This window comes from Zingiber officinale, chromosome 10B, assembly GCF_018446385.1.
Source record: "Zingiber officinale cultivar Zhangliang chromosome 10B, Zo_v1.1, whole genome shotgun sequence".
Classification (NCBI taxonomy): domain Eukaryota; kingdom Viridiplantae; phylum Streptophyta; class Magnoliopsida; order Zingiberales; family Zingiberaceae; genus Zingiber; species Zingiber officinale.
The window spans coordinates 27247663-27391841 of NC_056005.1; the positions used below are offsets into that span (position 1 = coordinate 27247663).

Below are 144179 nucleotides of genomic sequence, written 5' to 3' on the forward strand. Positions count from 1 at the left end.
TTCGTATCGATCTCCTAATCACAATGATGACCTCAAACATTTTATAAAAATTTTTAATCGTAATAATAATTGGACGGAGTCTATAAGCCTTAAGAGTTGACTTAAAAAGAGTTAGAGTTTGAAAATGATTAGGTTATTTTGATATCCAAAAATCACTCACCTAAATATATTGTGTGAAAAAAATGTTTGAGGTCGTTATTGTGATCGGGAGATCGATACGAACACATAGGAACTTGTTTCATTTGATTCCGAGCTCTGTAGGTCCACCTTCCGCATTTTATACGCATTTATTTTGATTTTTGAAAAAATTAAATTTTGCAACGAATTTAGAAATTCGTCCCTAATCTGGGACGAACTCTGATGTTCGTCACAAAATTTAGGGATGAAATTTCAAATTCGTCCCTAATTGTTTTTTTTAAGGTTAGACTTTTAAAAATTGGAAAATGACCCTAGACAGCTCGGAATGACACAAAACAAGTTTTTATGAGCTCGTATCGATCCCTTGATCTTATTTGTAGGGTCAAACATATTTTTATACAAATGCATTGACATATATAAATTTTTTACCCCGAACGAGTAATAAATTTTTAATTCTTGTTCCAAAAATTTATAAACATCATTGTATTTGTATAAAATTATGTTTGACCCTACTAACAAGACCAGGAGATCAATACGAGCTTATAGAAACTTGTTTCGTATAATTCTGAGCTCTCTAGGGTCATCTTCCAATTTTTAAAAGTCTAACCTTAAAAAAAACAATTAGGGACGAATTTGAAATTTTGTCCCTAAATTTTGCGACGAACTTCAGAGTTCGTCCTAGATTAGGGACGAATTTCTAAGTTCGTTGCAAAATTTAATTTTTTTCAAAAAACAAAATACATGCGTATAAAATGCGAAAGGTGAACCTACAGAGCTCGGAATCGCACGAAACAAGTTCCTATGAATTCGTATCGATCTCCTGATCACAATGATCACCTCAAATATTTTATAAAAAATTTTAATCATAATAATAAATGGACGGAGTCTATAAGCCTTAAGACTTGACTTAAAAAGAGTTAGAGTTTGAAAATGGTTAGGTAATTTTGACATCCAAAAATCACTCACCTAAATATATTGTGTGAAAAAAAATGTTTGAGGCCATTATTGTGATCGGGAGATCAATACGAACCCATAGGAACTTGTTTCGTGCAATTCCGAGCTCTGTAGGTCCACCTTCCGCATTTTATACGAATTTATTTTAATTTTTGAAAAAATTAAATTTTGCAACGAACTTAGAAATTCATCCTTAATCTATCTGGGACGAACTGTGATGTTCGTCGCAAAATTTAGGGACGAAATTTCAAATTCGTCCCTAATTATTTTTTTTAAAGTTAGACTTTTAAAAATTAGAAAATGACCCTAGAGAGCACAGAATGATACGAAACAAGTTCCTTTGGGCTCGTATCGATCTCTTGATCTTATTAGTAGGGTCAAACATATTTTTATACAAATACACTGACATTTATAAATTTTTTACCCCGAACGAGTAATAAATATTTAATTCTTGTTCCAAAAATTTATAAATATAATTGTATTTGTATAAAATTACGTGTGACCCTACTAACAAAACCAGGAGATCGATATGAGCTCATAGAAACTTGTTTCTTGTCATTCCGAGCTCTTTAGGGTCATCTTCCAATTTTTAAAAGTGAAAAAAATAATTAGGGACAAATTTGAAATTCGTCTCTAAATTTTGAGACGAACTTCAGAGTTCGTCCTAGATTAGGGACGAATTTCTAAGTTCGTTGCAAAATTTAATTTTTTCAAAAATCAAAATAAATGCGTATAAAATACGGAAGGTGGGCCTACAGAGCTCGGAATCGCACGAAACAAGTTCCTATGGATTCATATCGATCTCCTGATCACAATGATGGCCTCAAACATTTTATAAAAATTTTTAATCGTAATAATAATTGGACGGAGTCTATAAGCCTTAAGACTTGACTTAAAAAGAGTTAGAGTTTGAAAATGGTTATGTGATTTTAATATCCAAAAATCACTCACCTAAATATATTGTGTGAAAAAATGTTTGAGGTCGTTATTGTGATCGGGAGATCGATACGAACTCATAGGAACTTGTTTCGTGCGATTCCAAGCTCTGTAGGTCCACCTTCCGCATTTTATACGCATTTATTTTGATTTTTGAAAAAATTAAATTTTGCAACGAACTTAGAAATTCGTCCCTAATCTAGGATGAACTCTGATGTTCGTCGCAAAATTTAGGGACAAAATTTCAAATTCGTCCCTAATTATTTTTTTTAAAGTTAGACTTTTAAAAATTGGAAAATGACCCTAGGGAGCTTGGAATAACACGAAACAAGTTTCTATGGACTCGTATCGATCTCTTGATCTTATTAGTAGGGTCAAATATATTTTTATACAAATGCACTGACATTTATAATTTTTTTACCTCAAACGAGTAATAAATATTTAATTCTTGTTCCAAAAATTTATAAACATCATTGTATTTGTATAAAATTATGTTTGCCCCTACTAACAAGACCAGGAGATCAATACGAGCTCAAAGAAACTTGTTTCGTGTCATTCCGAGCTCTCTAAGGTCATCTTCCAATTTTTAAAAGTATAACCTAAAAAAAACAATTAGGAACGAATTTGAAATTTCGTCCCTAAATTTTGCGACGAACTTCAGAGTTCGTCCCAGATTAGGGACGAATTTCTAAGTTCATTACAAAATTTAATTTTTTAAAAAATCAAAATAAATATGTATAAAATGCGGAAGGTGGACCTACAGAGCTCGGAATTGCACGAAACAAGTTCTATGGATTCGTATCGATCTCCCGATCACAATAATGACCTCAAACATTTTATAATTTTTTTTTAATCGTAATAATAATTGGACGGAGTCTATAAGCCTTAAGACTTGGCTTAAAAAGAGTTAGAGTTTGAAAATGGTTGGTGATTTTGATATCCAAAAATCACTCACCTAAATATATTGTGTGAAAAAAAATGTTTGAGGTCATCATTGTGATCGGGAGATCGATACGAACTCATAGGAACTTGTTTCGTGTGATTCTGATTTCCGAGTTCTCTAGGTCCACCTTCTGTATTTTATACGCATTTATTTTGATTTTTGAAAAAAATTAAATTTTGCAACGAACTTAGAAATTCGTCCCTAATCTGGGACGAACTCTGATGTTCATCGCAAAATTTAGGGACGAAATTTTAAATTCGTCCCTAATTGTTTTTTTTTTAAGTTAGACTTTTAAAATTTGGAAGATGACCCTAGAGAGCTCGGAATGACACAAAACAAGTTTCCATGAGCTCGTATCGATCTCCTAGTCCTTTTAATAGGGTCAAACATAATTTTATACAAATACACTGACGTTTATAAATTTTTAGAACAAGAATTAAATATTTAACACTTTTTCAGGGTAAAAAATTTATAAACGTCAGTATATTTGTATAAAAATATGTTTGACCCTACTAATAAGGTCATGAGATCGATACGAGTCCATAGAAACTTGTTTCGTGTCATTCCGAGCTCTCAAAGGTCATCTTCCAATTTCTAAAATTCTAATCTTAAAAAAAACAATTAGGGACGAATTTGAAATTTCGTCCCTAAATTTTGTGACGAACTTCAGAGTTAGTTCCAGATTAGGTACGAATTTCTAAGTTCGTTGCAAAATTTAATTTTTTCAAAAATCAAAATAAATGCGTATAAAATACGAAATGTGGACCTAGAGAACTCGAAATCGCACGAAACAAGTTCCTATGAGTTCGTATCGATCTCCTGATCACAATGATGACCTCAAACATTTTATAAAAATATTTAATCGTAATAATAATTGGACGGAGTCTATAAGTCTTAAGACTTGGCTTAAAAAGAGTTAGAATTTGAAAATGGTTAAGTGATTTTGATATCCAAAAATTACTCACCTAAATATATTGTGTGAAAAAATGTTTGAGGCCGTTATTATGATCGAGAGATCGATACGAACCCATAAGAACTTGTTTCGTGCGATTCCGAGCTCTGTAGGTCCACCTTCCGCATTTTATACACATTTATTTTGATTTTTGAAAACATTAAATTTTGCAACGAACTTAGAAATCCATCCCTAATCTGGGACGAACTTTGATGTTCGTCGCAAAATTTAGGGACGAAATTTCAAATTCGTCCCTAATTGTTTTTTTAAGGTTAGACTTTTAAAAATTGGAAAATGACCCTAGAGAGCTCGGAATGACACGAAACAAGTTTCTATGGGCTCTTATCGATCTCCTGATCTTATTGGTAGGGTCAAACATATTTTTATACAAATATACTAACGTTTATAAATTTTTTACCTTGAACGAGTAATAAATATTTAATTTTTGTTCCAAAAATTTATAAACTTCAGTGTATTTGTATAAAATTATGTTTGACCCTACTAAAAATACTAGGAGATCGATATGAGCCCATAGAAACTTATTTCGTGTCATTCCGAGCTCTCTAGAGTCATCTTCTAATTTTTAAAAGTCTAACCTTAAAAAAAAAACAATTAGGGACGAATTTAAAATTTTGTCCCTACATTTTGCCACGAACTTCAGAGTTCGTCCCAGATTAGGGAGGAATTTCTAAATTCGTTGCAAAATTTAATTTCTTCAAAAATCAAAATAAATGCGTATAAAATACGGAAAGTGGACCTAGAGAACTCGAAATTGCACGAAACAAGTTTCTATGGGTTCGTATCGATCTCATGATCACATCGATGGCCTCAAACAATTTTTTTACCAAATATATTTAGGTTAATGAATTTTTTAAAATGAAATATCTAATTCTTGTCCAAAAAATCTATAAATGTCAATATATTGGGTAAAAATTGTTTGAGGCCATTTTTGAGATCAGAAGAACGATACGAACTCATAGAAACTTGTTTCATATGATTCCGAGCTCTACACGACCATCTTTCAATTTTATGAAATATTATTTGAAAAATATATAAATATATATTTTGGGACGAATTTAGAAATTCGTCCCTAATTTGGGACGAACGATTTGGTCCCAAATTTGCCCTAATATTCCCGATCCATTCCAAAATTCTCTCTCTCCTCTTCTCTTCTCAACTCGGTGACGGCAGCGCCCCCGCGGGCTGGATCAACCGGTTAAGGCGTGACATTCTTGCACAATGGGTTGTAGGGTCGAAGGTCCACGGACGCGCACTGGATGAATAATCTGGGCCGGCTGTGTTAAATTCCGGAGACACCACGCTTTAACCGGGTCAGCATTCACCGCTGATTTACTTCCTCGTAGGATTCCTGTGGGGCCAGGCCTAGGTGGCCGCTGGGCGGCGGGACCCGCATTTTGCACAATCGGTGACGGCAGCAGCGCGCAATCCCTCTTCCCGGCATTTTCGGCGCACTGCGGCCAGCCGTGCCTGGTCGGCGCGGCTGACCTTGCACGGCAACTGCGGGGCGCCGGATCTGGCCTTGGCTGGCCCGCTGGCGGCCCCCTTTCGGCCGCAGGTGGCCCAGGCGGCTGCTGGTTGGCCAGGAGGGCCGCTGGCGGCCGATCGCCGCCCCCTGGGCCGCTGTGGCCCCCTGGCCGCTACCAGGCCGGGGTGGCCGCTGCCGGCCCCTAGGTGCACCGAATGCATACTGCCTTCAGGGACTATGAGAGGAGTTACGACGCCCACATCGCAGGGTCACTTCACTATGCCAGTGACACTTTCTCAGAGAGGATGTCGGACCTCGTCCACGCTGTCAAGGGCAAGGACACCCTAGTCTTTCATTCCGCCCTCAGCCAGGTCGCCCCTTTTCTTCTCTTGTCAATTGTTGTGGCTGGCGCATTGGCGGTCAACTCCACTGCTGTGCGTGGTGGTTTTAGGTGCGTTTACGCACCGGGATTCACTGGAGATGGTTTTGCTGGGGGCACTGGATGTCTTAAATGTGAGATTGCTGGACTCGAGTCATTATTTATATTCACTGCCTTACATTCCAATACAACAAACAAACAAAAAGAAAGATAGCATTTTGATTTGTTGCTTTTCTTTCCCGTTTTTGTATATAGCTTGTTTTCTCTCAATAGGTTTCATTACGATGGTTTACTTGTTCGAATCTTTTGCTAACTAAGTATTCTATTACTATGTTTTTTTTCTATTACTAAGATTTTTGTAAACAAAATTTAATTTCATTTAAAGCTTGTAGCAATGATCCTCAAGATGAGAATGACGTAGGGTGCTATAAGGGGAGGTTTTGCAGAAAAAGAATGGTTATTCTTGCTGGTACGTGCCCATTATCTATCTTGTTTCAATTGTATATTTACATCTCCGGATCTTGCTGGCACCTCAGAATGAATATTGCTTCTGAAATTGCAAGTGCCCTTGCATACCTGTAATACGAAATATCAATATCAAATTATATTGAAGATCTCAAGACCAGTGACATACTTATAGACACTTATTATTCTGCCAAAGTTACTGGTTTCAAGTTCCTCAAATCTGGACTTGTCGATGGATCCTACTCATTCGTGGTCTCTCATGATACTTATGCCATATACAGCCTTAGTCTTATATTACTTGAACTAATCATGGGCTCCAAACCTGTAAATCTTTCAGATACAATCTTGCCTAAGATTGAAAGTAACAAGTTTCCTGAGATTGTGGATCCAACATGTGCAGACAACATGTGCAGCAATAACAGAATAGAGCCTAAACTAGAGGTGACATTTTCAAACTCTAGCCTTTTGCAGATGGTATTGATGTCTCCTGATAACGTGCATGCTTCCTTTGTCCAGAATACAAACTAGAACATATCAGAGATGACCATTCATCGGAAATGTGTATTCCTTTTGAGGTATTGTATGCATGTATGGATGAACATGACCCCCCTCTAATGTGTATTAATTTTCTACTGCCATTGTTATTTAGATCCTAAACCTTTTCTAAGTTCTTATGGTTGAGTTTGACATTATAGGAAATTTTCTACGTGCTTGTATACTTTTCGTACTCTGACATTGTTGATATATTGTAACTTCTATGAATAATTAATGTGTGTTTCCATACAGGAAAGAGGTTTGAAGGTGATTGTGTTGAAGGCAACCGGACAAGCAATCAAAAAAGTTGTAGCTGCTATTGGAATTATCAAGGTGGAAGTTTTACTTGTTTGTTTGTATATTTTTTACTCTACTAATCCATGTAAATTTAGCTATATATGTTTTGATACTTTTATTATGTCATGGAACATTTGATACATGTATTTTTGATTACATGACCTACACATTTTTTTTAACGCTTAGTTATAAGTTTCATTTCATTTATGTATATGTTTCATACAAATAAGGATGAATAATATTTTTTACCATTAAGCCTTGGATATATTATGATAATGATTTAAGTTTTGTTTAATTTGTTCTAAATGTTAGATATTGATATCATTGATATGTTAGATATATTTTTTTTTGTTATAAATGTTACTTATTATTTATTTGTAATTTGATGCAGGAAAAGAAGAAAGGAAAAGAAGGCGAATGAAGCTCGGGATGATGATTTGTATTGTCTTTTTTTTTTTTTGCTTTGGATGTCTTGTTCGATTTGTTGTTTGGATTATGACTTGTTGACCTTTGTATTTTGCATATTATATGACTTGTTGTTTGGATATTGTTTATTTGTGTATGAATATGATGTGTTTAATTTTGAATGACTTCTTGGAATGTTGATATGGATGTTTTGAATATGTTTAATTGAATGTGTTGATGTATTTGATATTTAAATATGTAAACATGATAAAAGAAAAAAGAGGGGAGATGTTGGAATTTTTTCTTGTTTTGGGACAAAATTTGTGATGAAATCTTTTCGTTGCAAAATTATCATAAATTTAGGATGATATTTGGGATGAATCTAAATTCGTCCCAAAATTTGTCATAGATTTGGGACGAAACTCTATTTTCGTTGCAAATCTGCGATTGTAAATTTGTTTTCTTGTTGAATTTTTTCTAGATTTTCATCCCAAATCAACGATGAATTTTGGGACGAATCTAGGTTCGTCCCCAATTTGGGACGAATCTGGATTCATTCCAAATTCGGGACGAATTTGGATTCGTTCCAAATTCGGGACGAATTTGGATTCGTTCCAAATTCGGGACGAATCCAGATTCGTCCCGAATTTGGAATGAATCCAGATTCGTCCCAAATTGGGGACGAACCTAAATTCGTCGCAAATTTGGGACGAAAATTTATTCTTGTCGCAAATCTGTGAAGGTAAATTTTTTTTTTGGCCGAGCTTTTTCGCAACGAAATGAGATTTTCGTCCCAAATCTGCGACGAATTTTGGGACGAAAATAAAATTCGTCGCAGAATTTGCAACGAATTTTCAACTTTTCGTCGCAAAAATTAACAACGACAGATTAGCGACGATTATATTTTCGTCCCAAAATTCGTCGCAAAAAATTTTGCAACGAATTTTTTTTTAAAATTCGTTCCAAAATTTGTCCCTAAAATCCTATTTTTTTGTAGTGTATTCACCCTGAAAAAAATTAAAATTTGTTATATATTTAGAAAGTCCTTCATCTAAGCTATCTATTAATACCACTTTTACGAGAAAATATTTAAATATTAATTTTAAAAATAAAATATATAATAATAAATAGATGAACTAAATCATATAACACAAATATGAGGAAACTAAATTAAATTAATTGGATTAGATTCAAACTAAACCAAATAGATATACGCGGAGATAAAGATTATGTTAGTTCAAATCGAGATTGATTTGGAGTTGATTTAATCAAGTTATAATCAAACCAAGTTTATCATTTTAATAGATCCGATCAATTTAAAACAAATTATGGTATTTTTGAAAAAAATCATTTTTTTTCCTTTACTTTTCTCCCTACGCATGTTATAGCCTCAACCATCTCGTATGCCACCACAATGTCTTTGCTCATCTCTCTCTTTTATTTCGCTTTGTCTTCTTCCTCATTTCCTTTTTCTCATTCTCTTCTCCGTAATATTTTTCTCTCCTCTTCTCAAGCACAAGAGCTTTCTTTTCTTCTCCTTTCTCTTCTCCAACAAGTAAGAAACACAACATCTACTACTGCCTCTTCTAGCAACAAAAGTCGCCCTCGACTCTTGCATTTTTTCCTCTTCTCGTGTTTACTACCGTTTTGTTGACACCACAAGAACAACCCTGTTTTGCCTTGCCTTGCTCAGTTTGTGTAGTTATCAAGCTCATTGTGTTGGGAGAATATTGGTGCAATCATTCTCAGGTCAAGGCTGACATGTTTGACTAAGCTTAAGTGGATTTGATCTTAAGTTTCAATGTTTGGATAATATATGAGAAGAGGTCAAGAGTTGTGGTGATAGAGGAGGGCCCACTCGGCACGGATCAACCGTCGAGGTGGAGGTCAAAGTCAAGGTGGTCAACACCAAGGTATCAAAATGATCGCCTACAGTGGTCGAGCAGAGGTTGGCTACAGCGGTCGGTCGGGGCAGGCGCCCAGAGTCCGATCGACAAGAGGTTACAAAGGTCGGTCGGGTAATAAGTATCCGAGCGGGCCAATCGTCTAGCTCAGATAATATGGTAAGACAGTCAGACACTTAGTGTGAAGTAGCAGGACGCTAAGGAGACCTGAGAACTTGTTCGAACTGGGAGGGCATGCTACTACACAGTCACCACAGGGAAGAGCAACTGAGGTCGACAGAGCGGAGGGATCCCGATCGAGCGGCTACCTCGCTCAGTCCAGCAGCGGGACCCTTGTCATCTCTCTAAAGCTGACAGAGCAGAGGAGTCCCGATCGAGCGGCTACCCCGCTCGGCCAAGCAGCTGGACCATTATCGTATCTCTCGATATTCTTCTAGGAGATAGTGTCGTTGACACGAGGCATAGTCAATAAGCGGATCGTACGGTGGAAGCTTCTACTGTCTTGTCAGGGATATGCACGCCCTGTTAAGGTATGGTGTGAGAGGTACTTTCCTAACAGGTTCTTTCATAGGATATATTGGAAAACATGCCCATGCCTCGAGGAGCGTGCATGCTACCCACCAAGGCTCTATGTAAAGGGGGGTCCATTACCGGCGGAAGTACGCGTTATTACTGTTTACGCTTGCATTACTGTTGCTTCGCTTCCTTCTACACTTCCGGTGACTGACTTGAGCGTCGGAGGGCCAACGCCGAGGACCACTTTCCTGGCTCGGCACTGACATTACTTGTGTTTGCAAAGTGGAGCGCATTCTACAACCAGTCAACGCAGCAGCCACATCCCCAGTTTTCCACCCTCCTGTTTTTGGATAGGATCATTTTGGTGCCGTCTGTGGGAACATAACCTGCATCCAAAATGAGAAAATGGAAGACGTTGGACGACTCACCACGGGACGCTAACAAAGGAGGAGCTCAATATGCTTATACAAGCCCGAGCGGGAAGGATAGTGGAGCAGCAATAGCAATAAGCGTTGGCTGAGCGCCAAGTGCATGAGCCCGCAGCATCAGCAGCGGGGCATCAAGCAAAATATGGAGACCGAGTGGAGCATGTATCCGTTTGGGGATAAAACAAGAAGTCGACCGATACATATAGGGATGCACCCAATGCGTCGATCTCTTTTCATCGAGCGTTGTTCCAGACTCCATCAGAAGAAAGGGGCCGAGCAATCAAGGAGCAGGAGTCTTCCTCGGATGACGTACCCGTTCGGGACGTGCGAAAAGGAAAGTCACCAAGGGAAGATGATTCACCTAAGCGGATCAATCAACAATTCTCGCAGGGGATTTTGGATGACCCTCTGTCGAGGCACTACACCCCGCTGGCGATCGGGGAATACAATGAAACTATTGATCCAGATGACCACTTGACCAAGTTTGACAATGCGGTCACACTTTATCAATACACCGATGGGGTGAAGTGTTGGGTCTTCCTTACCACCTTATTTGGATCAGCACAATGGTGGTTCAAGAGATTGTCGAACGGATCAATCCACAGCTTTAATGACTTCTGAGCAGCGTTTCTACACCATTTCGCAAGTAGTCGCCGCCACTATAAGACTAGTGTCAACCTGTTATCCTTGAAGAAAGAGCCCAGGGAGGCACTAAGGGCCTACATTCAGTGCTTCAACAAGGTGTCCATGGATATTTCCTTGATCTCTATAGAAGTGCTGGTGAACGTCTTCGCCCAAGGTCTCACCGAAGAAGAGTTCTTCCGATCACTCATCCGGAAGCCGCCAAAGGACTTCGGATGAAACTTCTGTTGGTGCAACCTTAGGTCATAGTTGACCTGACTCGAGTTGACCTGACTCGAGTTGTGTTTTGATGTTTGACGATGTTTGACGAGAAGAGAGTTGTATTCTTGATGTTTGACAAGAATAGGTGTTTGGAGAGATTGTAGGTGCAACCTTAGGTCAAGGTTGACCTGGTTGACCTGATTCGGGAAAAGTCCAAGCAGGGAGCTTGGCACGCGAAAAGTCCAAGTATGAAGACTTGGCACTGGAAAAGTCCAAGTACGGAGACTTGGCACGGGGAAAAGTCCAAGTAGGTAGGTTGGCACGCGGAAAGTCCAAGTATGGAGACTTGGCACGGGGAAAGTCCAAACAGGGAGTTTGGCACGGAGAAGTCCTGGTGAGTGAAGCCAGGCAGTCGGGAAATCCTAGTGAGTGAAGTTAGGTGAAAGTGGAAGTCCTGGTGAGTGAAGCCAGGCATTCGGGAAAGTCCTGGTGAGTGAAGCCAGGCAGTTTGGAAGTCCTGGTGAGTGAAACCAGGCAGATTGGAAATCCTGGTGAGTGAAGCCAGGTGAAAACCCTAGTGAGTGAAGCTAGGTGAAAGTCCTGGTGAGTGAAGCCGGGCAAGGGAAAATCCAGATGGATCAAGGGTGATCAGGACATCTGGTGTTGAGAAGGTCAAGTAGGTCAAGGGAGTGACCGGATACTTGACACAAAGAGGAAAGCCCAAGTGGGTCAAAGGGATTGACCGAACACTTGGTGGAGAATTCTAGCAGGTCAAGGGAGTGACCAGATGCTAGGAATGATGAACCAACATGTCAAGGTTGACCGTATGTTGGTGTAGAAGCCTGAGGTTTAGGGCTGGGGAGTTTGGATCGGTCTGGGGACCGATCCAGTGATACACTGGATAGCCTGATCGGTCACCAGACCGATCAGTAACCATCCAGTAGCCTACTGTAGGTTATCTGATCGGTCTGGAGACCGATCAGACAACGATCAGGAGGCGCAAAGAAGTTCGGGAGAAGAGAAGCCTGATCGGTCTACGGACCGATCAGGAGGTTACCTGATCGGTCTGTGAACCGATCAGAGACGGAACAGAAGCGAAGGCTAGGGAATGGATCGGTCTGTGAACCGATCCACATGGAGCCTGATCGGTCCACAGACCGATCCAGGCACTAGCCGTTGCGACGCAACGGCTAAATTTCTTCTATGTTTCTTCGTTTTCTTCGCAGGTTATAAAAGGAGGGCTGCTGCTGCGAGCCTAAAAAATTCTTCTTCTTCTTCTTCTTCCATTGGATTGAAGCTTCTGCTTCTGTGTTTGATTCACGGGCTTTGTTGAGCTCGCTTCCGAAGCTTCGCGTGAGCTTCCAGTCGTCGATCAGCTGCTGCGTTTGGGTTGTGAAGTTGCTGCTTCATCGCCTCCAATCGACAGAGAAGGCAAGCAAGTGTTGCATTCATATTGTTATTTGTATTTGCTTCTTGCTTTCCTTGTACTCCTTTCTTGTTGTTACAAGTATTGTGGCGAGGTTTCTCCACCCACAAGGAGCATTTATTAGCCGGTTCTCCGGGGACTCATCCACCGACGGATTGATAGGCTTCGTCCACCTTACGGACACGCCGAGGAGTAGGAGTTTATCTCCGAACCTCGTTACATCAGTTTGTTTGAGGTTTGTCTTCTTTCCCTTTCGTTTCTGTGTTTATTTTCCGCTGCGCTAACACGTTTTGTAGAAACGCGACGATTTGGGGTTGGCTATTCACACCCCCCTCTCTAGCCTCCATACGAAGGATCCTAACAACTTCGTAGTTATAGAAATATTAATTTCATAGTAATAGAAATACATGTCCTACCGAGACAGAATTTGTAACTTACTATCCTCTTGCCTAGCAGACAACGATTTACCTATGTGGAAAGATTGGTTCATTCGAATCGACACCAGGATCCAACTCCATTGCATTGTTGGAATCCATGTTGTATATTTGGAGCAGGTTGACCTCTTTGTTTCTCTCATGGTACAACCCTCTTCCCGTTGAACCCGCTTTCTCCTCGGTCCACAGAGACAAAATGTAGGATTGATGCCAACAATTCATCACGGAAGAAATGACTCACTGAACCGGGATCACTAACTAATACTAAATATAATAGAAAAAACTATCTTTTCTATATATTTTCCTCGGTTCCATTGCTACTGCGGGCCTTACGCAATCGATCGGATCATATGGATATTCCTTCAACACAACATAGGTCATCAAAAGGATCTCGAACGACTCACCAAAACATGAAAGCCAGGATCTTTCAGAAAATGAATTCCCCTATTCGAAGAGTGCATAACCACATGGATAAGCTTACACTAACTCGTCAATTTTGGACCCAATTCAGGATTTTCCTTGGGAGGTATCGGGAAGGAATTGGAATGTAATAATATTGATTCATACAGAAGAAAAGGTTCTCTATTGATTCAAACGATGTACCTATGCCATGGGGTAGGGATAGAGGAAGAGAAAAAAACTGAAGATTTCACATAGTACTTTTTTTTTATCGAAAAATCAATCTGATTTATTTCATACCCTTCACTCAATGAGAAAATGGGTTAGATTCTATAGGATCAACAAATCTATGGGAACTTAAAGAATGGTGGAAAGGAATAAAAAGAAAAGAGAGGTAAAGAAAATTGAAATGAAATAAAGAATAAAGCAAAAAAAAAGTAGATATTCAAAAAAATAAGTAGAAGATAGAAGAGCCCAGATTCCAAATGAACATATTCAAACTCGAAAAGGATCTTTCTGATTCTCGAAAAATAAGGGGCAAAGGGATTGATCGAGAAAGATTTTTTGTTCTTATCTTATTATAAGATTATAAGATCGTGATTTGATCCGCATATGTTTGGTAAAAAGAATAATCTTCCCCTTTCTTTTGATCATAAATGGTAAGTGGTCGATTGGAACATGGAAACGTGACTGAATTGGTCTTAGTTACTCTTCAATACAGGGTGGAATAAGTGAGGGGATTCTCGAACGAAGAAAAAGATCCAATTATTTTGAAAGAATTGAACGAGGAGCCATATGAGGTGAAAACCTCATGTACGATTTTGAATTAGCAGTGGGGCGAATGCATATAAAATTGAGGAATGAAACTTCCATCCTCATGGGAGGTCGTCGGATGAAACACATGATTTGACAATAATTGTGAGAAGACCCCCAATAGACAATGAAAATACATCTGCCGTGTAAGGACCAGAATAAAAGAAGATTTAGTAGCACCAACCCAAGGAGAGAATGTCGTGCCTCCTTGGGTATAAGTCGTGTTAACAGAGATAGGGTCTAGCTAATGACCTAAAACAAGCGCTTCTTGGGAGGTAACCCAAAAGTTTTTTTTCGTTAGTTTCGCTTTTAATTTTTTCTTTTAGTTAGTTTATTCAAGTATTTTTTTATTCTATTTTCAGGTTGTGAGTCACCTCCATGAGCTGGCCATGATTGTCTCATGGGCATGGAGGCATTGTAAAAGTCAAGAAGGAGAAAACTCAACCCTTATACACTCTACAGAGCCTGCCGTGTGACACAAATAGAGTTGAGAGAGTACTTGGCTGTGTGATATCACACGACCCGTGTGGAACTTGCAGAAAAAAAGAAAAATGTGGTCGTGTGATTTCATACGACCGTGCGAACCCAGTCGAGAGGAAGAAGAGTATGATCATGTGCTATCACACGATCGTGTGAGGATGGTAGACAAGAAGCAGGCACAACCCATGTCAATTGACATGGTCGTATGAGTCTGGTTGAAAAGAAGAAGAAACAGGTCATGTCACCCGACACGGCAGTGCAAAGATACCCCACACCAAGCAGTGTCTATAAGACACAGCCGTGCCGAGTCCGTGTCCGTGACACACCTCTGCTAAAATTAACTTCTCTACTCACTCTTCCTCCCCAATCCTTTTCCTCCTCGAACCTTCTTCTTCTACTTTTCAAATTTAGATCTTAGACTCCTTTTCTTTAAGATCTAGATCCAAAACCTAATTTCAATTTTTTTTTAAAAAAAATCACTCATCTCCTCCTCCTTCTCCCTCAAGATCCACCTCCTTTCATAAGATCTCTCCTCCTTTTGCTCTAATCAATCACTTTCCCCCATCTCTACCACTATACTAATTTTATTAGGACAATGAAAAGTTTAAGTCGGGGCAGGTTTGCACAGCCTGAGTCTTTTGCACTTTCTTTCCTTTATATTTCTTGCACTTTCAGTCTTGCTTCATTTTTAGTTTTTTCATTTATTTTGATTGTTTGCATTTTTGTTTGTTTTGCTTGTTTCGATTTTAGTTTCCATCTTTGCTTACATTTTTGTTATTGTTTTGTTTTGATCATCATTTTAACTGTCTTTTAAATTATTTTGTAGTATATTGAGACCATCATTCCTCACTACTTTGTCTAATAGCAAAATTATTTACATGTTCATTTCTTGATTTATGTTGTTGTGGGTGTAATGCTAGTATGTTTAGTGTACCTCTTTTCTCTATCTCTACTAGCATGAAATGAGCTTGTACAGAGACAAGTTCGAGTTTTAACCTAACCTTAAGGATTTTGTATTCACTTTACTTAAGCTTGAATGGTAGATATCATTGGAATAGTCATGATTCATCCTATTTGCTTAGTATTTTAGTTTCCATCGTGATTTCTTGGATTGCATTTTGGTTACTGGATGACTTTAGATCATGTCAACTCATTTGGAAAAATAAAAAATCTCTACATTTGCATTCACATTTGCATTTGTATTAGTGCTTCACCTTCAAAGCACAAAAAAAATGATGACGAATAAGGGATTAAAAAATAATTATTGTGAGTAGAAACTAACAATTTATCCCTTTGAAATCGAGTTAGGTTACTAAGGAAATAAATATTATATTTCTCTTGATTCTGAGTAGTCCTTTGAGACCTTGTGTAGTCTTAGAAATATGAACCAAGTGTGTGCCAGATAAGTGTCTATCATCGGGAACATTAGGAACTCAATTGGATGACGATTTGATTAGGACAAAGATTGAAACTTGAAGAGTTTGAGTCATTCATTACACTGCACACAAGACCTTATGCTTAGATCATACTTAAGTTATTTCCACAATCATGCTCACCAATGACACTAATTGATAGAGTTAGGAAAGTGCACTAGGGATGATGATGCATTATAGGAGCACGTGAATTTAGATTACGGCATTTTGCTTGAGGACAAGCAAATGTTTAAGTCTGGGGTTGTGATGTGCGTAGATTATATACACTTTTATGCATATTTTGACGCACATTCACATATTTTACTCATGTTTGATCTATGTATGTTTACACCTCTTGTCTTACTTTCAACATAATTACTTTTCTTTGTCGGAGATATGCTCTTTGCATATTTTTCTATTGATAAGAGTCATTTTAGAGTGAAAAATGGCATTCGTTGATGATCCGGAGAGCATACAGAGGCAAATGACATTGGTCATGTGATCTTATACGGCCGTGTCAAAGAAGCAGAAGAGAGGATGACCACGACCGTGTGGCCTGAACAGAGGAGAAACAAAGTCCGATCGTGTGATCCCACATGGGCGTGTAGCTTTCCATAGTTGATGTAGACACCGTCCATGTGAATGCACACAACCGTGTGGCTTAACCAGAAGAGGAGCAGAATACGACTGTGTGATCCCACACAGTCGTGCCACTAATCCAGAGAACAAGCAAGACATGGTCGTGTGAACCCACATGACCATGTAACTTTAGCCGAGACAAAGAAGACACCGACAGTGTGGATGCCACATGGCCGTGGCACAGGTCGTGCCAGGCTCGTGCCCTGCACTATATAAGGAGTTTTCTTCCCCTTTCCAAGAGGAGGAAGGTTCTTCCTTTAGGAGTGTCGTCTGGGGCCGATCTCCATCTTCTCCAATCTCCGTTCTACGATCTGAAGTTGTATCCATCGCCTCATCGACTTTGGAAGCTTGGGATTCGATCTGAAAAATCACTCTATTACATTGGATAAGTATCTCTTCCCTCTTTTCTCTTGTTAGGTTTGAATGCTTGTAATTCATATATTTTTGGATCTCTTTCTTTTTGCTACGGAGTAGATCCTTGATTCTAGGATTAAGGGAGTAACTGTGGTGTGATTTGATGTAATAACTCATGGATGTGCCAATTTCCTATCTAGATGATATCATTATATTTTGTATCTATTTGATCTTATGTGAATGCATGTGTTTGAACTTAATTCTTATGTTTGATTAAATGGTTGTGTAGATTTGTTGATCTCGTAGGGGGATGCCCTAAATCATATGATCAAGGGGCCCAAGTGATAGGGATAATCCGTTAACGGACGTCTAAGGTATCACCTTAAAAGGAAAGACAATTCTCCACATAGAAGTAGATAATTGTGTGTAATTGTCATTCTTATCTTTGTGATTATTGAGTATGAGTGTGTTCTTATTTTGTATGACCAAGGAGCCCTAGTGACAGGGGTTATCAGTTAACGAACTTCATAGGAATCATTCATGTTTAATGACATATGATGTTGATATAAAAATCTATCTGACTTGTCCACTGCAGGGAAGGGCCAGTAACTTCCTACAAGTGCATGTGAATTGATGATAGACAATTGGTAAACCATGTTACATTGATAAACATCACAATGAAACTGAACCCCTAAAACATTCCTCAAAATCAAGTTTCTTTCTCTTTCTTGCTCTCAATCTCACTTCTTCATCATAGCTCGTAACTGGTTTCTGTCTATTGTTTAGCTAATTCTATATGAGAGGTCACTAGTGATTATATCAATCTTTGTGGCTTCGATATCTTTTATATTACTAATGGCATAACCGTGCACTTGTGATTCGTAACAAGCTTTTGAGGTTGATAACGAAGGTATCAATTTTTGGATTAGTCAACTCAAGGATGTAGAGACTAAGTAAAAACGAAGGTGTTAGCATTGTTTCGAATTTTTCGCTGCAACATCAACAAGAAAAAGCAAAAGAAGCTATTCATCCCTCTCTAGTTCCTTAAGTGTCCTAACACATCGAAGCTAGTTGAGGTTGATAATGAAGAAAGAAATTTTTTTTTTTTGCTTTTTCCTCCCTATCTTCTCTTCTATGTTTTAAAAGCATTGATTTTTCTTTTATTTTTCCAACCAGAAACCTTTTACAAGTAGCTCTTTTTTTCCTTTGTTCGATTCTTGTCTTCTTCCACATTTCATTAATTGAATGAGAGCTGTAAAGTATAAAATTTATTTTATTAGGTTGCTAGTTAAGATGATTATTTAGATCAAAATAAAGGTCTCATATATATAAATACTAAATATTATGAGGAAGTGAGATCACAAATACTTCTTTAACTTTGAGTTAGAGATAAGTTTTAGGGATCGATTAATCTTTGGTGCAACTAAAACTAAGAGCTAACGTTGAAATTTTTTAATTTATATTCATTTTAAGCTCTTTAATTTTTAAAATTTAGATTTTTGAATTATGAAAATTAACCTATACTAATATTTAAAATTTTAAAAAATTATCCCTTTTGATTAAAAATCCTTGCATTCCAATAGTTAATTTTAAATGGAACTTAACTTAGCTCGATTATTTTATCAATAAACTTAAATAATATAAAGTTTGAGATAACTTGGCTCGTTTACAATCCAATAGTGATCATCTCTATGATTCAAAATCAGCGGCCTTGACTAGATGTGTTTCAAGTCAAATTAATGTGAATTTTTCTATATTTAACTTGTCTACTACTTAAACAAACTATTGATCAAAATCATATTTTAAATATGACCTTGAGTACAGTCAAATATTATCCGGTCAAAACTGAATTTTTATAATAATAATAATAATAAATCAAATAGTTGCTCGATTGCTAAGTGCATCTTTTGTACATTGAGATTATATTCTCGCCGCTTAATTAACATATAAATTATGATTTAATTATATTTATAATATAAATACAATTCGATAACATTTTAAAACCATAAGAACAAATGGTGCATTAACTCTTACAATATGAATTTATTTTAAAATTTAGGGGGCGTTTGGTTCTTTCCTAGGAATAGGAATCGGAATGGGAATCATTGTATTGTGGAATGGGAATAGGTATGAGCATGGATATCACTCTTAAAAGCAATGTTTGGTTAGTTGTATATCTTCTATCGGAATAAATCAAAGTTTCCTTTTTTACCCTTAAAGGAAAATAAGAGAAAAAATTAGATGTGAGAGAAAGATGAATGTGAGAGAAAAATATGATGAAAGAGAATGATGAGAGAGAAAGTATTATGAGAGAGAAAGTGTGATAAGAAAGAATGATGAGAGAGAAAGTGTGATGAGAGAAAATGAAAAAAAAGAGTGTGATTAGAGAGAGCATGATGAGAGAAAATATGATGTGAGAGAAAGTATGATAGGAGAGGATGAAGAGAGAGAAAATATAGTGAGAAAAAATGAGGAGAGAGAGATTGAGGAGAGAGAAAGTATGGTGAGAGAAAAAGAGAAGTGAATATGATGGAAGAGATTGAGGAGAGAGAAAGTATGATGAGAGAGAAAGTGTGTTGAGGAAAAAAGAGTAAGTGTGATAAGAGAGATTGAGGAGAGAGAAAGTGTGTTGAGGAGGAAGTGTGATGAGAGAGAAAGTATGATGAGAGAGAAAGTGTGATGAGAAAAAGAGTGTGATGGGAGAGATTGAGGAGAGAGAAAGTGTGATAGGAACAAAAGAAGGAAGAGAGTGCGATGGAAGAGATTGAGGAGAGAGAAAGTATGATGAGAGAGAAAGTGTAATGAGAAAAAAAGAGGAAAGAGAGTGTGATAGGAGAGATTAAGGAGAGAGAAAGTGTGTGATAAAATGATGAGAGAGAAACAATGATGAGAGAGAAAAATGTAATGAGAGAGAATAAGGAGAGATAAGTGATATAAAAGAAAAAATAAATAAATAAATTTTGATATTTGATATTAATAGAGAAAATTTTAGTTTTAAGTCAAGGGTATTTTTGGAATAAGGGAATATTTTGATTGATGAAAATAGGGTAATGGCTCATTGAAGGGGAGGTACATGGGAATGAGTCATTACCCAATTTCAAGGATTCATTCCCTTATTTGTATTCCTATTCCTATAATCCAAACATTAACAATGGGAATCAATGATTCCCATTCCCATTCCCCACTCTTATTACCCTAAACCAAACGCCCCCTTATATGAAAAAGATACATTCCTCCACACTTTCACATGGGTCACGGTGCCAAATCAGCGATCATTCACATGGTCCAGCGCATCAAGCCCACCGACAGTATCTCTCACAAAGAGAGGCACAGGTCATCCCTTATTTACACCTGTGCCACTCTTTCAGAGTTGACCTTCGTAAATAAGGAAAGTGGTTAAATATTTAAGGACTACATCATCGAGTTGACATCTTCTTAGTATTTGTCAGAAGTAGTGAGCCGTCAATTACTACAATCAAATGGGTAAATCGTATATCATTTGAGTGGCACAAGAGTAGTTTAGATCAAGGTGTGCCCCTCTTTGGAAGGCGACCAGAGATTATGTTCCTTAACTAGTACGATCAGTCCCCGATGCCTTCTCTCGCTTCTCAGGAAAAGAGATGGCAGGGAGCAGCAGATCGAGCAGAGTTGTTCCGTTTAGCAATCATGCCGTTTGTTATCCGGCGCTTTTCCTCTTCGTCTTCCTTGCTATTTCTGAAAGAAACGACGCGTATGTTAACTACACGGTGGGAGACTCGTTGGGCTGGTACGACAGGCTGGAGGAGCCTGATGTGAACTACCAGAAGTGGGTCGCAGGGAAGAACTTCAGCCTCGGAGATTTCCTCAGTAAGTCGATGGAACTTCTTCCCTTTTCGTCCAATCATGGAAAATGTGCGCATCGTGGTGGTCGGATTTTTAGGAAAATGTGCTTGCAGTTTTCAACACGGACAAGAATCACTCGGTCGTGCAGACTTACAACGTGACCACCTACAAGCGCTGCGACTACAACGACGCCGAGGCCGACGACACGGCGGAGTGGTCGTCCCGGCAGCCGACGGCGAAGGTGAGCATCGCGGTGCCGCTGGTGAAGGAGGGCGTGAACTATTTCTTCTCAGGCAACTACGACGGCCGGCAGTGCCGCCACGGGCAGCACTTCAAGATCAACGTCACCCACGGCCGGGGACTGCCCGAGAGCCTCAAGCATCCGGCGGAAGCCCCTGCTCCGGGCAAGCCGCAGACGAGCGCTGGCGCCGGCGCCGTCCCGTCGGTGCCTTCCAGCTTTGACAACCCGGCGCAGGCGGGCACTGCTGTGGCCGAGTCTGGGGCAGAGGAGACCGTGGCAAGGATGTGGATTTACTTAGGCTTGAGCTTCGTGGCGGTGGTGATTGGCTGAAGGAAGACGATTAATTCTTCGTGTTGTTATTGTTGTTCATTTGATTGTAATCAGTGGCTAGAATTGGGCAAAGTGCAGTTCCTTATGTTAATAAAATTTTGTTAGTTTTTTTTTTTTTAAGAAGCTACAATACTAAGTTATATTCATGGCAGGGGAACAATTCAATCTGATTAAATTTGGGATGTCATATTTAGGTGTTTGGTTAATGGAGATCGATTTTACTGAAGGATTAAGAATATCATTAGTTTTTTTTTAAAAACAAAATCCGGAACTCTATTATTCAGTTTAGTTACTTCAATTTAAAAAAAAAATCAATTTATTTGATTCGATTTTAATTTTTCAAAATTTATTCAGTTAAATTGAATAAAGTATTGCTTTGTGACTAATGATAAAATTATTATTTTATGATCAAAAGATTGTAAACAGTCTCTTGTAAAAGTTACTGTATTGGAGTGTTTTTTTTATTTAGTTAAATTGACTATAATTTAGCTAAATCTTTATGATTTGATTATTTTAATTAATTCAATTTTTATTCAATTTATTTGATTTTTATTTTAAAAATTAGTTAACTTAGTTTTAAAAAATTTAATTTGATTAATTTAATTTAATTTTAATCATATACCTAAAAATTATGTGGGCTTTTAGCCCATTTTTGGGAATTGGGCTTCAACATATTGTTAGATGGGCCATAGGGCTTTAGATTCCCTAGGAGAGAGCTACAGGTACAGAAGGGGTGAAATCTATCGACCGACAAGGTGAAGAGGGGGCTGCGCTTGTTGCTAGAGGGTTCGTGTGCTGGAGAAGAGAGTGCAGGAGGGTCATGGCGCATGCGGCGTTGAAGATGGTTAAGGTTCCTCCCAACTCGGCCAGCATGGAGGAAGCGCGCAAGCGTACGATCAACTTCTTCAAGACTGCCTGCCGATCCCTCCCCACCATCATGGAGATCTACAATCTTGACGACCTCGTAACCACCTCCCAGATTCGTTCCACCATCTCCGCGGAGATACGCAAGAACGCTCACATCACAAACCACAAGGTACTCCTCGTCTATCTTTTCCTTTTTTTGTTCGATTGTTTGATATCAATATGTATTTTGGCCGTCTTTCCCCCCATTTGGTTATTCTCTCACTTGCACAAGCTTTGAACATAACAATATCTTTTTTTTTTTGGGTCATTGGAATTGCTTATTTTTTAGTGGACAAACACATATTGATCTGGTGACGTATTATAAAATCTAAAAGTACAATTTTGAGGTTTTAACTAGTCATTTTGAGGTTTTCTGATGGTATATTTATGATCAACTAGTCATGTATGGAACATTAGATAAATAAAATGTAATTAAAAGAGATCACAATGTTGCAAATGGAAGTTTTGGCACTGAAATGTGAGGTGTAAAAAACTCAACAACCACTATATAGGCCAAAAGATTCATTTGTGAGGTAGCACATCTCGATAAATTAGATTAATGTGAACTAGTTTGGTAATAAATTTTCTTGCAATAACTTGCTATAAACCACACAAGATGGATGAGTAAGAACATGGGATACCTCATGTCTGTGCTTTGGTTATTATATTTACAATATTCACTGGATAATGCAATTATTTTCCCAACTTATAGTTGGATCTATCTAATTTACTATGCATAATTCTCAATTGATTCACGTTCAAGGAATTTTTTAAACCATAATATTGAGGCAGATGATATTTGACCATCAAGGTTGTATTAGTATCACCTTCATTGGCATTTGACTAAATGGTCAACATCTTGTCCAATGCCAAAGTTTATAGAATTTTGGTTCAACTTCAACTTCTTTCCCTATGGTTACTGTGTGATTTGAACATCACGATGCTAAGTGGCTTCTAATGTCTGATAATGACAACACAATATTAGAATTAGTCTTTTGAAAGTTTGTCTAGGGACTTTCCATGCTTCAGTCTTGTATCATAGACTGAGTATCATCTAAGATTCAAGCAATTGAAGTCTAAGATTTTAAATGATTTGAGGTCTTTGTATCGTATTGTGTAATGACATGTAGGCAAAGGCTTCAAGGTTTAAGTTTCATGCACTTAGCATGGGAACTCTTAAGAGGCAACTCTTGAGAACTCATGTCCTCAAGCTTAACCACCAAGATTATCTCCCAGATTTTTATCCATCGTAAACTTGGTCCAATTCTTAGTCATCAGCCAGTGTGAGTCAACCCACATCATTTGGCATGTTCAAGGACTTGGATTGTAATTTTGACCACTGTGCAGAAGATATGCCATTAACAACATTAACAATGAAAAAAATTATAACACTTTTTAAAATACAAAGATTCAAAGTTGGTTGTTGTATATTGTATATCTACAAATTCTAAGTTACCTTTTTGGTATTTTTACTTATAGTTTAACTCTAGGACTGTATATGCAGTGTTGAGTTTTGAATTATGTGTTGAAATTTTTTAGCGTTTTTTGTGTCCTGCTTGAGAATAAATTCTAGCTCCACCACTGAAGACCAAGGGAGAGCAGGATGTGAAGCTCTAGAAAACGAACTGTGGAAATGAGGATTTGGTACGGAAGCATGATAGAGGTTGGTTTTCTGCATTTTAGATTTGACGTTTCTTCTTTGAAGATGACCACAAGAGGCTGGAGGAAAAGTCATAGAGAATAGAGTTAGTTCCATAGCATGCTTAGAGAGATGATAATGACTTGTAAGAGCATGGATTGTGTAGTGGGAGGGAGCTTCCATCTAAAGTTGTGGAATTCGGAGCAATGTCGAATTGAGTGCAATGCTGGAGAGGTGGGGAAGTTGCAGATGCTGTGGAGACAAGTGATTGATGTCCATTGAGGGAGATTGAGAAAGAGTAAATAAAAAGGGAAAACAGGCATGGGCTTTTTTGATTGCTAGCTGGTTGATTTGCCATTTACATCAACTAAATTGTGAGGTATTGGACAAGAGAGTTTACAGTTTAGCTTGAAAAATTCACGCCAAAGTCTACAACAATTTCAACTTTGACTAAATTTGTTTAAACACGCTTCATGTTAGATTAGTGATGTGAACCAAAGGAGAAGATATCTCAAGAACCCACCACAAATTGAAGAAAGAAAGAAGGAAAGTCTAAATTGATAAGATGGATGAAAAGAAAGAAATGTAAGGTTGGGATGGAGGTTGATAAGTTAGGAAGAAGATGGAAGAAATGGTTGATAAGTTCTTGGCGCTTATCAAGATGGAGGATGCCACAACCTTGGGATGAAGGTTGATAAGTCTTTGAATGCCACAAGGAGATGCCTTGATAAGTTCTAGTTCAATGAAGAACCAACAAGTGAGAGCCTCACCATTCTTTAGATTGAAACAAGCCAAAAGATACATGTGTGGCCGCTATCCCCTTTATTTATAGTTATAAGGTGACCTAAAAATCCTAAAAGGCCAAAAGGAAGTCCATTTAGTAAAGGCCTATAGACTATTTAGTCAATTTGAGCTTATGGAATTATTACAATCCAAATAAAGGTAGAAATTGAGCCTGAATTGAGCCTACATACCAAACATATCCCTACCATATAGATATGAGACTTAAGTGACTAATTAAGCTCATCTAAGACTTGAATTAGGTTTACTAAGTCACATGACTTGCTCTTGGTCAAACTTTCTTCAATTGTAGTTTTAACCTTCACATCTTCAATTAGCACATTAAGTGCTTCCTTCATCTTTTTATCCTTAGCCCCTGTAATTGGGCCTCCATTGATGCATAATAGATCGTCAATAATATCTAATGTGGGATGCTCCTTTTCTTTCATGGCTTTAACTTGATTTCCATCTTTAACTCCATCATTCCCCCTCTCCTCCAAAGGATTCGTCCTCGAATCTTGATCACCTACATGAAAGGGAGAAAGATAAAAAAACATTAAATGTAGCACTCACATTATACTCACTAAGTCAAGCTTGTATGCATTATCATTGATTCGAGCAATGACTTGAAATGCCCATCTCCTCGTGGATGCAACTTAGTACGACGTTTAGCAGGGAATCTATCCTTTCTCATATGAACCCAAACCCAATCTCCGGGTTCAAAGATCACTCTCTCTTTCATCCATTGTTGACTTACGTAGCATATTGTTCGGTCCTCTTTTCAATTTGCAACCAAAATTTCTCATGTATTTGCCTCACAAACTTAGCTTTTCTTGCCCCATCTAAACTAGCATGCTCAAAGATAGGCAAAGTTGACAAATCGAAAGGAGTTAAAGGGTTGAACTCATATACCACTTCAAAAGGTGAAAAATTAGTAGTAGAATGCACACATCTATTATAAGTAAATTCAACATGTGATAAACAATCTTCCTAATCTTTTAAATTCTTTTGAATGATGGTTCACAATAAAGTAGACAAAGTTCGATTTACTACCTCAGTTTGTCTATGAGTTTGTGGACGACATGTTGTAGAAAACAAAAACTTTGTGCCGAACTTTTCCCACAATGTCTTCCAAAAGTAGTTTAGGAATTTTGCATCACGATCTGAAACTATGCTTCTCGGCACTCCTGAAAGTCGCACGGTCTCCCTAAAGAATAGATCAACAATATGATTAGTATCATATATTTTCTAACCAGGAATAAAATGAGTCATTTTAAAAAATTGTCCACTACGTCATTTTGACCTTGGTAATCCTACAACAAAGTCAATGGAAATATCAACGTAAGGTCCACTAAGAATTGGTAAAGGTGTATATAATCCATGAGGTAAAGATTTGGATTTTGCTTGCCTACATGTGATACGTTTCTCACAAAACTTCTGCATTTCGTTTCATGTGAGGCCAAAAGAAATGGTCAACCAAAACTTCTAGAGTTTATCTTACTCCAAAATGTCCCATTGGTCTCCCATCATGTGCCTCTTGGACTAATAGTTCTCTTAATGAACAATTTGACACAACCTATTCACCCTAAAAAGAAATCCCTCATGCGTATAAAACTTCCCAAATGCAACATGTTCACAAATTTCAAACACATTTCTCAAACACATTTCCAAAGTCAAGATCATTAGAATATCGATCTTTAATGTATTCAAATCCTAACAATCGAGTGTTCAAAGTAGAGATCAAGGTATACCTTCAAGAGTGCAATACTATTTTCCATAACTCGTTTATACTTGATCATATAAGGAAATGATTCAATAAACTCCACCCATTTTGCATAACGTCTATTCAACTTACTTTGTCTCTTTAAATACTTCAACGATCCATGATCAGTGTGAATGACAAACTCTTTGGGCTACAAGTAATGTTGTCAAGTTTCTAAAGCCTTTACCAATGCATACATTTCCTTGTCATAAGTTGGATAGTTCAACGCTACTCTGTTGAGTTTCTCACTAAAATAAGTAAGGGGTCGACCTTCTTGTATTAGCACAACTCCAATACCTATTCCTGATGAATCACACTCAATTTCAAAAGTTTTAGCAAAGTTAGGCAATGTAAGTAATGGTGCAGAATTTAGCTTCTCCTTAAGTAAGTTGAAAGCTAAATCTTGTTCACTATCCCAACGAAAGCCAACATTCATTTTAACAACTTCAGTCAAGGGTGTTGCTAAAGTATTAAAATTCTTAGCAAACCTTCTATAGAAACTTGCCAACCTGTGAAAGCTACGAACCTTAGATATCATTTTTGGTGTTGGCCATTCACGAATACCTTAACCTTCTCTTCATCAACTACTATTCCCTTAGCACTAACAATATAACCAAGAAACTCAATCTGACTAGTGCAAAAAGAATATTTTTGAAGGTTAGTATACAACTTTTCATTTCATGAAACAAGTAGAATTTTTTGTAAATGATTGAGATGCTCATCAAAATTTTTGCTGTAAATCAAGATGTCATCAAAATATACTATAACAAAGTTCCTAATATAAGAATGCAAACCATATTTAGTCTTAAAAGCAGTTTTCCATTCATCTCTCTCACACATGCGAATTTGATGATAACCAGACTTCAAACCAATTTTAGAGAAAATGCAAGAACCATGTAGTTCATCTAGCATATCATCTAATATAGGAATAGGATGATGATACTTTACCGTAATTTTGTTGATAACTCTACAATCAACGCACATTTTCCAAGTTCCATCCCTCTTAGGTACAAGCAAAAAAGGAATTACATAAGGACTTAAACTTTCTCAAAGATATCCTTTTCTCATCAACTCTTTAACTTGCTTTTGAAGCTCCTTTATCTCCGTGGGATTGCTCCTATAGGTCAGCCGATTAGGAATTGTTGCTCCTAGGATGAAATCAATCTGGTGCTTTATTCCTCTAAGTGGTGGCAGTTCATCAGGAACCTAATACATCATTCAATTCGTGCAAAAAAGATCTAACAATACTAGACAAAGTAGGGTTAAAATTGTTAGTGTTGAAATAAGGCTCTTTGTACATAAGTACAATCATCGGTAAAATTATTAAAGGAAAAAAAGCCGTTGAGAATAAAAAAACTATCTTAATCTCTCTTTCTTTTGTATAAAAGCCTTCCTTTTTTTCTCTCTTGCTCTTAAACTTCTTTTTCTTTTTCATTCTTTTTTCCACTCCTCTCATCCTCACTTTGTCTTTTCTCACACTCCTTTTCTTTTCCATTCTCTTTCCTTTTCTCATCCTCTTTTCTCTCACAATCATTTCTTTTTGCACTCTCATTTCTAATTCTCAATTGATCTCCATATACTTGCTTAGGAGTTAATGGTACAAGAGTTACAAGTTTATCAATACTTATTTTTAACCCATCATGCATGACCTTCCTATCAAATTGCCATGGTTTACCTCTTTACGTTTGACCAAAGTAGAACTTGCATCTTTATTCTTAGAAAACTCTGTCTTACTCTTTGATGCAACTTTATCATCTCTTTTGTTTTAGCTAGATTTCCAAGTGAATGAATTAGAACTTTGCTCATGCTTGATTGAACACTTCCTTTTTAGTTGCCTTTCAACTTTCATAGACATACGCACCATATCTTCAAGCTCCACATAATGTTGCAACCCCGCTACATTTGCAATTTCTGTATTCAAACCTTGTAAAAATCGTGCATCCTCCTCCACGTTGGTTCGAATCATGACAATCTCCATCTCTTTGTGGTATTCCTCCATAGTATTGGGCTCTTGAGTTAGACTTTGTAGTCATTGGTACAAATCTCGATAGTAATGTGATGGAATGGACCTCTTGCTCATAATAGATATCATTTCCTCTTGAGTGTCAATAAGTCTCTTGGTTTCTTCTCCTGCATAGAATAATTTGATCCCACCAAACAATAACACAATTAATAAACTCAATCGTAGCAAGTTTTACCTTCTCGTCAGAGTAATTTTGACAAACAAATATTAATTCCAATTTCTTTCTCCACTCCAAATATATGTCTAGATCACTTTTGCCAGAAATGAAGGAATCTTTATCTTGATATTTTTCAAGTTTCTATCAATATAATCATTCATCCTTCCTCTTGTACCAACAATTCTAGCATGACCAGATCTTCCACTTGAAGCTCTATTATCAATGTCCTCAGAAACGCCTTCATTATCAACATTGTCATCACGGTTATATTGCCTAGCACTTTTGTGTAGGAACTCTACCAACTTGGCTATTTTGCAATCTAGTAATTACATCATCTTATCTCTCTAATCTATTGAGGATTTGAATAAATCTGATTTCTATACATTCCAAGTGTTATCACAAGGCACGTTGATTAAGTGATTCTCTATGTTCGCCACTTGTTGCCATTAAAACAATCTGTTGTCACTGAATCACTTAACTCACTAAGATTAGCTCTTTAAAGAACTTAGAATTGAGGCAATTCCTTGTAAGCGTTCGTTGACTAATTGAAAATTCCCAAGGGTATTAGGATAAAAGATAGGAATTGAAGAAGAATGCAAATTACAGAATTGATAGTGAATTTTGTCAAAATTGAATCTAGGCGTGCCAGATTTGAATCTAGGCAAAACTTATGAGAATGCGGAATTGAAAGATAAAGATACTTGAAATGAGAGTCGAAATGAAATTTGTAGGAACTTAATCTAGGTTGGTGACATAATTAAATCTAGGTAAAATTTATGAGAATGCGAAATTGAAAGATAAAGATACTTGAAATAAGAGCAAAAAGGAAATTTATCAGAATTAAATTTAGGCAAAACTTTATAGAAAATGTTAAATCGAAAGATAAAGGGTAGTAAAGAAAATGTAAGTATAGAAATAACATAGTCTATTTCTACAACCCCCTTTGTTGCTTCATTTCTTTTACTTTTTTTTTCCCCATTTTTTTCGATTTATTTTTGTAAAATTTCAGATTTTTTTTTTCAACAAAGCAAACAAGACTTGCTAAGCATAAAAAAAATGAACAAAATAGATAGAGATTCAATCACAAAAAGATAAAGATAAGTTTGGTTTGGAACAAGCTTGTCAACAAGACTTACCAAGCGTTCATGAACCAAACGTTCGTGAACAAGCTTGGTGTTCAGTTTGGTAAGAGCTTGTTTATGTTCGTTCAATATACATAAAATTAATTAAACAAACAATCTTGAACAACTCGTTAAGCTAAATAAACAATCTTGAACACATATATGTTCAACTCATTAACGTTCGTAAACAACGTTTGTGAACAATGTTCGTGAACGACGTTCATGAACAATGTTCATGAACCATATTCATTAATAAAACTCTTTTCAATATGCTAAATAAATAATAAAATAAATAAATAAATTTAAATTATCAAGCTCAATAATCAATCAAATAACTAAAAGTTTCAAACAATCAAACAAGCTTGAATTAAGAGCAAGTTTGAATTGAGAGCTTGATAACATTTAAACGAACCAAGCTCGAACCAAGCTCAAATCAAGCTTGAATTGAGAGCTTGATAACATCTAAACGAACCAAGCTCAAGTCAAGCTTCAAACAAGCTCAAGCTCATAAAAAATAAACCAAGCCAAGCTTGAACACTCATTTCAAAAGCTTGGTTTATTTTAAGCTCGGCTCGGCTTGGCTTGGTTACCTTATCAAACAAGCTTGAACACCCCAAAGCTCGGCTCGGCTCGGTTTGTTTACAGCCCTAAAGATAATCAAATTGATTTGGAAAGACCAAAGCTCTAATACCAATTGATGTGAACCCAAGGAGAAGATATCTTAAGAACCTACAACAAATTGAAGAAAGAAAGAAGGAAAATAAAATTTTAAATTGATAAGATGGATGCGAAGAATCTTGACCTAATGCTTAGGAAAACATGAACTTTGGTATAGAAGATGGAATACGCCACAACTTTGGGATGGAGGTTGATAAGTCTTTGGATGTCATAAGGGGATGCCTTCATAAGTTCTAGTTTAATGAAGAACCAACAAGTTAGAGCCGCATCATGCTTTAGATTGAAACAAGCCAAAAGATACATGTGTGACCGCCACCTCTTTATTTATAGCTATAGGGTAACCTAAAAGGCCAAAAGGAAGCCCATTTAGTAAAGGCCTATGTAGACTATTTAGCTATTTTGAGCTTATGACACCATTACAACCCAAATAAAGGTAGAAATTGAGTCTACATACCAAACATATCCCTATTACATAGACATGAAGTTTAAGTGACTAATTAAGCTCATCTAAGGTTTGAATTAGGTTGATTAAGTCACATGACTTGCTATTGGTCAAACCTTCTTCAATTGTAGCTTTGGCCTTGACATCTTCAATTAGCACATTAAGTGCTTCCTTCATCTTTTAAGCCTTAGCCCTTGTAATTGGGCCTCCATTGATGCATAATGGATCGTCAACAACATCTAGAGTGGGATGCTCTTTTTCTTCCATGGCCTTAACTTGATCTCCATCTTTAACTCCGTCAATTAGGATGCCAAGTTAGTTGTTGTCACCCTTGTATCGAACAATCTAATTGGATTATAAATTATTGATTGGTGATTATGTTTCTTCAAAGGTCCAGATTTCCAGTTTTTTTTTTCTGGGGCACTTAAGGTGAATTCAGGTGCATAGAGTGTCTTATGGAAGTAAAATGTATTGTTAGTTGTTACCTTTTCATTTTTTTTAGCTGATCCTGTGGGGGTGCAAACGAATCAAATATGGAAATATTGATATTTGAGTTCGAGCTTGAAAAATATATATGATATTCGAAGCTTGATTCAAAGCTCGAAAATACAAATAATTTTGGCTCGAGCTCAAGTTTAATTCGAATTGTTCGAATCTTGATTCGAGCATATTCGTACTATAATTCGAAATGACTTAAATTCAAATTCGATTTGGATTATTTGAACCTTAATTTGAATATACTTAAGTTAAAATTGTATAAAAATAATTAGAATTCGATTCGAGTTCGGCTCACGAGTGGCTTGTGAACAATTGAACGAAATATTATGGGTTCGAATTTGGGTCGAAAAAATCATGTTCATGTTCGGCTCGAATTCGATAATTTCAAATACAAATCGAATATGTATTCCCTAATGGCGTAGTTTTTTTCGAGTTGGTTCGAAAAACTCGTGAACTGGCTCAATTCGTTTGCATCCCTACTCATAGTCTTTTTGTCTATTAATGAAAATTTGTGTTCCCTAATGGCGTAGTTTTTTTTTTAAAAAAAGAAACTCCTCAAGCAAACTACATGGCAAATATTGCCACTGTAAGAACAAATGCAACGCTAGCCAATGGAAAAAAACACCCACATACGTAGAACACTGCTGTGTTATTTGTGTTCTTTTATTTCTCTGTATTCTGACTAAATGGTTTATCTTCTACACAGGTTATTGATTTGCTTCTTCTCAAGGCAACAGAAGAACTTAGCAACGTAGTTTCCCATTACAAGCAGCGGCACCATCTGATCGGGCAATATGTTGTTGGACGTGGAGGGCTCATACAAGAAACAGAGGAGAAAGACAAAGGCATATCTGATTTTTTGAAGCAGTTCTACACCACGAACTATTTCTGAAGCATTTGAAGACTGAAGAATCAATTTCCCCATAATTTTCTTGGTGATAAACCTCGTAAGCTTCCTGGATTAAGCAAGGAAACAATTTCGAATTCAGCACATTTAAATCTTCGCATCTCTCAAGTTTCTATTTTATGAATAAAAAAATCATGATAATTGCATTAACGTGTTGAGTATTGAATTTTGTTTGCCAAGTAAATCCCCATGGATCAACTGTTTTACTCATCAAGTGACTGTGTCTTTGCAAATGGAAAATGCCATTTAGTTGGTTCTGCAATTCAACATTCCATACATTACTTTCCAACGAACGACTATAATTGCCACCATGCCCACATATAATCCCAGGTTTGATACCTCTTTGACATCATATGATGTGTTATTTGGATGCGATATGGTGCAGGTGGTTTTATTTAATGCCAAAATTCTAAATGTAGTCATGTTCTTTGATTTTTGTAAACGATGCTCCTGTTATGTATTTTCTTATTTTAAAACATTATTAATGTATGCCTCTTTTCTATTAGTAGTTTTTTTTAGTTGAAGAGTTTCTAGTTACAACGCACAAATGCTTGCACTCTCTACTCTGCAACCACACAATAAATTCTTGATGAATTTAACAAAGATTGATGATACTCATTTGTGAATGTTAAATCCTCATCTAGAAAAGTAATTGATCTCACTGTTCGATTGCGTTTCTTATACTTTAGCACCATCAGATCATCTCCATTAAAGCACACTCATGCCTACAGCTCATGTATGCCCTCTGCATCCTTGTCTAAGTGGAATGAGTTATGGAACTTTGCACACCAGGAGAAGGCAAAGAAGGGAAACACATATTAACTGTTGCATCAGTTATTACGTAAATCTCAATATCGCTAAGTTTCAAGGAATTTCCTTGTAATTTGCCTCTCAACATGTGTTTGCATTCTTGAACGATCCATGATACAGTATGCTTGCTTAGAAGATTAAAGATCTGGGATGCATGTGGCATCTTCTACCAAATATTGTTTGAATAGTGATATTATCAGTTATATGTTTATCATTTATACTCAATGGTACAGAAATTATTAATGCTAAGAGTACGTTAACTTCCTCAAGTCAGATTATACGTTGTAACTTCTTTAGCTAAACGATGAATTGTTTGTTCATTGATTTTGCTCGAGAATACATTTCTCAGAATCTCCAGGAGCCCAAAAAGAAAAGTATAGTTCTCATTTCATCGCTTGTGTTGTAGCTTAAGTTGGTACGGCCACGGGCCACCAAGCAAAAATGTGTGTTTTGTGAAGGCGCGCAATTGGGTTGGAGAATGCTTCAAGTTTTGATCAACTGAATATATATATATATCAAAACTATTTAAATTATTCTAAAATAATAAAGTTTAGAAATACTAAATATGAGTATAGCCTCATAGATCAAAATTTATATCTAAATTATAGATATTGAATACCAATGAGAAATTAATTTCCAAATATATTTGTAGTAATTAATTATTTTTTATTTATAACTTGTTGATTATACAAGATGGATAGTGTATGGAGCCGTAATGATGGGAAGAAGCAGGCTACAGAACCCTTCCCTTGGAAGTGTCTACGTACATTACAAAAACCCTTTAAATAATTAATCCAAAAACATGGCGTGACTTCGTGACCCACGGATCTGGACGCAGCTACGCACGACGCCGGGAACGCATCTATGTACATTCCCGGATCAAAATTCTAATGCTTCAAATGCCAGATTTCTCTATCTTCCCAATCCTTTACGTTAAACTTGAGTGATGCAAACCACAGAAACCAAGTGTGAAATTAAACAGATCTAACAATCTGAAAAGTAGCCGGTGCTTAACATCTCAACAACCTTACAATTTGTCATTGATCCGGTTGTGTAAGGGGCAGAAAAGGAGATAGGAGAAAGTAGAGGGGCATTTAGGTCTTTTAGGGGGAAGCTAGGGTTTTGAAAGGAAAAAAAAGGCTCGGGTTTGAGAGGAGGGGGGAGGCGGCGGTAGAGAGGAGGGAGAGAAAGAAGAGGCCGCCGCCAGCAGAGAGAAAAAGGGGGGTTTCGTGATTTTGGGCCGCCGCCAGCCATCAAGGAGATTTTTTCTCCTTCTCCAGCTCTTCGCCGGCGCCAACGAAGCCGCCGGCGCTCCCTTCTTCTCCTCCTCTCCTCCCTCGCCGGCAGCCTCCGCGCGCACAGCAGCCCTCCTCGCCGGCAGCCTCCGCGTGCACAGCAGCCTTCCTCGCCGGCAGCCACCACGCGCACAGCAGATCCTCGCCGGTAGCCTCCGCGCGCACAGCAACCTTCCCCCGCGGCCACAGCCGCCGCCGGCAGCCACTGCTGCCTTCCCCCGCGTCCATAGCCGCCACCGGCAGCCAACGCTGCCTTTTCCCGCGGCCACAGTCGCCGCCGACAGCCGCATCTTCCCCATCTCGCATCTACTGCCGCTGTCTTTAGTGGATATCGTCACCTTCCAGATAGCCGCAGCTCGATACTATTTGGGTTATTCCGGCCATCGCCGAGGTTCTCCTCGGCGTAGCCGAGGTTGTTCGTCCGGTGTGTCGTACCGTTCCATTCCCCTGTTGTTGTCCCAAGTGTATCGGCGTAGCCGAGGTTCTCCTCGGCGTAGCCGATGCGTCTACGAGCCATTATGTCTCGGCCTACATGTCGCTTTTCGGATCCGGGACCACGACGACTTGATCATTAGCTCGACCAGCTCATCCATCCATCCGAGGGCGCCCCCCTGGGCCAGGGTACGTTCTCGTACCTTTTCTGCATTCAGTTAATTATGCTATATTATTATGCGGTTATTTATATGTCTGTGGGATTCGCCTCGAGCACCGAGGTACCAGAGACCGGGGGCGACCCGGTCGCTGGATACAGGTACAGTTGACCGGAGGAGGACTTCTGACGATCTGGTCAACGTAGAGGACAGATCATCGACCGGGTCATGGGGATGCGGTCAACCTTCCAGACACGTCATACCGGCAGGTTCGTTTTCTCAGCTTCCAGACAGGATCAAAATGGCGCCGTCTGTGGGAACGCGCCTGATCTGGAACGTGAAGATGGATGACGCCGGATAGTTCTGCCATCCTCATGATCACGGTCAGTTTTTCTGGTATTTATCCTGTCAGTTATATGATCTGTATTAGTCCCGAAGGCCCCCGAGCCGTTCGGCCGGGAGGTTTATATCCGAGCCACAGGCTCGAAGGCGAAGACCCCCGAGCCGTTCGGCCGGGAGGAGCCACAGGCTCGAAGACGAAGGCCCCCGTGCCGTTCGGCCGGGAGGTTTATATCCGAGCCACGGGCTCGAAGCCGAAGGCCCCCGAGCCGTTCGGCCGGGAGGTTTATATCCGAGCCACAGGCTCGAAGGCGAAGACCCCCGAGCCGAGCGTCCGGGAGGTTTATATCCGAGCCACAGGCTCGAAGGCGAAGACCCCCGAGCCGAGCGTCCGGGAGGTTTATATCCGAGCCACGGGCTCGAGGAGGTTTATATCCGAGCCACAGGCTCAAACACGAAGACCCCGAGCCGTTCGGCCGGGCTGCATACTATTATGGCAGGATGGGAAACCAAAACCCTGCGCTGTTCAGAATGATAGAGGGAGGTTATTGCCTAGGAGCGAATGCCTGAGCCGCTCGGCCAGGTACATTATAGCCGAGACTACCTCGGGGAGGATTATATGCGAGCCAAGCGCTCGATGTGAAGGCCCGAGCCGTTCGGCCGGGTATATGGTATCCGAGCCCAGCGCTCGATGTGAAGGCCCGAGCCGTTCGGCCGGGTATATGGTATGCGAGCCAAGCGCTCGATGTGAAGGCCCGAGCCGTTCGGCCGGGTATATGGTATCCGAGCCCAGCGCTCGATGTGAAGGCCCGAGCCGTTCGGCCGGGTATATGGTATCCGAGCCCAGCGCTCGATGTGAAGGCCCGAGCCGTTCGGCCGGGTATATGGTATCCGAGCGCAGCGCTATCCGAGCCCAGCGCCGATGTGAAGGCCCGAGCTGTTCGGCCGGGTATATGGTATCCGAGCCCAGCGCCCGATGTGAAGGCCCGAGCCGTTCGGCCAGGTATATGGTATCGAAGGCTCGATGTGAAGGCCCGAGCCGTTCGGCTGTATACGAGCCCAGCGCTCGATGTGAAGGCCCGAGCCGTTCGGCCGGTATCGAGCCCAGCGCCCGATGTGAAGGCCCGAGCCGTTCGGCAGGGTATATGGTATCCGAGCCCGGCGCTCGCTGACGAAGGCTCGGAGCCAGAGCTCGATGTGAAGGCCCGAGCCGTTCGGCCGGTATATAGTCTCACTTGAAGACCGACGAGCACCGTTAAAAATCGAGAGCGCCGACCGCTATAAATATCCGCGAGCACCGCCGGGACGAGCACCGTCGTTAAAATCGAGAGCCGCGCCGATCCGATCTGCCGACGAGCACCGTCGTTAAAATCGACCGGCTATAAATATCCGACCCGACGAAAAATCGAGAGCCGCGCCGACCGCTATAATATCCGCGCCGACGAGCACCGTCGTTAAAATCGAGAGCCGCGCCGAGGCTATAAATAATCGCGCCGACGAGCACCGTCGTTAAAATCGAGAGCGCCGACCGCTATAAATATCCGCGCCGACGAGCACCGCCGTTAAAATCGAGAGCGCCGACCGGCTATAAATATCTGCGCCGACGAGCACCGTCGTTAAAATCGAGAGCGCCGACGGGCTATAAATATCCGCGCCGACGAGCACCCTCGTTAAAATCGAGAGCCGCCGACCGCTATAAATATCCGCGCCGACGAGCACCGTCGTTAAAATCGAGAGCCGCCGACCGGCTATAAATATCCGCCGACGAGCACCGTCGTTAAAATCGAGCCGCGCCGACCGGCTATAAATATCCGCGCCGACGAGCACCGTCGTTAAAATCGAGCGCCGACCGGCTATAAATATCCGCGACGACGAGCACCGTCGTTAAAATCGAGCCGCGCCGACCGGCTATAAATATCCGCACCGACGAGCACCGTCGTTAAAATCGAGAGCGCCAACGGGCTATAAATATCCGCGCCGACGAGCACCGTCGTTAAAATCGAGAGCCGCCGACCGGCTATAAATATCCGCGACGACGAGCACCGTCGAGCGCCGACGGGCTATAAATATCCGCGCCGACGAGCACCGTCGTTAAAAATCGAGAGCCGCGCCGACCGGCTATAAATATCCGCGCCGACGAGCACCGTCGTTAAAAATCGAAAGTCGGACCGGCGACTATAAACCTCCCGGGCGACCGACCAAGAGTCGGGACGCAGTCGGGCCGGCGACTATAAACCTCCCGGGCTGAAGACCTCTGCACGGACCAGCATATCATATATTCTCTCCCCTGTTCGGGGTCGAGTTATCACCGAAGGCCCCCTAGCTGGTCGGCCGAGAGGTTTATATCCGAGCCACAGGCTCGAAGCCGAAGGCCCCCGAGCCGTTCGGCCGGGAGGACCAGTATATCGGACCAGTATATCATACATCTATCTCCCCCGTTTGGGTCGAGTAGCCGTCGCGACCCAGCATCTATTTGACCGATCGACGTCACCACGATCGCACGAGCAGTCCTCGCGACCCAGCATCTATTTGACCGATCGACGTCACCACGGTCGCACGAGCAGTCCTCGCGGCCCAGCATCTATTTGACCGATCGACGTCACCACGGTCGCACGAGCAGTCCTCGCGACCCAGCATCTATTTGACCGATCGACGTCACCACGGTCGCACGCCCAGCATCTATACATCCGATCGGCAGCATTACGACCGTTCGGGGTCGATCAGTCCTCGCGGCCCAGCATCTATTTGACCGATCGACGTCACCACGGTCGCACGAGCAGTCCTCGCGGCCCAGCATCTATTTGACCGATCGACGTCACCACGGTCGCACGAGCAGTCCTCGCGGCCCAGCATCTATTTGACCGATCGACGTCACCACGGTCGCACGCCCAGCATCTATACATCCGATCGGCAGCATTACGACCGTTCGGGGTCGATCAGTCCTCGCGGCCCAGCATCTATTTGACCGATCGACGTCACCACGATTGCACGAGCAGTCCTCACGGCCCAACATCTATTTGACCGATCGACGTCACCACGGTCGCACGAGCGGCATCGTCCTCCCAGCATCTATCCATCCGATCGACAGCACTTCGATCGTCCGGTCGGTATTTTCGCGGCTGCGCACTTGGCATTGGTCCAGTTTCCGACTTAGTTTGCTCGGTATCGTAACCATCTCCTGCGACACCATTATTATCGCGACCGCTCGAGGGACATTATATTATTGGTTCAGCGTTTTGGCTTTGACATCGAGAGTGGTTCAATTCTTTGCAATAGACTGTCCAGTCAGTCGGACTCACGCCTCCTTCGACTAGACTTGAAGGGGAGGCTTGTGATCCGGTTGTGTAAGGGGCAGAAAAGGAGATAGGAGAAAGTAGAGGGGCATTTAGGTCTTTTAGGGGGAAGCTAGGGTTTTGAAAGGAAGAAAAAGGCTCGGGTTTGAGGGGAGGGGGGGAGGCGGCGGTAGAGAGGAGGGAGAGAAAGAAGAGGCCGCCGCCAGCAGAGAGAAAAAGGGGGGTTTCGTGATTTTGGGCCGCCGCTAGCCATCAAGGAGATTTTTTCTCCTTCTCCAGCTCTTCGCCGGCGCCAACGAAGCCGCCGGCGCTCCCTTCTTCTCCTCCTCTCCTCCCTCGCCGGCAGCCTCCGCGCGCACAACCGCTGCCGCTAGCCTGCGTCGCCGCCCCCAGCGGGCTCCGCCATCATCTCTTGTGACCATCGTCGCCGGCAGCCACCGCTGCCTTCCCCCGCGGCCACAGCCGCCGCCGGCAGCCATCGCTGCCTTTTCCCGCGGCCACAGTCGCAGCCTCCCCTTCTCGCATCTACTGCCGCTGTCTTTAGTGGATATCGTCACCTTCCAGATAGCCGCAGCTCGATACTATTTGGGTTATTCCGGCCATCGCGCCGAGGTTGGGTTCGGCCATCGAGCCGAGGTTGTTCCGGCCATTGAGTCGTTGGGTTTCACTCTGTGTATCTCTTATGATTACGAGCTATCTGTGTTATCCGGCCTGCGTGCCGCGTATCGGCCTACGAGCCATTATGTCTCGGCCTACATGTCGCTTTTCGGATCCGGGACCACGACGACTTGATCATTAGCTCGACCAGCTCATCCATCCATCCGAGGGCGCCCCCCTGGGCCAGGGTACGTTCTCGTACCTTTTCTGCATTCAGTTAATTATGCTATATTATTATGCGGTTATTTATATGTCTGTGGGATTCGCCTCGAGCACCGAGGTACCAGAGACCGGGGGCGACCCGGTCGCTGGATACAGGTACAGTTGACCGGAGGAGGACTTCTGACGATCTGGTCAACGTAGAGGACAGATCATCGACCGGGTCATGGGGATGCGGTCAACCTTCCAGACACGTCACACCGGCAGGTTCGTTTTCTCAACTTCCAGACAGGATCAGTCATGTTTTGGGTTTTTTCCCCCACGGGTTACCGTAAACAAGAAGCTTTGAATTTGCCATGGACATGGTGTAAGAATTGTCCATGAATTTGATACAAGAATACGTACATGTGCAGTGGACTTGCCATCTAGTCCACCTCCACTAGTATATTCCGAACCAGCTGATGTTAATAGACTATTACATTGGTAGTTGAATCTCTGAATCTTTCCAACCAATAGGGAGAGGAGAGGTGCCATCACCTCCCAATTGCTCAGCCATGGCAGAGTTAAGGGTGTCCAAGAAGCACCACAAGCACGTCAACAGCCCCTTCCCTTGCACCCCTAACTGCCTGCCTTTCATCCATGGAAGGCTCTCCTTCAATCCTTGCGTGCTTTTGCGAGACCAGAGTTTCTGTATCGGGGATGATTTCCAGCTTTTCTGGAGTACTAAAAATGGCGGCCATCTTTCCATCTCGCACCGATCTCAGTGGAGCAGAAGCGTATGGTCTACAGTCCGTGGGAAGGCCTTTGTTTCGGCCGCAGCAGTTCAAACTCATGCCGAGGAAAGCAGAGGTTCCTTTGCTATCCATGACGGCGACGCTCACTTCATCTGCAAGCACCAAACAGTAGAAGCAATAAGAGTCGTCTGTGAGGCAGATTTTCAAAAGAAGGCTAACGATTTTGATCCCTTATTTGGGTTCCCAACTCCTGAGTTGCTCGAGAAATCCCAATCCCCCATTCTGATGATCACAGGAAGGGTCTTCAGCCAGAAGACCAACTCAATTGCTAAGAAGAACTCGGGGAAGAAAAGCTTCAAATTCGGTCGTTCCAGGAAATCTTCACTTACTGCAAGGTACTGGCTTCTGTTTGAGCAGAAGAGTAAGAATCAAATTGGATTTCATCTGAAGTTTGGTGAATACGATAAGAAATGCTGCCCCGGCATCATGTACAGAGCAAGTACAAAGATCTCCAGGTGGAAATTAATTCGAACGAGGCGCCCGTGGCACGCCTGCACGTCAAGTAATAAAAGTTTTGTTGCACTCGCATCGCATGATGAACAAGAGGGAAAGAAGGGGGTGACTACGGAGTTCAACAAAGTTTTTATCACACATGCAAGCGATGAACATGAGAGATTTTACGGGTTTGGGGAGCAGTTTTCCCGCGTTGAGTTCAAAGGAAAGAGGGTGCCCATACTCGTGCAAGAGCAAGGCATCGGAAGAGGAGACCAACCCATCACCTTTGCTGCCAATTTGGTCAGTTACAGGTACTAGACATATGAATGAATTGTAATGCCAAACAATATATATAAGTTCTAACTTTTGTTACATACACTGGCAGATCTGGAGGTGACTGGAGTACGACATACGCCCCTTCTCCATTCTACATCACCTCGAGAATGAAATCCCTCTACCTTGAAGGGTACAATTATTCAGTTTTTGATCTAACAAAGCCTGACAGGGTACAGATTCAGGTAGTTTTATTAGAACACTCAGAAAACCTTTTATCTATGTTAATCATGTCTCCTTTTCTAAATGTGCAATAACATGTTTTATCTCATTTGTATTACAGGTACATGGCGATTCTGCTCAGGGGAGAATATTGAATGGGAATTCACCTGTTGAACTCATTGAGCTTTACACAGAGGCCATAGGAAGACCTCCTGTACTTCCAAACTGGATTATTTCAGGGGCTGTCGTTGGGATACAGGGAGGTACTGAAGCTGTCCGCAGGGTGTGGGATCAATTGCAAGAATACGATGTTCCTGTTTCAGCATTTTGGTTGCAGGTGATTGAACTGTTAACGGGGAGAGGAATACTAATCGATGATACTGATCAAGAGTTAAATGATCACTTTGCAGGATTGGGTTGGCAAGAGGGAAACTGTAATTGGATCACAACTTTGGTGGAATTGGGAAGTTGATGAAAGCCATTATGTCGGATGGAGAGTGCTAATCGATGATCTTCTTGCTCATGATGTTAGAGTGATGGCATACTGCAATCCTTGCCTTGTTCAGGTAGATCACTTGCTTAAATTCTTCTACTCAAATGAGTAACATGCTCATTCGCTAGCTAGTTAAATGAAAAATGAGACAGTAACTCGCAGACTGATGAAAAACCAAACAAAAAAAGGGACCTGTTTGAAGAAGCAAAGAGATTAGACATTTTAATAAAAGACAAAACTGGAAGAACATACATGGTGCCAAACACTGCTTTTGATGTCGCAATGTTGGACTTCACCCACCCAGCAGCGAGTAGTTGGTTCAAGAAGATTCTGCATGAAATGGTGGATACTGGAATAAGGGGTTGGATGGCAGATTTTGGTGAAGGATTGCCTCTAGATGCTTACCTATACGCAGGTACTTTCGATGCTGCTTTATCATACTTTAAACTTCACTGCAATATTGATCATTGTATCATTTACTTACTCTTCGCGTAGACGAAGACCCTATTCAAGCTCATAACAAATATCCTGAACTTTGGGCTAGAGTCAACAAGGAATTTGCGGATGAATGGAAATCGAACAGTCGTATAGAGGGGAGAGATCCAGAAGAAAGCCTGGTCTTTTTCATGCGTGCAGGTTTTAGAGGTAATCCCAAGTGGGCTATGCTGTTTTGGGAAGGTGATCAGATGGTAAGTTGGCAAGCCAATGATGGAATAAAAAGCAGCGTAACAGGCCTGCTCAGCAGTGGAATTTCAGGTTTTGTCTTCAATCATAGTGATATAGGAGGCTATTGTGCAGTAGATATGCCTATTATCAGGTATCGGAGAAGTGAGGAGCTTCTCATGCGATGGATGGAACTGAATGCATTCAGTGTAGTATTCAGAACACACGAAGTAAGCACCAAAAGCTTGAGCTATGAAGAAATTCAATTAAATTCTTCTCTCCAAGCAATACTAATGCTGTGGCATGTGCAGGGAAACAAGCCAGCCTCAAACTGTCAGTTCTACAACAACAAGAACACATTATCTCAGTTTGCACGCTGTGCCAAGATCTACCAAGCTTGGAAGTTTTACCGTATTCAACTAGTAAAGGTAAAGTCTTTTTCTATACAGGTAGACACATGCAGGCAAAGGCCCTTTCGATTGATATCTGATGAGATCCTCTTGATGGTTTTATCAGGAGGCAGCAGAGAGAGGCATGCCTGTTGCTAGACATTTGTTCCTGCATTATCCAGATGACAAGCATGTGCAGAGCTTGACTTACGAGCAGTTCCTTGTTGGGACAGAGATAATGGTAGCACCTGTGCTAGACAAAGCCAAAAAGGAAGTCAAGGTTTACTTCCCTTCAGCAGCAGCAGAAGGTGGGTGTTCCTGGCAGCACATTTGGACAGGAAAGATCTTCACCGGGCCTTTCAATCATCCAGGGCATGTGCAAGGGTACGAGGCTCGGGTTGATGCTCCCATTGGCTACCCAGCTGTGTTTGTAAAGCGTGGCTCTCAGATTGGGGAAGAATTTCTAAGTAACCTAAGAGCTCTTAAAGTTTTATGAGCACTAGCTAATTCATTGAAGAAGATTGTTCCATTTTCAGATTTAAGTTTTTGGACAGAAGACAGATTGTGTGAGAATTTAGAGAAGATTAGGAGCATTAGTAGGATTTAATTCATATGAATGGAGAAGGTGAGATTATTTGATGAAGGAAATGAAGAAGAGAAGCTTGGAAGGCATGGAGTCGACCAACGTTCTCCAAACTCACTTTAAGAGGGCAAGAAACACAAAATTTAAAAGGTTTGCCCTTTTATAGTCCTTCACAGTTACTCAAAATAAATTTCTTGGATCAATTTACCCTAAACATCATCAGGAGATATAAATTTTTTCAAGACGTCATTTAGGTTAGGGTTGCAAATGAATCAAGTCGATTCGTGAATTTTTCGACTTGACTTGAAAAATATTCGATTCGTATTTGAATTTATCGAATTCGAGCTGAACTCAAATATGTTCGAACTTTTTTTCGAGCCGAACTCGAGCCCAAATTATATTATTCGAGTCGCTCGTGAACCTTAATATTTATTAATATAAGTTAAATATATATTAAATAAATAAATTTCAAACCTTTCTAACCTATTTTCGAACACTATTTGAATAATTCATGAACATGTTCGAATATTTCAAGCCGAATTCGAACCCGAGTCCTAATTCAAACCGAACTCGAACCGAACATTTTAAAATTTTCGAGCTTCGAATCGAACTCGAACACGAATATACCGAATTTGAGCCGAATTCGAGCCTTAAATTTTTCTATATATTCGTACATCAATTCCGTTTGGACTCGGATCAAATAAGCCTGCATTCCCCTATTCCATTATCGGGTCAGTCGAGCACAACACGTATGTCAGCGAACTCGAGTCGTGCTTGGAACGGCGCCGGCCCGTTAAGAAACGAAAGAGGTGTGCGGTTTAATTTATGGTTTTGTCGCTCTTCCTTGGTTCAAAACTTTGGCCGGCGTCGAGAGAGAGAGAGAGAGAGAGAGAGGAACCGTGGGCGGCGCCCCAGTTACGGCGAGGAGACGGATGTTGCATGTCGCTTGCGGCAGACGACTTCTCTCTTTCATCATGACCACCAAAACCCAGCACCTCCATCGGAGTCAGTTCCTCCTTCAAGTCGAACCCTAGTTGCCCTAAGAGCAACTCAATCCGCGCGTTCGGCATGATTCCTTTCTACTAATTTTTTATTTTCCCCATTTCCTCTCTGTTTGTAGTAGCCACGATTCAGGGGTTCGGCAAGAAGCCGAGGACACTGACGACTGACGATTCGCCCATCAGAGTGGAGTTTGCTCAACACGTCGATTATCTCAACCATCTGGTGAGGTTTCCATTCTCTTTGTGCGTCAGTATGATTGCTTGCTTCTTTAGAAGGTGCTATTTTTAACACTTTATCCAGTTCTAATGTAATAATATGGTGATATATCTAATATTTGGTTAAGGTTTACATATCCTGGAGCATAAATATTCTGTGTAAAGTTTACTAGAGGTGTGAATTTAATCCCTAAATTTAATCTAATTTGTAGAATGACAAGAGGGAAAGAGTTGTCAAGGCTAGCCGTGATGTGACGATGAACAGTAAGAAGGTCATATTCCAGGTGCACAGGTGCGAGATATGTAAGAGGCATTCAACATTTGTTGTGCCCAGCCTTTGTGGTTGGCTAGTAACCTTTTGCATATGTTTGTTGTGCATTGTCAACAGGTTACTATTTTTATTGTTTGATTTGGACTATTATCAACTCTTCTGCGGAATTTTCCTTGGCATGTATCTTTTGTTATGTTAAGGTACATTATGTCAAACTAACCAGCTGTTGAATAGGAATTTTGTTGGTGCATGATGATTGATAGTATATCTTATTCCTCTTCTCCAGTCACACAATTACCATGAGAATTGTACTTAACTTTGTTAGCTAACACTAATTGCTCTCAACAATCAAGGCATTTTATATGCAATTGTAACTATTTGTTGTCACTCAATTAACTATTACCCTTACTAAGAATTATAGGTTGACCCACCAGATTGATGCTAAATTCATATCCCTCCTAGTGGACTGTTAATGTTGTTGATGTAAAATATCCCATGTTTCTTTTATTGGATGCATGCCCTTCATGGCTTCATATTGCATAAACTATGTTTCCTGCATTCTTATTTTGGACAACTACAAAGAGGTAGTCTGAACTTCTGATGCTCTCTCTACATGCTATTTATCTTATTGCTCTTTGTTACTACAGAATGAGCAAAGAAAATAGAGAGGAAACTTTGGCAAAGGCGGAAAATGATCTTGCTGCTGTGACAAATCAGTACATGTCAAAACTAGTAAAGGAGTTGCATGGAACTGATTTTTGGAAGCTTAGACGATCATATACATTTGCTGTTAGCATCTAATAGAAATTTCATTTTGTTCTTTCTTTATCACCCTTTTAACTGTAGAATCATGTAGGTCCAGGAGTATGTTGAAGCTGCGACACTTTTTAGGTTTTGCAAGTCAGGAACTCTGCTAAATCTTGCTGAGATCAATGCTTCTCTGCTTCCTCTTACCGAGGAGTCTATTGAACCATTACAAATAAATGTTCTAGACTATCTTTTGGGGGTAAGATCTTACATTAATAACCATGTTAGGCATCCAATCAATTACTAGTTGTCTTCAAGGGAAACAAGCTCATACATTTTTCTTGTACTTTTAGCTTGCAGATTTAACTGGAGAGCTTATGAGACTAGCCATTGGCCGTATCTCAGATGGAGAAATTGAATATGCTGAGAAGATCTGTCAATTTGTACGCGACATATACAGGGAGTTAACCCTTCTTGTTCCTATTATGGATGATAACTTTGAGATGAAAAAGAAAATGGAAACGATGCTCCAAAGCCTAGTGAAGATTGAAAATGGTAGCATGTTTTTTTTTTCAGTATAATTTTATTGGTTTACTCATTGTATTCACTACTTATATTAACTTCTTTTAACACCTCTTCCTGTTTTGGATTGGCTTTTGTTACATTTTATAAATTGAATATGTTGAATAATTTAAATAATATCAATAGTATATTGCTCTAACATTTGTTAAAACAGGAATATAGACAACAAGCACACCATAAGTACCAACTAGCCAGGCTAAATGGTTTTCCCCCATCTCTCTCTCTCTCTCTTTTTGCTATTGTAGCTTTATGTAAAAATGTATCCTTGTTACCTGCAACTCATAAGTTCATTTACATTTCCTTTTCAAAGTTATCCAAAAGGAATTTACCAAGATACTTAATTGGAGATCCTCTTGCATTTAAGCTTATCTCAAGAACCTTAATTTGGAGATACTAAAAGGTGGAGTGTTATCATCTCCTCACTTCCTACTTTCTTTGACATTCCCTTTTAGGTCCAACATCATTAGAGGTGAGTGACTGAATAGGATAATTTATTAAAGCTGAAGAGGGAGCCTAATCCAATCAAAAATGACAAGACACTTAGGTAGCAGATAGTATTTAAGTATATTTTAAGAATTATTTAGAGATGTGGACTAAGAGCAAAGTTTTATCCTCCTCACTTCCTTTTTTTTAACTCTAGTTGATTCATCATCACCTATTTGTGTTTGTTTTGGTTGAATATCTAATTGATTTATCATTATCATGTGCGTTTGTCTCAATCATTTGGGTTTGACTATATAAATTTTATCCCTTCATTTAGTCTATATATCTACCTTTTTTTTCTTGTTTGTTTGGGCTACTCTTGACTCCATGTGGTCATTATCTTTTTTCTCTTAAAAATATTGTCATAATGCAAACCCTATCATCTTCAGTGCCTCACTTTTATTTCTTCAGTTCAAAAATTGTCCAGCACTTCAGCCACAAAGCATGACCGCATAAAACTAACAGTCTGTTGCTTTCTCATTTTATTCCCCTGTCTGATAAATGATTGTTAACAAAATAGTGGAAGTTATTATGGTAAGATCACTAAATTACAAGAAATTAATATTAATCTGGGTGGGCTGTTGTGTAGCACTAATTTTATCATGGACCTATCCTTGTAGTGTCCGTTATTCTGTTAGCTAGTTTACACAAGTGCATGTCAACTTTGTTATGTGTTTGTGAGTGCTTTTGGTGCATGTTCTCACTTTATTTTTGGAATTGTGCATTTGGTTAATTTAGTCTGCAGCTTGTTCATTTCTCTTTCAACATTGAACTTGATCTATCTTTCAATGGTAGTTATTCTTATTTTCTTCATGCTTTTCTCAGATGTATTACTAAGTTTCAGTTTTTTTTTTTTTGGCTATTTTTGATTTATGCTGAAGTGATTTCTTAACTTCAAACATGTTTCATTTAGGGGCAAGGTGAAATTTTATTTGGTTTTATGGTATTGGTTGTTGGTATTTTCTTGTTATTACATGATGACACGCACGTGCACGCATATGTATACATTCATGAAGTGCAAACATTTTGAACACAACCATGTGGCATATTTGTTGATAAAAATACTACCAAAGGCAGTGTTTCTGTGAACAGCTCAATACTTGGTTCATTCTAAAGCTTTTAGTAAGTAGTAACTAGAGATGAAGATTAAAAGATGAAAATTTTTAATATTTTATTTGTCATGGGAAAGTTTCTTTATTGATGGTTGGCTCCTTATGAGTGTTATAATTGTTCGATCAGAAGGCTTGAATATTTTATTTTTCTTGAAAACCTATTATTCTACACCTTTTTTATTTTCTTCTCTACAATAAATTATCATGTGGTTTGTTTGCTGCTTTTGAATGATATAGTTGGTTTTTTCTAGAGGACTGCATTCTTTTTGTTTGGAAAATTTTTGAGGTTCACCCTTTATTTTCATTTGTTTCCAGCTTGCTTCAGCGTTCATGTCAGAGGATCAGAGTATATTCCCTTGCTTGGTTCTGCAGATCCAGATTACTCATTCTTAGGCTTAGCAGATACAGAATGATGAATAACTATCAGGTACGACTACTACTGTATAATAATTGTTAGTATTTTTCTTATATTGTCGTTCTAATTATGTTCGAAAGACAACTTCCAAATATTCACATACTGCCCGCCCTATCACGGGTAGAAAAGGGGCATTTTCACAATTATTTTCAGAGTTGACTAGCTGTTTGAAATTTTTATTAAGTCATGAATTACTTGTGTTTTTTAGTTGTTTTAAACTTAGAAGTGCTCAAAATGCCAAATCAATAAACTCGGGCACTACTATGCAAAAGCATTTCGAGTCCCAGTATTTCCTTTTTGATATTTTTTTTAATATTAACAACGTAACCTTATACTTTGGCTTCCGTGTGTCTGTTTGCTTCAAAGCTCAAATATTAACAACCTTAATGCTTTGACTGTGCAATGTAGACTGATGGATAGTCGGAAGCTGGACATGGAAATTGCACCAAAAGAAGAGGAGAAATTATGGTTCAACGAACATTTAATCGTACTAGGTAGACTTGTCATTGACAATTTACTCTACCAAATGATAAGAAAATCAAGAACTCCAGCAATGTTTGTCGTCTCACAATAGTGGCTAATAAGGCGTTTTATTGGTCTATCAAAATATTTGGCAATTGATTTATCAAAATCCTTGTATGTTATTTACATGCAGTCTCACCCAGTTTTGCTTACTATTGATTTCAAATCATATATATAGCATTTGTTTCAGCTTTCCTACCTTAAAACAAATAGGGGCTTTTCATTAGGATGGAGTATTACAGATATAACAGTAGTATTATTCACCATAATCTATCTTATGATAAAATGATCCAATTTTTAAAGAGGTATGGCTGTTGCGAAAATAGATGTGATACAGAACATGTCCACGTATTACATGCCGTATGGTGTTTCCAGGAACGACTGTTGCAATAAGATATTGTAATATGCTTATTTTCTGCCACTTTCTCATGTGAGTCCCGAGTTGATCGTCAAATTGTCATGAGCTTGTGACATAGCGTTTCTTTCGCACTTTACTTTTAATTTTATTTCACTGGCATTATATGTTTTTATCTAATTGAATAATTCGAATATTAATTCCTTAAAGAGCCACCGATTTTAATAATTTCACAGCATGTTCATTATTGGCGTGCCTGCTTAAACTGAAGAGATAGAGAGAGTAGAATAAAATGAGAATTTCAATTTCTTAGTTAATTGGAAAAAAGAAGATATTTTACTATCACAAATAAAGTAATAGTTAAATTGCTCTAATTCAACTAAAATATTACATACATAAATATAAAATATGTTATTATTATTTATTAATTCAATTAAAATTATTTAAATTTATTAAAATTACTTTCATTTAACTATTCCCGCTGAATCATAGCGACTGTCATTAGCAGGTACGGCGGTAAATGCTAATAAGAGCATCTTCAATGTGGATATTTGGAGGAGGTGTTTTTCAAATATCTCCTTTCTCAAATATTTCTCGTTATGGAGGATATTTGAGGGATGAATGAAAATTACTTGTACAAATTTGTACTCGATAATTTTCTTTTGTGGGGCTCATTGAAAAGTGGGTTGCCATTCTTTTGAGTTTTTTATATATATATTTTTTATTTTAATTAAATATGGTGGGCTCCATCAAAAATACGAGTTGATGTGACTTTTAGATTTTTTTTATTTTTTAATTTATTTAAATTCTGGACATTAAAAAAAATAAAAATAAGAGTACGTTGGAAAAATTAAATATTCTAGAAATCAAACGTTCGGAAAAGTAAACGTTTGAAAACGTTCGAAAAATTAAATGTTGGGTAATATTCAATTTCTCCCTATATATACATCCTTTTTTTCATCTATTTTCATCATTTTCATACTCATTACCTATAAAAAATTTAGAGAGAAATGAATAAAAATTCTAGTCATTATTTTAGGGATTTGTTCAACTCTCTAAATATTGACAAAAATTCTAGTGAAGAAAGTTCTCGAGTCCGTCCTAATTTCTTCAATCCTCAATTTTCATTCCCCACTCAACATCCACCAAATTTTCAACATTTTCCATACCCACCACCATATTACCATAATTTCCAAAGTTATCCAAATTCTTTGAGTGGCGACTCTCGAGCTCCGTTTTATACATATCCTCCAGAATATTGACAGAGTAGTCAGTATTTCATGCAAACCTCATCTCATGGAATTAATCTGCTTCAATCACCAGAGATTCAATCAAATGAATCGAGAACAGTTAGTGTTGATGCAACTGACAGTGATAAAGATACACTTTATGCAGTCCCCCGATTTACAATTTCCTCCATTCTTATCTTAAATAGGGTCCGCCGATATTATTCTCAATCAAGCACCAAAGATGGGTAACGAATCAGATGAAGACTGTAGCAAGCGAACAGTATGGACAATAGCAGATGATAAGCTCATTGCAGCTGCCTACACAATTATAAGTGAAGATTTAGTAGTTGGTAATGTCTAGAAGAGTGAGTCATTTTGGAAACGAGTTGTGGCATACTTCAATACCAATCGAGCTAAGGGAGCTAAAAAGAGACCTGCGGAGAAAGTAAAATCACATTGGGCTTCATTGAAAAAGATCGTAAATAGATACAATGAAATCTACAATAAATGATATAATGATCGACCAAGCGGATGAAGTGACGAGGATTTGATGGTGCGAGCTCATGAAGAATACAAAAGTACTTTTAAAACTACTTTCCAATATGAGCATGTGTGGAGAATCGTGAAAGATAGTCCTATGTATGCTCCTCAATCCTCAGAGCGACGAGCTACAAAAAAAAAAGTAAGAACATCAGAATTATTTAGTGCACATACTGACTCTTCTAATCCTAACACAACTGCTAATATAGATGATAGAGAAATCCGATCTCGTCCAATGGGACAGAAGGCAGCAAAGAGGAAAGACAAAGAAAAAGTAGGCATAATTGATGAATTGAATCAGGCTATGCAACAATCAATGACACATTTAGAAGAGTATAATAACAATAAGAAAGTTGATCAACTCATCCAAGCACATCAACTCCTCGTAATGGACACACGAGGTATGATTGATGAACAACTTCAAAATCATCTAACAATATGTGAACAGCTAAAGAAAAAATTGAACATATAGTTAATTTCTATGGTTTACTTTATCTGCTGCATGCTTATTTTATTAATTGTAGTTTATCGTTATGTATTTTATTAATTAAATATGATTTGTATATCTGTATTTCAGTTTTAAATTTATAAAATATTGTAATTAATTTCTATGGTTTACTTTATCTATGTTTATTTTATTAATTGTAGTTTATTGTTATGTATTTTATTAATTAAATATGATTTGTATCTCTGTATTTCAATTTTAAATTTATAAAATATTTGTATCTGTATGAACTTAAATTTATATATCATCTATTATTTTTTCTTAAAATTAAATATTAAAATTATCGTGGGCCGTAAATATTTGGTTGATGAGATATTTGATTGTGGAATTAAGGATATTTGAGAGTGAATATTTGATGGGTGGGACCCATAAACATTTGATTGGTGGGATATTTAATTGTGAAAGTTGAGATATTCGAATAGTAAAATATTTGAAAGATGATGTAGAAATAGAGACCATCAATATTTGGGAGAAATATTGGATGTTCTAACAAAACTCTTTTAATCTTTTACCTATTAAATGGTTTATTCTTATGTCGTATGTTTATTTGTGCTTAACCGTTTCTGTCTTTCTGAAGTCGCTCGCTTTCGGGATCGTCATCCACCTCTCCATTTCCCGTTTCCGCCGCCCCTTCACGCCACTTCTCGGCGGCGGTCCCACCGGACGAACTCCGAATTGACCAACGGAAGAATCGATCGGGAGGAGAGGAGAAAAGACCAGGATGGGTAACGTGAACGGGAGGTACGAGATCGAGGACGACAACTCCTTCGGCAGATCGAGACCCGACGCGGACGACAGTTCCGTCGACGTCTGCGGCACTAGATCCGTGGACTCAGTCGATGAATGTCCTCCAGAGAGCCCTGGACGATCCCGAACTCCCCTCATGTTTGCCCCCCAGGTGGCCGTCTTGCTCTTATCCCTAGATCACCACTTTTATACGTTCTTTTCGAGCTGATGAGACAATAATCGGATTTACATTTGAGCTCAAAATGATAGGTGGGAGAACGGCAAAATACTTCCTCGACTAAATTCTGCTTTCTTTGCTATGTTCTTGTTAGTCCCAAATGACCATTGATTTCTAAAACGCGATATGCGGAGAAGCAGTTTTCATTGCTCATGAAATGTTTTGGTCGAGGGATTAATTTGAACTTCTGCAGTAGAAAAGATTCATTGGAGAGTTGGCCTCCTATTCCAATAAAGCTATTGTCTGTTTTAATAATCTGTATAAGAATAAAAATAAAGAAAAAAATATCTAAAACGTAACTAAGTTTATTTGGATGCATTTCTTCATACTATAAACATCCAATCGAAGAGAGAAAATTCTTCACAAACAAAGGGACTTTCTTTTTGATAAATATTTGACAAGTTTTTCACTTGAGATACAAGGAATATAGGACAAATTCCATTCTACCTTGAAAAAGAACAAGGAGCTGACCAAAATTCTAGCTTACAGCTATCTGAAAATTTTGAACTTATTTCAACCTTATTTTTGACTAGCCTACCTTGTGTGTGCTCCATTGTGCATCATTTGATGCAGTATTCTAAACATGAGATTATATCAGTTCTGGAATCCTTTCTTTTGGGATTGCTATGGAGCAGCAGCTATAGGAAGTCATCTTTTGCGCAAAACTAAATGTGTTTGTTCCATCAGAGTGAACAGAGCCAATTTGATTTGCAAGTATGAAAAAATGCTTAAATAAATGAAATGTAATCAAGAACACTTTAGACAAATGTAAAAACTCCTAGACATATGTAATCAAGTAGATTTCTATAAATTAGAAATTTATGCTTATATCATAGATATCATAGGCAAAAGACCATCCCTATGGTCTAACCTTAGCAGGCTGTTTTGACTCTTGTTTTTGTTCCTTTTGCCAATTAGTAGTAGTATGACTGTAGCGGAATCTTGGAAGATATTGCACCTTGTCAAAAAGGTTCAAAGATTGTCAAATTAGGACTAGCAGATTTTGTGAGCTATGAATCTGAAATCTAAATGATGTTCATAATGGGGCCCAGTTAGACCGGAGTTGGAACATGCCAAATTTGGTGACCCTAAGCATATTTAGTTTGGTTAAGATTATTGTTTTCCTGTTTTAATGAATTTCTCTCTGTTAATTATGTGCATGTAGCATCACATGCAGCCAATATAATTTGACTATTACAAACATTTTTCTGTTCTTGTTCATAGAGGTTGTTAATTTGTTTGACAAACATATGTTGTAGAGGTTGTTGATTCATTTGGTTAGCACATGTTATTCTTATTGGTTTTAATCATTATTGCTTCATTTCAATAGTTGATCTTTCTTCTCTCTCTCCTTCGTTGGTGACATAATAATGTGATTCTGTAGAAATTGCATAATAATTAGAACAATTTGCAAAAGTGAACTTCTACATGGGCAGTTCTATACTCACTAATTTGATAAAGTAGATCTGCACATGGAATATTTTCATCATCCTCTCCTCTTCGTTCACAGCTTTTTATCATAAATATATCCTCGTGGAGATGAGAATAATTATAAATTCAAAATAAAGATCATCACATAATTTTCATTTACCATAAATACAAGTAGCATGAAAATGAATGATTATGAGATCATATAGTTATAAAAAAACACCATTTATAGATTAGATTAATATCAACTAAATTAAATTTAAATTCAACTATATGAAAATGATATTACACCTTTGTCATTCAATACCATTAGTCTCAACTGTTTGGGACCAACAACAAGAATCAGTGCGCAAGCCTTTAACCAGTAGTAATATTTACATCCTTAAATCTTTTTTCATGTATTTTAGCTAGATTTTTCTTAACTCTCCTCTGCCCCCAACTTCAACTACAACTGCTTCAAACTACAAAATTCACCAATCGTCTTTGAGCATATGCCTATACTATCTTAACTTTTGTTCTCTCATCTTATCACCAATCGGAGGTACACTTACTTTTTCCTAGATAGTAGTGTTAGGATCCTTCGTACGGCTAGAGAGGGGGGTGTGAATAGCCGCCCCAAATCGCTCTCGTTTCTTCCTACAATTAGGTTAGTCGCAGCGGAAAATACAAAGAAACGAAAGAGAAGAAAAACAAACCTTAACACGAGGATGTAACGAGGTTCGGAGATTAGGGCTCCTACTCCTCGGCGTGTCCGTAAGGTGGACGAGTCCGGTCAATCCGTCGGTGGATGAGTCCCCGGAGAACCGGCTAATACAATATACTCCTTGTGGGTGGAGAAACCTCGCCACAAACGTTTGCAACAGCAAACAAAGAGTACAAGAGCAGTAAGAAAAGCAATACAATATGAACACAATCGCACTCTACCAATTGCTTGCTTTCTTGTCGACTGGAGGTGAAGCAGCAACTTCACGCGACGCCTACAACAGCAGGAACCCAGCCGGAAGCTCACGCGAAGCTTTGGAGGAGCTCAACAAAGCTCAAGCACAGCAGCACTTAGAACAGCAAGAAGGAAGAAGAGTTATCGCGCAGCAGCAGCCCTCGACCCCTTTATACCTGCGAAGAAGACAGCGAAGAAACTAGCCGTTGCGTCGCAACGGCTAGAACCCTGATCGGTCTGCGGACCGATCAGTAACATCTCGACGGCTCGCACCGATCGTGAAGAAGTTTATGCTTGTTTCTCGATCGGTCCACGGACCGATCAGCCTACCGATCGGTCCCGCACCGATCGGCGTATGTAACCTTGCAGTACTTCGATCGGTCGTGGACCGACAGATACCGATCGGTCCACGACCGATCGGTAACTCTTCCTTCGCGACGTCTCGATCGGTCCCCGCATCGATCAGATCGATCGGTCCGCGGACCGATCACCGCCTCTTTGCCTCGTTGCTGGCGATCGGCCACGATCGATCAAGAATCGAACAGAGCTTTCAGCCAGATGTCGATCGGTCACCGGACCGATCGAGCAACAGACACCGATCGGTGCGGTGACCGATCCGTAGCTGGTTCGCCCAAACCAAGTCCCAAGACTTCCAAACCAATATCCGGTCAACCTCGACCTATTGGTACTTCATCCCTAGCATCCGGTCACCCTCACCTGCTAGAACTCCCTCGCCAAGTGTCCAATCCTTTGACCTACTTGGACTTTCTCAACACCGGACGTCCGATCATCCCCGATCCATCTGGATTTTCCCTCGCCCACTCACTGGGACTTTCACCGGCTTCACTCACCGTGATTTCCACCGCTAACATCCTCGCCAGGATTTTCCACCGCTCGGCTTCACTCACTGTGACTTTCACCGGCTTCACTCACCAGGACTTTCCTTTCACCTAGCTTCACTCACTAGGATTTTCACCGTTCCCGTGATTTTCACCTGCCAGCTTCACTCACTAGGTCTTTCCCTGCCGGCTTCACTCACGGATTTCTCCACCGCCCGGCTTCACTCACTGGGACTTCCACCGGCTTCACTCACTGACTTTCTCCCGCCAAACTCCTGCTTGGACTTTCCCGCCAAGTCTCCATACTTGACTTTTCCCGTGCAGCTACCGCTTGGACTTTTCCCCTGCCAAGTCTCGTGCTTGACTTTTCCGCCAAGTCTCCATACTGACTTTTCGCGCCAAGCTCCCCTGCTTGACTTTTCCGTTCACAAGTCTCCATACTTGGACTTTTCAGTCAACCAGTCAACCTCGACCTAGGGTTGCACCAATAATCTCCCAACCATCTATTCTTGTCTCACATCAAGAATACAACTCTTCCACGAGTGTCAACATCAACATGCAACTCAACTAGGTCAATCTTGACCTAAGGTCGCATCAACAATCTTCCCAAGTCAAACATCAAAATACAACTCGAGTCAAGTCAACTCGAGTCGGTCAACCAGTCAACCTCGACCCAAGGTTGCACCAACAATCTCCCCTTTTGATGTTCGACAAAACTATAATCAGTTAGGTTAACCCGATAACCCAACTTAGGTTTTCCAACCATCTTCCAATGTCCAATGTTCTTTCCTCGAACATTCTCCGGACATTCTCCCCTTAGGTTAACCCGATAACCTAACTTGGGTTCTCCAATAGTTCTCCCCCTTTTGACACACATCAAAAGAATTCCAATGTTCTTCCTCGAACATTCCTCGACATTCTTCCCTAGCTTAGGTTAACCCGATAACCTAACTTGGGTTCTCCAATAACACTCTCCCTTTTCGACACACATCAAAAAGAATATCCAAAGTTTCTTCCTAATGAAAGTCTCATACCTTTCATCGAAACTCTTATTTTCCCTTTGATACTAAGCTCAACAATCCACTTAATGATAATCCCATATCACTAATCCTTAAGGAGTAAAACTCCCCTAAAAGTCAACTCCCTCGACTAATAGTTAAACTCCCCTAAAGGCCAACTCCCCTTGACCATTGCACCAACAATGTCTTGAGAGTTTCAAACCTTTATAAATCTAAAACTAATCGTCACCAAATTTCGACATGCAATTTCAGACATCGCACGCTTATCGAGACCTCACCGGATCGGTCACTGCATCGATCCAAGACTGGATCGGTCCACCGATCCGAGCCTCTGGATCGGTCCAACACCGATCCGAATCGATCATGTGGATTTGATTTTCTTCTCCGAAATTCGAAACCCCTAATAAATTCCAGAAAATTCGAAAAATTGTGAAATTTTGAGGATACATTCCTCATAACATACATTATCATGGAAAAATAGTTTTCTATGAAAATAGTTTCCATTTTCAAATCTTGATACAAAATTCGAAAACTTTGAAATAGTTCAAAGTTAAGTCATCTTTGTATCATCTTGCTCAATGAAGAATGCTATCACTAGGAAAGCTTCATCAAGGTTTTTCAAATCAATTTTAACATGCTTTTAAAACCATTACAATTCAGGACAATAATCTTAGGGCTAAATGTACATGACTTGTACACAAGCTTTCCCTACGATCCCTTTTCTTGAATTAGGCTCATCTAGGTACAAAACCCATGCACCTTGATCCTAACTCATGATCCTAATATCTCACACACATCTAAAGTGTATCAAACACATCCAAGTCAATTTTGATGTGAGATATGGGTTAAGGTCAACTTAGGCTAAGTTCTCATGCATTTTCTAAACACCAATTTGATCTCAATATCAAATTATATGTTTGTCCTTAAATCAATTCAATTGATTATTAATGCAAGAGATGATGACATGGCATAAATTAGTAACATAAATGAAAACATGTGCCAATGTCATGATGTCATGGCATAAAGTTTGAAACTAAACTAACACATGACATATAAACTAGCCTAAGCATTATCATGACATTTCAAATGATAATAAAACTAAACATGATGTCATGACATGTGAGGGTAAACAATCATGGCAAGATTTAGCATAAATAAATATACCTAGATTACCTATCTAAGTATCCTTAACCACTTTGCTAACCTAAAATTTAACCCTTGATTGCCCAAAGTGCTCCAAGAAAATGTCAAAACCCAAATTGGCATTTCTTGATCTCTTGTTTGATTTATATCATTTGAAATTCTACAAGAGTAGCACTTCTAAATTAAGGCCCGGATTGCCTTGATTACCTAAGAGAATATCAAAATCCCAATTTGACATTTCTCTAGGTTTTTCCAAATTGTGTCAATTCAAAGTAAGATTAATATATTCTCACTTTGGCACACCTTACTCTTCCAAGGAGTGAATGATAAAGATTATTCCATTTCATTTTCAAAGGTTCCCAAAAACCTTGAAAATGCTCCTTGAGTGTCAATTTCCTCAAAGTTGGGTTAACTACCCTTCTTATTGGAGTTGACACTCTCTAACCCATCTATGGGATAGAGAAGATGCTCCTAGGAACCCAATACCTATTAGAGCTCATTGGGTTCACTAAATATTCACTAGGGATAACTTCCCTAGCAACCCTCCTAATGACCCTCTTAGGCTTTGAAGCCTTGGTCATTTGGGTCTCATCAAGGTCAACTATAGGGGTGACTCCCCTTGTAACCTTGGTAATGGTCTTCCTAGCCCTAGGTTTTGTTCCATAATCGAATGGAACATTATGATAGGTGGGCTTGACCATTTGGGACTTAGGTTTGTGACCCAAACCTTTCTTGTCCTTGGACTTGGGTTTTTGACCCCTAGACCCTAGAGTCAAATCCTTAAAAGCCTTTTCTAGAGAGTCAAGTCTTGACCTCAAGACTTGATTTTCTTTCTCTAATACCTCAAGTTTTGGTTTGTCATTCTTTCTTGAGGTGTTCCTAGGCATGTGTCTAGTTGATTTAGGGTTTCTACCTAGGTTTTCCTTAACCTTAGAAGGGTTAGTCCTAGGGTTAGCATTCCTAGTAGTATCCCTATCTAGGTTGACATGTTTAGCACCTAAGCACATGTGTTGATTTCTAGTGTTAACATGCTCATCATTATTGACTAATGCAATAAAATTACTAGCATGTATCCTACTAGAATTGCACGAATGAGCCTTAAAAGATACCTTAGGGTTTGCCTTAGCTCCCCCTATCGATGTGCATCCCTTGTCCTTGTGAGGTTTCCTCCCCTTCGGACATTGGCTCCTATAGTGTCCCCGTTGCTTGCATTGAAAGCACACCACGTGCTTCTTGCCCTTGCGTTTCGGGACTCCGGCTTCCTTGACCTTTGGCGCCGGTGGAGTCTTTCTTACCCTCTTTGGACATTTGCTCTTGTAATGTCCACACTCCCTACACTCAAAGCATATTATATGTAACTTATTTGAAATTGAAATGCTTGAGTTACCTAGGTTTGGGCATGGGTGTGAGCTCTCTTCCTCATCCCTTCCGGAGGTAGATGCCTCTTCTTCTTGCTCCGAACTTGAACAAGAGGAACTCTCCTCCTCTTCTTCCTTGGATGTTGAGTAGCCCTCAACTCCCAATTCGCTCCCTCCATGATGTGAGCTACTTGGCTCACTTAGCTCCTCTTCATGGCTTGAACTTGAGCTATCCTCATGGAACTTCGCCAAGTTGTTCCACAATTCCTTGGCATCGTTGTATCTACCTATCTTATGCAAGATATCACTAGGTAATGAAAATTCAAGGATTTTCGTTACCTCGTCGTTGATTGTGGATTGGTGGATTTGCTCTTTCGTCCACTCCTTCTTCTTGATAGGTTTTCCTTCCTCATCCATCGGTGGGGAAAACCCTTCTTGTACACAAAACCAATTTAACATATTAGTCCTAAGAAAATACATCATCCTTACCTTCCAATATGTGAAGTTGTCGTGAGACTCGTAGAAGGGTTGAATCGTGACATCTTCTCCATAGAGATCCATCTCTAGCCCGTGCTCCCGTGTTGATCCGTCAAGAGCGGCCTCGCTCTGATACCTTCGTACGGCTAGAGAGGGGGTGTGAATAGCCGCCCCAAATCGCTCTCGTTTCTTCCTACAATTAGGTTAGTCGCAGCGGAAAATACAAAGAAACGAAAGAGAAGAAAAACAAACCTTAACACGAGGATGTAACGAGGTTCGGAGATTAGGGCTCCTACTCCTCGGCGTGTCCGTAAGGTGGACGAGTCCGGTCAATCCGTCGGTGGATGAGTCCCCGGAGAACCGGCTAATACAATATACTCCTTGTGGGTGGAGAAACCTCGCCACAAACGTTTGCAACAGCAAACAAAGAGTACAAGAGCAGTAAGAAAAGCAATACAATATGAACACAATCGTACTCTACCAATTGCTTGCTTTCTTGTCGACTGGAGGTGAAGCAGCAACTTCACGCGACGCCTACAACAGCAGGAACCCAGCCGGAAGCTCACGCGAAGCTTTGGAGGAGCTCAACAAAACTCAAGCACAGCAGCACTTAGAACAGCAAGAAGGAAGAAGAGTTATCGCGCAGCAGCAGCCCTCGACCCCTTTATACCTGCGAAGAAGACAGCGAAGAAACTAGCCGTTGCGTCGCAACGGCTAGAACCCTGATCGGTCTGTGGACCGATCAGGCAACATCCTGATCGGTCTGCAGACCGATCGTGAAGAAGCTTTACGCTTGTTTCGGCCCCGATCGGTCCCGGACCGATCGACCGCCATGCGTAACCTTCGATCGCGGACCGACAGATACCTGGATCGGTCCACGATCGATCCCACCGCTCTTCCTTCATGACGTTGCTCTCGACGGTCCCTGCATCGATCAGAGACGGCCTCGATCGGCCGTGGACCGATCACCGCCTCTCGCTTCGTTGGCCGACGGCCACCGATCGACAAGAATCGAACAGAGCTTCGATTCGATCGGTCACCGACCGATCGTAGCAACAGACACCGATCGGTCCGGTGACCGATCCAGCTGGTTTGGCCCAAACCAAGTCCTAAGACTTCAAACCAATATCCGGTCAACTTTGACCTATTGGTACTTCATCCCTAGCATCCGGTCACCCTCGACTAGAACTCCTCGCAAGTGTCCGGTCAATCCTTCGACCTACTTGGACTTTCTCAACACCGGATGTCCGATCATCCCCGATCCATCTCGATTTTCCTCGCTCGCTTCACTTACAGACTTTCACCGCTTCACTCACCGATTTACACCGCCAACATCCCGCCAGATTTTCCCACCGGCTTCACTCACGGGACTTTCACCCGCCTCACTCACCAGGACTTTCCTTTCACCTAGCTTCACTCACTAGGATTTTCACCGGCCACACCGTGATTTCCACCGCCAGCTTCACTCACTAGGTCTTTCTCTCTGCCTCACTCACCAGGACTTTCTCCAACCGCCTGGCTTCACTCACCAGACTTTCCACCGCCTGGCTTCACTCACCAGACTTTCTCCGTGCCAAACTCCCTGTTTGACTTTTCCCCTGCCAAGTCTCCATACTTGGACTTTCCGCGTGCCAAGCTACCTGCTTGGACTTTTCCCCGTGCCAAGTCTCCGTACTTGGACTTTTCCAGTGCCAAGTCTCCATACTTGGACTTTTCGCGTGCCAAGCTCCCTGCTTGGACTTTTCCGTTTGCCAAGTCTCCATACTTGGACTTTTCAGGTCAACCAGGTCAACCTTGACCTAGGGTTGCACCAATAATCTCCCAACCATCTATTCTTGTCTCACATCAAGAATACAACTCTTCCACGAGTGTCAAACATCAACATGCAACTCAACTAGGTCAATCTTGACCTAAGGTTGCATCAACAATCTTCCCAAGTCAAACATCAAAATACAACTCGAGTCAAGTCAACTCGAGTCGGGTCAACCAGGTCAACCTTGACCTAAGGTTGCACCAACAAGTAGTAGTTTATTTTTTATCATTTTCAGTAATCTCAAACATCCGTTTAGTATTATGATCTTCTCTGTTGCATTAGGTTTTTTTGAAGATGATAATTACATGTTGTACATTAATTACAGACTAATTTATTACATCCTTTATGTTGATATTATAGCATTCTGGCATTACAAAAATTAATGTAATTGTATTCTTGTTATTAGAATTAAACAATTAATATGATTAGTGCTCATATCACTTGAATATTGCTCGTTCACAAAACTTTGAGGTGTGTGGAGGGTATTAGTAACTTTCATTAATAATGTTGGGGCTACTAAATCTATAACCATTGTATATTAATTTGCATCCGATTCTGGTAATATAAAGACATACAAACATCTAGTAATCCATACCCTGCAAAAATGTATTTTTGTATTTGATGTAAGATATGGGTGTGGTCTTTTGCTTCCCTTTACCTCATAGAGCGAGTGAGAGAGAGGGCACGTATGCTCAGTTAATTGTATGCAAGAAGACTCTTTCCTTGATGTAAATTTATACTCAATGGAGATTAGCAAAGTATGGCAATGAATGATTTGCCAAAACAATCACATTTCCTCTGTATATCACTTAAATGCCTAATATACAAGAGCATGGGTAAGATAGTGCTATGTAGTTGAGTTTCACTTCCACAATTATGGTTTGAAATATTGATCTATTATTGTCTCGTCTCTAGCCTTAAAATCTTAATTGCACATTATTAGCATCAGTTGCTTAGTTTATACTCCATAGTGAATAATGACTGATAAGAATGTCAATAGAAATTAATGCCTTCATAATCAAATTCCATATATCGAGCTGGTCAGCCAACGCATATTCTTTATTGAATCATAGGTCCTCAACTGTTTATATTTCTTGAAAATGTCATTAAGTTTGCTATTTTATCATTTTATGTTGTTTCTGGTCTCTTACAATAGCTTCATGCTAGTCACTTGTCTTTTCAGATATTACATATTGATGCAAATAATGTTTTGTTAACCTGAATCAAATTCTGACTAGACTACTGACTAAAAATGAGATGGAATTTTCTTTTATTGTGGATTTTTCCTCTTTGAGTCTCTCTTAATTAGTTTGATTTTGTGTGGTTTTTAGTTTTCTTATCTGTTTAGGGCATGCAAACAAAAAATCTATAAGGTTATAGGTTGTTTCTTTCAGGATGTGTCTTACTTCATGTGTTCATTATGGGTTATCTGGATTTGCTTTTTCATTCTTCTTTTTTATAGCTTATTGTATGTAAAATAAATTGAAGGAAGCTATGCTACAATTATAGTACTTAGTAGGAAGAACAGATGAAAATCTGTCAGCAACTTCTGTAGCAACCCGCCTTTTATGTTTCCAATATTGCTATTTTAGTGGTGTAACATGGATGTAGAACTATCTTTATTTGAATTTCTCTTCAGCAGTAGTTGGTCTAGGAGAGTATAGATGTTGAGACCCTTGGCTATGGATCGCGTAATGGGACGGTTTACTGGTTGGTCGGCAGGATCAACCTTCGTCTTCTTGGTTTTACGACCTTGACGGCCTATGGTGGTAGGGGGGATTTGAGGCTCGAGGAAATTAGAGAACCTCTCGATCTATGGATTTAATTTCTTTTTTTTGTAAAACTCAATGATAATTTTTCTTGCATTATTTCAACCATTTAAATACAACTAGGACATTCCTTCTCAACGAAGAAGAAGACAACCCCTGAATAAGAAAATTTTTATTCTTACTAAAAATAAAAAGATACTAGACTCAATTCTACTTAAAATAAAAGATACTTGACTCAAATAAAAATCAATTACTATAAATTATTATAGACGAATCAATTCTCTTGATTTGCACCATCCTTTCTAAATCTGTCGTGCGTGTATCTCTTATATTTGATGAGCTCCAGATTCTCTTTTGTTGTATGGGCTCGGTCCATAACATTACTCCCTCCCAAAGAAACGAGTTTGTCCACAAACACGAATGATGGGTAACGTTCCATGATAGCCACTGCATCTTCCCATGAAGCCTTGGTAGGGGATAAGCCCTCCCAATGAACCAGAATTTGGGAGCGTCCACGATGTCGATGTGAGCAATAGTCGAGAACTGCTAGAGGAGAAGGAATGTAATCTTCCTGATGTATGGGGGAAAGAGTGGGGACGCTAGGGATGCTGCCATGATATTTCTTTAAAGAGGACACATGAAAAACTGGGTGGAGCTTGGCGTGGTCTGGCAATTGGAGTTTGTAAGCAACATTACCCACACGGTCAATGATTTTAAAAGGCCAATAAAAGCGAGGAGACAGTTTTGAATGGTTCTTGGACGCTAAACTTACTTGACGATAAGGCTGAAGCTTTAACAACACCATATCTCCTATCTCAAATCGTACCTCCTGATGGGATGAATCATATTGAAGTTTCATGCGATTTTGGGCAGCAAGAAGGTTTCCTCGTTGATTCTTCAGAAGTTGTTCCCGAGTTTGTAGCTCCTGATCTATTGATTCAATATGAGAAGTACCAGCGAATATGATAATAGGCGTGGAGGCGATCGCCCATACATGACCTCGAACGGGGTGGCCTTGAGGGACGTGTGATAACCGGTATTATAACAAAATTCTCCCCAAAAGATCCAATATACCCATTTCTTTGGAAATTCTCCCGTAAAGCAACGCAAATACATCTCAATAACCCTGTTCACGGCTTCAGCCTGGCCATCCGATTGGGGATGGTAAGCGGACGAGAAACAAAGTTGTGTCCCACTAAGGCGAAATAGCTCCTTCCAGAAAGAACTAGTGAAGGTTGCATCACGGTCGCTGACGGTGGTTTCTGGAAGACCGTGAAGCTTAAAAATGTTATCAAAGAAAACTCGAGCCACCTTCACAGTTGTGTATGGGTGTGATAAAGGGATGAAATGAGTATATTTAGAGAAGCGATCCACAACAACAAACAATATAGTTTTACCCTGAGATAGAGGCAACCCGTCAATAAAATCCAAGGAAATGTCTGACCACACTTGGTGAGGAACATGCAAGGGTTGTAGTAATCCCGCGGGCTTTAAATGCTCCACTTTATTGTGTTGGCAGATTGGACATTCACACACAAACATGTGAACCTGCTGTTTCATCCCGGGCCAATAGAAATCTCGTGTAATTCGATATAATGTCTTGTGATATCCTTCGTGAAACTCATTATGTATCATGGTTATTATTTTAGAAGTGAGAGGAGATGTAGCAAGGAGATAGATTCTGCCTTTGAAGAATAAAAGCCCTTCCTTGTACTCCATGTGACCTTCGCCTCGCTGTGACACCTGAATAAGGTGTTGAATTGCCGGGGAAGTAGAGTATTCAGATTGGATGTCCTTTGTTAAATTTAATTTAGGCATGGAGACAGCGGTCAACTGTCCATTATTGTTGTCACGACGTGAAAGTACATCTGTCGCCACATTGTTTCGGCCTGCTCGATATTCGATGAGAAAATCAAAACCCAGCAGCTTACTAATTCAATGTTGTTGAGGCGAGTTGGTAATCCGTTGTTCTAATAAAAATTTTAGACTGTAATGGTCAGTTCGAACCAGGAACTTGTGTCCCCAAAGATAAGCATGCCAATGACATATAGCTTTGGCCAATCCGATGAGTTCTTTCTCATAAGCTGGGAGCTTCTTGTGTCGTTGGGCTAAGGGACAGTTAAAAAAAGCAATGGGGCGTCATTCTTGTTGCAGAATTGCACCAATCCCCATATCCGAGGCATCACAATCCACCACAAATGACTTTGAGAAATCGGGCAAGGCAAGTACCGGTGTGGAAGTAAGGGTGATCTTTAGCTTTTGGAATGCCAATTCCGCCGCCTCATTCCATTCAAAAGAGTTCCTTCGCAAGAGGCCAGTTAGAGGGGACGCCAACACTCCATATCCTTGGACAAATTTACGATAGTACCCCGTGAGCCCCAGAAAACCACAAAGGGCACGAAGAGTAGTGGGTTGTGGCCAATGGAGAACTGCTTCAATTTTTCCATTATCGACGACCACCCCTGAACGAGAAATGACGTGACCATGATGGACAATTTTCGTCCGAGCAAATAAACACTTAGATTTTTTTAGGAAGAGGTGTTGCTGCTGTAATATCCCAAAAACGAGCTGCAAATGGTGGAGATGTTCCTCCCAAGAAGCACTATAAACCAGTATATCATCAAAGAAAACTACTACAAATTTTCTCAAAAACTCGCCAAAGATATTAATCATAAGAGTTTGAAAAGTTGAGGGGGCGTTGGTGAGCCCAAATGGCATTACTACAAACTCAAAATGGTCATGGTGAGTGCGAAAAGCCGTCATGGAAATGCTGTCTGGTTCCATTCGGATTTTGTGATATCCGAATCTGAGGTCCAACTTAGTAAAATAAAAGGATCCATGTAATTCATCAAGCAATTCATCGATCACAAGGATAGGAAACTTATCTTTAATTGTCTTTTCTTTGAGAGCCCTATAATCCACACAAAAGCATCATGTGTCATCTGCTTTTTTTACTAGTAAAACTAGCGAAGAGAAAAGAGTTGTGCTTTGTCTAATCAGACCCTTGGCAATCATGTCATTGCATTGACGCTTGATTTCATCTTTTTGCGCATAAGGGTATCTATAAGAACGCACCACGATAGGGTTGGTACCTTGTTCAAGTAAAGTTTTGTAGCAGCACTTACAAAAAGGTGGAAGGCCGTTGGGTTCCTCAAAAATTGCAGTATACTTTTCCAGAATATGTCGTAGTTGTTTTTCATGAACTTTTGGAAGGGTAGTTGTTGCGAGAAAGGCCACTTCTGCTGTTAGAGTAGCACCTGATCCTTGTAAATAAATGGTGTTGTCGGTATGTTGAAAGCTCATGCGCATCTGGGAAAAATCCCAAAGGATGGGACCAAGGGTGCGAAGCCAGTTGACTCCCAACATTGCTCCAATGCCCCCCAATGGTAGAATGAAGAATTCTACATTAAATTTGTGATCACCCAAATGGATTAATACATTGCGGCAGACCCTAAGGCATTGTAGTCGTCGCCCATTAGTTACTGCCACCCAGAGCGCAAGACTTTTGTCAATAGATAAGCCCAAGATTGATGCAAGTGCTGAATTTAAAAATTAATGAGTACTTCCCGAGTCGATGAGGACCAGCAAGGAGGTGTGGTATTCGTCCTTGAATCCGCATGGTTTGAGGAGCACGGGTGCCAGTGATCGCATTGAGGGAAATTTCAACATCCTCGACGTGGTTCTGTTCATCATAATCTTCTAATCCCTCAAGCCAAAAAAGACGTTTGCAACGGTGACCAGGAATGTAAAGTTCGTCGCAATTAAAACAAAGGCCCTTGGCACGCTGTTCTTCTATTTCCGTTCGATTTAATCGTTTGATAAATGGTTGCTTCAGTGGCAGGACAGGGGTGCGCCGCGGTGTGACCGTTGATTCAGATCGTTTGGAGCGGCGTTCATAAAGACAAGCAAAACTCATAGCCGAAGTGAGATCTTATGGGTGATGAAGCTCGACTTCGATAGCAATGTGATCTTGGAGGCCACTAATGAATATTTGCACTTCTTGTTCTGAGGTTAAGGAACTCGCTCGAGCCGCCAATTGTTCGAACTTTCTGGTAGCTTTCCACGGATCCTGATTGTTGAAGTTTTGCAAGCTTGCCCAATTTGTTGTTGTGAATAGGTGGCCTAAACTTCAAATTACACTGATCTTTGAATTCCTCCCATTGAATATGAGGTCGATCACGTTCGAGTTTGATGAACCATAGTTGGCCATCTCCCTCAAGATGGAACGAGGGTAGGCCCACCTTTTCTTCCTCCAAAGTGCGTTGATGGTGAAAAAAATGGTGGCATCGATTGAGTCATCACAAAGGATCAGATTCACCATCATAACATGGGAAATCCAGTTTCGAATATCGTGGTATATATGAGGATCCCTCCTCATGGCCATGATACCCTTTGGAGTGGTGCCTTTGTGGATCGGTATGATTGCTGCTCTCTTCACCTCGATGGCTGTTGTGCGAGTGTAGATTAGAAAAGCTTTTCGACAATTCCTCTAGTTGAGCATGGATGAGTTGCTGCCGTTTTTCATTGGAAGCTTTGCCCTCCTGGTAGATTTTGAGAAACACATCAAAACGTTGTTGAAGTGCTTGTGAGTCACCCATTATGATGGGTTTTGATACCAATTTGTTGAGACCCTTGGCTATGGATCGCGTAATGGGACGGTTTACCGGCTGGTCGATATGATCAACCTTCGTCTTCTTGGTTTTACGACCTTGACGGCCTATGGTGGTAGGGGAGGGGGGATTTGAGGCTTGAGGAAATTAAAGAACCTCTCAATCTATGGATTTAATTTTTTTTTTTTTTGGTAAAACTCGATGATAATCTTTCTTATATTATTTCAACCATTTAAATACAACTAGGACGTTCCTTCTCTCGACGAAGGAAGAAGACAACCCCTGAATAAGAAAAGTTTTATTCTTACTAAAAATAAAAAGATACTAGACTCAATTCTACTTAAAATAAAAGATACTTGACTCAAATAAAAATCAATTACTATAAATTATTATAGCTGAATCAATTCTCTTGATTTGCACCATCCTTTCTAAATTTGCCGTGCGTGTATCTCTTATATTTGATGGGCTCCAGATTCTCTTTTGTTGTATGGGCTCGGTCCATTACAATAGAACAATTGTTTTATGTACCATCCAATACTAACATATGTTTAAGGCATGTTTTTTTCTTAAAATTAAGGTAGCATGTCTATTATTGCTAAAGAACGAAATAATTTTATGTTTCAGATTCCTGTACCTCCCTTGCAAAGCTCTGATAATCTATACAATGAACATCACCTATGGATGAAAGAGCCTGATCAGTCTTCTGAAGTCTACCTTGAAAAGGGTATTCCTACATTGTTCACGTGGAATTATGGAGGAAATGTTGTCTTAGTAGAGGGATCATGGGATAACTGGGCTTCAAGGTATATTTTGTTTCAGAAGTATCTTTTAATTTCAGACATCTTTCCTTCATTCAATGGGGATTTGTTTTGTTATCCAAGAAAAATCTAACTGGAGATAAGAACTTCAAATTGTGCTTCCCTCAGGAAGCCAATGCAGAGATCAGGCAAGGACCACACGCTCTTAATGAATCTCCCATCTGGAGTTTACCAGTACAAGTTCCTCGTTGATGGACAATATAAATGTATTCCGGATCTTCCTCATATTACCGATGAGATGGGAAATGCAACCAATGTTCTTGATGTCCATGTGAGTTTATTTGCATTGCACTGTGCATAAATTTTTTCTTTGGTTAATTGCATTAGTGAAAAAGGCAAGTTCTGCCTGTAAGATTTCTTTAGCTGATCCCTGGAACAAGAACATAGTTAAATAGATTCTAGTTGGTTCACCAAGTATACTTTCCTGTTGTCTTTTTGCCAGGATTATGTTCCCGAAAATGTGGAGAGCATATCGGAATTCAACTCTCCACCATCACCTGGCTCCAGTTATAGTTTGTCCTTGCCCAGAGATAAGGATTTTGCCAAGGAGCCACCAGTTGTCCCATCACAGTTACACCTAACAACACTAGGAATGCCGGATACTGATGAATCCTCACTCAAGCCCCAGCACGTCATCCTCAACCACCTCTTTATCGAGAAATGTTCACCTTCCCAGTCAATGGTAGCCCTTGGCCTGACGCACAGATTTCAGTCCAAGTATGTAACTGTCGTCCTATATAAACCAACCAAAAGATGACAGTGCATTTCTTGCTGCTCTCAAAAGCTGGTAAAAGTTGCATGGAACTTGGCTGGATATCAATTGATACCATATATATTCTCAATTGTCAGGTACCTCCTGCTGCAACTTCTGCATAGCCTTGCTCTCATTTTTCTTTTTCGGATTTGAATCGCCACTTGCCATTTCTCTTCAATGAGTTGTTTCTTTCCAGAGTGATTGAGGTTAGTCATCAATGTGTAAAGACAAAATTACGTCATTTTTAGATTCTCTTTTGTTATTTATTTTTGCATTGTGAAAAAAATACAAGATTTCTGTTGTATTCATCTAATTGATATATGTGATTCAAGTCCAGATCAGGGTTGTTAATTACGTTTCAGTCCATATTTAGTGCACGGTTTTGCAGGCTTGAACTGATGAACTTTCCAATCTATTTGGATATGAATATAATTCTATTACCCATCATGTCTCATCTGAATGAGTTGTTATTATAAATAAAATAAGAATATGTGGAACTAAAATTCTCATACATTTTATCTCAAGGCATTGATTTTATTTTAGGGAAAATTTCATTAGATTCTCTACAATATTCTTTCTTTTAGAAAAAAAATAAGACTTGAATGGTTGTTTTCGAATTTTTTAATCTCTACTGATCAACACCATTAAGTAATAACATAATTATATGGCGTTATTCTGGGAGTTAATAATGTTAAGTTGTTAAGGCACTACTTAAATGGCTAGGATTAAAGTGATATGATTTTGAAATTTTTAATGGTTTTGAATATATATATATAATGCAGTTGAAGAGACTAAATGAGATATGTTTTTCTTTATTTTAAATTCCAGAAAAAACAAAAGTTAAAAATCAATATAATTTGAAGGAGTAAGAACAAGGATGACGTCAACTTGATTAAGAAAATTTGAACCAGCTCTCTGATACAGCATTAGGCGACGGGTCCGTGCAGGAGCGCCAATGCGCGCCTCTTCTTCGCCAGTTTTTTTTAACCTTCCGATTATTTTAATAAGATTTTATATTTAAAATTTAAATGTTGATTTATAGTATTAAATATAAATTTTTTTAAGATGTGCAAAGGTATGCTACCTAACGAGTGTGAGATAATATACTCGTGCACACCTTAAAAAAAATCGATTTAATTTTTTTTTATATTTAATACTATAATTCAATTTTTAAATCAAAAGATAAAATTTAATAGCATAATATATATATATATATATATATATACTTCGTTTGTGAAAATGGTTGAGGTATTGGATTAAATTTAAGTACCTCAATTACGGAATCATTTAGTTGTCTAACGTTTATTGTGTGATTATGAATGAAATCCGACGTGGATGATCTGACATAGTTAAAATTTAATTTTTTTAATCCTTCTCTCATCAGCATATAATAATTTTTATTTTTTTTCTTAAATTAAAATAAAATTCTCTCTTATCTCTCCTATTATTGCATGTAACTATCACTGTGGTATTGATACTATAACTTTGTAATAACGGCTACAACTATATAGTAACTGTTACAACGATATAGTAGTTACTATAACAGTACAATAACTGCTATAATAATACAGTAACTGCTACAACGTTGTAGTAGCTACACATAGTAACTGTTATAATATTGTAGCAGCTACATCACCTTTAAAAATTAATACCACAGTGGTTGTTGTATGAGAGAATTTTATTTTAATTTAAAAAGAAAGAGAGAAAAATTCTTACATGCAGATGAGTGAGACATTAAAAATATTATATTTTGATCACGTCAGATCGCCCACGTTAAATGTCGCTCATCAGGGGCGTAGCTATATAAGGCTTAGGGGGTGCGGTCGCACCCCCTGAAATTCAAGGAAAATATTAATACGGTGGGAAAAGAAACTAAAAAAAATGTATAATCATAAATTTTAAAACTTTCTCATCTTTTTAGCAAAAAATTTCAATTAAAACCCTTTCAACTTAACCCATTTTTCTCTTTTCCCAAGTCAAATTTTCCTTTATTTGTTTTTCTTCTTCCTCCTCTAGTTCCGAATTTTTATTTTCCTCTTTTCATTTTTTTTTCTTCCTATAATTTCTTTCATATTCTTTTTTCTAACTCTAATTTTACCCACAAAATCTTTCGCAACATGTTGCTGTCGTTATAACCCAAGTCGCTATCGTCGGACACCGATTGCTACCATCGTCATTGTCATTTGTTGCATGGTTGTTGTCTTCACTTGGCTAACGTTGTCGCTTCGCTAATGCTCTATAAAAAAAATACCTTTTAATTGAGGTGAAATTTACTTAATTGATTTCTTTCGCTTAGCCGACACCATTGTTTGCTGCTAGCATCACTGTCATCGTTCGCCAACTCTGTCGCTTTGCCCCTCCTGAATGAAAATCCTAGCTACGCCACTGTCGCTCATGGTCCTGTAGGAAGCGTCAGACATCATATATATATATATATATATATATATATTTATTTATTTATTTATTGCGGAGCTCCACCAATGTATTTTTTAAAAAATTTATTTATTTTTTTAAGTTTGATTATGTCAATTAAATTTTATCTTTAGATTTAATAATTAAATTATAATATTAAGTATAAAAAAAATTTTAATTTGATTTTTTTACGATGTATACAATATGACAGTAGATCCTTTATATATCTAGGAAGATTCACGGTGTAACAAAAGATGTTTTATTTTTAAGTAACTTTTTGTGATTTTCAAATAATTTTTTTTATCCTTAGTTGAATGATGTACTAATTTTTTGAATATATATGTATTCAGATATTTAAATTTTAATAATGATATATTTATAGAAATTTTTTCCTCTAATAAAGAATGTAATAAAAGGATATTGAATTTTTAAGTTGATCGTCACGTGCACTTTTCGATTTATCCTAATGATCAGTAAAAATTTTTCATAGAATTAAATCGATCATCTTTCAAAATAACCAATGAGACTAAGTATTATTTGTTTTTAACTAAAACTTAATGATTTCTTGAAAACTTATCTCGGATATGAAACTGAATATTTAAAGATGTCCTGATTATTCCCGATAGGATTGCACGATGAGTCGTCACTTTGTCCGAAGCAATCACATCTTTCTTCTAAAGATTAATTATTATATCCTAAACGGTAAGACAATCCTATAGGTTAATAACTATACCCTAAATTAAATCCTAAACGCTAATTATTATATCTTAAATTTTAAGTCCGGTCTAAATTCTAAAGTTATATATATATATATATATATATATATATATATATATATATATATATATATATATATATATATATATAGCGCTGATATCCTGTGTGACGCGCACAGTGTGCGACTGTACGTGTCGCGCAGGATTTCAACATTTTTTTTTTAATTTTTGAATTAAAAAAATAATTAAATTATTTTTTTAAAATTTAATTTTTAAGATTCAGATTTTTGGTTATAGGATCGAAGTTATTTTTTTTTTATTTTACCTCTAAGGTTTAGACTTTGAGTTATAGTATCAAAGCTATTTAGGGTTCAGACTTTGGATAATAGTATCAAAGTTATTTTTTTTTAGATTTTACCTCTAGGGTTTAGGCTTTGGTTATAGTATCAAAGCTATTTTGTTTTTTAGATTTTACCTCTAGGGTTCAGGTTTCCCAATTAGATTATAGTGTTTGGTTTAAAAAAAAAATAAAATTAATTTAAGTATTTATTGTGTATTGTAATATGTTGAGGGGATATATTAATGTATTAGAAATTTATATAAGGAAATATTAATTTTTTAATTTAAAATATTAAAAAATAAAAAATTAGACAACAGCATATCAATTAGTTAAATTGATATGGAGATCATATATATATATATATATATATATATATATATATATATATATATATATATATATATATATATATATATATATATATATATATATATATATATATATATATATATAATGGACAGCGCATAAATCTTATGTTTATGTATATCACAATCCATAAAAAAAAAGTTATATAAGATAAATTGTTCCTCCCAGCATGTACACATTTATTATATTTTTTTTCAATTGACCCTCTTTGAATAACGCTAGCTGTTGACTGGATATATACCTCGTTCCATTCAATAAGATAAGAAATATTAGTATTGAGACAAGAAAGAGATCTTCGACATCGACCCTCTGACGTTTAAGTTAGTCATCAAAAAGATAGAAAGAAATAGAACAACAGTAAACACAGACGTTATATAATACCTTGATGGACAATGCGCATGCTCTGAGCACACTTTCCAACCATCCCATGAAAGAACATATTAGAAAAGTATTTCTGAGACCATATCTTAACAATGCATATAAATCTCCGATGAGACAGTGGAAGCTTCCTCCGTATGATTTACTTGTTGACTATGCCTTGTGTTAGTGACACTATCTCCCAGAAGGATATTAAAAGATACGTCAATGATCCCTCTGCTCGGCCGAACGGGGTAGCTACACGGTTGGGGCTCCTCCACCCGGTCGGCCTTGACTGCTCTTCCCTGTGGTAACTGGGTACAATAGGCCGTCTCCGCCCAATAGGGCAAGTGCTCAAGTCTCATTCCTCGATCTGTACTGAGTGCCTGACGATCTGGCCGTAACGTTCTGCTCGAACAAGCCATCTATCGATCGGACATTGCCTGTCCCGATCGATAATTGTAGTCGACCTCTGCTTGACCACTATGGGTGAATCCATTGACTCCTTGCCGTTGATCATCTTGACTTTATCCTCCATATTAACAGCTAACCCCGCTTCTAACTCGAATTGGATGACTCCCCTTTACTATCGCATCATTCACCTTCTAAAATTTAATTATTATATTTAAATCCTAAACCCTAATACATCAATCCTAAACGTTAATTATTATACCCTAAATTAAATCCTAAACACTAATTAGTATGTATGTATATATATATATATATATATATATATATATATATATACTTGACAATTTGTTTTTTAAGATTATGTTTTAATCATTTAGGGGGTTGACTTTAAAGTTTAGGAGTTAGGGTATAATATTAAGTCCAAAATTTTATGCGGCATAACATTCCTCTATATAGTCTTGATAAACAACTTAGTTGTCCCTTCAGAATGGTCTAGTGATTAGCGCATAAGGTGTTGCCACCATGAGGTATGGAGTTTGAATCTCAGCAAAACCGAAGTAAATGTCTCCCTTCTTCGTATTGGCCCTGGGATTGGTTGTTAAAATCATTTTAATATTAAGTCTAAGAATCTTTTTAAAATCATTTAAAAAATCCTTTTAAAAATCCTTTTAAAAAATTTAGAAATTATTTTAAAAATTCTTTTAAAAATTATTTAAAAATAACTTTAAAAATGATTTTAAATTCTTGAAAAATAATTTTAAAACTAACACACTTAACTTAAAACTTAAATCCTAATTAATAAATAATTGAATCAATCAAAATTCAATTAACTAAAACTTTAAACCTAATTAAAAAATAATAAATAAATAAAACTTAGTTATTTAGTCTAACCTTATTTAAGAACTTAGTTGACTTGATTATCTTAATTTAACCTAATTAAAATATTAATTAGTCATCTTTAAATCAAACTTACTATACATTAAAACGTTAATCAAAATTTTAACTTTACTTTAATTAAATCATAATTTATCTCAGTTAAATATTAACTTAAATGGAACCTTAGCTTTACTTAACTTTATTTAATTTTAACAAATTTAACTCTGAATTAATACTGACTTAATTAATCAAAGTTAAATATAATAAAAAGGGATGATCTAAATGAAAAATTAAATTATAACTAAGACTTTCATTAAATCAATTTATTCAATCAATTAATACAAAATTTAAGTTGTTTTAATCAAATAAGTATTAAATTGAGTTAGTAACAAATCATTGTATTTAACTTGAAACTTAAATGAATAATTATAATAAGTATGTAGAAATACGTATGAAAATAGTATACTGAATATGAGTGTTACTGACCCTAATTCTCTTAAAACACTTAGGTAGACAAATGTACTAAAGCCTTGAAATTAAACATACCCAAACTCTAGTACAAATTAAGGAGGAGTGTTAAGTTAAGGAGGAGTATCAAGTTTAAGAGGAGGATAAAACAATTAAAATTCTTAACCATTTGCTTTAAAAAAAAATTTGTTTTTAAAAGTTTTTATTTGACTTTGAAACTTTTACTTCCATTTTTTTAAAGCCTAAATTAAAAAAATACTCTTAAACTTTCTTTTGAAAAATCTTAAATTTTGGTACTTACAGAAAGTTTTTTGTTCACTATATTCCTTACAAAAATGTTTTAAATCATTTTTGTAACTAGACAATTTTATTAAAAATGTTCTGGTAAAGTTACTTTGAAAATTTTTTTTACTCAAAAAAGTTTTTACAAAGCTTTACTTTTAAAAAATTCTCTTAATAATAAACTCCTTTGCTTTAAAATTTTCATTGAAAACATTACTTAGCAATTTCTCTTTGAAATTTTTTCTTCTTAAAGATTTTTTTATTACTTTTCTATACAAAGTGTTTTCAAAAGGGTTTTCTACTTAGAAAAATTTAAATCTTTGGAAATAATTTTTGAAAAGTTATTAATTGTGAAAACTTATTTTTATCACTTAGAAAATTTTGTTTAAAATTATTTTGACACAATTACTTAGAAGTTTTTTTTAATAAAAAAGCTTTAATTCAAAATTTTTCTTCAACAGTTAAGGATGCTTTTTAGTTATTTATTTTGAAATAATATCAAGTTCAGGGAGAAGATTAATAACTTAAAAAATATTTTGAAAATTATTTCATTTTTTTTACTATTAGCATTTTCAAAACGGTAAAGTTTGTAAACACTTCAACTTTATCACCCTTATACATTTCAAAAGTATTTTAAATGATAGCTTTGTAAATCAGTTTGACAACTATTTAAGTTTTTGAAATATTACTTTAAAAGACATTTTTGATTTTTTTTTCAAATGTTTTCAAAAGTTATCTTAAAAGCCTAGCTATTTTCAAAATATTTTTTCTAACCTTAAAGTTATTTTTACAAAAATATTTCTTTTGCGTGAAATTTCGGGGATAAAATTTCGCAGGGGGAGGCACCCTGGAGCTTATTGGAGGTGCCTCAGAGGAGGTCTTGGAGGCGACTTAGAGTGCTTGGAGGTGCCCTTGTGAGGATAAATACAGCAAGCGTCGGAGCTGATCAAAGCTGAAGTTTACTAGATAAACTTTGGGGTTGGAGGTACCTCGGATGAGGTTGGAGGCGCCCTCAACACCTTTTAAATACCCTATTTGACCAGCACTTCACATCAACTTCAAGACAACTCATTTACGTGCTTGTTCATCCATCCGGCTACTCTGATCACATACTACTACTTTGCCGCATTCGAGCTTCAACGACGCAAGAATGACACGATGCCACTATGCGCTCAAACAAGCCTAGACTTGGATAACGTGTAGTTGTTGTTTTCTTTATTACTCTTGTTTTCTTTCTACACATCATATTCTAAAGTTGATAGTCTTGTTACCAACTTATTTTTGTAAAGAAATGTTTGATTAGTAAATTATCCATCGGAAACCGACTATGTTCTATTTTCTCGTGTTCCTTTTCTTACTTAGTTTATTTTTATTCTGCTGTGCACTATTTTTTTTAAAGGTCCAAAAAAGGCTCATTTTTAAAATAACGTGATTCACCCCTCCCCCCCCCCTCGCATGCCTTGATTCTATTCGGGGCTCTACTCCCCATCATATCCCGATCGACTAATGCTAATTGGATATACACTCAGGGGATCAACTCCTAGTTTAGATGCCTTCGGGGCTCTGTTCCCTATCACATGTCAATTAGATATCTCCGATTGGATGTCTCAGGAACCCAACTCACCACTCAGATACCATCAGGTCCTAGCACCTTACTGGGATGCTGTTTATGGCCTATTCAGTCCTCATAAAGACTGGGCTCCCTGTTCTTGACTCATGTTCTAACTAGCAGTCCAATAGGCCTTCCGACCCATGAGTCAATTTCGTCATTAATATGGCACATGAGTTGTCAGAGAATCATATGGTCGTATATTTACACAGATACACAATACTCCTCTCATACCTACGATGGGATTGCTGGATACAATGGCAGCATAACGATTAGACAAGCTGTCTAGCAGTGATGTGATACCTAATTAAATGTGGAGATCACAGAGGTATTATAAAAAGGGGTCTCTTTCCATTGGCACAGGTATGCGAGTCTACATGCTAACTTCTCCTTCTACTATTTTTCCTCTTCCTCGGATACTTACTTGACCGTTGAAGTAGTCGCGTTAGGGACCCCCTGACCTGTTTACTAACGATCTTCTTTCTCCTTTTCCTTCTACTTGTGCTTGCAGGTGTGTTCCTAACTTGAAGTCTTCTTCCAATCAACCTCTAAGCCAACTCACTAGTAGTCCACCTTTCGCTTCTTCCATACCGGATCAAATATGTTTTCATAATAGATTCTTTATTCTTGGTTAAATAGAGGCTTCATAGATTTTATTCATAAGAAATATAACAAAAGCCATGTGACCTCTAGCACTCCCTTTTTTGTTTCATTTCCCCAATTTTGGTACATTATATTTTATTCCTATTCTTCAAATTTCGATAAATTTCTCGTTGCTCTTAATCTTTAAAGTGAAGAAAAAACCTAATATTTTATATGATCCGACTTAAATATTTAAATGTTTTTGAATTGAGGTCGGATTATGAGTATGTGCTATTTTTCAGTTTGATGAGATCAATAAATAGAACGTTGACCATTTTCCATAAACTTATATTTTAAATCAATGCAATATGATGTTATCCAGAGCAATGTTAAAGTCGTCATCTTCTCGGTGTAAGATTTTATACTCAGTGAAAGGAGATAAATTATAAAGGAGCTAAAGGGAGGTGCTGTCGCACTCATCGTGTGGAAAAGAAGAAAAAAAATTGTGCCTTTTCTTGAGCCAAATGGTAACATCCATAAATTTCCTCTCTTCTAAAAGAGCAAAAAAAAAAAAAAAAATAGAAGAAAAAAAAATTAAAAAATATATATATAAATAACCTTGGTTGGAATTTAAACCCTAAACATTTGATTTAAAAGTAGTTTAAGTAGCCATTAGGTGGTGATAAAGCATCACATTGGAAATTGGAAACTATTCATTATATGTAAGTTATGTGTGAAGAGATGCTTCAACTTCCACTTAGTATAAAAGGGAAAGGAAGAGACCAAAAACCTAATTTGTCATTTCCTCTTCTCCTCTCTAGCCGAAATTCCTCTTCTCTCTTGTTAGTTTTCAGCCAAGAACCCTAGGGTTCCAAGTTTCTAAGTTCTTCAAGAAGAGAATCTAAGAGGAGAGTTTTCACAAGGATTAGTACGCGCGTAGGGTGACGTGGAGATTAAGACATACAAGAGAGAATTGTCTTTCCTACACCGTATAATAGTAAAATCTAACGAAAGGAAGTAATTGTTGGTACGGTTAGCACTAATGATCTAACTCAAGTTTTGATGAATAACAAAATATGTTGAGTTAGTTTCATTATTATCTAACACTCTGACCGAGTGTGCAAGAGAAGTCCAGACAAGTCGACGGGCTGCCCTGATGTTTGGCACGAAGCCCAGCTAGGTCGATGGGCCGACCAAATAGCTGGCATGGAGTCCAAACGGGTCGATGAGCTGATCGGACGTTTGGCACGAAGTCCAGTTAGGTCGACGAGCTGACCGGATAGCTGGCACGAAGCCTAGACGGGTCGAAGGGCTAACCGGACGTTTGACAGGTAAGTGGAAGTAAGTCACTAGAGGGGAGTGACTGTGAGGATGCATTCCCGGGAAGGGAACATTAGGCGTCGATCCGACTTAGATCCATTTCGGATATCTAAGTCGAAATCGTGACTAGATTCCGGTCTCGAGGAGACGGAATCTAATTACTATCCTTCTTTTTATTATAAACTGTGCTAACACTCTATTTTGTAAGATATTTTGCATTTATGCTTCAAACTAACATTTTCTTGTAGGGAAATGAAGTTACTGGAAAATGGAGTCCGGGCGCCCGGGAGGGATCCGGGCATCCGAAATGCAAGTTTTATCCGCAACGTCACTTCGCCACGTGGAGCGCCCTGGTTGGCTCGGCTACATCATATTCAGGGCGCCTGAAAGGATCTAGGCGCCCCTAACCTCCTATATAAGGAAGGTAAAGGCTGGAGCTAAAGAACAACTCACGATCTGCTCTTCTGTGCTCCTGCGACGCTGCGAAGGCTCTCCAATAAGTTCATTTATGTCTTATTTTTATTGTCGATTTTTATTTTACTAATTAATTCCTGTACTTCTTTTTGTAACAATCATTCAAATTATTAGTGATTGCCCAACGAAAGCACTCAACGAGTGCGGGCCTTAGAGTAGGAGTCGACACGGGCTCTGAACCAAGTAAAAATTACTTGTGTCATTCTTTCTGCTTTCAATTTTCCACTGCGTACTTTCGTTAAAATTTTAATCGCTATTCACCCCTCTCTAGTGAAATTCATCGATCCAACAAGTGGTATCAGAGCAGGTACCGCTCTGATTTGGTGCAACCACCAATCAGACAAGGGGGTGAAACCTTTTTCATTTTTTTCGATTTTCAGTTTTTCGTTATATTCCAAACTGGTAGTGTTACCTTTTTGGAAATATTTTTCGTTGCAAGTTATCTAAATTGGTGCAACACCAATTCAACTTTTATATTATTTTTATTTCTTCCCTCACTATTAATCCAAGACCAAGTCTTGAGATTTTCCTTGTTTATTTCTTTACTTATGTGCAGGTTAAAAAATGTCTCAAATTGAAGGTTTCAGTACAGTACGCCCTCTCCTATTCAATGGAGATGATTTTCCGTACTGGAAGAAGCGGATGAAAGTCTACCTAAAGACAGACTTCGACTAATGGCTTAGCGTCACCAAAGGCTACAAGATGCCGGTCGACAACTCTGGAATTCCACTAGACCCGGAATAGTAGACTCCGAACATGAAGAAAAAGTCATCAACGGACTTCAAAGCCATCAACACCCTACTGTTGATGCGGCTAGCACTAACGGTCTAACCTAGGTTTTGATGAATGACAAATAGGTTAAGTTAGTTTTGTTGTTGTCTGACACTTTGATCGAGTGTGCAGGAGAAGTCCAGACAGGTCGACGGGCTGACCAGATGTCTGGCACGAAGTCCAGCTAGGTCGACGGGCTGACCGGATAGCTGGCGAGAAGTCCAAGCGGGTAGACGGGCTGACCGGACGCTTGGCGAGAAGTCCAAGCGGGTCGACGGGCTGACCGGACGCTTGGCGAGAAGTCCAGCTAGGTCGACGGGCTGACCGGATAGCTGGCGAGAAGTCCAGACGGGTCGAAGGGCTGACCGGACGTCTGGCAGGTAAGTAAGGTAAGTCACTGGAGGGGAGTGACTGCGAGGACGCGTTCTCGGGAAGGGAACATTAGGCGTCGATCCGGCTTAGATCCATTTCGGATATCTAAGTCGAGATCGTGACTAGATTCCGGTCTCGAAAAGACGGAATCTAACTCATACTCCTTTTTGCTAATTCATGCTCACTTTGCTTTTGCTAACAATCTGTGTTGCAGGGTAAATTTACCTCCGGACTAACGTTTGTCTTGCAGGACGGATTCTGCGGGAAAACAGGGTCCGGGCGCCCGGAAGGGATCCGGGCGCCCGGGAGGGAATTTTCATCCTGATCGCGCGTCGCCAAGTGGAGCTCTCTGGTTGGACTTGCCACGTCTCACCAGGGCGCCCGGAAGGCATCCAGGGCGCCCCGAGCCTCATATAAAAGAAGGGTCAGAGGAGAGCTTCAGTACAACAACGGAAAAAGAAAAGTCTTCCACTGCTCTGCGCTTCTGCGACGCCAACAAAGCTCCGACACTACGCTCCTTTCTTTTCCTTTCTTGTCGGTACTTGTTTTCATTTTTCATTAGCATTCACTGTACAGTCCTTTTGTAATTATATTCGAATTGCTAGTGATTGCCCAACGAAAGTGGTCAAGGACCACGAGCCTTCGAGTAGGAGTCGTCACAGGCTCCGAACGAAGTAAAAAAAACAATTGTGTTCATTTACTTTTCCGCTGCGCTTATACTTTGTATTTTCGAATCGATATTCACCCCCCCTCTATCGAACGATCACGGTCCTACACCTACAATACGGATTGACAAAGGAAGAGTTGAACCGGGTAGGACCGCATCAAAACGCGAAAGAGTTATGAGACAAATTGATCGAGCTACACGAAGGAACTAGCGACGCTAAGGTAACAAAACGCGACCTCCTCTTAAATAAGTTATTTAATATTAAAATGCAGGAAGGAGAAACGACGAGTCAGCTTCACGCGAGGATCAAGGACATCCTCAACAGACTCCACGCGATAGGCCATCAAATGGATAACCGTGATTTAATAAGGTATGCGTTAAATGCCTTTCCACATAACACCTTGTGGGCATCCATCGTGGATGCCTACAAGATTTCAAAAACTTTATCAAAATTAAAATTAGATGAACTGTTTTGTGAATTATAATTGCACGAGCAAACTAATGTCAGGACCGAGAAAGGTGTAGCCTTATTTGCAGGTTCATCCAAGGAAAGAACAAAGACCAAGCCTGAGGTTGAAGATGAGTCTGACCAGGACTCTGAAGACGAAGAACGCCTGATGAACCTGGTAAGGAAAATGTTCACCAGGAGGAAGAAGAGCTTTAGCAAGAAGGACCTACAAAAGATCAACCCCCAACCGAACCGAGGAATGTGTCCTGCTTTGGATGCAACAAGAAGGGTCACTACAAGAACGAGTGCTCGAAACTGAAGAGCGACAATTCAAAGATATCCAAGAAGAAGGCTCTCAAACCGACTTGGGACGACTCTTCCTCAAACGAATCGGAGGCCGAAGATCAGAAGCACCAGAGTCACCTCGCATTGATGGCCCTCGAAGCAAAGTCGGAGGATGAATCAAAAGACGGGTTCGAACCCGAATCAAGCCACGAGTCCGTACTCGTTTCCGAAGGTCCCGAAGAGGTAAACTTTAATTTGAATAAAAAGTTTTTCAAAATTATTGCATGTTTAAATAATAAATTAATTACATTAGAAAAAGAAAACAAATTGCTCCTTGAGGAAAATCAAAACCTCAAGGAACAAATCATAAATCCAAATCCAACTCAAGACCTAACACTCGAGGAGGAAAATTTATCACTAAAAGTAGAAATTAATAAATTAAAAGATCTCTTAGAAAAATTTACAACAAGATTTAAGAATTTAGATCTAATTTTAAATAACCAAAAAGCAACTTACAACAAAACTGGACTTGGCTACAAGTCAAGTTCAAATAAAATATTTAAATCGTTAATAACCCAACACAAATAATCAAGTAAAGCTTGGGTTCCGAAAGCATGCTTAACCACGCAAGTAGGACTTAACCAATACTATATGCCCAAAGGAAAAAATATATTATGTAAAATCAAATAAATCAAATCAAAAACCAAAATACAAACCTAGACCAACAAATTCAAAATCTAAATATTTTAAACCCCACCAAAACTTAGAATATCATCAAGTCAATTATAACTATAAAAAGAACAGACATAAACCAAGAACTAAAAATAAAAAATAAAAGCCAATAATTCAAGGGGAGGCTCCAGAATAGCTGACACCTCCAAAAATAACCTACCCGGCAGGGTAATTAAAACTAGTTAGAAAGGGACCAAGTTTAACTTGACCTATGGTACTGGTGAAATTTTGGATGATAGTACGTTAGGAAAACTTAGTCTATGCATGTCTAGGAAGATATGACTTCGACCTGGTGTATTTGGTTAAGTGGAACTAAACGAAGCTACCCTTTATGGATCCTAACTAGTTAGACCAAGGTTTTGTATTAAGTTCAGTGGATAGGGCTATTTGAAAAACCTCGAAGGCATGGTTACTCTAATGATGTCCAAGTGACTCACCATAGCCCAGAAGTTTATCTAGAGAATGCCTATTTGTAGAGCCCAAAGCTAAACCTGAATTTAACACAAAGTTAAACCAGACCCTAAAACTGAACATAATTCATCTCACAAAATTATAGGATTCCCTGATTGAAAATATAGATCGGGTGAGATGACTAAGGACTCAATTAAATAAAATTTTATTATTAAAATAAAATAAATTAAATTAAAATTAAATGAAATGAAATTAAATTAAATTAAAAAATTCTTTTAAAAATATTTTAAAAACTATTTTAAAAAATTCTTTTAAAAAATCTTTAAAAACTATTTTAAAAATTCTTTTAAAAATTTTAAAAACTATTTTAAAAATTCTTTTAAAAACTTTAAAAACTATTTAAAAAATCCTTTAAAAACTTTAAAAATTCTTAAAAATAATAATAATAATAATAATAATAATGATTATTTTACTTTTATTACCTAAACAAAATTAGAATCAAAACATAGACAAACCCTCAATTCCTACCTATTGTAGAAAACCATGTGAATCTTGGACAGTGGTTGCTTCAAACATATGACTGGAGATCACACCAAATTCACTCAGCTTACCTACAAAAGTTTAGGAACAGTTGCCTTTGGAAACAATGGCAAACTCAAGATAATTGGCATAGGTAATATTGAGCTTAAAATTGACTTCATTATTACAAATGTTTTACTTGTTGAAAATTTCTAAGTATATTCTCCTAAGTATTAGTCAATTGTGTGACACTAGGTATAAGGTTAGGTTCTTATCTTCGGAATGCTTAATCAAACACCTATATAATCCTACGATAAGTCTAAAAGGGTTTAGAAAAGATAACATCTATGTTATTAACTTAATCACTTCTTCAATTAAGTGTTATTTAACACAAAAAGAAGAAACTTGGTTATGGCATAGAAGAATGTCACACACTAATTTCAGAAATATAAGTAAATTAAATGGATTAGTTAGAGGTTTACCAAAATTACCTACTTAGACTCAACAATATGTAATGCTTGTCAACAAGGTAAACAAACAAAGTCTACTCACAAACCAACTAATCAAACTCATACCAACTCAATACTAGAACTTCTACACTTAGACTTATTTGACTCTTATGGGGTCAAATCAATAAATGGCAGTTTATATTGCCTAGTAATAATAGACGACTATTCTAGGTTCACTTGGGTAAAATTATTAAAAAATAAAGATGAAACTTTTGAAATTTTTACAAACTTTTGCAAACAAGTTGAAAATGAAAAAGACCTTAAAATTAAAAGAATTAAGAGTGACAATGGGGGAGAATTTAAAAATCATAACTTTAATAAATTTTATCTTGAAAACAGATATCATCACGAATTTTCGTGTCCTATAACTCCCCAACAAAATGAAATAGTAGAAAGAAAAAATAGAATTTTACTTGAAGCTTCTAGAACTATGCTAAAAGAATATAATTTACCCAAGTACTTTTGGGCAGAAGCTGTCGGTACAGCCTGCTATGTGCAAAATAGAACAATACTAAACAAAACACACAACAAAACCTTTTTTGAAATATATTATAATAAGCAACCCAATATAAAATATTTTAAAGTATTTGGGTGCCTAGCCTTCATCTTAAACACAAGAGAGTACTTAGGAAAATTCACCTCTAAAATAGAAGATGAAATTTTTATAGGATACTCCCTAAACAGTAGGGGGTACAGAATATATAATAAGGTTACATTAAGAATTGAAGAAACTACTAATGTAAAATTTGAGGAATCCAAACAATAAACCCAACCTCAACCACTTGAATTTATTCAAGAAAATAGTAATCAAGAAGAAACCAATGATCACGACGAAGAATCTTTAGAAAATCAACCGCCTAGAACTATAAGAGTTAACCTAAATCATCCAATTGATCAAATAATTGGTAATCCAGACTTAAGGGTTCAGACTAGGTCATCTTTCAGGAGCCTAAGTTAAATTTCTCTGATTTCAAAAACTGAACCCAAAACCGTAGCTGAATCATTACTTGATCCAGATTTGGTCATAGTTATGCAAGAGGAACTAGCTCAATTTGAGCGTAATGAAGTTTGAGACTTAGTACCACCGCCCCAAAATAAGAAAATAATAGAAACAAAATGAGTGTTTAGAAATAAATTAAGCGAAACTGGAGAAATTACCAAAAATAAAGCTAGGCTAGTCGCTAAGGGGTTTAGTCAAGTTGAAGGACTTGACTATGATGAAACTTATGCCCCAGTAGCTAGATTAGAGTCCATTAGAATGTTACTCAGTTATGCAGCCCATAAAGGGTTTAGACTGTATCAAATGGACGATAAATCTATCTTTCTAAATGGGTTGATCAAAGAGGAAGTCTATGTAGGCCAACCCACCTGGGTTTGAATGTCTAGAGCACCCTGACTATGTCTTTAAATTAAAGAAAGCCTTATACGGACTTAAGCAAGCACCCAGGGTCTGGTATGAAAGGTTAACCTCTTACCTAATATCCAAAGGGTTTAACCAGGGTCAAATTGACCCAACCCTATTCGTTAAATTAATAAAAGAGGACATATTTATAGCCCAAATATATGTAGATAATATAATTTTTAGCTCAACTAATTCAAAATTTTTAGAAGAATTCACAAACTTAATGGAACAAGAATTTGAAATGAGTTTAGTAGGAAAATTAACTTACTTTTTAGGATTGCAAATCAAACAAACAAATGAGGAAAATTATATTTATCAACAAAAATATACCAAAGAATTATTTAAAAAATTCGGGATGGAAAATACTAAAGAAATAAAAACACCTATGGTAGTTAATACTATTCTAGACGATGACCCAAATGGAAAACCAATCGACTTAAAATACTATATGAGTGCCATAGGTAGCCTACTGTACTTAACTTCAAGTCAACCTGATATTTTATTTACAGTGAGTATGTGTGCTAGATACCAAACCTGTGCTAAAGAATCTCATTTGACTCAAGTCAAAAAAATCTTTAGATACCTTAAAGGAACAACAAATGTAGGAATTTGGTATCCTAGAACCAACAATTTTGAATTAATAGGGTATTCTGGCTCAGATTATGCTAGGTGTAAATTAGACCGCAAGAGCACAAGTAGTGGATGTCAACTACTAGGTCCATCACTTGTCAGCTGGTTTAGTAGAAAGCAACACTGTGTTACTCTGTCTACAACTGAGTCAGAATATATAGTCATAAGAGAATGTGTTTCCCAACTAATATGGATGATGCACACTTTAAAAGACTTTAACTTAAACCTTACAAATGTAAAAGTATTAATTGACAATATTAGCTCAATTAATTTAACAAAAAAAATCCTATGCATCATTCCAGAACAAACACATTGAAATTAGGCACCACTTTATCAGGGATTATGTCACTAAAAGAGATATTGAACTCAAGTATATTGTGTCACGCCCCAGGTAGTCCCTGTCCGAAGAAATTTCGGCAGCATCTCCCCTGTACGGCGGACAATATGAAGCTCAGTATACATATATCTCTATACCTCGGCCACACACGGCCGGAATAATACAATACAAATAAGAAACAACCCACGCAGTTTATATCAACATTCCACACAGATATAATATATGATCAATCCACGCAGTTTAATAAAGAAAGACGATATAGAACCTCGAAGATATATGTAAACAGCCTACTCCACTACAACGAAGAAACAAATCCACGAAGTAATGGAAATACAACCGCAGCGGAAAACAAAAGTAGCAAACCCGAATGTGCAATGTAAAGTCCACAATACAAACCCACAATACAAGTATATAAGATGCAAAAGCAAAATATAATCCGACAAAGAAAATCCTCGCGATAATGGGGCTAGCGATCGAATCTCTCGACGGCCTCAACCTGAAAAATAGTAATAACGGGTGAGTTCAAAGAACTCAGTAATCCAATAGATATGTACAAGAACATATAACTACCAAGAATATCCTAAGGGCCTCTAAACCATAGGACCTACAGATCAGTCTCCTAACAATATAACAGTATGCATAGTGAATAAATCAGAATGAGTAACTGAAGCATGTAATACGGTTTACAAGAATAATAAGAAATGCATAATCGAAATAAAGTACTCACGCGAGGCTTGGCGAATACGATGGACATACAGATAAAGATAGTCGAACAAATACGCATGTATCCCAGATGCATGTCAATCATATGCGATCACCCAAGTGCATCATCCAATATGCAACAATCACAATAAATGCAATCATGCATATGATGCGATATGACATGGTCACCCCGACGCTAGTCAGTCGTCTCACACGCGATGGCGAGACCGAGTAGGTAGGGCTGTGACACTCTGTCGTCACTACCCCTGATGAGTGACCGAGTGGACGGGATGCTGTCGGAGTACACCTATCCTCCTACCTCAAACATAGTGAGGGAGCGTAACGCTCTCAACTCCCGGTACGCAATGACGGGGAGGGATCCCTGTCCGCTACCACGCTGCAGTCACACTACCCATGAGCGGACCAGCGGAGCACTACAGAGCAACTGCCATACACACCCTGGGTGCTGTGCCACTACCCATGCAGTGGTCACGTTGTGTGCAGGCCCGTGTAGCCGGCCGACGAGCTCAACAATAATGGAGTCGTCAATCGCCCAGCATGCAATCATGCAGGATGGTGCATGATGCTACAGTATGTCATACCTGAACATAGCCTCCTCCATATATGCGGGTGCCCAAAAGGTAAACGCATATATATAACCATGATATAAACAGCATAAACTCAAAGATATCACATATAACAATGATGTAAGTATCATGAATCCAAGAGCATGTATCCCACATGTAAAGCAACTAATCCGGTAGAGTAGAGCACTATAGACATGCATCTCTATGAACATATATATACATGGCAAGAGGTAAATATCCAATCCTGAAGTAAGGCAACTAACAGATGAAGCATGTGATAGGTATCAACTAGCTAAGACCAGGGAAGAAATAAATCTACCACCTATCACTAGCAACTATATATAAACTATACATATCATAAGACAGTATCAAAAGATAAGTCAAAGGGTACCCGCCTCAAATAGAAGGTACAATCCCAAATCCGAAGTCAACGTCGAGACGCCTGTCTCGAATCAGAATCCTGTGTCAACAAACAATATATATATTTTATTTAGCTAAATCCAAATGAATAGCTAAATAAAATCTCTAAACCTAAATTAGGGCAAAACCCTAATCAGCAATCTCAACCTATCTAATTAAACCTAACGGTCAATTAGGGTTAGTTACCTAAACCCTAATCACCAATTAGATCAGATATATAAACTTAAATTAAATCCAATAGTTGACTAGGGTTAATTGTCTTAACCCTAATCATTCCATTAGATTAAATCTAAGCAAATATATCTATCATAACATGTATCATCATCTAAATTAAATCTAACAGTTGACTAGGGTTAATTATCTTAACCCTAATTATTCCATTAGATTTATCTAGGCAAATAAATCTAATTACACTTTAGCAACTAAATACAACATGTATCAACTAATGATACACTAACCATCTAGTATTCAAATCATACCATGATCTACAACTAATCATGTACCGAAACATACCTAATCCTTACCTAAATTTACAGCCACTGCTGGAACGAAATGAGCTGCTGGAAACCAACTGAGCTGGCTGGAAAGACAAGGTGATCTGTTGGACAAGGTTACCACAGAACACTACTTCACCTCCAATCAAAACTAATTCCTCTAGAACAATCAAATTACACCATACCTCACGCTTAGCCCTCCCTTCTGTTGATCCACCCTGAGAAGTATTGCTCTCCGGAAGGTAGCTGCCAGAGCAAAGGGTGCTGAATCAAGAACACCACAGAAGATCACCCTACTGGATCAACCAGACCAAGAAGGAATCAAGCACAGATCATTGATCCAAACACCAACCAAAATAACAACCTACCTTACCCCAATCGGCTGTCTCCAACAGAAATTGCCCAATCTGTGGCCCAAATCAACCTCAAGGAAGAGGATCAAGATCTGACCCCGTGAGGTCAATAGGAAGAAGATCAAGAACTGCCAGCAAGGAAACGATCCTTGCCTCCAGGATCGTAGCTAGGGCACGGCTGGTCGACGCTGCGACGACTGATCGGAGCCGCTGGAAGGGATTTAGGGCACGGTTGCACAAGGAAGAAGGGCTTAGGTGGAACTAGCCCTACTCTCAAACCTCCGGAAGCAAACCCTCGCCGGCGATCGGGTGGATCTCGCTCGATCAGTGGCGTCGGCTCATCCCCGTGAAAGAACCAGTGGCGAGGAGAAGAGATCGAAGCTAGGATGAGAAAGGTCTCGGCTGGATCTGGGCTTACCAGGCGTCGATGCCGGCAGAGGAATCGCCGGAGCTGGTCCCGTCGCCGTCGCTTGTCCGCAAGAGGGAGAGGACAGAAAGAACAGAGAGAGGAGATCGGGGAAAAGGAAGAGGGGAAGGGATTCTGTGATCGGCGATTTGGGAAGGGAAATAAAAATAAAGGAAAAGAATTTATAATTACAAACTTTTCCTCACTTAAACGGGTATCCCAAACAGGCTTTATCCGTACCCGGAATTGATCCCCTCAAAACTCGTCGTACGAGCTCCGAAAAATTCCCAGAAAATTTCTAAAAATTCCGGAAAAATTCTATAAGGCTATTTCTCAAATAACCCTATTAATTAAATTTTCCGAGATCTCACATATTGAGTCTAAATCTAATTTAACTAACATATTTACCAAATCCCTCCCTGAAAGTGAATTTAGCAATCTACGTAGAAAATTAGGGATGTGTTTAATAGACTAGGATACTAAAATTACAAAAACTGTTTTCAAAAATAATATTATCAAATTCTAGGATAAAATCTTTATTTTTTTTTAAAATCTTCCATTTCTAGAATTTTAAATGAGTTTTAGCCTTAGATTAGAACAATTCCTTAGAAAGCATGTTCCCCTAGGGCTAGTACTTGAGGTGCCTTAGACTAGAACAATTCCTTAGAAAACATGTTCCCCTAGGGCTAGTACTTGAGCATCTCACCAACACCCTAGAATTCCCTTGTTTGCGATTGTCGAACATAGAAAGGGGTGAGATGCATAGGCAAATTGCCTGGACTTAAGATGTTTATTTCAGTGCATCGACATAAGTCTGGGCGTTAAATACCAAACAAACATTAATCAAGTTAAGTCATTCAGTTTAGTCAAACACTAATGCTTACAATTAGACTTAACTTGACTAATCAAGTGAAAGCTGCTATCTTCTGATAGTCAGTAAGTAGCTAACTGATTAGACAGATCTTGTAATGTCAGGTTCAGGGGGAGGATTAATTATTTTTATACTTATTTTAAAATTAATTTTTGAAAAATATTGTAACACCCCAAATTTCATGATTTGGAGTCCTAAAAGACCTTATTAAAATCTACAAATGCTTTAGAAAAATTCTAGAGATTTTTAGGAATTTATAGAATATTTTTATGTAATTTTTGGAGTTCGTTTGGTATTTTTACTAAGAGGAAGAAGTTTAAAAAAAAAGAATAAATAATATATGTTGAAGCCGGGTTTTGAACCCAAGATCACAGACCCAAACCAAAGTCTTAACGAACTCAGCCCAACCATCTGGTCTACAGATGTTTTGTTAATTATATATGGAATGATATATATTTAAGTAGTAGTTAGGAACAGTAAAATAAATTGGAAATAAAAGTGCACAGCGGAGGATTCGAAACCACAACCCTTGACTTGGTCAAAACCGCAGCCAACCAACTCTTCCGCGAATATTTCGTGAAAGGGTAGGGTGCGAGATATATATATATGTTATAATTGAAACCTTAGTTATAAGAAGAGAGAACTTAAGTTTTCTTTTTCCCCGAACCTTTCTCTCCTTTTCTCCTCTTCCCTTCTGCGACGGCGCCGATTCTGCCGAGTGAAGAAAATGAAGCCCTAGCTTCGTTTCCGACGGCCGGCGAAGGCGTTTTCCGAAGGTTCCTTCACCGTCGTGATTCTTCGTCGAGGAGGACCCGTGAGCACGAAGAAGAGCCGGAGAACTTGAGTTTTCTTCGAACCCTAGCAGCTCCTCTTCCCGGTTTTGAGTCCAAGGATAGGTAAGTCGCTACTCACCTGCAGTAGGATAGCTCCGAATTCTTTTTCCTTTTGTTTTCGAATTTTCTGTGAAGTTTGTGGGTTGGGTTTGCTGCCATGAGGTTTAAGGAGGAACATGAATGGTAAAGTTCAAGTATGCAGGTGTTTTACCTCCAAGCTTTGTAGCTGGATTTTGGGTTTTGTTGTTCTAGACAAAGAGCATAGAGAACAATTAAGATTTTTAGGTTTCAGTAGCAAATTTGCTGGATTCTTTTGGTTGCCGTGGATTTCATCAGGAAAATGAGAAGAGGATTAATTATTTGAGCACGTAGTTCAGTTTGTTAATATGTTGAATATATCTGTACCTTCTTCTCGGGTTGCAATTAATGTTGCATAATTTAGTTTTAAGGTTGTGCTGGATTCTTGCTTGTTTGCTACCGTGAATCACAAAGAAAAGAAGTAAATGTAAGACCGTTAGATTCGATAGAGGGGGGGGGGGTGAATATCGATTCGAAAATCTCGAGTTAAGATGCAGCGGAAAAGTAAAGAAGTAAAGAGATGAACACTGTTGATTTTTACTTCGTTCGGAGCCTGTGACGACTCCTACTCGAAGGCCCGTACTCCTTGAGTACTTTCGTTGGGCAATTCACTAGCAATTCGGATAATTACAATTTACGTACAAATATTGCTAATGAAAAGAAAGAAAACAAAGCTAACCGACAAACAATGAATTAAAAAGAGAGCCGGAGTGAGTCGTCGGAGCTTTGTGAACGTTGTTGGAGCGCAGAGCAGCAGAGTGATTGGACTCAGAGTTCTCAGAAGACCGACTTGTTGAAGCTCCCGCTGGGGCTTCTTTTATACTTTGCCGCCCGGTGCTGGATCCTTCCGGCGCCGAGTGTGACGTAACACTCCCAACCAGCATGCTCCAGTGTCAACGTCGTCCTGGGATAAAATTGCCTCGGGCCTGGATCCCTTCAGCGCCGGACTCCGCGCCCGGAGCCATTCCGGGCGCCCGGACCCTCACTGTTCCCTACCTGCAAAACAGTGTTAGTCCGAGGCAAATAAACCCTGCAGCACAGTTGGTTAGCACATTTTTACAGATACGCTAGGTAATAAAAATTAGCATCAAGAGTATGACTTAGATTCCGTCTTTCCGAGACCGGAATCTAGTCACGATCTCGACTTAGATATCCGAAATGGATCTAAGCCGGATCGACGCCTAATGTTCCCTTCCCGGGAACGCGTCCTCGCAGTCACTCCCCTCCAGTGACTTACCTTACTTACCTGCCAGACGTCCGGTCAGCCCGTCGACCCGTCTGGACTTCTTGCCAAGCGTCCGGTCAGCCCGTCGACCCGCTTGGACTTCTCGCCAGCTATCCGGTCAGCCCGTCGACCTAGCTGGACTTCTCGCCAAGCGTCCGGTCAGCCCGTCGACCCGCTTGGACTTCTCGCCAGCTATCCGGTCAGCCCGTCGACCTAGCTGGACTTTTCCTGCACACTTGATCAAAGTGTCAGACAACAACACAACTAACTTAACCTATTTGTCATTCATCAAAACCTGGGTTAGACCGTTAGTGCTACCCGCACCAACAATCTCCCCCTTTTTGATGGAATGACAACCTGGTTAAGTTAGTGAAAGCATATGTACGAAACAACATGCATTTGTGTGGTTTTAAAGTCAGTTTGTGTTTTCAAATTGGTTTAGCTAACTTAACCACCTAACCCTTCTCCCCCTTTGGCATTCATCAAAAAGTAAGCAGGGGTAAACAAGCATAGTGTAGAGTAATAAAAAGTTTAGTTCAAAAATTCAAAGATACTGATAAAAGTACAATTTTTAACAGCAAGTTAAAAAAATAGTCAAGTTGACTTGGGGGAGTTTAAGCTTTTGAAAATTTGTTTAAAGCATTAGCTTTTAACTTTTAGAAAGCTAGCTAAGTTTTCATTTTCAAACACAAGTTTTCAAAAACCAGAATTCCAAAACTAAGTTTGAAAAATTTATTTTTCAACACTAAGTTTGTAAACGATTTAATTTAAAACTTAAGTTTTGACAGTGATTTAAGTTTGAAAAAATCTAACTTCCATAATTTTTAACACTTGAGTTTTTGCAAATCAAATTTCAGTTTGTAAATATTGATTTTGAACTTTACTTTTAGTTTTCAAAGGAGTTTGGTAGAACTAATTTTGATAAATTAAAATAATTAAATTAAATTTTCAAAAATCAAAATTTTAAAGTTCAAAAGTACTGGTTTCAAAACCATTGTTTAAAATACTTGAAAAGTTGAGTTTTCAAAAACTAAGAAAAATGGATAAAAAGTTTGTGATTTAAAAAAAATTTTCACAATTTTAAGCAAGTTGATTTTGAAAATTGATTTTTAAACTTTGATTTTCAAAATTAAGAAAAATGATTTTGAGAAGCTTAGTTTGTAAACTTAAGTTTTGAAAAATCTAATTTCCACAATTTTCAAAACTAAGTTAAATCTAATTTTCAAAATCAATTTTCAATAAAAAGTAAAACCCAATTCTTAAAAACAACTTAGTTTTATAAGAGTTAGTTTTCAAAAGTAGGTTTAAGAAATTTTTAAGAGTACATTTTTCAAACAAAATTTAAAATATTTTATATAAAGGAAAATTTTTAATTAATTCCTCCCCCTGAACCTGACATAACTTTAACCAGCTGTCTAACCAATTAGGTACTAACTAACTATCAGAAGATAGTAGCTTTCACTTGGTTAGTCAGATTAAGTTAATTACAACCAGTCAGTGTTTGACTTGACTGATGAACTTTAATCTGATTAATATCTGAATTGTATTTAACGTCCAGACTTATGTTGATGCACTGAAATTAGCATCTTAAGTCCAGACAGTTGGCCTATGCATCTCACCCCTTTCTATGTTTATCAAACACAAGCAAGGTAAACCTAAGGTGTTGGTGAGATGCTCAAAAAAACTAGACCTATGGGTACATGCTCTCTAAGGATGTAAAACTAGTCTAAGGCCAAAACTGTTTTCGAGAGTCAAAAAATGGAAAGTTTGAAAACAAACAGGTTTAGCCTATAAGTTGGTGAAATTAATTTTGAAAGTATTTTTGAAAGATCCTAGTCTATTGAAATTAATTTAAGTTTTAAAATTAAAATTTTGAAATTAATTTAAGTTTTAAAATTGAGATTTTGAAATTAATTTAAGTTTTAAAATTGAAATTTTGAAATTAATTTAAGTTTTAAAATTGAAATATTGAAATTAATTTAAGTTTTAAAATTAAAATTTTGAAATTAATTTAAGTTTTAAAATTAAAAGTTTGAAATTAATTTAAGTTTTAAAATTAAAATTTTGAAATTAATTTAAGTTTTAAAATTAAAATTTTGAAATTAATTTAAGTTTTCAAATTAAAATTTGAAATTAATTTAAGTTTTAAAATTAAAATTTTGAAATTAATTTAAGTTTAAAATTGAAAATTTGAAATTAATTTAAGTTTTAAACTTAAAATTTTGAAATTAATTTAAGTTTTAAAATTAAAATTTTGAAATTAATTTAAGTTTAAAATTGAAATTTTGAAATTAATTTAAGTTTTAAACTTAAAATTTTGAAATTAATTTAAGTTTTAAAATTAAAATTTTGAAATTAATTTAAGTTTTAAAATTAAAATTTGAAATTAATTTAAGTTTTAAAATTAAAATTTTGAAATTAATTTAAGTTTAAAATTGAAATTTTGAAATTAATTTAAGTTTTAAACTTAAAATTTTGAAATTAATTTAAGTTTTAAAATTAAAATTTTGAAATTAATTTAAGTTTTAAAATTAAAATTTTGAAATTAATTTAAGTTTTCAAATTGAAATTTTGAAATTAATTTAAGTTTTAAAATTAAAATTTTGAAATTAATTTAAGTTTTAAAATTAAAATTTTGAAATTAATTTAAGTTTAAAATTGAAATTTTGAAATTAATTTAAGTTTTAAAATTAAAATTTTGAAATTAATTTAAGTTTTAAAATTAAAAATTTTGAAATTAATTTAAGTTTTAAAATTAAAATTTTGAAATTAATTTAAGTTTAAAATTGAAAATTTGAAATTAATTTAAGTTTTAAAATTAAATTTTTGAAATTAATTTAAGTATTAAAATTAAAATTTTGAAATTAATTTAAGTTTTAAAATTAAAATTTTGAAATTAATTTAAGTTTTAAAATTAAAATTTTGAAATTAATTTAAGTTTTAAAATTAAAATTTTGAAATTAATTTAAGTTTTAAAATTAAAATTTTGAAATTAATTTAAGTTAAACTTGGTCTCTCTTTAACTAATCCTAATTACCCTGCCGGGTTAGTTTGTTTTGGGTTACCCTGTCGGGTAGGTTAGTTTTGGAGGTGCCAGCTATTCTGGAGCCTCCCCCTGAATTATTGGCCATTAATTTAGATTTTGGTTTTGTGTCGATTCTTTTTATAGTTATAATCAACTTGGTGATAATCTAAATTTTGTTGAGTTTTGAATTTTGATTTTAATTTAGATTTATATTTTAGTTTTTGATCTGATTTATTCAAGTTTATATAATGTATTTTATCTTTAGGTATATAGAATTGATTAAGTCCTACTTGCGTGGTTAAGCACGCTTTCGGGACCCAAGCTTGTTTAGTTGCTTTGTGTTGGGTTAATAATGATTTAAAGGTTTTGTTTGAGTTTGACTTATATCCAAGTCCGGTTTTATTATAGCATGCCTTTTGGTTATTTAGAATTAAATCTAAATTTTTAGATCTTGTTGTGAATTTTTCCAACAATTCTTTTAACTTATTAAGTTCATTTTTTAATGATAAATTCTCCTCCTCAAGTGTTCGATCTTGAGTTGGATTCGAATTTTTTAATTGTTCCTTGAGGTTTTGATTTTCCTCAAGAAGCGATTTATTTTTATTTTCCAATTTAACTAATTTTTTATTCAAACACGAGATAATTCTAAAGAATTTACGATTTAAGTTTAGGTATACCTCTTTGGAACCTTCGGAAACGAGTACGGACTCGTGGCTCGATTCGATTCCTCTGATTCGTCTTCCGTTTCAGTTTCGCGAGCCATCAGCGCGAGGTGACTTTGGTGCTTTTCTCCTTCCGATTCGTCTGAGGAGGAATCATCCCATGTTGCTTTGAGGGCTTTCTTCTTTGTTGACTTTGGTTTGTCAAGTTTCAATCTTGGGCATTCGTTCTTGTAGTACCCCTTTTTGTTACATCCGAAACATGTGACATTTCTTGAGTCGGTTGGCGAACTGATCTTCTGAAGATCCTGTTTGCTGAAGCTTCTCTTTTTCCTGGTGAACATTTTCCTTACCAGGTTCACCAGGTGTTCTTCGTCTTCAGAGTCTTGATCGGAATCTTCTTCGGATTCGGGCTTGTTCTTCTTTTCTTTAGATGAACCTGCAAATAAAGCTACACCTTTCTCGACCCCGGCGTTAGTTTGCTCATGAAGTTCTAATTCACAAAAGAGTTCATCCAATTTTAATTTAGATAAATTTTTTGAAATTTTGTAGGCATCTACGATTGATGCCCACAAATTGTTTCGCGGAAAAGCATTTAACGTGTACCTGATTAAGTCTCGGTTCTCCATTTGGTGGCCTATCGCGTGGAGACCGTTGAGGATATCTTTGACCCTCGCGTGGAGCTGACTTGCCGTTTCTCCTTCCTGCATTTTTATATTAAAAATTCTATTTAACAGCAAATCTCTCTTTGTTACCTTTGCGTCGCTTGTTCCTTCGTGCAGCTCGATCAGTTTATCCCAAAGTTCCTTAGCGTTTTGATGCGGTCCGACCCGGTTCAGTTCTTCTCGTGTTAGTCCGCAGTGTAGAGTATTGATGGCTTTGTTTTCAATTGATGCCTTTTTCTTCACATCATTTGTCCAGTCTTCAGGGTCTAGTATGTTCCCGGAGTTGTCTACTAGAATTTTGTAAGCCCTTGTGACGCTCATCCATTGGTCGTAGTCTGTCTTCATGTAGACCTCCATTCTCCTCTTCCAGTACGAAAAATCATCCCCGTTGAATAGAGGAGGACGTACTGTGCTGAAGCCTTCTTGTTGAGACATCATTACCTACACACACGAAATTAACTGGAAAAATATCCCAAGACTTCGTCTTGGATTAGCAGTGCGGGAGAAACAGAAACTCTAAGTTGGTGTTGCACCAATTTAGATTTTAAATGCAAAAAAAATCTTCCAAGAAGATAATAATAATATCAGTTTTAAAAAATTTCACCCCCTATCTGTTTGGTGGTTGCACCAAATCAGAGCGGTACCCGCTCTGATACCACTTGTAAGACCGTTAGATTCGATAGAGGGGGGGGGGTGAATATCGATTCGAAAATCTCGAGTTAAGACGCAGCGGAAAAGTAAAGAAGTAAAGAGATGAACACTGTTGATTTTTACTTCGTTCGGAGCCTGTGACGACTCCTACTCGAAGGCCCGTACTCCTTGAGTACTTTCATTGGGCAATTCACTAGCAATTTGGATAATTACAATTTACGTACAAATATTGCTAATGAAAAGAAAGAAAACAAAGCTAACCGACAAACAATGAATTAAAAAGAGAGCCGGAGTGAGTCGTCGGAGCTTTGTGAACGTTGTTGGGCGAGCGCGAGCAGAGTGATTGGACTCGAGTTCTCAAGACCGACTTGTTGAAGCTCCTGGGCTTCTTTTATATCCGCCCGGCGCTGGATCCCTTCCGGCGCTCAGTGTGACGAACACTCCCAACCAGCATGCTCCAAGTGTCAACGCCGTCGTCACGGGATAAATTTGCCTCGGGCGCTGGATCCTTCCAGCGCCGGGGCCATTCCGGCGCCGGACCTCATTCCTACACCGCAGCAGTGTTAGTCGAGGCAAATAAACCGCGTAGTTTGTTAGCACATTTTTACAGATACGCTAAGTAATAAAAATTAGCATCAAGAGTATGAATTAGATTCCGTCTTTCCGAGACCGGAATCTAGTCACGATCTTGACTTAGATATCCGAAATGGATCTAAGCCGGATCGACGCCTAATGTTCCCTTCCCGGGAACGCGTCCTCGCAGTCACTCCCCTCCAGTGACTTACCTTACTTACCTGCCAGACGTCCGGTCAGCCCGTCGACCCGTCTGGACTTCTTGCCAAGCGTCCGGTCAGCCCGTCGACCCGCTTGGACTTCTCGCCAGCTATCCGGTCAGCCCGTCAACCTAGCTGGACTTTTCCTGCACACTTGATCAAAGTGTCAGACAACAACACAACTAACTTAACCTATTTGTCATTCATCAAAACCTGAGTTAGACTGTTAGTGCTACCCGCACCAACAGTAAATAGTATAGTTTAAGCATGTAATTAGATGGTTCCTTTTTGTTAGATTTGCAGATTTAGTAGTTTATGTAGCCTTGTATTAATTCGAATTAAAGTGGCTGGTAAGGTTCAGATTTGTGCTTACTATGCTATCATGTTCTAGTCACAATAGAAGCTGTGTATGCTTCCAACTATGGTATTATTTAGAGAAGTTTCTATATTAGTATGAACAGCTTCATTTGAAGCTTAGAGCAGTCCTCTTTGGAGCTGCTATACAGTACAGAGTTGCCTAAAGTTTCTGTAGATTTATTGAAGTGTCAGTGGTAAAGCATGCTTAAAGGTTTCCTTTACTTTATAAAAACATAAGTTGTGAATAAGTTTTTGTGTATAGGTCTTTATGTTAAAGTATTACAGCAAGTTTAACTTGGCATAGTTAAGGCATGTGAGTTAGATTCTTTAGTCTTATGATTTAGCATGTTGTTGGACTTTCCTATTTGTTATTAGTCAAGCATGTGTAGTTTCTTTATTACTAGAATAGCATGAGCAGTATTGAATTAGGATTTGGACATATTTGTGTGCTTTCACTTGATTCTAATGTTATATCAGTTTCCTCATGATGACTAATTCTTTAAATAGATTTAGAGGGTTATAGGATGAATGCGGTGTCGGTTTATTAGTAGTATGCAGAATTTTAATAATAGTATGTGGATTTTGTTAAGCTTAGTATGCAGATTTTGTTAAGCTTAGTATGCAGATTTTAGATAAGCTTAGTATGCAGATTTTAGATAAGCTTAGTATACAGATTTTGGATAAGCATAATATGCAGATTTTGTTAAGCTTAGTATGCAGATTTTAGATAAGCTTAATATGCAGATTTTAGTTAAGCTTAGCATGCAGATTTATGTTAAGCTTTGTATGCAGATTTTTATTTAAGCATTTCAAAGTTAGAATTTGCTTAAACATTTCAGTTTCTTTTAAAGAAGTATTCTTTTAGAAGTATTAACAAGTATAAGAAAGATAAAGAAAAGAAAGAAGAAGGCCAAGGCCTTAAGTAGATCCCAAAGTCAAGACTTTAGGGATTTTGACACACAAGGTGCTAAAGAAAATGCCGAGGCATTATATAGAAATATTAAAAGATAACAAGAAATGTTCTGGGATGGTGGTATGATCCGGGGACCTAAGCCCGGTGAGCGCGCCAGAATCAACCAAGAAATGTTCTGGGATGGTGGTATGATCCGGGGACCTAAGCCCGGTGAGTGCGCCAGAATCAACCAAGATATGTTCTGGGATGGTGGTATGATCTGGGGACCTAAGCCCGGTGAGCGCGCCAGAATAAAGGGGGACTCCGGTCCTAAGTTCGGACCCCTACCAACCTAGCGCTAGAGTGGTTGTCTGATCAAAAACTTATGTTACGGTACTGCTAAGAGCAACTAGATCACCACAATAGTAGGTGTATAAGTACGCATGCAAGTATGTTCAAGTCATGTTCATGTTTATGCCTATGTTTATGTTTATGTTAGACTTGCTTACATGTTTAGCATTTCAGTATGCTTTGTTCCTCCCGCTGTTAGAAGAGCATGAGTAGCTTACATGTTTAGCATTTCAGCCTGTTTGATTCTTTTACTATTAGATGAGCATGAGCAGCCTTTTAAGCATTCAGTTTTAGATATAGTATATACATGCATATCGAGATTTTTGTGAGTTAGATAGCGCTTACTAAGCAAATTTTGCTTATAGACTACACTTCCTCTTACTGCAGATATAGGAAAGGAGAAGATATAGAAAGGAAGGCGACAAGGAGGTGTTCGAAGGATGTGTGATGCCAGGACTATGGAAGACTTGGGACTAGGAAAGAAGTTTTAATTTTAGTTTTCGCATTTTAGTTATTGTAAACATTCGAGATTATTCTGTTTAGATTGCATGTAGGATGAGTTCAGTTTAGTAAGTAGATATTTGTGTGTTGTTTTCTTTATTTTGGATTTATTATACTGCGTGGTTGATTGATATGTGTTCCAGCCGCTTGTGACTGAGTATATATTGCATGTATTGTTGAATATGGTCACCGGTACAAGGGAGACTCTGCCGGAATTTTCGGTAGGGTTTCCATATGATTTTTTAATCATACCGGTTAAGTAGAGTTAGTAGTTAAGTAACGGTCATCCTTAGAGAGTAGTAGTAGTAAGAAGGGTGGTCGTTACAAATATCTCTTTTTAAGTTAGGTTAAAACTAAGTGTTTTAAAAAATATTTTTGGATTTTTCAAAATTAGTTTTGAAAGTTAAAATTGTTTAAACTTATATTTGAAAAATAGTTTTATTTTCAAACTCTAAAATGTTCAAAATTTAATTTTGAAATTCATATTCCTTTAAACTTAGTTTTTGAAAAATAAACTTTATTCAGGTATGTAACTTAGATACTGAAAATTATATTTTAAAAACATATTTTTGGAAAGTTATTTAAAAGGTTACAAACTCAGGTTTGAAAACAAATTTTACTTAGTTAGGTTTTACAAACTAAAACTTGAGAAATAAAATTTAACTTAGTTTTAAAAACTTGACTTGAAAATTGAACTTAACCTTAATAATTTTTTTTTTGTAAAAATACTATATTTGTAAATTATGTTTTTAAATTACAAAACTCTTTTCAAAAGATTAAGTTAAATTTACAGTTATCTTTCTAAAGTTAACTATGTTTTTAAACGTAGCTACTTTTTGAAAAAGATAAAAGTTAAAAACTTAAAACAGAAGTTAACTTTCTATGTTTCTAGCTTAAACTCCCCCAAGATAATCTGACTTATATTTCTACACTTTTCTAGACTTCATTGTATTTTTAATTATTATTTGTTCTATGTTAATTTTTGATGAATGTCAAAGGGGGAGGGTTAGGTGGTTTAAGTTAGTTAAACAAACAACAAAAAGAACAAAATTTAAAATCTAACTTAACAACTTTTTACTTGCATATTTTTCACTAATTTAACCAGGTTGTCATTGCATCAAAAAGGGGGAGATTATTGGTGCAATTAGCACTAATGGTCTAACTCAAGTTTTGATGAATGACAAAATAAGTTAAATTAGTTTCATTGTTATCTAACATTCTGACCGAGTGTGCAGGAGAAGCCCAAACAGGTCGACGGGCTAACCTGATGTCTGGCACGAAGCCCAGCTAGGTTAACAGGCCGACCGGATAGCTAGCACGAAGTCTAAACGGGTCGATGGGCTGACCGGACGTTTGGCACGAAGTCCAGCTAGGTCGACAGGCTGACCGGATAGCTGGCACGAAGCCTAGACGGGTCGAAGGGCTAACCAGACATTTGGCAGGTAAGTGGAGGTAAGTCACTGGAGGGGAGTGACTGTAAGGATGCGTTTCTGGGAAGGGAACATTAGGTGTCGATCCGACTTGGATCCATTTCGGATATCTAAGTCGAGATCGTAACTACATTCCGGTCTCGAGGAGACGAAATTTAATTACTATCCTTCTTTTTTTTATAAACTGTGCTAACACTCTGTTTTGTAGGATATTTTGCATTTATTCTTTGGACTAACATTTTCTTGCAGGGAAATGAAGTTGTTGGAAAATGGAGTCCGGGCGCCCAGGAGGGATCCGGGCGCTCGGAATGCAAGTTTTATCCGTAACGTCACTTCGCCACGTGGAGCACCCTGGTTGGCTCGACCATGTCATATTCAGGGCGCCCGAAAGGATCCAGGTGCCCCGAACCTCCTATATAAGGAGGGTAAAGGTTGGAGCTAAAGATCAACTCACGATTTGCTCTTCTGTGCTCCTGTGATCCTGTGAAGGCTCTCCGACAAGTTCATTTTTGTCTTATTTTTATTGTCGATTTTTATTTTACTAATTAATTCCTGTACTTCTTTTTGTAACAATCATTCAAATTATTAGTGATTGTCCAACAAAAGCATTCAATGAATGCGGGCCTTAGAGTAGGAGTCGACACAGGTTCCGAACTAAATAAAAATTACTTGTGTCATTCTTTTGCTTTCGATTTTTCCGCTGCGTACTTTTGTTAAAATTTTAATCGCTATTCACCCCCCTCTAGCGAAACTCATTGATCCAACAATAAGTACTACTCACCTGCAGTATGAGTTGCTTCGATGATGCATGTTGTGATATGTTTTTATTCATCTTAAAGAAGATACATGTGATATGTTTTATGCATGTTTAAGAAAATACATGCTATGATTGTAAGATGCCCTCTAAAGTTTTGGGATTTAGAGCATGTTTAGAGTATCTTAAATTACTTCCCATTAGTCATAAAGTGCTTCCCTATAAGCATGAGGGATTAAGCACATATAAAGTGCTTGTTTAAATGACAAGTAAGTGCAAGTATAAGAAAACAATACTTAAAAGAAAGTATTTTACTTTAAAATGGCATGTACTAGACACAAGGTCCATGGATGGGCTCCTAGATCGCCCCTAGGCCCTAGATCGCTTAGTAGTACCTTGATAAGTTCGGGATTAGCTATCTCGGATCTTATTAAGGATGCGCGCAAAGTGGTACAATGTCAGGCCCAAGCAAGTTTATTATTATTTTCACTAGTTATGTAATATAAAGTTTTCAAACTTCGTTGTTTGCCTTAATGGAAGTCTTCTTTAGTTTGAGAACTTGAGTTATAAAGTGTAGTATGGATGAACTCCATAATATGGCAACACTTATGTTTACATTGCTAGCATAGTTTTAAACTGATGTTTTTCATGATAAATCTATTTAAAAATGCATGCCATGTACATATTTCTGAATTATGCGTTTTAGCGTGAATTACTGTCAAGTGTGAGTTTTGTGTTTTTCCCAAGCAGTTTTGAAAAGCATATTCTTGTTTTAATGCTTGTTTTGTGAGTAGATGGTACTTACTAAGCATTCGCTTATAGATTTGCATTTCCTTATACTGCAGATAAAGGTAAAGGAAAGCTCGAGTAGGAGGAGATAGCAGAAGCAGTGTTTTGTGCGTGTGTGTGACGGAACAGTGGAAGGAGATCTGGGAACTTGCTATTGTATGGAATGTGATAGATCTTGATGCTAAAGTATTTTCTTCTCTCTGCTTATATGAAATACTACTAATAGTTGCTTAGGATGAATTTATCAATTTGGCAATAACAAGAGGGGCAAGGAGGGAAGATTTAAGGCCTCCCCAAAGAGGAGGACCTCTCCTCAAGCAATGGGAGAGAACTCTAAGCCAAGGATGAGTGTAAAGGGGAGAACAACCTCTTTTTGTAGAGCAGGGTGTGACCCCCACACGGCTCGTGACACGACTATGTGGATGGAGCTGTGGAAGGTCCACTCGAGACGAAGTTACGAGGAAGGCGCGAGCAACACAAGGTGGTCAGAAGGAAGGCGCTTGAGAAGTTGACCTTAGGTTGACCATCCGATCTTCTCATTGGCTTGAGAAGATCGTAGTAGGGCCATGACTAATCACAAAACTTAGTTAATTACTTGTGTATATGATGCATGTTTAATTAAGTAATTAATTAGTGCCTAGCGATTAAGATTAGATCTAAATCGTGCACAAGATGCACCCTTACAATTAGATTAGATCTACATCGTGTACAAGATGCACTCTATCGATTAGATTAGATCTATTTCGAGTATATGATACGTCATCATTTAGATTAGATCTAAATTATGACAACTCAAAATGCCTACCATGCCGTGATACCCATCACTGCCTCGATCGCATGATGTTGTTGAATCTGCCAAAGCAGAGCAACGCATACTATCTTGGTAGGGTGCAGAGGGACAATCTTGGTCCCGCCTATCAACGCATGGGCGAGTATAAACTCAATAAGATTGAGTATCCCTAGTTAACTCGGTTGGATCGAGTATAACTATAGGTATTTTTCCAACGGTTGGAAAGATAGGTCAAAATCACATATATATTAACTCTCGGGCGTATTAGCCAAAGCTAACTCGAGTTTTAATATAAATGTGGATCTTGATTCTATAAACAAGAGTTGCATAGAGATGTAATTGGTAATCGTTACCTACCGATTATACTAAGTCTTGGGCGTATTAGCCAAAACTAACTCAAGGGTTAGTATGATGTGGATCTTGTCCCACATGAATTATAGAATTCAGTGGGAGCATCATTTAGTTAAAGACCTAATTAAATGATTAAGAATATGATATTTATTTCTTCTTTTATTCTGTTGTAGATAACCATGACGTCAAATACGAACACCTTCTCTCTATCGTCGCCCTTGAGAAGGACAAGCTCAGGAGCAAACTTCCGTGATGCGGGAACTTGAGAATAGTTCTCACTCGAGAACGTAGCATGCGTTGGGCGACCCATTCGGAGGCTCCTCACGCCAATGCCCCGGTGACAAAGATGCTTACAAGAAGCATCAAGATGACGCATTAGATGTGTCTTGTCTAATGCTCGCAACCATGAACTCTGAGCTGAAGCAACACGAGTTAATGGGCGCTACGATATGGTTGAACATCTTCGTCAACTATATCAAGGTCAAGCGAGGCATGAGAGATTTGAGATCTCAAGGGCAGTGCAAGATATCGATGGGGCTCCAGTAAGCCCATATGTACTCAAAATGATTGGGTACATAGAGAACCTACAAAGGTTGGGGTTCCTCTTGGCCAAGAGCTGGCTGACCCGATCTTGCAATCCTTGCCGGATAGCTACAGTCAATTCGTTCTAAACTACAATATGAACAAGATTGACAAGCCATTGCTCGAGCTGTTAAGAGCTGCTGAGCTAAACCTTAAGAAGGCTAAGCCCAACATTGATGGTTCGTAAACATAAGGGCAAGGCAAGCCCAAAGGAGGGAAGTCCCAAGCCAAGGCAAGGCAAGCCGAAAGGAGGGTCGCAAGGATGCTACACCTTGCGGTCGGGCCGGACCTTTGGAAGAGGCGCAAGGTATACTTGGAGGATCTTAAGAAGAAGCGAAGTGAGACTTCCACTTCAGGTATATATGTTATAGAAGTCAATCTATCTATTTCTACATCATGGGTATTAGATCTGGATGTGCTTCTCACATTGTCCTGATGTGGCTGAGAAATAGCGGGGCATTGACAAAGGCGAGGTGGACCTCTGGTAGCAATGGAGCACGGGTTCTTCTTGTTCTTGTAGGGACTTACTTTTTATCTCGCCCTCTGGGCTTGTACTAGAGTTGAACGATTGTTGTTATGTGGCTGCATTAACTAAGAACATTATTTCAGTTTTTGTTTGGACAAGAAAGGTTTCGTTTACTATAAAGAACAAATGTTGTTCGTTTATTTAAACGATATGTTCTATTGTAGTGCACCTCATTAACGGACTCTATATTCTAGACCTTGAGAGCCCTATCTATAACATAAATACCAAGAGGTTCAAGTCGAATGACGAACCAAACCTATCTCTGGCACTGTCGCTTAGGTCATATAAATGACAAGCGCTTATCTCAAGATGATTTTTTGGACTCATTTGATTTTGAATCATATGAGATATGTGAGTCATGCCTACGAGGCAAGATGACCAAGACTCCTTTAGTGGGCACAGCGAGACGGATTTGTTAGGACTCATACATAGTGATGTATGTGGCCCTTTCAATGTCGCTGCTAGAGGCGGTTATAGGTACTTCATCACATTTACTGATGACTTCAGTAGATATGGTTATGTGTACTTGATGACACATAAGTCTGAATCCTTTGAAAAGTTCAAAGAATTCAAGAATGAAGTACAGAACCAGCTTGGCAAGAGTATTAAGATACTTCGATCCGATCGAGGTGGAGAATACCTTAGCCATGAGTTCCGTGACTATCTAGCTGAGTGTGGGATTCTATCCCAACTCACTACTCCTGGAACACCACAGTGGAATAGTGTATCCGAACGGAGGAATCGTACCTTATTAGATATGGTACGATCTATGATGAGTTACACAGATCTTCCGACATATCTATGGGGATATGCTCTAGACACGGCAGTTTTTCATTCTCAACTGAGTTCCATCCAAGGCCGTGATAAAGACACCATATAGGATATGGACTGGGAGAGATGCCCAGGTGTCTTTCATGAGGATTTGGGGTTGTGAGGCTTACGTTCGACGTCAAGTCTCAGACAAGTTAGGATCCAAATCCGACAAGTGCTACTTTATTGGATATCACAAGGAAACTAAGGGATATTACTTCTACATTCCCAGTCAGCACAAGGTAGTTGTGGCAAAGACTGAGGTCTTTCTAGAAAGGGACTTTGTTTCTAGAAAGACTAATGGGAGTGCGTTCGATCTTGAAGAAGTTCAAGATGCAAACAATAGCACTGATGCCTCGATGGAAATTGAACTGGAACCACAAAGTGTTGTGGATGATGTTGTTCCACAAGGAGTTGAGGAACAACAACCAGTTCAAGTAGACATACCTCTTCGCAGGTCTGATAGGGTACGTCGTCAGCCTGAGAGATACTCATTTCTCTTATCTGACTATGATGACATTGTGCTCATAGAGGATGAGCCTACCACCTATCAGGAAGCTGTGATGAGACCAGATTCCGAGAAATGGCTAGAGGCCATGAGATCCGAAATGGAATCCATGTACACCAACCAAGTATGGACTTTGGTTGATCCACCTGAAGGTAAACCCATTGGGTGCTGAGTCTGGCAAGGACCTGGCATGGGGACTTATCTATAAGGGTCGCTTGGTAACTAAAGGTTTCAAGCGATTCATGGTATTGACTATGATGAAACCTTTTCTCGAGTAGCGATATTTAAGTCCATTCGGATCATGCTTGCTATTGCGACCTACCATGAATATGAGATATGGCGGATGGATGTCAAAACCCCGGTTCGGTTTGGATGGGACCTGCCCGAGCCGGGACGTTACACATACTAGCAGAGTATGCAAGCTGCATAGGTCCATTTATGGACTAAAGCAAGCTTCTCGGAGCTGGAATCTTCGATTCGATGATGCAATCAAATAGTTTGGTTTCATCAAGAACGAAGATAAACCTTGTGTCTACAAGAAGGTTGTAGGGGACATAGTTGTCTTCCTCATATTGTATGTGGATGACATACTGCTCATTGGGAGGGACATCCCTATGCTTCAGTCTGTCAAGACCTGGCTAGGGAGTTGCTTCTCAATGAAGGACTTAGGTGAGGCATCCCGTATTCTAGGGATACAGATCTATAGAACTAGATCTAAGAGATTGCTTGGCCTAAGTCAGAGTACATACATTGACAAGGTACTCATTCGGTTTGCCATGCAGAACTCCAAGAAGGGATTTCTGCCAATGTCATATGGCGTGAGTCTTTCGAAGACTCAAGGTCCCTCTTCTAGAGAGGAGAGAGACCGCATGGATCAGATCCCTTATGCCTCAGCCATAGGATCGATCATGTATGTCATGCTATGTACTCGACCTGATGTCTCGTACGCTTTGAGCATGATGAGCAGATACCAGTCAGATCCAGGTGTAAGTCACTGGATAGCGGTCAAGAATATTCTTAAGTACTTAAGAAGGACTAAAGAATATTTCTTGATATATGGAGGCAATGATGAGCTAGTTGTAAAGGGTTACAGTGATGCTAGCTTCCAGACCGATCAGGATGACTATAGATCACAGTCGGGGTTCGTATTTTGCATTAATGGTGGTGCTGTGAGCTGGAAGAGTTCGAAGCAGGACACAGTAGCAGATTCTACGACAGAGGCCGAGTATATTGCTGCATCAGAGGCAGCAAAGGAGGCAGTTTGGATTCGCAAGTTCATCACTGAACTTGGGGTGGTTCCTAGCATTGCTGACCCTATTGAGCTCTATTGTGACAACAATGGAGCTATAGCACAGGCGAAGGAACCTCGCTCACACCAGCGGACCAAACACATACTACGGCGCTTCCATCTCATTCGAGAGATCATCGAGAGAGGAGATGTGAAGATTTGCAGAGTACCTACAGAGGCTAACATCGCAGATCCCTTGACCAAGGCTTTGGCACAGAAGAAGCATGATGGTCACACTAGGTCATTTGGGCTTAGATCCTACACTGATTGGCACTAGTGCTAGTGGGAGATTGTTAGCGAGAGCCCTAGAGCCAATCATTTGATGATTGTATTTTGGACTTATTGTATCATATTCTATATATATAAAGTCATTTGGATTTTGGTTATTATACTTACTTGTATTAGTGCCAAATAAACTAAGTATAATAATGTCCTTGAGTAGACGGTTCTCACCTATATCAATCGGTTAGTTGAACCGATAGTGAGATGATATAGGGAACACTACTCTTAATCATTCCTAGTCGAGTATTAACATTCAGGGACAATGATTATGCAATAAGACTAGCATGTAGGTCAACTCGATGACTTGATCTCACAAGTCATGGATATAGAGATATCAAGTTGACATATGAGTATACATTAGAGAATGTATACTTAATGACCCGCCATGAGAAAGTATCATGGATCGTTATATGAGTGTCATATACTTTCTCATGTGGCTATTAGTATGACTACTAGTCCTTAGACACTAAAAGAAGATCCCTACATAGACTTTGGTTTAACATCAACAATTTTGAGCAAAAGGCGATTACTGGGTATATAACAAATTATGCAGAGGGATGTGAGTGATGTAGATGGGATTTATCCCTCCTATATGACGGGAGAGACATCGGTATTCTTGATAGAGTGAGACCACGAAATGCATGGCCATGCCCAAATAAGTCAATATAAGATATTGAGCTCATTTGATTTAGTGAGTCTACTTGGTGTTCAAGATTTAGATTGATCAGAGGATGACATGGTCTATGCCTCACATTGATCAATCTAGATGTCTAGGATAGAAGGACACTTGCCATATTTTGTGAGGAGTCACAATTAGTAGTCACAAGGTGATGTCGGATCTCGACATTCTTGTAACTTGGGTAGTAATGATGTGTTGCTAGATACCGCTCATTACTTATGCTCCTAAATGGGTTTAGGGCATTGCCAACGTTACAAGAACCTATAGGGTCACACACTTAGGACAATTAGATGGAGATTAGGTTCATATGATGAACCAAGAGGATTAGATTCATTTGATGAATCAAATTGAATTAAGAGTAATCCTAATTGGGCTAACTTGAGTTCGACTCAAGTTGATTCATGTGTTCAATGAGTCTAATTTAGATTTTGACTCATTGAATCAATTTAATTAAATGAATTAGATTCATTATATTAAGTTGGCTTGAATCAAATGGTTGGATTCGATCAACCATGGAAGAGATTTGGTCAAGTTTGACTTGACTTGAGAGGAAGATTAAAAGTCAAGTTTGACTTGACTTTATGCCACCTCATTGGTGAGTTGGCATTGATATGGACCAATGATGTTACTCCACATCATCATAGGTGCCACCTCATGGAAGTTACAAAGCCATTGTCTTTAATAGCTTCATATTAATTGCACTTAATGCAATTTTGGGAGTTACACAAAGGAGAGTGGCTGGCCACTTTTGTTTGAATGAGAATTCAATTTTTCATTCAAGTGTGCATTTTTCTTCCTTCTTCCTCTCAAGCTCTCCCTCTCCTCCTTCCTTGGCCGAACCACATAGGTGCTAGCACACCTTCGTTTTTAGTCACCTCCGCCTAGTGTATTCGTGTGGATACGTGTAGAGAGTTGTCTACATTGACAACTTCGAGATCCGGCGTACCGAGGACGAGCGGGATACGCAAAAGGGCATGCAACAAGGGTAAAGATCTTCATCATGTAGATCTAGAAGTTTTGTAACTCGTACTCGTATGTTTTCGAATTTTTCTTCGCACGAGATCCGTTGGCTAGGGTGATTCGGGGTTTCCGCGGCCCGAAAAACCCAATAGATGTCTTACATAGAATACAAGTAGGATGGGTAAAATGGAGGGGAGCATCGGGTGTTTTATGTGACCGTAAAGTATCTCTTAAACTTAAAGGTAAGTTCTATAAAACCGCAGTTAGACCTGCTATGTTATATGGAGCTGAATGTTGGGCTATGACTCAAGCACATGAGCATAAGATGAGAGTTGCAGAGATGAGGATGTTAAGGTGGATGTGTGGACATACGAAGATGGACAAAATAAAGAATGAGAGCATTAGAGGGAAAGTCGGAGTTGCATCTATTGAGAAAAAACTCCGAGAGACACGTTTAAGATGGTACGAACATGTACTTAGACGACCAATAAATGCTCCAGTTAGGCGATGTGAAACTATGATAAACATGCATATCAAACGAGGAAGAGGAAGGCCAAAAAAGACTTGGTTAGCAACAATAAAACAAGATAAAATTTATTTATATATAGATGATGATATAATAGGAGATAGAGCTCAATGGCGTAAAAGGATTCATACAGCCGACCCCATCTAGTGGGAAAAGGCTTTGTTGTTGTTGCTGCTGCTGTTGTATCATTTTTTGGATTGTGATGAATTTTTTTAAAAAATTATTTAAAATGAATATTTAATATTTTTACCTGGAAAATTATATATATATATATATATATACACCCATCTTATCCTGTGCAAAGATATATATATATATATATATATATATATATATATATATATATATATATATATATATATATATATATATATATATATATATATATACCCATCTTATCCTGTATATCTTTGTACATTAAAAAAAAATTGATTTAATTTATTTGTAATACTACAACTTAACCCTTAAATCTTAACGGAAAAATTTTATTGACACAACCTGAAGTTAAAAAAAGTATTAAAAAAAAAAAATACTATGAGCATTTTCCATGAGAGGTGCTCACCCCTAAGTGCTAGCGTTTACCGCTGACTAGCACATGGACCGCTAGCGGTTGACGTGCATATAGATATATATATATATATATATATATATATATATATATATACTTGACAATTTTTTTTTTAAAGTTTAGGTTTTAATCATTTAGGGTTTTAGCTTTAGAGTTTAGGAGTTATGGTATAATATTAAGTCTAAAATTTTATGCGGCATAACATTCCTCTATATAGTCTTGATAAACAATTTAGCTGGGGTCTAGTGATTAGCGCATGAGGTGTTGTCACAGTGAGGCCTGGGGTTCGAATCTCGGCAAAGTCGAGGTAAATGCCTCCCTTATGTGCTAGTCACTATTCCAAAGGCTAGTAGCCGCCCGTGATTTACCTCCTTCGTGTTGGCCTTGGGACGGGTTGACGGGGGCACTGGGGGCGAGTGTATTCGCCTTTTTTTTTTGCCACAATTGATAAACAATTTAGCTGCCCCCTCGGATGGGTCTAGTGGTTAGCGCATGAGGTGTTGCCACAATGAGGTCTGGGGTTCGAATCTCGGTAAATCCTAGATAAATACCTCCGTTATATGTTAGTCACTATTCCAAAGACTAGTAGCCGCTCGTGATTTACCTCCTCCGTGTTGACCTGGGACTGGTTGGTGAGGGCGCTCGGGTGAGCGTATTCGCCTTTTGAAGTCTAATTTTTTTTTTAAAATAACTTTAAAAATTATTTTAAATTCTTGAAAAATAATTTTAAAACTAAGACACTTAACTTAAAATTTAAATCCTAATTAATAAATAATTAAATCAATCAAAATTCAATTAACTAAAACTTTAAACTTAATTTAAAAAATAATAAATAATTAAAACTTAGTTATTTAGTCTAACCTTATTTAAGAACTTAGTTGACTTGAATAGTATCTTAATTTAACATAATTAAAATATTAACTCTAAGTCATTTTTAAATCAAACTTACTATACATTAAAACGTTAATCAAAATTTTAATTTTACTTTAATTAAATCATAATTTATCTCAATTAAAGACTAACTTAAATTGAACCTTACCTTTACTTAACTTTATTTAATTTTAACAAATTTAATTCTAAATTAATACTGACTTAATTAATCTAAGTTAAATATAATAAAAAAGGATAATGTAAATGAAAAATTAAATTATAACTAAATCTTTCATTAAATCAATTTATTCAATCAATTAATACGAAATTTAAGTTGTTTTAATCAAATAAGTATTAAATTAAGTTAGTAATAAATCATTGTATTTAACTTGAAACTTAAATGAATAATTATAATAAGTATGTAGAAATACTTATGAAAATAGTATATTGAATATAAGTGTTACTGACCCTAATTCTCTTAAAACACTTAGGTAGACAAATATACTAAAGCCTTGAAATTGAACATATCCAAACTCTAGTATAAATTAAGGAGGAGTGTTAAGTTAAGGAGGAATATCAAATTTAGGGGGAGGATCAATCTGTTTTTAAAGCGGTTATTAAAGTTTTTATTTGACTTTGAAACTTTCACTTCCATTTTTCTTAGTTTATTTTTATTCCGCTGTGCACTATTTTTTTTAAAGGTCCGAAAAAGGCTCATTTTTAAAATCACGTGATTCCCCCCCCCCCCCCCCATGCCTTGATTCTATACGGGCCTCTACTGTAACGACCCAAATTTCCTTGTTTTAAGTTCCAAAAGTTCTTAAAAATATTTGGAAATACTTTAGAAATATTCTAGAGATTTTTAGAAATTTTTAGAGTATATTTACGTAATTTTTGGAGGTCATTTGATATTTTTACAAAACGAAAGAAATTTTGACAAAAATGTCCAAGCCGAGGTTTGAACCGAAAACCTCAGGTTAAGCAGAGATTCGCTTAACCAACAAACCAACCGAACTTTTCTTAATTAAATCTATATCGAAATGTAGTTAAGTTATAATGAGAACCCAAAGTTAGACCTAGTTATAAAAGGATTAGGTTTTTCTTTCTCCCGAAAACCTATCTCTCCTTCTTCCCTTTCTTCCTCTCGCGACGGCGTTGTTCCCCTTCTTCGAGCGATTCTTCTCGGGCGAAAGCGCAGCCAAGGCTAGGGCTCCTCCTCTCGGGCGACGACAGCGAAGAAGCAAGGTCATCCCGTCGAGGAGGGCACGCAGACACAGAGGAAATGCCGAGGTTGGGAACTCATCCGAACCCTAGATCTCTCTCTCGGTTGTAAGTCCAAGCAAACCGCTGTAAGTACTACTCACCTGTGGTAGGAGTGCTCCGAACTTAGGGTTTTCGTTTCTTTGCTTTCGGATTTTGCTGTGCCAAGCAGAATTATATGCTAGGGTTTTTCTTTCCAGGCTCTGTTTATCTAGCTGAATTGCTAAGGTTAGGTTTGCTATGCCGAATTGCTATGCTAAGGTTTTCCTTTCCATTCCATTTGTATGAATTGCCTATTAGTGATGTTAGATTCTTTATGCTGGAAAGTTCCATGATGAAACGGTAGTTTCAGTTGTAGGTAAGTTTAGTTAAATGGTAGCATGTAGTGTTTCTCACTGAACAAAAAAAAAAAACTTTCATTTTAGCATCTCAGATTTTAGACCTTTACTTGCTATTTTAACAAGTATGAACAACCCTATTTTTCCAGCACTACAATTCTGAATTCTTTGCTTATTCTGGTTAGCATGAACAGCCATATTATAAGGATTCGGGATTTGTTGGTTCTACTACATTATCTAGCATCCCAGTATTTAGTTCCTTGTAGTTTTGTAATCTTCCTGCACTACCGTAAGCATGAATAGCATTTTCCTTGCTACTCAAAGGGCAAGAACAACCCTTTATTTAGTTAGAATGGGTTTAGCATTTTCCTTGCTACTCAAAAAAGCAAGAACAGTCTTTATTTAAAGTATGTAGTGTTAGTTTCTTGGTTTTCTTGAACATGAATAGCTATTAAGCTTATCTTGTAGTTTGATTGGCTTTGCTTTATTTTTATTGTATGCTCAGTTAGTTGCAATTCTCTACTTGTTAGATATACTTACAGTGTTCTAGTAAGCTCTATTAGGGGATTATGAGAAGTTATGAGTAGAGAAAAGACCAAGGTCTAGTTAGAAAAGATAACAAGTAATTTAAAGTAAGAGGCTAGTACCCGACTTCCAAGGTTATCGTTAAACAAATCCAGGTGACCAATTCCAAGGTCTTGGCCTTGGTAAGACCAAGGTCTTTACCCTCATAGGACTGGAGGCTCGCTACCTCAGTCTCTATTAGAGAGTGCGCATTTGGTACTAAGCCTGGGCCCAAGAAAGAGAAGAAGAAAGTTAAATATTAATTTCAAGTATAAGGCTATAAGTAAATGAGACAAGTATCATCTATGTTTAGAACCAGCAAAGTTTAGCTATTTTAATTCTAGGCATACCGTATTAATTTTCATTTGCTTTCCTTATGAGTTTATCGAGCATGATTAGCTTTATTTCCAGCATGCAGATTATTCTTGTATATCATGAGTATGCAGATTATTTTAGTGTTTTGCTATTAGAGGAGCATGAGTAGCTTTTCTTTTTAGCATTTCAGTTTTAGCATCCTTTGTATCTTGTGCACTTTCGAGTTTTGTGAGATAGTTTAGTACTTACTAAGCATTTTCGCTTATAGATTTATTCTCCTCCTACTGCAGATAAAGGAAAAGCTAAAGTATAAGGAGGAAGGCGACAAGATGATGGTGATGGTGTGTGATGTCGGATTCATGGAAGCCTTGGGACTTGCTAAGAAGTTATTTAGATCCTTTCCTTGTTAGTAGAGATATAGTTAATAGATTTCTTCTTGTGTTGCTGGATTTGGTTTACCTTGTGTTACATGAATTGTTGCTTTTTGATGTTGCTAATATAATCTCGGTGATGCTGGAATTTCTTATATAGATTTCTTCTTGAATGGTTTCTTCTAGTTATTGCTGGAAATGTAGATGGTATTGTTAGAATAGTTTACCTCTGTTTTGTTGGAAATGTTTCTATCAGAATTCTGCTTTCCTCGGCCCTTGTAGGACATACACTTACCATAACTGGTGTCATGTGGCTTTAATTGCATGCTAAGATGAGTTCTATTATTACAATTACTGTAAGCTGGGATTTTTAATCATTCCTAGAACTTCCTCTAATACGTATGTCATGCATGCTAGTTCCGCTATTGGAATTAATTCTTTTACTGGAGAAGTCTTTGATGAATTATAGCCTGTGTTTGTGATTGGATCTACCTCAGTTGCTCTAAATTCAGAAATTTATGAAAACCATGGCATGTGATTATTCTTAGCATTTCATGATGAACTATAGCATGTGATTATAGTTAGAAAGGTTTAAACTGTACGTTCTGTTGTTGCTTACCTTGAGAACCAAGTCAGTAAGAAAGATTTGCATCAGATCTGAAATTTCCTTTAGTAGCTGCTACCAGAGTGCATATTCTAAATTCTTTTCTGAAATTTTAAGAATTTATGTTGTTAGCATAAGTAAAACCAGTTAAGTAGAGGTTATAGTTAAGTAACGATCACCCTTTTAGAGAGTAGTAAGAAGGGTGGACGTTACATCTACTCCCCATCACATCTCGATCGGCTAATGCTAATTAGATATACACTCAGGGGCTCAGCTCCCAGTTTAGATGCCTTCGGGGCTCTGTTCCCTATCACATGCCAATCAGATATCTCCGATTGGATGTCTCAAGAACCAAACTCTCCACTTAGATACCATCAGGTCCTAGCACCCTACTGGGATGTGTTTATGGTCCATTCAGTCCTCATAAAGATTGGGCTCCCTGTTCTCGACTCATGTTCTAACTAGCAGTCCAATAGGCCTTCCGACTCATGAGTCAATTTCGTCATTAATATGGCACATGAGTTGTCAGAGAATCATATGTCTGTATATTTACACAGATACACAATACTCCTCTCATACCTATGATGGGATTGCTGGATACAATGGCAGCATAACGATTAGACAAACTGTCTAGCAGTGATGTGATACCTCATTAAATGCGGAGATCACAGAGGTTTATAAAAGGGGTCTCTTTCCATTGGCACAGGTATGCGAGTCTACATGTTAACTTCTCCTTCTACTATTTTTCCTCTTCCTCGAATACTTACTTGACCGTTGAAGTAGTCGCGTCAGGGACCCCCTGACATATTTACTAACGATCTTCTTCCTCCTTTTCCTTCTACTTGTGCTTGCAGGTGTGTTCCTAACTCGAAGTCTTCTTCCAATCATCCTCTAAGCCAGCGCACTAGTAGTCCACCTTTCGTTTCTTCCATACCGGATCAAATATGTTTTCATAATAGATTCTTTATTCTTGGTTAAATAGAGGCTTCAGAGATTTTATTCATAAGAAATATAACAAAAGCCATGTGACCTCTAGCACCCCTTTTTTGTTTCATTTTCCCAATTTTGGTACATTATATTTTATTCCTATTCTTCAAATTTCGATAAATTGCTCGTTGCTCTTAATCTTTAAAGTGAAGAAAAAACCTAATATTTTATATGATCCGACTTAAATATTTAAATGTTTTTGAATTGAGGCCGAATTATGAGTATGTGCTATTTTTTAGTTTGATGAGATCAATAAATAGACCGTTGACCATTTTCCATAAACTTATATTTTAAATCAATGCAATATGATGTTATCCAGAGCAATGATAAAGTCGTCATCTTCTCGGTGTAAGATTTCATACTCGGTGAAAGGAGAAAAATTATAAAGGAGCCACAGGGAGGTGCTGTCGCACTCGCAGTGTGGAAAAGAAGAAAAAAAATTTGTGCCTTTTCTTGAGCCAAATTGTAATATCCATAAATTTCCTCTCTTCCAAAAGAGAAAAAAGAAATAGAAGAAAAAAAAATAAATATATATATATAAATAATCCTGGCTGGAATTTGAACCCTAAACATTTGATTTAAAAGTAGTTTAAGTAGCTATTTGGTGGTGGTAAAGCATCACATTAGAAATTGGAAACTATTCATTATATGTAGGTTATGTGTGAAGAGATGCTTCAACTTCCACTTAGTATAAAAGGGAAAGGAAGAAACCAAAAACCTAATTTGTCATTTCCTCTTCTCCTCCCTAGCCGAAATTCCTCTTCTCTCTTATTAGTTTTCAGCCAAGAACCCTAGGGTTCCAAGTTTCTAAGTTCTTCAAGAAGAGAATCTAAGAGGAGAGTTTTCAAAAGGATTAGTACGCGCATGTAGGGTGACGTGGAGATTAAGACATACAAGAGAGAATTGTCTTTCCTACACCGTATAATAGTAAAATCTAACGAAAGGAAGTAATTGTTGGTGCGGTTAGCACTAACGATCTAACTCAAGTTTTGATGAATGATAAAATATGCTAAGTTAGTTTCATTATTATCTAACACTCTGACCGAGTGTGCAGGAGAAGTCCAAATAGGTCGACTGGCTACCCTGATGTTTGGCACGAAGCCCAGCTAGGTCGATGGGCCGATCGGATAACTGGCACGGAGTCCAAACGGGTCGATGGGCGGACCGGACGTTTGGCATGAAGTCCAGCTAGGTCAACGGGCTGACCGGATATCTGGCACAAAGCCTAGATGGGTCGAAGGGCTAATCGGACGTCTGGCAGGTAAGTGGAGGTAAGTCACTAGAGGGAAGTGACTGTGAGGACGCATTCCCTGGAAGGGAACATTAGGCGTCGATCCGACTTAGATCCATTTCGGATATCTAAGTCGAAATCGTGACTAGATTCCAGTCTCGAGGAGATGGAATCTAATTACTATCCTTCTTTTTATCATAAACTGTGCTAACACTATGTTTTGTAGGATATTTTGCATTTATGCTTCAGACTAACATTTTCTTGTAGGGAAATGAAATTGCTGGAAAATGGAGTCCGGGCGCCCGGGAGGGATCCGAGCATCTAGAATGCAAGTTTTATCCGCAACGTCACTTCGCCACGTGGAGCGCCCTGGTTGGCTCGGCTACATCATATTCAGGGCGCCTGAAAGGATCTAGGCGCCCCTAACCTCCTATATAAGGAGGGTAAAGGCTGGACCTAAAGAACGACTCACGATCTGCTCTTCTGTGCTCCTGCGACGCTGCGAAGGCTCTCCGACAAGTTCATTTATGTCTTATTTTTATTGTCGATTTTTATTTTACTAATTAATTCCTGTACTTATTTTTGTAACAATCATTCGAATTATTAGTGATTGCCCAACGAAAGCACTCAACGAGTGCGGACATTGGAGTAGGAGTTGACACAGGCTCCGAACCAAGTAAAAATTACTTGTGTCATTCTTTCTGCTTTCGATTTTCCGCTGCGTTCTTTCGTTAAAATTTTAATCGCTATTCACCCCTCTCTAGCGAAACTCATCGATCCAACAAGTGGTATCAGAGCAGGTACCGCTCTGATTTGGTGCAACCACCAATCAGACAAGGGGGTGAAACCTTTTTCATTTTTTTCGGTTTTCAATTTTTTGGTTATATTCGAAACTGGTAGTGTTACCTTTTTGGAAATATTTTTCGTTGCAAGTTATCTGAATTGGTGCAACACCAGTTCAGCTTTTATATTATTTTTATTTCTTCCCTCACTATTAATCCAAGACAAGTCTTGAGATTTTCCTTGTTTATTTCTTTACTTGTGTGCAGGTTAACAAATGTCTCAAATTGAAGGTTTCAGTACAGTACGTCCTCCCCTATTCAATGGGGAAGATTTTCTGTACTGGAAGAAGTGGATGGAAGTCTACCTGAAGACAGACTTCGACTAATGGTTTAGCGTCACCAAAGGCTACAAGATGTTGGTCGACAACTCCGAAATTCCACTAGACCCGGAACAGTGGACTCTGGACATGAAGAAAAAGTCATCAACGGACTTCAAAGCCATCAACACCCTACAATGCGGATTGACAAAGGAAGAGTTGAACCGGGTAGGACCGCATCAAAACGCGAAAGAGCTATGAGACAAATTGATCGAGCTACACGAAGGAACTAGCGACGCTAAGGTAACAAAACGCGACCTCCTCTTAAATAAGTTATTTAATATTAAAATGCATGAAGGAAAAACGACGAGTCAGCTTCACGCGAGGATCAAGGACATTCTCAACAGACTCCACGCGATAGGACATCAAATGGATAACCGTGATTTAATAAGGTATGCGTTAAATGCCTTTCCACGTAACACCTTGTGGGCATCCATCGTGGATGCCTACAAGATTTCAAAAACTTTATCAAAATTAAAATTAGATGAACTGTTTTGCGAATTAGAATTGCATGAGAAAACTAACGTCGAGATCGAGAAAGGTGTAACCTTATTTACAGATTCATCCAAGGAAAGAACAAAGACCAAACCTGAGGTTGAAGATGAGTTTGACCAGGACTCTGAAGACGAAGAACACCTGGTGAACCTGGTAAGGAACATGTTCACCAGGAGGAAGAAGAGCTTCAACAAGTAGGACCTACAAAAGATCAACCCCTAGCCGAACCGAGGAATGTGACCTGCTTCGGATGCAACAAGAAGGGTCACTACAAGAACGAGTGCTTGAAACTGAAGAGCGACAAGACAAAGAATCCAAGAAGAAGGCTCTCAAACCGACTTGGGACGACTCTTCCTCAAACGAATCGGAGGCCGAAGATCAGAAGCACCAGAGTCACCTCGCATTGATGGTCCTCGAAGCAAAGTCGGAGGATGAATCGAAAGACGGGTTCGAACCCGAATCAAGCCACGAGTCCGTACTCGTTTCCGAAGGTCCCAAAGAGGTAAACTTTAATTTGAATAGAAAGTTTTTCAAAATTATTGCATGTTTAAATAATAAATTAATTACATTAGAAAAAGAAAACAAATTGCTCCTTGAGGAAAATCAAAACCTCAAGGAACAAATCACAAATCCAAATCCAACTCAAGACCTAACACTTGAGGAGGAAAATTTATTACTAAAAGTAGAAATTAATAAATTGAAATATCTCTTAGAAAAATTTACAACAAGATTTAAGAATATAGATCTAATTTTAAATAACCAAAAAGCAACTTACAACAAAACTGGACTTGGCTACAAGTCAAGTTCAAATAAAACATTTAAATCGTTAATAACCCAACACAAACAATCAAGTAAAGCTTGGGTTCCGAAAGCATGCTTAACCACGCAAGTAGGACTTAACCAATACTATATACCCAAAGAAAAAATATATTATGTGAAATCAAATAAATCAAATCAAAAACCAAAATACAAACCTAGACCAACAAATTCAAAATCTAAATATTTTAAACCCCACCAAGACTTAGCTTAGAATATCATCAAGTCAATTATAACTATAAAAAGAACAAATATAAACCAAGAACTAACAATCAAAAATAAAGGCCAATAATTCAAGGGGAGGCTCCAGAATAGCTGACACATCCAAAAATAACCTACTCGACAGGGTAATTAGGACTAGTTAGAAAGGGACCAAGTTTAATTTGACCTATAGTACTGGTGAAATTTTGGATGATAGTACGTTAGGAAAACTTAGTCTATGCATGTCTAGGAAGATAAGGCTTCGACCTGGTGCATTTGGCTAAGTGGAACTAATCGAAACTACCCTTTATGGATCCTAACCAGTTAGACCAATATTTTGTATTAAGTTCAGTGGATATGACTATTTGGAAAACCTCGAAGGCATGGTTACTCTAATGATGTCCAAGTGACTCACCATAGCCCAGAAGTTTATCTAGAGAATGTCTATTTGTTGAGCCCAAAGCTAAACCTGAATTTAACACAAAGTTAAACCAAACCCTAAAACTGAACCTAATTCATCTCACTAAATTCTAGGATTCCTTTATTGAAAATATAAATCGAGTGAGATGACTAAGGACTCAATTAAATAAAATTTAATTATTAAAATAAATTAAATTAAATTAAATTAAATATAAAAAAATCTTTTAATATTCTTTTAAAAAATTTAAAAATTATTTTAAAAAATCTTTTAAAAACTTTATTTTAAAATTCCTTTAAAATTTAAAAACTATTTTAAAAAAAACTTTAAAAACTATTTTAAAAATTCTTTTAAAAATTTTAAAAACTATTTTAAAAATTCTTTTAAAATTCTTTTTAAAACTTTAAAAACTAAAACTTTAAAAACTAAAACTTTAAAAACTATTTAAAAAATTCTTTAAAAAACTTTAAAAATTCTTAAAAATAATAATAATAACAATAATAATAATGATTATTTTACTATTATTACCTAAACAAAATTAGAATCAAAACATAGACTAACCCTCAATTCGTACCTATTATAGGAAACCAAGTGGATCTTGGACAGTGGTTGTTTCAAATATATGACTAAAGATCACACCAAATTCACTAAGGCCCTACAAAAGTTTAGGAACAGTTGCCTTTGGAAACAATGGTAAACTCAAGGTAATTGGTATTGGTAATATTGAGCTTAAAATTGACTTCATTATTACAAATATTTTACTTGTTGAAAATTTCTAAGTATAATCTCTTAAGTATCAGTCAATTGTGTGACACTAGGTATAAGGTTAGGTTCTTATCTTTGGAATGCTTAATCAAACACCTAGATAATCCTACGATAAGTCTAAAAGGGTTTAGAAAAGATAACATCTATGCTATTAACTTAATCACTTCTTCAATTAAGTGTTATTTAACACAAAAAGAAAAAACTTAGTTATGGCATAGAAGAATATCACACACTAATTTCAAAAATATAAGTAAATTAAATGGATTAGTTAGAGGTTTACCAAAATTACCTAACTTAGACTCAACAATATGTAATGCTTGTCAATAAGGTAAACAAACAAAGTCTACTCACAAACCAACTAATCAAACTCAAACCAACTCAATACTAGAACTTCTACACTTAGACTTATTTGACTCTCATGGGGTCAAATCAATAAATGACAGTTTATATTGCCTAGTAATAATAGACGACTATTCTAGGTTCACTTGGGTAAAATTCTTAAAAAATAAAGATGAAACTTTTGAAATTTTTACAAACTTTTGCAAACAAGTTGAAAATGAAAAAGACCTTAAAATTAAAAGAATTAAGAGTGACAATGGGGGAGAATTTAAAAATCATGAATTTAATAAATTTTATCTTGAAAATAGATATCATCACGAATTTTCGTGTCCTAAAACTCCCCAACAAAATGAAATAGTAGAAAGAAAAAATAGAATTTTACTTGAAGCTTCTAGAACTATGCTAAATGAATATAATTTACCCAAGTACTTTTGGGCAGAAGCTGTCAGTACAGCCTGCTATGTGCAAAATAGAACCATACTTAACAAAACACACAACAAAACCTTTTTTGAAATATATTATAATAAGCAACCAAATATAAAATATTTTAAAGTATTTGGGTTCCCAGCCTTCATCTTAAACACAAGAGAGTACTTAGGAAAATTCACCTCTAAAATAGAAGATGGAATTTTTATAGGATACTCCCTAAACAGTAGGGGGTACAGAATATATAATAAGGTTACACTAAGAATTGAAGAAACTACTAATGTAAAATTTGAGAAACCCAAACAACAAACCCAACCTCAACCACTTGAATTTATTCAAGAAAATAGTAATCAAGAAGAAACCAATAATCACGACGAAGAATCTTTAGAAAATCAACCGCCTAGAACTATAAGAGTCAACCTAAATCATCTAATTGATCAAATAATTGGTGATCCAGACTTAAGGGTTCAGACTAGGTCATCTTTTAGGAGCCTAAGTCAAATTTCTCTGATTTCAAAAACTTAACCCAAAATCGTAGATGAGTCATTACTTGATCCAGATTGGGTCATAGTTATGCAAGAGGAACTAGCTCAATTTGAGCGTAATGAAGTTTGAGAATTAGTACCACCGCCCAAAAATAAGAAAATAATAGAAACAAAATGGGTGTTTAGAAATAAATTAAGCGAAACTGGAGAAATTACCAAAAATAAAGCTAGGCTAGTCGCTAAGGGGTTTAGTCAAGTTGAAGGACTTGACTATGATGAAACTTATGACCCAGTAGCTAGATTAGAGTCCATTATAATGTTACTCAGTTATATAGCCCATAAAGGGTTTAGACTGTATCAAATGGACGTTAAATATATCTTTCTAAATGGGCTGATCAAAGAGGAAGTCTATGTTGGCCAACCCACCTGGGTTTGAATGTTTAGAGCGCCCTGACTATGTCTTTAAATTAAAAAAAGCCTTATAAAGACTTAAGCAAGCACCCAAGGCCTGGTATGAAAGGTTAACCTCTTACCTAATATCCAAAGGGTTTAACCAGGGTCAAATTGACCCAACCCTATTCGTTAAATTAATAAAAGAGGACATATTTATAGCCCAAATCTATGTAGATAATATAATTTTTGGCTCAACTAATTCAGAATTTTTAGAAGAATTCACAAACTTAATGGAACAAGAATTTGAAATGAGTTTAGTAGGAAAATTAACTTACTTTTTAGGATTGCAAATCAAACAAACAAATGAGGGAAATTATATTTATCAACAAAAATATACCAAAGAATTATTTAAAAAATTTGGGATGGAAAATACTAAAGAAATAAAAACACCTATGGCAGTTAATACTATTCTAGACGATGACCCAAATGGAAAACCAATCGACTTAATACTATAGGAGTGCAATAGGTAGCATACTGTACTTAACTTCAAGTCAACCTGATATTTTATTTGCAGTGAGTATGTGTGCTAGATACCAAACCTATGCTAAAGAATCTCATTTGACTCAAGTCAAAAGAATCTTTAGATACCTTAAAGGAACAACAAATGTAGGAATTTGGTATCCTAGAACCAACAATTTTGAATTAATAGGGTATTCTGGCTCAGATTATGCTAGGTGTAAATTAGACCGCAAGAGCACAAGTAGTGGATGTCAACTACTAGGTCCATCACTTGTCAGCTGGTTTAGTAGAAAGCAACACTTGTTGCTCTGTCTACAACATGAGTCAGAATATATAGCCATAGGTGTAACGTCCAAAAATTCTCAAAACTATTTTAGAATTATTCTATGATTTTTCTGGAATTTTTAGATATTTTTCCGGAATTTTCCGAGTATCGGAAGTAGCAAAAATAATTAGAACCGCAAAATAGCTTAGGCGGGAATCGAACCCGAGACCTATGGTATACGGGATAATGTTAGTAACCGGTGAACCCAGCAGGGCCGTGCTGAAAGAAAGAGGAACCAATTATATTTATATTGGAGTTGGGTTCATTAATCCAACTAATATAAATTAAGAACTTAAGTTGGGTTTGGTTTATTTTAGATTTTGGTTCGGCAACATCCCTCTCCACCGAAACCCTCACGCCACCCTTCTCCTCTTCCTCCTTCTCTCGGCGCCACACCAAGCCAACACTAGGGTTCCATCCCTAGGGTCAAAGAAACATCTTCCGGCGACGACTCCAACACAAAAGAGGTTCTTCTCCGCGAGAGGAACGCGAAGACGTGAGCGGATCGTCGAGAAGGTCATCTACACCAGAATTCTAGCGAATAGAATCGTAAGAAATTACGAACGGGAGGTAAGAAACCCCTCACCTGCAGTATAATATCTCCGTTTGATTTCCTACGCATTAGTTTTAGCTATATGCAGGTTTTTCGGCACTTAGGGTGTGTTTAAACCCTCCTCGAGGATTAGGGATCTAGTTGAGCACCTCTAGACGGGCCGGACATGTTGTTCTCCTTTAGTTGGAGATTCTAGACGTTGTCGGGTGCCTAGAGGTGACCTCCCTATTAGAGGAGAGAGTTGGAGCACACCAAGTGTTCGGTAAAATGTTAGTGTAGCTAAATACCACCTCAGTTATGTTTAATAGCTCAGTTAAATGCATTAGAAGCGTTTAAAACAGTAAATCAGTGTATTTTAGCTTATATGGGACTACGGTCCAATGGGTGGGCTCCCATAGTCGCCTCTAGGTTCAGACAACCTAGCTCTAGGTTCAGATAACCTAGAAACAGCAAGTTAGAACAGTTAGCTATATTTAGTATTTTATTTTCAGTGGCACTGTACTGGATCAGATATCCATTGGGTTGGACTCCCACAGTCGTCCCTAGGTTTAGATAACCTAGTTAACCCTACTAAATTCGGGACTTGCAAACCCGGGTCTAGTTAGGGATGCGCGCACAGCAAGTACAGTTGCCGGGCCCAAACAGCATGATTATGTATTTTCACTTATTATGATATTAGCTTTCAAACTCTTAATCTAATCCAGTGATTATAGTTTAAGATCAGTTTTAGCGCAGTTCAGTTTCAGTTCAGTATCATGCTCCAGTTTAGTTTTTCCCTGTGAATATGCATGATAACTTTATGTGCAGTTGTTATACATGTTTTTATGTTCAGGTTTAGATATGCCATGATTGTATGCTTATATGCCATGCCATGCTGGTTTATTCAGTATATCCAGCATATGTTTTAAACAGCATGATTTAAAATCATATTTGCATCGTTGCATGTTTTTGTGAGGTAGATGGTTTCTTACTAAGCTTTAAGCTTACAGATACTATTTTTCCTTATACTGCAGATAAAGGTAAAGGAAAGATGGACTAGCAGAGGGAGCTGGAGGACAATGCAAAGGATGGTGTGTGTGGCAGGAACTGGAATAAAAGACCCTAGGGATCTAGTTTTATTTTACTACGCATTAGAACTTGTAGCAAGTCTAGTTATTAAAGTCTTGTTCTCTTTTCTCTTATGCTTCGCATTCTAGTATGGTTAATGGTATGAATTAGTGAACATGCATTATATTATGTTTTGAACATTGCCAGTGTATGATAGAATATGTATTAGTATATGTTTAGAGTGGTTGCAGGGGGTTTTGGCACGATAAAGTGTCGAAATCAGCATTTCTGATTTCGTATCAGGAAATCAGACGCTGGATCGGTCTGCCGACTGATCCAGTAGCGTACCAGGCTTCTGGATCGGTCAGCCGACCGATCCAGACAGATACAGTAGCTACTGTATCCTCCTGGATCGGTCAGCCGACCGATCCAGCACGATACAGTAGCGCACCAAGGGGTTTCGGGTGCCTGGATCGGTCGGCCGACCGATCCAGCCACACCTGGATCGGTCTGCCGATTGATCCAGCCACACATGGATCAGTCTGCCCGACCGATCCAGTTGGGAACCGAATGCCCCATAGCTTCGATCGATCTGCGGATCGATCGGCAGGTCTGTAGCTCAGTTGGGAGGTTCAGTTTCCCCTCCTTAGCATATGTACATCAGCAAAGAAGGTCGTTAGACCTTTCTTAGTAATTGTATCCGTCATTAGTAGAGTAAAATTTTAGTTAGCCCAACTTTCCGCACAGCATTTAGCACAGCATAAAGTAGCGATCGGCCTTACAGCTTAGTAGTAGAAGGCGGGTCGTTACAGAGTGGTATCAGAGCAGTGTTCCATACTTCCTACACACACATCAGCATTGTACCTACAGCTTCCAAGTAAGAATACCTCTACTCTCTTTATTGTTCTTGCTTTCTAGTTACAGTTCATGTTTATATGCCTACTGCTTGTTAGTATGTGATAGTTTTAAACATGATATCAGTAGTTATATAACTGTGATTACATTAGTTATGTTATGTTCTCTATGTCTTTAGAAATGGCACGAGGACGCCCAGCTAGAAGGGCATTAGCTACTGAGCCCCAGCAAGAGGCAGGCAGTTCAGTGCCTCCTCCAGACCTTACAACATTAGTGGCTCAGTTACAGCTGACAGCGACAAGAAATAGCCACCTTAAAGGCTAATCATCAGAGTACCACGGTCACCCCGGTAGTCTTGGAGGTTCCACCAGCTCAGCCTACAGCACCAGCACCAGCACCAGCAGCCCCAGCAGCTGAGCCAAGAAAGGAAGCCTATCTGATCCAGTGGCAGCGAGTCAAGCCAGAGAACTTCTCAGGCACTAGTGAACCATGGGATGCACAAGCCTGGTTCAAAACACTGGAGAGCACGATGGAGCTTCTGGACTGGCCAGAACACGAGAAGGTGAAGTGTGCCTCCTTCTGCCTGACAGGAGATGCACGCATGTGGTGGGAAAGAATCAGAACGAAGCGCCCAGTGAACCAGATGACATGGGCTGACTTCGAGAAGGAGTTCTTCGAGGAATTCTTTCATATGCGGGTTACAAACCGCCACTACGACGAGTTCACTGAGTTTCGTCAGGGCAACCTATCAGTTGAGGAAGCCGTGAAGAAATTCAACAGGTTGGCTCGTCTATGCCCAGAGCTAGTCAGCACAGAGAAGGAACGAATCCGGTTGATGCTCAAGATGCTGAGGCCGGAGATAGCAGTGACTGGTGGCATACATAGGCCACAAACCACAGAGGAGTTAGTGAGCAGTGCCTTGACCACAGAGCATTACCAGAACAGCATAAAGCAGCAGAAGCAAGTCTCCTCAGAGTCCAAAGGCCAAGGAAACTCTCACACTCAAAAACAGCAAGGCCACAGCTCCAACTGGAAAGGGAACTCCAACAACAAGCGCAAATCAGGGAGTGACTCAAAAGGAGGACCATCTAGCAAGCGACCCAGTTATCCAAAGTGTGCCACCTGTGGTAAATTCCACCCAGGTGTTTATCGCAAGGGCACACGAGGATGCTTTGAATGTGGACAAGAAGGGCACATGGCCAAGCAGTGCCCGAACAAGACCGGTCTTCCTCAGCCACAGCAGATTCAGTATGCAAGTCAGCTAGCTCAGTTATATCAGATGCAGGCCGCTCTAGAGGGTCCACATATCAGCCAGGGCAGATTAGAAGCCCCTCCAGTTATGGCGAATGCGAGGATCTACTCACTCACCAGAGAGGACGTAGCCAATGCCTCGACAGTTGTCATAGGTCAGATTAGCATTTTTCAGTATAGTGCTACTGTTCTATTTGATACTGGGGCAACCCATTCATATATAGCCAGGATGTTCTCCGAAAAATTAGAAATACCCCCAGAGGTACTCAGTGGTCAGTTTCTGACGGTACTACCTTCAGGAGAGGTCATGACATCCACGCACTAGCTCAGAGCAGTACCAGTCATTATAGCAGACAGGGAACTCTTTTACGATCTGATCCTGCTAGAAATGACTGACTATGACGTCATCCTTGGAATGGACTTTCTGATCAGATACAGTGCTTCCATAGAGTGCCGTATTCCACCCCGAAGCAGAAATACAGTTTGAATACCTCGGAGAACCAAAGAGAAAAGCCAGAAAATTTCTCTCAGCAATGAAGGCACAGAAGTTGATGGATTCGGGATGTACGGGGTACCTAGCACATGTAGTCAATACCAGCCAGGACAAGGGCCAACAGCTAGCAGAGGTCCGAGTTGTATGTGACTACCCAGCAGTCTTCCCTGAAGAGTTACCAGGCCTAGCACCAGTCAGGGAGATTGAATTTGAGATAGAGCTTTTCCCCGGCACCAATCCTATTTCCAAGGCGCCTTACCGCATGGCTCCAGCAGAACTGAAGGAACTTCATGAGCAACTACAGGAGCTGCTTGACAAGGGTTTCATATGCCCTAGTCACTCACCATGGGGAGCGCCCGTACTGTTCGTGAAGAAGAAGGATGGAAGCATGCGGCTATGCATAGACTACAGAGCACTGAATCAGGTCACGATCAAGAACAGGTATCCTCTTCCCAGAATAGATGACCTGTTCGACCAGTTAAAGGGAGCAGCAGTGTTCTCTAAGATTGACCTCAGATCAGGATATCACCAAGTCAGGGTCAAGGAGGGTGATATACCGAAGACAGCATTCAGGACCAGATACGGACATTACGAGTTCGTAGTCATGCCTTTTGGCGTGACAAATGCTCCAGCTACATTCATGGATCTCATGAACAGAGTATTCAGGGAGTATTTAGATAAGTTTGTTATTGTGTTTATCGATGACATTCTTATCTACTCAGGAACTCAGGAAGAACACTCAGAGCACCTGAAACTAGTATTGCAGACCCTTCAGCAGAACCAGCTATACGCCAAGTTCACGAAATGTGAATTTTGGCTAGATCAGGTGTCCTTCCTGGGTCACATCATCTCAAAGGATGGTATTATGGTAGATCCCAGTAAGATAGAAGCAGTAAGTAACTGGAAGAGACCTAAGAACGCCAGCGAAATCAGGAGCTTTCTGGGATTAGCAGGATATTACAGGAAGTTTGTAGAGGACTTCTCCAGGGTAGCCTCCCCACTGACAGCTCTTACCAGAAAGAACAGAAAATTTCAGTGGACAGAGGACTGTGAGAACAGCTTCAGCGAGCTAAAAAGGAGGTTGACCAGTGCTCCCATTTTGGCTCTACCAGACGACACCAGCAGCTTTGACATCTATAGTGATGCCTCTAAGTTGGGACTAGGAGCAGTACTGATGCAAAATGGCAAGGTGATCGCCTATGCCTCCAGACAACTCAAGGATTATGAGAAGAATTACCCTACTCATGACCTTGAGCTGGCAGCAGTAGTGTTCGCTCTCAAAATTTGGAGACATTACTTATATGGAGCTCAGTGCAGAGTGTATACAGATCATCAGAGTCTGAAGTATTTCTTCACTCAGAAGGATCTGAACATGCGACAGCGCAGGTGGCTTGAGCTGGTCAAGGACTATGATGTAGACATCCTCTACCATCCAGGGAAAGCCAATAAGGTAGCAGATGCACTTAGCAGAAAATCCAGTGCTACCTTATTATCTCTTACAGCCATGTCACCGCCCCTACAGAAGGAGATCGTAGATTTCGGTCTCGAGTTCATCGTGGGACAGCTCTCTACTATGACCTTAGAGTCTACCTTGCTTGGTGATATTCAGTCAGCTCAGGAACAGGACCCTGAAATTCAGAAAATCAAGCAAGGGCTAGCAGAATCAGAGAGTAGAGAATTCAGAGTGTCCGATAGCGGGGTGTTGTATTTTGGTGATAGACTTTGTGTTCCAGATCAGGAGGAGCTACGGAGACAGATTTTAGATGAGACTCACAGGACTCCCTATGCGATACATCCAGGTTCCACCAAAATGTATCAAGACCTGAAGAACCATTTTTGGTGGTCCGGGATGAAGCGAGACATCGCCAGATATGTTAGCATCTGCCTCACCTGTCAGAGGGTCAAGGCAGAACATCAGCGACCAGGAGGAGTTCTGCAGCCTATACAGATTCCAGAATGGAAGTGGGAGGATATCTCCATGGATTTCATAGTGGGACTACCCAGAACCACGAATGGTTTTGACGCCATCTGGGTAATAGTCGACAGGTTGACTAAATCAGCCCACTTTTTAGCTATCAAGATATCCTACTCCATGGAGAAGCTAGCTCAGTTGTATCTCCAGGAGATCGTCAGACTACATGGAGTCCCACGAACCATCATTTCAGACAGAGACAGCAGATTTACATCACACTTCTGGGAGTGTGTACAGTCAGCATTGGGCACGAAGTTAAAGTTCAGCACAGCATTCCATCCTCAGACAGATGGTCAGACAGAGCGAGTAAATCAGGTACTCGAAGATATGCTCCGAGCATGTGCCCTAGATTTCAAAGGAAGTTGGTGCAAATATCTGAGTCTAGCAGAATTTGCATACAACAATAGCTATCAGGCCACTATCGGCATGGCACCTTATGAGGCTCTCTATGGGCGGAGGTGTAGATCTCCAATCTGCTGGTATGAGAGTGGTGAACAGAAGGAACTAGAGCTTCAGACAGATCTAGTCGCAGATACCACAGCAGCTATACAGCAGATCCGCCAGAGGATAGAGACAGCTCAGAGCCGCCAGAAAAGCTATGCTGATACACGGCGCAGACCCTTAGAGTTCTCAGTCGGGGATACAGTGTTCCTCAGAGTAGCTCCCATGAAGGGAGTGATGCGTTTTGGGAAGAAGGGCAAGCTTAGTCCCAGATATGTGGGACCATACCTTATTAGCAGAAGAGTGGGCAAGGTAGCATATGAGCTAGAGCTACCCCAGGAAATGTCAGCGATCCACAACGTATTTCATGTCTCCATGCTGAAGAAGCATACCCCAGATGCCACCCAAGTGATTGAGCCCCAGTCGGTACAGATCCGCGAAGACCTCAGCTATGATAGTCGGCCTATTCAGATAATAGACCGAGCAGTTAAGAAATTGCGGAACAAGGAAGTACCATTAGTCAAAGTCATTTGGCACAGTCACACAGCAGAAGAGGCAACTTGGGAGACAGAAGCCAGCATGAGACAGAAGTACCCAGAATTGTTCTAAGTTCGAGGACGAACTTTTTATAAGGTATGGGGGATTGTAACGTCCGAAAATTCTCAAAACTATTTTAGAATTATTCTATGATTTTTCTGGAATTTTTAGATATTTTTCCGGAATTTTCCGAGTATCGGAAGTAGCAAAAATAATTAGAACCACAAAATAGCTTAGGCGGGAATCGAACCCGAGACATATGGTATACGGGATAATGTTAGTAACCGATGAACCCAGCAGGGCCGTGCTGAAAGAAAGAGGAACCAATTATATTTATATTGGAGTTGGGTTCATTAATCCAACTAATATAAATTAAGAACTTAAGTTGGGTTTGGTTTATTTTAGATTTTGGTTCGGCAACATCCCTCTCCACCGAAACCCTCACGCCACCCTTCTCCTCTTCCTCCTTCTCTCGGCGCCACACCAAGCCAACACTAGGGTTCCATCCCTAGGGTCAAGGGAACATCTTCCGGCGACGACTCCAAAACTAAAGAGGTTCTTCTCCGCGTGAGGAACGCGAAGACATGAGCGGATCGTCGAGAAGGTCATCTACACCGGAATTCTAGCGAATAGAATCATAAGAAATTACGAACGGGAGGTAAGAAACCCCTCACCTGCAGTATAATAGCTCCGTTTGATTTCCTACGCATTAGTTTTAGCTATATGCAGGTTTTTCGACACTTAGGGTGTATTTAAACCCTCCTCGAGGATTAGGGATCTAGTTGAGCACCTCTAGACGGGCCGGACACGTTGTTCTCCTTTAGTTGGAGATTCTAGACGTTGTCGGGTGCCTAGAGGTGACCTCCCTATTAGAGGAGAGAGTTGGAGCACACCAAGTGTTCGGTAAAATGTTAGTGTAGCTAAATACCACCTCAGTTATGTTTAATAGCTCAGTTAAATGCATTAGAAGCGTTTAAAACAGTAAATCAGTGTATTTTAGCTTATATGGGACTACGGTCCAATGGGTGGGCTCCCATAGTCGCCTCTAGGTTCAGACAACCTAGCTCTAGGTTCAGATAACCTAGAAACAGCAAGTTAGAATATTTAGTATTTTATTTTCAGTGGCACTGTACTGGATCAGATATCCATTGGGTTGGACTCCCACAGTCGTCCCTAGGTTTAGATAACCTAGTTAACCCTACTAAATTCGGGACTTGCAAACCCGGGTCTAGTTAGGGATGCGCGCACAGCAAGTACAGTTGCCGGGCCCAAACAGCATGATTATGTATTTTCACTTATTATGATATTAGCTTTCAAACTCTTAATCTAATCCAGTGATTATAGTTTAAGATCAGTTTTAGCGCAGTTCAGTTTCAGTTCAGTATCATGCTCCAGTTTAGTTTTTCCCTGTGAATATGCATGATAACTTTATGTGCAGTTGTTATACATGTTTTTATGTTTAGGTTTAGATATGCCATGATTGTATGCTTATATGCCATGCCATGCTGGTTTATTCAGTATATCCAGCATATGTTTTAAACAGCATGATTTAAAATCATATTTGCATCGTTGCATGTTTTTGTGAGGTAGATGGTTTCTTACTAAGCTTTAAGCTTACAGATACTATTTTTCCTTATACTGCAGATAAAGGTAAAGGAAAGATGGACTAGCAGAGGGAGCTGGAGGACAATGCAAAGGATGGTGTGTGTGGCAGGAACTGGAATAAAAGACCCTAGGGATCTAGTTTTATTTTACTACGCATTAGAACTTGTAGCAAGTCTAGTTATTAAAGTCTTGTTCTCTTTTCTCTTATGCTTCGCATTCTAGTATGGTTAATGGTATGAATTAGTGAACATGCATTATATTATGTTTTGAACATTGCCAGTGTATGATAGAATATGTATTAGTATATGTTTAGAGTGGTTGCAGGGGGTTTTGGCACGATAAAGTGTCGAAATCAGCATTTCTGATTTCGTATCAGGAAATCAGACGCTGGATCGGTCTGCCGACCGATCCAGTAGCGTACCAGGCTTCTGGATCGGTCAGCCGACCGATCCAGATGGATACAGTAGCTACTGTATCCTCCTGGATCGGTCAGCCGACCGATCCAGCACGATACAGTAGCGCACCCAGGGGTTTCGGGTGCCTGGATCAGTCGGCCGACCGATCCAGCCACACCTGGATCGGTCTGCCGACCGATCCAGCCACACATGGATCGGTCTGCCCGACCGATCGAGTTGGGAACCGAATGCCCCATAGCTTCGATCGATCTGCGGATCGATCGGCAGGTCTGTAGCTCAGTTGGGAGGTTCAGTTTCCCCTCCTTAGCATATGTACATCAGCAAAGAAGGTCGTTAGACCTTTCTTAGTAATTGTATCCGTTATTAGTAGAGTAAAATTTTAGTTAGCCCAGCTTTCCGCACAGCATTTAGCACAGCATAAAGTAGCGATCGGCCTTACAGCTTAGTAGTAGAAGGCGGGTTGTTACAATAGGAGAATGTGTTGCCCAACTATTATGGATGATGCACACTTTAAAAGACTTTAACTTAAACCTTACAAATGTAAAATTATTAATTGACAATATTAGCTCAATTAATTTAACAAAAAAATCCTGTGCATCATTCCAGAACAAACACATTGAAATTAGGCACCACTTTATTAGGGATTATGTCACTAAAAGAGACATTGAACTCAAGTATGTTGAGTCCAAATTTAATTTAACTGACATATTTACCAAATCTCTCCCTGAAAGTGAATTTACAATCTACGTAGAAAATTAGGGATGTGTTTAATAGACTAGGATACTAAAATTGCAAAAACTGTTTTCAAAAATAATATTTTCAAATTCTAGGATAAAATCTTTATTTTTTTTAAAATCTTCCATTTCTAGAATTTTAAATGAGTTTTAGCCTTAGACTTGAACAATTCCTTAGAAAGCATGTTCCCCTAGGGCTAGTACTTGAGCATCTCACCAACACCCTAGGATTCCCTTGTTTACGATTGTCGAACATAGAAAGGGGTGAGATGCATAGGCAAATTGTCTGGACTTAAGATGCTTATTTCAGTGCATCGACATAAGTCTGGGCGTTAAATACCAAGCAGACATTAATCAAGTTAAGTCATTCAGTTTAGTCAAACACTAACTGATTACAATTAGATTTAACTTGACTAATCAAGTGAAAGCTGCTATCTTCTAATAGTCAGTAAGTAGCTAACTGATTAGACAGATCTTGTAATGTAATGTTCAGGGGGAGGATTAATTATTTTTATACTTATTTTAAAATTAATTTTTGAAAAATATCTCTTTTTAAGTCAGGTTAAAACTAAGTGTTTTAAAAAATATTTTTGGATTTTTCAAAATTAGTTTTGAAAGTTAAAATTGTTTAAACTTATATTTGAAAAATAGTTTTATTTTCAAACTCTAAAATGTTCAAAATTTAATTTTGAAATTCATATTCCTTTAAACTTAGTTTTTGAAAAATAAACTTTATTCAGGTATGTAACTTAGATACTGAAAATTATATTTTAAAAACATATTTTTGGAAAGTTATTTAAAAGGTTACAAACTCAGGTTTGAAAACAAATTTTACTTAGTTAGGTTTTACAAACTAAAACTTGAGAAATAAAATTTAAATTAGTTTTAAAAACTTGACTTGAAAATTGAACTTAACCTTAATAATTTTTTTTTGTAAAAATACTATATTTGCAAATTATGTTTTTAAATTGCAAAACTCTTTTCGAAAGATTAAGTTAAATTTACAGTTATCTTTCTAAAGTTAACTATGTTTTTAAACGTAGCTACTTTTTGAAAAAGATAAAAGTTAAAAACTTAAAACAGAAGTTAACTTTCTATGTTTCTAGCTTAAACTCCCCCAAGATAATCTGACTTATATTTCTACACTTTTCTAGACTTCCTTGTATTTTTAATTATTATTTGTTCTATGTTAATTTTTGATGAATGCCAAAGGGGGAGGGTTAGGTGGTTTAATTTAGTTAAACAAACAACAAAAATAACAAAATTTAAAAACTAACTTAACAACTTTTTACTTGCATATTTTTCACTAACTTAACCAGGTTGTCATTGCATCAAAAAGGGGAGATTGTTGGTACAATTAGCACTAACGGTCTAACTCAAGTTTTGATGAATGACAAAATAGGTTAAGTTAGTTTCATTGTTATCTAACATTCTGACCGAGTGTGCAGGAGAAGCCTAAACAGGTCGACGGACTAACCTGATGTCTGGCACGAAGCCCAGCTAGGTCAACAGGCCAACCGAATAGCTAGCACAAAGTCTAAACGGGTCAATGGGCTGATTGGACGTTTGGTACGAAGTCCAGCTAGGTCGACAGGCTGACGGATAGCTGGCACGAAGCCTAGACGGGTCGAAAGGCTAACCGGACGTCTGGCAGGTAAGTGGAGGTAAGTCACTGGAGGGGAGTGACTGTAAGGATGCATTTCTGGGAAGGGAACATTAGGTGTAGATCCGACTTGGATCCATTTCGAATATATAAGTCGAGATCGTAACTAGATTCCGGTCTCGAGGAGACAAAATTTAATTACTATCCTTCTTTTTATTATAAACTGTGCTAACACTCTGTTTTGCAAGATATTTTGCATTTATTCTTCGGACTAACATTTTCTTGCAGGGAAATGAAGTTGCTGGAAAATGGAGTCCGGGTGCTCGGGAGGGATCCGGGCGCTCGGAATGTAAGTTTTATCCGCAACGTCACTTCGCCACGTGGAGCACCTTGGTTGGCTTGGCCACGTCATATTCAGGGCGCCCGAAAGGATCCAGGTGCCCCGAACCTCCTATATAAGGAGGGTAAAGGTTGGAACTAAAGAACAACTCACGATCTACTCTTCTGTGCTCCTGTGATGCTTTAAGGCTCTCCGACAAGTTCATTTTTGTCTTATTTTTATTGTCAGTTTTTATTTTAATAATTAATTCCTGCACTTCTTTTTGTAACAATCATTCGAATTATTAGTGATTGCCCAACGAAAGCACTCAATGAATGCGGGCCTTAGAGTAGGAGTCGACACAGGTTCCGAACTAAGTAAAAATTACTTGTGTCATTCTTCTGCTTTCGATTTTTTCGCTGCGTACTTTCGTTAAAATTTTAATCGCTATTCACCCCCTCTAGTGAAACTCATTGATCTAACAATAAGTACTACTCACCTGCAGTATGAGTTGCTTCGATGATGCATGTTGTGATATGTTTTTATTCATCTTAAAGAAGATATATGTTGTGATATGTTTTATGCATGTTTAAGAAAATACATTCTATGATTGTAAGATGCCCTCTAAAGTTTTGGGATTTAGAGCATGTTTAGAGTATCTTAAATTGCTTCCCATTTAGTTTTGGGGCTAAGAAACATATTCAAGTGTACTAAAGTGCTTCCCTATAAGCATGGGGGATTAAGCAGATATAAGGTGCTTGTTTAAATGACAAGTAAGTGCAAGTATAAGAAAGCAATACTTAAAAGAAAGTATTTTACTTTAAAATGACATGTACTAGACACAAGGTCCATGGATGGGCTCCTAGATCGCCCCTAGGCCCCTAGATCGCCTAGTAGTACCTTGATAAGTTCGGGATTAGCTACCTCGGATCTTATTAGGGATGCGCGCAAAGTGGTACAATGCCAGGCCCAAGCAAGTTTATTATTATTTTCACTAGTTATGTAATATAAAGTTTTCAAACTTCGTTGCTTGTCTTAATGGAAGCCTTCTTAAGTTTGAGAACTTGAGTTATAAAGTGTAGTATGGATGAACTCCATAATATGGCAACACTTATGTTTACATTGCTAGCATAGTTTTAAACTGATGTTTTCCATGATAAATCTATTTAAAAATGCATGCCATGTACATATTTCTGAATTATGTATTTTAGCGTGAACTACTGTCAAGTGCGAGTTTTATGTTTTTCCCAAGCAGTTTTGAAAAACATATTCTTGTTTTAATGTTTGTTTTGTGAGTTGATGGTACTTACTAAGCATTCGCTTATAGATTTGCATTTCCTTATACTGCAGATAAAGGTAAAGAAAATCTTGAGTAAGAGGAGACAGCAGAAGCGGTGTTTTGTGCGTGTGTGTGACGGAACAGTGAAAGGAGATCTGGGAACTTGCTATTGTATGGAATGTCATAGATCTTGATGCTAAAGTATTTTCTTCTCTCTGCTTACATGAAATACTACCAATAGTTGCTTCTGATGAATTTATCAGTTTGGCAATAACAAGAGGGGTAAGGAGGGAAGATTTAAGGCCTCCCCAAAGAGGAGGACCTCTCCTCAAGCAATGGGAGAGAACTCTAAGCCAAGGATGAGTGTAAAGGGGAGAACAACCTCTTTTTGTAGAGCAGGGTGTGACCCCCACACGGCTCGTGACATGGCCGTGTGGATTCACACGACCTCGTACCTCCTCCTCTCGGCCAAGGTAACACGGTCGTGTGGATTCACACGATCGTGCACCTCTTCCTCTCGGTCAATGTGACACGGCCATGTGGATTCACACGACCGTGCACTTCTTCCTCTCGGCCAAGGTGATACAACCGTGTGGATTCACACGGCCGTGCACCTCTTCCTCTCGGCTAAAGTGACACGACCGTGTGGATTCACATGGCCATGCACCTCTTCCTCTCGGCCAAGGTGACACGACTGTGTGGATTCACACGGTCGTGCATCTCTTCCTCTCGGTCAAAGTGACACCGGCATGTGGATTCACACGGTTGTGTACCTTTTCCTCTCGGCCAAGGTGGCACGGCCATGTGACCCTCACACGGCCGTGCACTGCTAAGGTGACACGACCATGTAACCCTCATATGGTCGTGCCTTGTGCCAGCCAGGAATGTCTTACACAGTTGTGTGGCACCCACGACCGTGCCAAATTCTGGCCTCAACAAGGCTAGACGGTAGGTCAGGACCACACGACCCAGCCCCGCTAGAAGCCCTAGACTCTCTTCCAACTCCGATTGGCTCCAATTCATATCCTATCAGTTGAAACAAGTTCAGAGTAGATCTCTGAACCAAACAGTATATAATGTAAGTATAAAATCAAGGTATGAAAGAGTAACGTCTGACTGGATAGGTAAGGGTAGAAGGTTGGGGTGTTACAGTTTGGTATCAGAGCAAGTTCCACCCTTCCGCTACACACACATCAAGCATTGATCCTGCAGCTTCCAAGTTAGAAAGTACCTTCTCACAACTTTTATGCGTTCTATTTCTATTGTGATTAGCAAGAACTGTTTGTAAGACTAAGCATACTTATACATGAAAGTATTAAGGGCAGCAAGTAGGAATGATGATGGACTGACGTATGTCTCACTGGTTGATTTATGAATATGTAGATGGCCAGAGGATGGCCGGTTAGACAACCGAGAGTTAATGAACCTCAACCAAAGACAAATGATTCTGCACCACCGACCAACCTTTTAGAAGTAGTAACTCAGTTGCAGAGATAATTGGCAGAACAACAGCAGGTTATAGCCACCCTGACTGCTAACCAGCGAGCTTCTCCTATAGTCCCATCAGAAGCCAATGTGGTGGCATCAATTGCATCCGAGGTTCCAGTAGTTACACCTGCAACCCTTGCAAGGGTAGTGAGGCAGGAAGCATACCTTATCCATTGGTAGAAACTGAAACCAGAGAATTTATCTGGCACCAACAAACCATGGGATGCTCAGGCATGGTTCAAAACCCTGGAGAGCATAATGGAACTACTGGACTGGCCGGAGGTAGAAAAGATAAAGTGTGCTTCCTTCTGCCTCACTGGTGATGCAAGAATGTGGTGGGAATGGGTCAAGGCAAAAAGAATAGTGAATCAAATAACCTGGTCTGACTTCGAGACTGAGTTCTTCGAAGAGTTCTTTCATATGCGAGTCATTAACAAATATTACGACGAGTTCACGGAATTTCGACAAGGAAGTTTATCAGTTGACGAAGCTGTGAAGAAATTCAATAGGCTGGCTCGCTTATGCTCCGAGATGGTCAGTATAGAACGAGAAAGGGTAGGCTAATGCTCAAGATGTTGAGGCCAGAGATATCTCTGAATGTAGCTAGCGGAATTAATAGACCACAGACTGCAGAAGAGCTGATTAGTAGTGCCTTGATCACGGAGCATTACCTGAACAGTATCAACAAGCAGAAGCATTACTGATTGAGAATAAAAGTCAAGGGAATTCTGACAACGCTACCCTCGGGAGAGATAATGACATCTACTCACTGGCTACGTGTTGTGCCAGTCAAAATTTCAGACAGAGAACTGTACAGTGATCTGATAATGTTGAACATGTTTGATTATGATGTTATTTTTGGGATGGACTTTCTGAGTAAGTATAGTGCTTCCATCGAGTGTCATAAGCGAAGAGTCCTATTCTAACCTGAGGCAGAATCTAAGTTTGAGTTCATCGGAGAATCAAGGAAGAGAACCCAGAAATTCTTATCGGCCATAAAAGCTCAGAAAATGTTAGCCGATGGATGTGCCGAGTTTCTAGCTCATGTGGTTAATATCTAGCAAGAAAGAGACCAAAAGCTAGAGGAAGTTAGAGTCGTATGTGACTACCAAGAAGTGTTTCTGGATGAGTTGCCAAGCTTAGCTCCGAATAGGGAAATTGAATTTGAGATTGAACTCATCCCTGGTATCCATCCAATCTTAAAGGCACCCTACCGCATGGCTCCGGCAGAATTGAAAGAACTTCATGGACAACTACAGGAGCTACTTGACAAGGGTTTTATTCGCCCTAGTCACTCACCATGGGGAGCTCCGGTGCTGTTCGTAAAGAAGAAAGATGGGTCCATGCGAATGTGTGTGGACTACCGAGTGCTAAACAAAGTAACAATCAAGAATAGGTATCCCCTACCGAGAATTGATGATCCATTTGATCAGTTAAAGGGAGCCACAGTCTTTTCCAAGATAGACTTATGGTCCTGATATCATCAAGTGAAAGTGAAAGCGGATGATATACCGAAGACGACATTTCGAGCGAGGTGTGGGCACTACGAGTTTGTAGTTATGCCTTTTGGAGTGACGAACGCTCCTGCTATGTTTATGGATTTGATGAACAGAGTATTCAAAGCATATTTGGACAAGTTTGTAATTGTCTTCATAGACGATATCCTTATATACTCCAGAATTCAGGAAGAACATGTTGAACATCTGAGGACAGTATTACAGATTTTTCAACAGAGCCAGTTGTACGCAAAGTTCTCCAAGTGCGAGTTCTGGATCGATCAAGTGTCCTTCCTAGGTCACATTATTTCCATGGATGGGGTTATGGTGGACCTGACAAAAATAGAAGCTGTGAGTAACTGGAATAGACCCAAGAATGCCAGTGAAATCAGGAGTTTCCTTGGGTTAGCAGACTACTATAGGAAATTTGTAGAGAACTTCTCAAGGATCACCTCCCCATTGACAATACTTACTAGAAAGAACATAAAATTTGAGTGGACAGAGGATTGTGAGAAGAGTTTCACTGAACTGAAAAGGAGACTGACCAGTGCTCTAATCCTGACTCTTCCAGAGAATAGCGAAAGCTTCGATATTTACAGTGATGCTTCTAAATAGGGACTCGGGGCTGTACTGATGCAGAATGGACTCAAGGATTATGAGAAGAGCTATTCTACTCATGACCTTGAATTAGCAGCGGTTGTCTTCGCTCTCAAAATTGGGAGGCATTACTTATACGAAGCACAGTGCAAGATTTACACAGATCACCAGAGTCTTAGGTATTTCTTCACTCTGAAAGACCTGAACATGAGACAGTAGAGATGGCTTGAAATGGTCAAAGAATATGACTGTGAAATCCTCTACCATCCAAGGAAGGCGAACAAAGTGGCAGATGCACTAAGTAGGAAATCTTGCGCAGCTTTATTGTCCTTATCTGCTATGTCCCATCCTCTACAGAAAGAAATAGTAAATTTTAGGCTTGAAATTATTACTGGGCAGCTCTCCATTTTGACATTAGTGTCAACCCTGTTTGAAGATATATAGAAAGGACAGGATGAGGATCTAAATATTCAGAAAATCAAGCAGGGAATACATGAAGGAGAAAATGGAGAGTTCCGAGTATCAGACTGTGGGATACGATATTATGGTGATCGTCTTTGTGTCCTTAATCAAGAAGAACTGCGACAGAAAATTTTAGATAAAGCCCATGGAACACCCTACGCTATGCATCCTGGTTCCACCAAGATGTACTAAGATGTAAAGGAACGCTTCTGGTGGTCTGGAATGAAAAGAGACATTGCAAGATATGTCAGTACCTGCCTGACATGTCAACGGATTAAACAGAACATCAGAGACCGGGCGAAGTTCTGTAACCTATCTAGATCCTGTTGGTGCGGGTAGCACTAACGGTCTAACCCAGGTTTTGATGAATGACAAATAGGTTAAGTTAGTTTTGTTGTTGTCTGACACTTTGATCAAGTGTGCAGGAAAAGTCCAGACAGGTCGACGGGCTGACCGGATAGCTGGCGAGAAGTCCAAGCGGGTCGACGGGCTGACCGGACGCTTGGCGAGAAGTCCAGCTTGGTCGACGGGCTGACCGGATAGCTGGCGAGAAGTCCAGACGGGTCGACGGGCTGACCGGACGTCTGGCAGGTAAGCAAGGTAAGTCACTAGAAGGGAGTGACTGTGAGGACGCGTTCCCGGGAAGGGGACATTAGGCGTCGATCCGGCTTAGATCCATTTCGGATGTCTAAGTCGAGATCGTGACTAGATTCCGGTCTCGGAGAGACGGAATCTAAGTCATACTCTTTTATTTATCTGTTGAACTTTAACTGTGCTGACAATCTGTTTTACAGGATATACATTTTCCTCGGACTAACTTTGTTTTGCAGGAAAAGGGAGTTTTCTGGAACAAGGTAGTCCGGGCGCCCGGAGGGGAAGGATCCGGCGCCCGGAGGCGAATTCTATCCAGCCGAGTCGTCGCCACGTGGAGCATCATGGTTTGTGCGATTCGTCACATTCAGGCGCGGAAGGGATCCAGCGCGGATATAAAGAAGCCCGGCAGGAGCTTGAGAATAAATCAATTGTGAGAATTCTTCTCTTTGGTCTTCAACGCTCAGCGTTCGGACGCTTAACAAAGCTCGACACTCGCTCCATTCTTTTCCTTCTTGTCGGTATTTTGTTTTAGTTTTCATTAGCATTCACTATACGATTCTTTTGTAATCATTATTTTGCTAGTGATTGCCCAGAAAGTGGTCAAGGACCACGGGCCTTGAGTAGGAGTCGTCACAGCTCCGAACGAAGTAAAACAACTGTGTCTATTTTACTTTTCCGCTGCGCTTATACTCTTGTTTTTCGAATCGATATTCACCCCCCCCTCTATCGAATCTAATGGTCCAACAAGTGGTATCAGAGCAGGTACCGCTCTGATTTGGTGCAACCACCAATCAGGCAAAGGGGGGACTTTTTGAAAGAAAAATTAAATATCGTTTGTCTTTAAAATAAAACCTTACGCCTTTCGTTTTTTTCCCTCCAAAACTATTTTTGAAAAATACATCGCCATCTCTTCACCATTGCTTAGTATTGACAAGATATTACATTTTCAAAAATTTGAAATAATATTTTTTTATTAATATTTTAATAATATTTTATTATTTTATTCGAAAATAGTGAAATATTATTTTTTTTTGGCACTGCTAATCCAAGACCAAGTCTTGGGATCTTTTGTTTGTTTCTCTGTGTGCAAGAAATTATGACTCTTCTAGAAGGACGGAACCCTTGCGAACCACCACCATACGATCATGAAGACTTCAACTACTGGAAGCGATTAATGGAATGCTTCTTAGGAAGCGTAGACATCGATTATATGCTAATTTTGAGGAAACCTTCTCAAAACTCGGAACTGAACAAAAAGGTAAGTAACATTATTTGTAATGTTTTACCTAACAATATTTTATGCAGATTAGAAAAGTACAAGAACGCATATGAGCTGTGGACCCAGTTGATCAAGCTTCACGAGATGCCGATGGAGCTAGAAGATCAAGTTAAAGTCGAATCCGGACTCGAGTCAGATCCAACGGAGAAGCCTGCTGAATTAGGGGTTGCGCTCAAGGTTAGTAATATTTACCAAAACACTCTTGCTAGTAGTAGTTTAAAATATGCGTCTGTTAATTTGGATATGTCTGAAAGTATATGTGAAAATAGTGTACATGACAATATTTGCAAAAATACCTCTAGGATATTTTCTGATAAAACAAATATAATTACTTTAGAAAATATAGAAAATCTGAAAATAATTAATAAATCTAAAAATTTGAATTTAAACCTAAACAAATTTGAAAATTCAAACAAAAAAGATGACAAGGTCAATATTGATCTAGATAAAATTAATAAATTATTTAATCTAGACAATATTAATCTAGAAAATGCTATCCAAAACCAAGATAATTTAATTAGTAAGAAATTAAACTTTAAAGATAAAACTAATCTAAAAAATTCAATTAACCATATCAATTTAAAAGGCAAAGAAAATATAAGGATAAAATCAAACACTTTGATAAAATCAAAACGGAATTTAACAAACTTAAAATTAAATGTTAAAGATAACATATTAAACAAAAATAATCTAGAAATTTCAAAATCAACAATTAATAAAAAGCTAAAAGATAAACCGTTAAGAAAATATAATTCAAACAGTTTAGTTAATTCAAATTTAAAAATAAATAAAAACTTAAACTTTAAAAATAAGCTATTAAAGAAAGATAATTCAATTAACCCAACAAAATTGAAATTGAAAGAACATTCAAATATTAAATACACTCTCTTAAAGAAAGATAATTTGACCAATTTAATTAATTCAAAATTAAAAACTTAAATTTAAATTAC

General features: G+C 38.6%; 6 protein-coding genes and 1 long non-coding RNA gene across 11 annotated transcripts; all 7 read left to right on the forward strand.

Annotated features, from left to right (window-relative positions):
- Positions 1-5386: 5386 nt before the first annotated feature.
- LOC122028621 lies at positions 5387-7671 on the forward strand. Of its 4 annotated transcripts, none has more exons than XM_042587467.1 (6): positions 5387-5998; positions 6181-6257; positions 6591-6694; positions 6770-6841; positions 7040-7120; positions 7476-7671. In XM_042587467.1, the coding sequence occupies exons 1-4, from the start codon at positions 5625-5627 to the stop codon at positions 6779-6781; spliced, it is 567 nt and encodes a 188-aa protein (XP_042443401.1). In that variant the 5' UTR covers positions 5387-5624; the 3' UTR covers positions 6782-6841; positions 7040-7120; positions 7476-7671. The 4 variants fall into 4 exon arrangements, with proteins under 4 accessions (XP_042443401.1, XP_042443403.1, XP_042443402.1 ...); XM_042587469.1 differs by having other exon boundaries at positions 6770-6828; XM_042587468.1 differs by having other exon boundaries at positions 5387-5922; positions 6174-6257; positions 6770-6828.
- A 13012-nt stretch (positions 7672-20683) lies between these two features.
- On the forward strand, positions 20684-21657 carry LOC122029883 (blue copper protein-like). The gene is made up of 2 exons (XM_042589023.1): positions 20684-20983; positions 21073-21657. The coding sequence occupies exons 1-2, from the start codon at positions 20758-20760 to the stop codon at positions 21528-21530; spliced, it is 684 nt and encodes a 227-aa protein (XP_042444957.1). The 5' UTR covers positions 20684-20757; the 3' UTR covers positions 21531-21657.
- Positions 21658-22252: 595 nt separating this feature from the next.
- On the forward strand, positions 22253-32719 carry LOC122030538 (NADH dehydrogenase [ubiquinone] 1 alpha subcomplex subunit 6-like). Its single transcript, XM_042589750.1, has 2 exons — positions 22253-22566; positions 32243-32719. The coding sequence occupies exons 1-2, from the start codon at positions 22351-22353 to the stop codon at positions 32426-32428; spliced, it is 402 nt and encodes a 133-aa protein (XP_042445684.1). The 5' UTR covers positions 22253-22350; the 3' UTR covers positions 32429-32719.
- Positions 32720-39286: 6567 nt separating this feature from the next.
- Positions 39287-43564, forward strand: LOC122028595 (sulfoquinovosidase-like). The gene is made up of 9 exons (XM_042587436.1): positions 39287-39853; positions 40103-41126; positions 41201-41333; positions 41432-41647; positions 41721-41876; positions 41966-42218; positions 42299-42696; positions 42778-42894; positions 42983-43564. Exons 1-9 carry the CDS (start codon positions 39664-39666, stop codon positions 43349-43351), a joined length of 2856 nt encoding a protein of 951 aa, XP_042443370.1. The 5' UTR covers positions 39287-39663; the 3' UTR covers positions 43352-43564.
- Positions 43565-44255: 691 nt separating this feature from the next.
- LOC122029748 (translin-associated protein X-like) lies at positions 44256-48915 on the forward strand. 2 transcript variants are annotated; one of them, XM_042588869.1, is made up of 8 exons: positions 44256-44443; positions 44559-44662; positions 44868-44958; positions 45574-45715; positions 45783-45932; positions 46027-46228; positions 48166-48277; positions 48674-48915. In XM_042588869.1, the coding sequence occupies exons 4-7, from the start codon at positions 45575-45577 to the stop codon at positions 48261-48263; spliced, it is 591 nt and encodes a 196-aa protein (XP_042444803.1). In that variant the 5' UTR covers positions 44256-44443; positions 44559-44662; positions 44868-44958; position 45574; the 3' UTR covers positions 48264-48277; positions 48674-48915. The 2 variants fall into 2 exon arrangements, with proteins under 2 accessions (XP_042444803.1, XP_042444802.1); XM_042588868.1 differs by having other exon boundaries at positions 44261-44443; positions 44868-44947.
- A 3039-nt stretch (positions 48916-51954) lies between these two features.
- LOC122030171 (SNF1-related protein kinase regulatory subunit beta-1-like) lies at positions 51955-69696 on the forward strand. The gene is made up of 4 exons (XM_042589340.1): positions 51955-52314; positions 68398-68576; positions 68700-68862; positions 69034-69696. The coding sequence occupies exons 1-4, from the start codon at positions 52138-52140 to the stop codon at positions 69346-69348; spliced, it is 834 nt and encodes a 277-aa protein (XP_042445274.1). The 5' UTR covers positions 51955-52137; the 3' UTR covers positions 69349-69696.
- A 21377-nt stretch (positions 69697-91073) lies between these two features.
- On the forward strand, positions 91074-115223 carry LOC122029835. The gene is made up of 2 exons (XR_006125202.1): positions 91074-91370; positions 114965-115223. It is a non-coding gene; the product is annotated as an uncharacterized LOC122029835 (long non-coding RNA).
- The last annotated feature ends 28956 nt before the right edge of the window (positions 115224-144179 follow it).

Bases quoted from the DNA above. Each gene is read 5' to 3' on its own strand.
- LOC122028595 (XM_042587436.1), top strand. From the start codon at position 39,664: ATGCGGTTATTTATATGTCTGTGGGATTCGCCTCGAGCACCGAGGTAC. The intron at 41,648-41,720 runs GTGATTGAACTG...ATCACTTTGCAG, and splicing joins TTTCAGCATTTTGGTTGCAG to GATTGGGTTGGCAAGAGGGA. The intron at 42,697-42,777 runs GTAAGCACCAAA...TGGCATGTGCAG, and splicing joins TAGTATTCAGAACACACGAA to GGAAACAAGCCAGCCTCAAA.
- LOC122029883 (XM_042589023.1), top strand. From the start codon at position 20,758: ATGGCAGGGAGCAGCAGATCGAGCAGAGTTGTTCCGTTTAGCAATCAT. The intron at 20,984-21,072 runs GTAAGTCGATGG...ATGTGCTTGCAG, and splicing joins CAGCCTCGGAGATTTCCTCA to TTTTCAACACGGACAAGAAT.
- LOC122030171 (XM_042589340.1), top strand. From the start codon at position 52,138: ATGGGTAACGTGAACGGGAGGTACGAGATCGAGGACGACAACTCCTTC. The intron at 68,577-68,699 runs GTATATTTTGTT...TGCTTCCCTCAG, and splicing joins TGGGATAACTGGGCTTCAAG to GAAGCCAATGCAGAGATCAG. The intron at 68,863-69,033 runs GTGAGTTTATTT...TCTTTTTGCCAG, and splicing joins CCAATGTTCTTGATGTCCAT to GATTATGTTCCCGAAAATGT.
- LOC122028621 (XM_042587467.1), top strand. From the start codon at position 5,625: ATGCATACTGCCTTCAGGGACTATGAGAGGAGTTACGACGCCCACATC. The intron at 5,999-6,180 runs ATAGCATTTTGA...TAAAGCTTGTAG, and splicing joins ACAAACAAACAAAAAGAAAG to CAATGATCCTCAAGATGAGA. The intron at 6,258-6,590 runs GTACGTGCCCAT...TAAATCTTTCAG, and splicing joins AAGAATGGTTATTCTTGCTG to ATACAATCTTGCCTAAGATT.
- LOC122029748 (XM_042588868.1), top strand. From the start codon at position 44,371: ATGTTGCATGTCGCTTGCGGCAGACGACTTCTCTCTTTCATCATGACC. The intron at 44,663-44,867 runs GTGAGGTTTCCA...TCTAATTTGTAG, and splicing joins TCGATTATCTCAACCATCTG to AATGACAAGAGGGAAAGAGT. The intron at 44,948-45,573 runs GTGCGAGATATG...TTGTTACTACAG, and splicing joins GTCATATTCCAGGTGCACAG to AATGAGCAAAGAAAATAGAG.
- LOC122030538 (XM_042589750.1), top strand. From the start codon at position 22,351: ATGGCGCATGCGGCGTTGAAGATGGTTAAGGTTCCTCCCAACTCGGCC. The intron at 22,567-32,242 runs GTACTCCTCGTC...TCTTCTACACAG, and splicing joins CTCACATCACAAACCACAAG to GTTATTGATTTGCTTCTTCT.